Source organism: Pipra filicauda, unplaced genomic scaffold (genome assembly GCF_003945595.2).
Source record: "Pipra filicauda isolate LSUMZ 115617 unplaced genomic scaffold, ASM394559v2 scaffold498_size1627759_pilon, whole genome shotgun sequence".
Taxonomy (NCBI): Eukaryota; Metazoa; Chordata; class Aves; order Passeriformes; family Pipridae; genus Pipra; species Pipra filicauda.
The window spans coordinates 719,373-863,551 of NW_024104640.1; positions in this window are offsets into that span (position 1 = coordinate 719,373).

Genomic DNA, 144,179 nt, shown 5'->3' on the forward strand with positions numbered 1-144,179 from the left:
TTCCAGTGCCTAAAGGGGGCTTATGAAAAAGGTGGACAGTGACTTTTTACCTGAGCACATAATGATAGGACAAAGGGAATTCTTTTAAAATAAAATAGAAGAGATTTAGATTAGGTTTTAGGCAGAAGTTCTTGGCTGTGAAGGTGGTGAGACCCTGGCACAGGTTGCCCAGAGAATCAATCAATGCCCCATCCCTGGAAGGATTCAAGGCCAGGTTGGATGGAGTTCTGAGCAACCTGGTCTAGTGGAGTTGTCCCTGCCCACAGAAGAGGGTTTGGCACTGGATGGGTTTTAGGGTAATTTCCAATCCGAACTCTTCTATGATTCTATGAAATAAGTATTCCCGGGGTGTGACTTAGTTCTTCTTAGAAGTAAGCTGCCATGCAGAGGTATCTCTCGGTCTCCTTTCCCCATGCAAACAGTTATCAGTGAGTGATATCCTCATTTAGGTTATTCAACTGTGAGTCTGAGCATTGGCAGGATAAATCCTTTTTTTTTTTTCCCCCAGAAATTTCTTGTCTACTTCATATTTATTTACTTCCTTCTTTCACTTTATGTTTTCACCACGAACATAAAAAATACTCAGCCTTTTGAGTTTCACAGTAGTATTCCACAAAGCCCAGTGGAGAAGACACTTGATTTCCCATACCCTAATGTGTTCCCCAAATAAATTCAGGCTGGTTTTGGTCTAGAATGAACCAATTAACTCCCTTGGATGGCAAATGCAGACATGAAACAGTACATGAACAACAGAACACAGCCTAGGGATCACACGGATGTGATCCAGTCTATGTCATTTAGGCTAAGAACCAAGATGCTATAAGGGATGTGGATAACAAAGAGGGCTCAGGCATAACCAGTCTGGCCCAGACTCGCCTGACTTCTGGATTTTGGAGTCATCTGTGACAATCGTTCTTCTCTGTGTTTGTATGAAGAGATGGAAGGAGGGAAGAAAAGCAATAAGAGAAGAAAATGTTGAAGAAAATGTCCAGAATTCAAGTGTTTTATACTCACCTGATGCATCTTATTAAGTCATCTTTTCATTTTCTTGCATTATTGCCACAAACAGATTTATTTGGATAAAGGAAAGCCCAAGGTGCTATTATCAGGCAAATCCCCCCTGTGTTTACTTTTTTAAATAAAGATTAAATGCATACAACTTTTAAACTTTAATGAGTTCGGGTCTGTTCTAGCCAGGGGTGATTTGTTATCCCAAATCCTTGTGCCATCACATTAATGACTGCTTGCACCAAGGGGCATACAGGGTAATCCCCCATCTCCAGCAATGTCAGCTCTGGTGATTGCTATGTAATTAATCAGAAACTGCTGTTGGAATGAGGACATTGTAATCTGATGCTTAATGAAATTTATTAATGGCGTCCTGCATAATTTATGGGATCTAATCGTTCTAATGTAGGTATAAGTATAACATATAAATATTTTTCTTTCATTGAGTCTATGAACTAACATGCCAGGAGAAATTAAGGGCTTGGATCTTTAATTTTGCCAGCTGTTGTTGAATTGGCCCATTTTAACAGATATAAAGGAGTAATTGATTTTCTGTAAAACCCTGAAAGAAACCACCACTATGAGGAATGTTTGCAAACATTCTGTTATATGGTATTTGCATTCCCACTGTGCTTTGTCTGACTGAGTTTTGAAATCCCACTGTGACAAGCACTGTATAAACATCAGCAAAGAACAACTCCTGGTAGCTGACAGTGTACAAGGAAAAAAAGGAGCCAAGGAAAGGAGACATCATTTTTTTTTCCTCAATCACATAAGTGGTGTTTCAAAGACAAGACCTGAAGAACTGAGAAATTAATAACCAGATCCACAAAGTATTTATATTGGTACCTTTCCCAGTTGACTATTTCTATTGAACTCCTCAGCTCTTGCGACACACATATTTAAGTGTGTGACCAAAACAGAAGATATATAGCTAAGACCACAACAAACAGATGAAAGAGGATTTAAACTGACATCTTTTTAATCCCAAAGTATTTATTTTATGAATAAAACAACAACTTTCTTTGTAAGTGGTTTTGAAAGGAAGGTTTTTAAAACACAAAAGTTAGTTATAAATATGTGCAGCCACAAGAACCCCCTGCCCAGTTTGTTAAAGGGAAAAAGCACTCCAAACTGAGATCATGCATGCCAAATTCCACCTTTATTTTAATTTTTATGGTTGTCGCTATGAATACCTGAATATAGTGGTTTATAATGGCTCATCTGACAGGCTGTTATAACTTCAATGGTACTAATAATACTACTATAATTAGTGACTTTTGTATTGTATTAACAAATGCCAGAGTGTGCTACCAGTCTTCCAGATGACTTATCCAGGTTTTAATTAGTGTCTATCTTTCTTTTCTTCGTGGAGACATACACTTACTAAAATGACTCAATGCTTTGCACCATGTACAGGTCAAAATATCCACCTGTCAAGTGGGTTTAGAGCTGCATGGAAGGAGGAAACGACTTGCGACATTTTATTAATGGAACAGATTGCACATTTCTCCAAATAGAAATGGGAGGAATTGTGTGACAGATGCATCAAAACCTTCCCGTTGTTGGAAACCAACAGATGAGACAGACTTCTCTTATAGCACTAGCTGGATAGCAAGATGCTGATTAGCTAGACCTGAATGAATCTTCTGCCCCTTGGCTCTGAGCGTTCATGAGACACTTATGTCTTGGGTGATTTTTCTGTATCATATTTTACATCTTAGCAGCATGGATGTGGTGTGTATGTACATGTTTGCACATACATACGTGTATAAATATCAATATAGGCATACATACTAAACTATCATTCTAAAATAATTTTAATTTCCATAACAAATTGGTTCACAATCTATGTTTAAGTTGCATTTAACTAGTACAGTGTCAGTATGTACAGTGTCAGTACACCTACGAGTGAAGAATATTCCTTAATTTAGGATGAAGTGCTGTCTATTAGATATTTAGAGCCTTCATTACGAGGCTATTGACTTAACCTTACAAATAGAGAATTTGCCATTTCTTGAAACATCTCTAATGGTACAGTAGTGATTGTACAGTACATGGAGAAAAGTACTCATGTAGAGGAAAACTGGAGCAGCAGGACTCCTTAAACAAGTTTCTAGCTATGTATTAATCATTACAGTTTCCATCCCACTAAGACCTACTCAGTTCTTTATCAAATGGAAATCTTTACTAAGTCATGGGAATACCACCCTGCAGTAGTGTCTCCAAGGGTGCAGGAAGCTTTACCTGTTTAAACACGTATCACAGATTTCAAAGGCACTGCTCGAATGGCCTAAACATAAAGAATGCTTTTAGTTTTTTGGTTTTTATAGATTTTTTTTTTCACTTTTTAAGTGCAAAATATGTATATACCACGCGTGAGGAGCTGCCATTTACTCATGAAAGACCACACCAAGACTTTTGCTGTCAATAAAATGGGAGAAGCTCAAAGAAGCTGCTGATACAATAATGCACATTCAAGAAGCAATTGTGAGTGAAGGAGAACAGGCACATAACACACCAGCCTCCATGAGGAATCTGGCAGACGAATCTAAGCATGAGGATTGATCCCTAGGTATGTTCCTAGGAAGAGCCATAGAAGTGATAAAAGCACTGAAACAGCTCACACGCTCTGTGCTGGAAGATGAATTACATGCAAAGTGTGTGTTTTTAGCACAGTCAAGTTAAGAGCTTGACACTTTGTAAAAACCCTATGGCTTGTTACACAGAAGTCATAATAGTTCCTCCTGCTTCTAAATTCTCCACATCTGGCATTTATTCCCAAAGAACTGCTCTTAAGGGATGTGTGTTTCTATTTCTGTAACAGAGAGAAGATGGTGAAGGAAAGCGGTTCATTGCCAACCTGAGGGTTCACAGGGCCATTTGCATAATACAGATCAGTACCAGGGAGGCTTTAACAGCTTTACTCTCTAGCTGACCATAGTAGGACTCAATTTATCAGGTTTCCTTTTCTTTTTTTTTTTTTTCTTTTTTTTTAGAGGAGATGTGATAGAGGATTTATCAGCCTTTGACGTCCCAGGAAATACTAACATGTTTAAAGCAATGCTACGGGTGGGACATTGTTCCCTTGACTCACAAAATGCTGTGCTAGCTCCAGGAATATTTGGGGACTTTGCAGAATACTGCAAGACGATATCCATTTATAGTCTCATGAATTACATCTCAAACTATCTTTGTGTTAAGTTGTATCACAGTGATGTAGGATTTTGTGGTAGCTGGTTACAAGACAATTCCTGTGACAAAAAAGTTAACCCGATGGAAAATTGCAGATGCATTAACAGGCACTAGTGCAGCAATAACTCCTTACTGCACTCTAAATTGTGTGAAGTAGTTTATGACCTCTAGGCTTTTTCCTCCCATTTTAACTTTGTAATGCTAAATAAAAGTTATACTCAAACTGTTACATTGGCGTAGAAAATAAGAAATTAATTACGCACACCCCATTTAATGCTGGAGGAGTACAGTGTCCACAGTTTCATTAAAGCATCAGTGAGGTAATTTCACTGCTGCCAATTGAACAGTTACACAGAACACATCTAAATGTGCTCAGTCAATGAATCCCTGGAGTGTTTCTGCTTCATTAACTGTTTACATGGTGACCTCAGTATAAAGGTTTTAGCCTGATGAAATGCCTGCTTTGCATACTGCTGTAGGCAACTGCAGAATAGCTGTCCCCGATTATTCATGATACACTCAAAATTTAGAAGGAACACATCAGCTTGTCCCATACTACCACATCACCTCTTGCTGTGTTAACATCTCAACAGCTTCTGTAATGCTGCAACAGACAATAACAATGTGCCCATTTCTGGTGCCTTCCATCTTCCATCAGCCAGAGTCAGATAATTTCATTGATGTTTCATGGTGATATTTCAGGTATTCCTAATCCCAGACTTTGCATTGGAATGGTATAACAACTACTTCACTCTTTTTTAATGGTCCTATTATTTGCCTCATGAATCACAAGGCCAAGGAAGCCCATGATATTTAAATTTTATGGCACTGTCTTCTGAAATAACAACTTTCTAACTCAGCACAAAGTGAAGAGGAACAATTTACCTTACATGAACTGCTATTTGGCTTACAGAAATAACTCCCAGGAGAACACTGACTGTCCAAATTATTACCTTGGATATCCCACTACGGGGTTGTGCAGAACAAATAACACTTACTCATCTTCTGCTCATATACAACAATACAGATAAATAAATGACATAAATTTAAATTCCATGATCAGAGATAGCATTTGATTGATGCATTCCAACTACCCAGTAACTCACAGTAAGTCAGAAATCCTTCACAATATTGCAGTGGCTTTATTCTGCAATCTAAAGGCTAATGCATCTTTTTGTTGATGAGCTAAAACATTGGAGCTTTCATACTCTCAGTGCACAATAATGGCATAATAATTAAGCCTTTGTGGTTGGAAAATGCTCTTTTTTCCTCTTTTCAATTCATCTTTCATTTACTATCTATTAAGGGGAAAAGTGAGCTCCTATTATATATCTTTAGGTTCTCTATAAGATTGCGTAAGAATGTCTAATTCTCAGATGGCCTGTAGTTAAGGAAAGTTTAGATTATACTGAATATCAGAAGGGAAATTTTGCTTTTGGCAGGCTCTATTAAATATGCATAATTATCTGAAAGAGCGACTAAAGACCCTCACTCAAAGCTTTACCTCATTTTAAGTTACCCACTGCATACGGCAGATTTTATCTATTTCCCCCGAGACAATCTTTCTGCAGAAGCAGGGAAGTTATGGATTGTAACTGGAGAAGAAGATGTACTTTAGTCCTCTGTAAGAATACCACTTCTCCCTGGAGGGCAGTTGCAAGTGATGTGTGTTGTCTGCTATTAAAAGCCTTGAGTAAGGGCCTTCTGCTGCTTTTTTAAATGCAGCTTTGATTTTAAGCAGGGGGAAGATGAGCAGCAAAGGTAGATCACGGCAGTTCTGTGGCCATTTACACAACATGGATTGTTCCATGGGCAGTTCCCCTACCCAGACACACGCTCCTGGCTCAGAGGTCAACCTGCAGTGAGTCTGCAGCAGCTTCAATGCGTTCATTGAAGGTTACTGTCTTGTGAGTGAGTCTGTATTCCCCCAAAGGACCATATTTCTGTGAAAATCCACAACTCTGACGACTTCTAGTACAACAGCACCCTGCAGTACTGCCAGCACTGTGGCTTTTATGGTTGTTAAAAGAAGGTTTTGCAATCCAGGAGAACAGAATGAAGATGTGAAGACAAGTTGGACAAGCTTTTTTGATGGTGGAAACTGACACGGTTCCATTTATTTTGATTCTATAACATCAACTAGTACTGGCTGAGGGATCAACCATGAAATAATAAAACCTGGGATTTATTTTAGGAGTGTCTTCCACTATGAGCCTGTTTCTGCCTCCAACTTTCTCTTCTTATTCTGAAAAGAAAACCTGTGGAGGAAAGGCATCTAGGTTCTATAAATTTGGTTTAAAAGTCAATACTATTCAAGAAAGAGACAATCTTTTATTTGTGGACGGTCATACTTTCAATAGATGGTTAATCCTCATTCTGCAACTCAAGTCTTGGACTGAAAAACAATGAGTGTCTTTAGAACTCTTAGGTTTTCATGGTTGAAGATTTAAATTATGCTGTTTCTTCAAAATATTTAAACAAAGAAAAACTATAAAGACATTTTACATCTCTTGTCCTCTCCCTTAGACGCAAGTAGGACCTTAATTTTCAGGGGTCTTCTACAAACCACATAGCAGTATAAACTCATATGTTTTAAACTTCTCTGAAAACACTGTACAACTAATAATGCAATTGCTAAAAATGGCCAGTTTTGCAGAAAAAATCTCTTTTTTTTGTATGATTATGTGATTTTCTTGCATATATAAATACCATCTACTCAGAGCATACAGGTGTAGATTCTTAATTACAGATTTTACTACAAAAATATCTTAGTTTTAAGGAAGTGAAAATATGAAGAAGTGCTCAACTAACTAAAATATATTTAGGATTTCCACTCCATTTTAATTTTGCAACAAAAGTGTTTTTTTTTTTTTTTTTCAAATACAGTAGATTAAAATATAGTTTGCCTTGATTTTTTTGTTTTATTTTTAAATTTCTTTTTTTTCTATAAATGTAAAATATTTTCTAAAACTAGTCTACATTAATTGATTTTAAATAGCAGCAAGTGCTGCTTCTTAAAAAAAATTGGAGGAAAAATCATTTTGAAGGAATATGCTGCTAAGCTTCGAGGCAGCATCATTTTGGTCACAGTTATTATATTACAGATGGCACTTCCCATCTATCCTCTGACAAAGTGCAAATGAAGAATGTTTCATTTAGGTCTGCCATGTAGATGAAAGGTCAACAAACGGATTTTTATTTTGCTTTAACTGTTAAAAATATATCTTTACTGGAAGAGAAGCAGAGGGTCGGAGAAGAGAGGGTCGGAGAGGAGAGGGTCGGAGAGGGTCGGAGAGGAGAGAGTTACAGCATTTGTAGCCAAGGAAATAGCCAAAAAGTGTTTATGTGGCTGTTTTCTTATTTCAAAACATCCTCAAATCAGGTTAGAAATGTTGAAGTCTTGATTTTTGGTACTCTGAAAGTCATATAGGTTTAATGATGAAGCTTTTAGTCTCACCCAATATGGGTATAAATAGAGTAGAAATAGACCAATGGAGAAGGTGGATATCACTTTTTCCATGGCAGTGAAATAAGAGGATGAGGTGGAAGTTTTTTCCCACCTTTTACCCAGCACCTCGAGGGTTAGCACATTCTCCAGCAGCATAGGAGACTAGGAGACCCGGGTTCAACTCACTCTTGCTTTTCAAATCACATCAGCACAGGACTGAAGGGGACATGGGTCACTAAGTCTCGCTCCCGGTTATTGCAGACAAGTGAATCACTTTTATTATTCCCTTCATAAACATGTGAATCATTTTTATTTTGATTTAGGAGCATTCAAAGCCCCATCCTGCTTAGCCTCAAATGCACTCTTGACTTTTACATAATTCACGGTCATAAGAACAATAAGAGCCTCTGCCTGGTGTAATTTTCTTCACTATAGGCAGCATGTATGTCTTCAGATTGCTCAGTGACTCAACTCTTAAATTTGTTTAGGTTGCCACTAATTAATAGTCCTGCACTGAAGTCCTGGCAGGTACCTAGATGACATTTGCAAAAATTTTGTGAACTGTTAATATTGCAAATGCTATTAAGAAGAACTGAGAAGGAAGCCTGTAGTAGGTTGAAAATGTAAAAGGAAATATACAGCAAAAATTGTGGTAGCAAAAATTGTAGTAGCTTTGTTCCCTGAAAAAATGAAAATATGAGAACCTACCAATTTAAAGTCAAACTTTGACTGCAGTTTCTGATACGTATTTGATATTCTTGTGAGCGTTTACATTCAGTGGGGATTTCACTCTGATTAATTCAGAAATATCTAAGGAACTGAAAATGTCAGTCAGACTTTTCCAGTATTCCCACAAACAAAGACACAATAAACAAAACAAACCAAACACAAAAAAACCTCCCAAAAAACCAAAACATAATCAAATCATCAAATACTCATGGCATTTGAAATTAATTTTAAATTAATGTTATGATTTTTTTAGGTCATTATAAAGTCAGGAATTCATTACTATAGAAACCAGGTTTTTTTCTATTAGAGTTTTTTCCGCCTCCCTATATCTGCAAAATTATATCAAAAACACCTCCCTGTTTCTACAGCCTGTCTTCTTTTTTTAGACAGAAAGCCCTTTGAAACCAGGTAGTATGCCTCAATTTAGACTTGTGCAGTACCCAACATACACCTCCATCCTGAGATTGGTTCTAACCACTGTCCTCTATAGAGATATAATAACAGGTCAAGTAGCGACACTAAGAATTATATTTTTCAATCTTTTTTTTTTAATAAACATGATAAAATTCTTAATTTGTCTTTTTTTTTGTCCGGTTTTATGTGTCAAAAATCATTGGACTAATTTCTTAGACTAAATTTGTAGACCATAAATATCTGCCTACTACCCTGTAAACAGAACTTGCAAAAAATTATGATTTATGGAAAAAAAGAAAAAGGAAGTCAAGTGTATTTGTTTGAAACAGTGGAGGAAAAAGAAGCAAATTTTGACATACTGGCCCTACCATTTAAATATTTATTACTCACATAAACAAAAACAAATATTAATAAAAACACCATCCTTGCCAGAATTAGCGGATATGAGGTACCTTTGATTTGGTCTTAGTCCAACTGTACTGAATTGTACCAACAGCGATGCAACCACATGTGCCAGTACCTTTTGCATCATTAATTTGAATTCTACAAACAATAAGGTTTTATAGGTCCCTGCAGTGATTATCCCATGAACTGATACGCAAGGCAAGAGCGCTTTGTATCTAGATATTGAAACTATTAATTGCCTTGATGCCATCAAATTCATAATCAGGAATAGCAGAAGTGCCTGGGTATAATGTCCCAGTACTCCCCTGATACTTGAAAGCTTATTTTAAATGGGGATTAGTGTATCATATTTTTAGAGGTCAGTGAAGATACGAATAGCAGGGAAAAAAAGATTTATAATTGTAATCAAGGCTGAGAAGGCTACCTGCAGAAGCACAGTAAATAAGGATAATACTTAAAATTTTATAGAGATATTAATTGTCCTTAATTTTCTTCTATTTTTTTCTCCTGAGCAAATATTCTGAAAACAGCACAGTTGCAAAAGTGTATCTAACAGAGCACTGATATAACCTCTGTTGCTTTCATTGGAGAAAAACGTGCAGAAGGGCAGAAGTGATTGGTCTCCATCTTCAGAAGATAAATCTGTCTGAATAAGCATTAAGACAGTTGAATTTATATAGAAAAAAGCTGACATTGACAGTATAATTTCTTCAGTTAATCTATAACATTCCTTGTGACCAAACAAATTTATCTGTAGATTTTAAGATCATTGTTTGACTGCATTGAAATTATATCCCCCAGATGCTTGATTCAGATTTTGTTGGCACTTCTGTAGGCATCATAGGAATGAAACAGACAGAGCAGACATACAGTCCCAGCCCAAGGAAAATGTGTAAGGGCAATCCCTATTTCCATCACTTCTTAGCTGGAACTGTGACCTTCATACTGCTGAACACAAACTTAAGAATGGGTCCCAGCATAATTATTTCTGAAAATATAAGAATGATGATTATGTATCTTACATGGCCCTCTGTTGGAAGTTAAAAGGCTAAGGGTTTAAAGCACCTCCTTGTAGCTAAGGGAAGGATGTAGGCATCTTGAGAGGAGCCATATGCCTCTCCAATGCCAGTTAGAAGGTAAAGTGGCACCTTCTACCACCCTAAATCAAGGCTTTCACATGTGAGAAGAACTCCCTGGAGATGTGTCTGTCAAATAACCAACACTTGGAAAACCTTTAGATAAGAGATAAGACTCATCTAATTGAATAGAGGTGTCTCCTGCAGGTGTCTGTCAGGTTAGACTCTGTTCACCATTAAAGGAGAGCTGTTTGGCACAGTCAGTGGTGTCTAGAAATCTCACTTGTAATTGTGTAGGGAGAGAGGAGGTAATGCCACCCATGCCTATTGCCATGTGCTCCAACCAGGAATGAGGACAAAGAAATTAATGTGTGACCTATTGATATGAATAGCCAAATTCTGAAAGTTCTGCCAAGCACTGAAACCTTGGTCTTAGTTCTAAGCCCTGTTGTTACCTTCTTGGTCAGTAAAGTTTGGCTGAGCTTTTTCTGTGCAATCACCCAAATTTTCTACAGAGGCATTTCTGTCTTCCAAAAAGGCTGTTTTTCCTGCCTGTGGATAGCCCTTCTCTGAAAGTGTTCAAGGCCAGATTGGATGGGCCTTTGAGTAACCTGGTCTAGTGTCACTGCCCATGGCAGTGGGGTTGGAATGAGAGGGTTTTAAAGTCCCTTCCAATGCAAACCATTCTATTATTTTACTGCAGCTCTTGTCATCCTTGATTACAGGACTAACATTGGCCCATACAGATATGGAAGCATTTTGAGAGCTACATTTGGCCAAGGATGGAAAGTACAGATGTGGAATATGACTAACTGCAAACTTCATTTTCTTATATATCCTTCATCATGCTTATCAAGATGGGTCCCTTCCAACTCAACATATTCTATGATTCTCTTTTCACTGATTGCTGTAGTTGCCTCCTGCTGTTTCACTAACACCTATATGTGACAACCAAGCCAATATGAACTCAAAAATCTATTTAATCAACTGATGAGGTAAAAAAGTAATAAAACCCATTAAACTCATAAATGTTCAAGAAACACTGAGTTGATTTTCTGTGTGCTACAAAGCGTTAAGGTAAATGGGATATGCAGAGAAATTACAAAAAAACCAACTCAACCCAAACAAACAAACCCCCCTAAACAAACAAACATTTCCCCTCAAAAAAAAAACCCAAAACCTCAAACAAATAAAGAAAACCCAAACAAACAAAAAAACCAAACAAAAAAACCCTATACCCAACCTCTACTCTATTTTGTCAAAATTCTTTATCCAGCAACTGGTGAGAAGTGCGTAATTTAAGTCATGGGGATGCATGCACTGTCAAGGTGAAAATAACATTAAATTGCCCAAATTCTCTCTTCAGTTGGAATGCAGAAAAGTGTAGGGCTGCGTAAGCACTCTGCCCTTCATTCAATAAATATTTGCGGGAATAAGGAAAAAATCAGTCAAAATCCTGTATATATAATCTATATGGTCCTCCATTGTAGCTTTTCAGTTGATGCACTAGATGTGTTGCAGACTATCCCTTCCAAGAGTCCAGAAAATAATAATGATATTATTCAGTATGGCATTTTATCTGCTTCCATATGAGCATTGATTCTCTGCAGCTTATTATGAATGTGATGGATCCTGACCAACCCGCACAATGAGACCTGATTCAGCATCTTTATTTAGGTTGGTTAACACCTTACAGATCAAAACTGAGCTGTGAAAGGAAAGGAAACCCGGTTGTTTCAACACAGAGGCCACAGGTCTTCTGGAAAGGATTCAAAATTATATTGTTTCACCTCTCTCAAAATTTTATACCTTGAATGACATCACGTGTTGTGAGAGAGAACCCTAGTTGTTTGAATTTCAGATAGACAAAAGCAAATTTATCTAATTTATTACTAGTTAGAGTCGAAATTTTCTAGTATAGGAAGGTACCTTTTTGTTCCATCCTTTCACAGTGCTTTTCACATTACCATTCTGGCTTTCAGCAGTGAGGTAAGAATAATAAGTGAAAATAGCATCTCTTCTCACATTTATATGCAAGATCTACCTGTCCACTCATTTCATTGTTTGAACCAGTTTTAAGTGATAAACCAAATAATTCCACCCTCTTAAACATCTGCTTGCACTGAGAAAAATTTCTTCCCAATAAACTCCTTTGATTTTGATGGGCTTTTGGCAGGGATAAACGTGGCCCTGGATGTCTAACCTATGCCTTGGACAAGCAGCAGAATTAGGGAAGCGAATTAATTTCCTTTGCCTCGATTTGCAAACTGTGCAGCAATCTGCACATTTAATTCTATCTTTTGCGTATTATTTTCTGAGCAAGGACACAATTGGCTACAGATTTGACATCTTTGTGACAGTGAGTCTGCGGCAGCACTGAAAAGAAAGGAGAAAGCAGCAGGGTCACAGAGAGGACAAAAGGAAAAAATAGCTGTCTAAATCATATATCATTAAAGTGATGCTCATTGAATTACCTCTCTCAGGGCCTGTCAAAACATGTGGTGCCCTTGCAATATGATGTGAATTAAATGCCTTCTGGTCCCTGAAATATTGTTTTCAAGGCCAAATGTGTACTTTCACAGTTTCCCTCTAGTAACTACTAAGGAATGTTTGAAACACGCTGATTGACTCCTGTGATTAGCAAAAACAGCTCAGGAACACGGCGGTGTGTGGCAACTGTCTCTCGGGGAAAGACAGAACACGCTGAGTACCCCCAGGCCCTTGGTGACGGTCACTGATAGCCCCATCCACTGAGAAATTGGTGAACACAGCTTAAAGTTGCCTTGGGAGAGAAAATGTAATTTTCATAGAGTCATAGAATGCTTTGGTTTAGAAGGGACCTTAAAGACCGTCTCGTTCAAACCTCTTTGCCATGGGTAGGGACACCTTCCATTAGACTGTCATGGTTTGAGACTCCCAAAAATTCTAATTCCCTAGTCCTAACCCCCTGTCACATCTCAATCCAATGTGAGATGGGTTTTTTCCAGACAAAACACACCAGACTCCAAATGGGGGAAAGGGAATATATTACAATGACTGTACAAATAAATATTATAATACATTTTACACACGATCACAACTATGTCTACCATGACATAAGTATTTACAATGAATCAGATCTCTTCTCCCCTCCAAATAAAAGTCCAGGAGGGAAGAAGGACAGATTCCTTCCAGTCTCTAAGCAGGAGTATCTTCTACAGCAGCAATCTGTCCTCTTCACATGCATGCAGCAGCTGATAGCTGGATTTCTGCCAGTACTCACGAAGGAGGTATCCAAACTCCCTCGGCTCCTTGACGCAGGCAAAGGGGTCTTCCTCCGTGGGCTATGTCACCTCAGACAAAGGTCGTTCCACCACAGTCATATCATGAGATGCAGGGGGGTCTTTGTGACGGTCTGGTATCTCCAGGAGATTCAAGCTCCTTGCAGGGCTTCTGTGCCCTACCTCAGGTCGCCACCTTGGCAGCAGTGGCGAGGGGGGTGAAAAAGCCAAGGTCACCCCCCTCTGCATTCCTCTCCGTCCCGGTCCAGTTTCCCAGGACACTCTGATCTTCTCAGCTCCTCTCTCTCCGGTGCTGCAGCATTTCAAAACTCTTCTCCTTAATAGGAGTCCATGTCCTTCCTTTCCCGGGGGTCTCAAAGGAGTTTGGAGGGGTCTGGTTCAGTTCTTACCCCCAAAAACTCTAACTCTGCTACTGACTCTCTTTTTCTCAGCTCTCCTTCCAGGAGTCCCCTCTGCGGTACATGCTGTTTGCTGCTTTGTCTTATCTCTTCTGGCCCTGTGCCACCGTTTCTCCGGTCCGTGCTGGTCTGTCGCTACTGCTGCCGCTGCCCACGGTGGAGAAAACATCTCCCGGTATAACTACAGGCACCTAGCCCAGCTTTATGCTGTTCCAGGTCCCTGCAACTTCCCCCAGCCCGGGGCTGGGAGGCCAAAGCCCCGAGGGGTTCCGAGCCCCTTTCCTCATGGCCTCAGAACATGGCTACCACTTCTACCAACCACCAAAACTACAACTCTTCTCTTCCGTTTGCTTGTGGTATGTTTACATTTTGCAGGAGCGCCCATTGGACAAAACGTCAAAACTTCCAGGGGTTTCCACCCCCTGGGGGTTACCACTTTCTTAGCTTCAGGGGGAAAACAGTTCAAACCACTACATAGACTCAGTTGCTTAACTGTAGCTAGACCAAGTATCAGTCACTGACTGAATCCTTTCAGTAATTATAGTCTTATTTTGTCCCTTATTTTCCTTTTTTTTTTTGAAGAGAATACTGCTAGCTGGTTGGGAGACCCCATGTAGACATCAGATGGCTTTGGAAGGTGGTTGTAGACCAGATGGGGGGGTCACTCTTTTCTCACAGGTGACAAGGGACAGGATGAGGGAAAATGACCCCAAGTTTCACCAGGGGAGATTTATACTCGATATTGGAAAAAATTGCTTCACTGAAAGGGTGTTCAGGCATTGAAAAAGACTGCTCAGAGTAGCTGTGGAGTCCGCCTGGAGGTGTTTATAAAATGTGTATATTGTTCTTGGGCACATAGTTTAGTGTTGGACCTGTCAGTGTTGAGTTAATGGTTGAACCCGATGATCTCAGAGGCCCTTTCCTACCTTAACAATTGTGTGATTCTCTGTGTCTATCATTGTGTGATTCCATCTGCTTGAGGATACGATGCTCTTTACGTTCCACAGACATCACATCACAACAGCTTCATGAATCTGGCTTTCTCCCAGCAGCTCAGACCATTAAGGCACCAGAGGAATAGGTTCTTTCTCTTCTTTCCCAGTGAATTTGGAGTTTTGGCTAATTCTGACAGTCGTGAATTTTACCTGTATCCACTGCTGCTTTTATACACTGATGTTTGGTTGCTGACCAAAGAGTGCCAGACCTACTCAACTGTACAGAAGCAGAAACAGCTGGTACTTTTTTGATTTCAAAATTCATCAGCTCTGTCCATCAAGAGGCACAGTGACTTCTTAGCTACCGTGGAACTGAAAGGATCTAGCCAGAAGGTGGTGCCTGTAGGACTGGGACAGATATGGTTAGCACATGAAGAGGCAAAGTATTACATAAATGATGAGCTGTCAAAAATGTGACTTTGTGGAGAAAAAATGTACCATTATTTATCTTAGATGTGAAATTAGCAGAGGGAGTTAAGGGAGGTCACCTCACTGGCAAATTCAGGTCAGGTGAATTCAAAATTCATAATAAAGTCTCTCCAAAATTGCCACATTTAACACATTTTTTTAATTTTTTTTTGAGTCTGTAGGTTATATTTGTATTATGCATGTAAATTTGTCTCTGAGATGATATTAACTGGAATTCCTTTTTATCTGCTTCTCCCTATTTTTATTGCAGTTTCAATAGAGACATAAACCTTTTTCATTCTTGAAAATACAGTTTTGAAGAAAATTAATATAGTGTTATGCTTCCAACAGAAATGTTAAAATCAACATCACATTTATTCATGCTAATTATAACAGATTCATCATTTCCAGAGTAAGGATAATTTTTCATCCCAGAGTCATGGGATGAAAATCTATCCATATATTTCCCTTATGTACAGAGGCCTTCTAAGATCTCTATAAGTTAGATATTATAATCTTTGATTCCTTGAGAAAACTTAAATAAACTAAAAAATATGGAGATGATATGAGTCTCCTGAGAAGACTACAGTATATCAGTGACAGATAGAGATGCAGAGTTCAAAACTGTAGGATCTTAGTGCTGTTCTCTATCTAAAGTACCCATGAATATTCTCCAAGAGTCCCAACTTTGCTAGCATATCCTGTAAATTTATTTTTCAATGAGTTTTTGTGTTTTTTTTTTCCTAGCACTACAAAAAAAAATGCCACAGCTGATTTGGATATGGGGTTTGGGTTATTTTGTTTGGATTTTTTGTTTGTTTTTTTGCTTGTTTGTTTGTTTGTTTTGTTTTTGTTTTGTTTTGGTTTGGTTTGGATTTTTTTCATTTGGATGAAAGCAATACACTGCATTTTAAGAAAGAAGGGGCAATAGTGACATCTTATGTATTCTGTGAATCTTGCAAAGGTCATGTCCAGGTTGTGATGGAGAGATGACAAGGCCAGGACTCAGTACTTCTGAGGAAAATCTTTACTATACAAACCACAGCATCAGGGCAACACATGGAGAGGCTTCCACAGGAGACAAGTCTGAAAACTGTTATTTTCTTACCCTTTCATAATATCCCTCTAGTGGCTGGCAGCATCTTTTCACAGAATGATTTTCTTTCCATACATCACCCTTTTATTTAGCAATTACTAGCAGTGAATGAGACTGTATTTGGTATTTAAGAACAGCACCTGTAAGAAACCTTCTTATTCATGAAATGTTGTACTTATTTTTATCCAGCATACAATCTCCGTATAATCTCTGTATATATTCCAATTTTGGTAACATCAGTTTTATAGCAATTTTGTTGTGGAAGATGTGGTTTTAGTATGAAGAGGTTGAGACTTTACCCCATGTGCCCCTCAGGTAAACCCAGTATTATGTATATCTAGGAAAAAAAAAAAAAAGAATAGTGAATAGTTACCAGCTCATACCAGGGACCTATTTGCTGTGTTTCAACAGTTCTATAGGAGTAGTCCCTGTAGCCCCCATATACTTATCTTCATATTTCCTTCCATGATGCCTGCAGTCTCACTAGGTGGAAAGCATGACAACCTGAGCCTTGCCCTAGGTCATAGACAAAGTTAGTAACAAACTAGGGAAGGAAGAGCCCAGATGTTCTGGCACCTGGGCTGTTGTCCTGGTCACTGCACTTCACTGCTTCTGAAACAACACAGTGTCACTCAGTGTTGGAAGGTAAGTGACTCATCTTCCTTGGTGGGGAACAGTTTTTGGAGTGCTGACCTCGTGCATTAACCTTGGCTAATTCCCATAATAAGGATGGAAGCAAAAATCTCAACAAGTTTGCACCCAGAAAGCCTGGGGTGTGTTCTTAACTTGGTATCTCACCTTTCTCGTTTTCACGTTGTGATCAAAAAGACAGAGTGTTTGATTTTTTCATCTGCTGTAACCCTTTGTTATTTATTAGTAATTTCAAGGTGCTGAGCACTTCTGTGAAGTGCTGAGCACCCTGAAGTTTCAATGATTGCCAATTAAAGGTGTGCAGCATCCTTCAAGACTGACTTACAAGAACAATTGTGTTGAAAGGGAAAAGAAGTCTTGTCCTGTTAATTACAGGTTCAATTAAAGCACAACCCACATCAAAAGTACAACTCTAGAGGAAACTCAAGGCACAGTACATTTGATATGTATAAAAGACAAATAGGTCTTTTGATTGGCTTGAAGGTTAACGTGCTCATTAGATTATATCAGTTCATTATGCAATTGCGCCTGTGCTTGCAGTATGATATACAGCAATCAACAGGAGTATTTCAGGGATAAAATAGAGGGAAACAAAATAACTCTTCAGCATGAACAGTTAAAAAGATGAACTGGGCAGAAAGTTCATTTTTTCAGACATGGTAGGCCCATTTCATCAAGGAAAAAAACCAATTTTTTGAGACGCAAATAAAATAGTAAAGCAACTTGGCTTAGAAGGCACAGAGATGAGATTTGGGCTGACAATGTTTATGATGACCACAGCTTTCTTGTTTTTCCCCTTTACCCTAACATAATTGCTTTTGACTGGGCAAATCATGTTGTTCTCGTTGTAATGTCATTGCAATTTATGATTCCATAAGGCACTTAAATGGATTTTTTGTTTTTATACGCTTTGCATTTCATTTTAATGCCACCCAAGGAAATTGCATACCTAAAGCTGTACGTGCTACTTATTATTAAATACTAAATGGTATCTTCCCCCCCTTCTTGATTACAATCAAGATGTGTTTTAGATTGTATTACAGAATTACTTTCCTACTCAATTAGAGACTTAAGGTTAATTTCCGCTTATACTTTGCAGTAAATGTCAAGCTTAGTGCTGGTTTTATGTGAATATAGGGGAAAACCCATCCACAAGGGCTAGATGTGGACTTGTGAGAAGCTTTACACAAAACATCAAGGAAAAATTTTGATCCTGGAATGGAAGAAATAGCAAACATTACATGAATTCCTTTGGGAGTTTTGCAGAAATCTCAGGTGAAGTGTACTCCTGTACCATGACAGCAGTAGAAGATCTTACCATAAAAAGTATAATGTACATAATATCTGGTTGAGGACTGCTCTGCCAGCGCCCAGTCTGTGTGGAATTCCCCCAGTGTGGGGAAACTAATATTTTATTGAAGCCTTTCTCCCCCATATCCTGGCTCCCTGCAACCAAAGGAAGAGTCCTGAGGATTTGTCTTGGAGAATCAAATGAAGTCAAAAGTCCCTACTGCTACAATAGATTTAGATAATTATTATTTCTCCTATTTACTGGTATTAAAAGTTTGATCATTTCCCAGATTAAGATACATTAAAGGTTCAAGGATCTAAAGAAGAAAAGAATATCAAAATGCTTACAGATCTAAAACTGCTCATTAATATATTTATAATTATTTATTCTACAAATTATAGCACAATGTAAATAACACAGATTTTCTGAGCACAAAGGCTTTGGCACATCCAAAATCTTACAGATTTGTGAAACACCTCATGACAGCACGCTTTATTGTCTCATGGAAGGTTTTGCATGGAAATCTAAAAATAACAACATTTTCTGTAGATAGTGCTGTTTAGAAAATCCATATTTTTTTTACTTTAGAAGGTAATTTATACTTTTTTTCTTCTTTTGAGGTTAGTACTTTTCCTGCAGAAATCTTATTTCTTTTCTCCAAGAAAGAGAAAAAAAGAGAAATTATCAGATCCTCAAATTTCAACAGTTTTCATTTAAAATTCTACTTATGTGGGCAAAAAATGCAACAATGGATATTATGTTCATGCTTTAAATTTTTACTCTTTTCTAGGGAATTATTAACAGAGAAATACTCTCCTTGTCTGTAAGAGGAAGGGAGTTTTAACCTTGCCTTTTAGAAAGCACACAAGAATCTAATATGTAAGACAGTTACTGAGGGATTGATGTGTCAGCATGCAAGATTAAAACATATACAGAAAAAAAAATTACCACAGGCCTTATAAGCTATTAATGTATATCTTTATTTATTGCAAGTTAAAGGTTTTGTAATAAAAAAGAGCATGCACACACAAACCTACATAAATATATACACATAGAGTTATAAAATAATAATTTATATGAGTAACCCAATGGGAAACCAGCAGAGATATTCAGATTTAACTGACAAGCAGTAGCTGCAAAGCTTCTGATATATACCTAAGGGGCAACATTTTAGAAAAGAGATAACAAGAAGATATTATATTAATATTAATAAAGTTTTATTTCCAGAGGGAAAATATGATCAAGTACTTTGCTTTCTAGGCTGCCTTTTTTTTTTTTTTTATTTCTGTGCAAGTTGGAAACAAAATCACACTTACTTAACCAGTTGCTCCTTTTTCATATAATTCTTTTAAATTATACATGAAAAAAATAAGGGATGTTGAGCAATGAGGTTAACAGAGCCATACTTCTCAGATGCTGTGTGATGAACAAGGCTCAGTGCCAAACATTTTTAGCCAAGTCAAGTCAGGCTATTCATGTTCGCGTACCATAAAATTCACTTTTACAAGGGTAACTGTAACATTTGCATTAGAAAGGAACACGTGAAATCTTGAAGTCTCTGCACATATATTGAGTACTTCTATAGTGATATATAAAATGAGAATATGTATTTTAACTTTAAATAAATCTTGGCTTCATAGCTGATTAAATTTTGTAATAGATTACATATTCTCTGAGGACTCAAGAAGCCAAGATCTGTTTCCTTTTTTAGTTACACCCTGTTCAAGGTCAGCCTTGCAAGGTCACAGGCCAAAGATCAAACCTGATACATTTTATTAAGTTGTCCAAATTTGGAGGTCTTCTTTCTTGGTTTTACTTTTAATAAATCATGAGCAATTAGAAATGCCTGAATTTATTTCAGATCTGTTAATTTTCATTGTTTCAGATACCTCTTTCTCATCAAGAAAGTTATTTGAAGGCTACTTGATGTACTACAGGATGGTCTCATGAAAACTGTTGGAAAACTTATTTTGAACTCTGTGAACAACAAAAATACCTACTTTTTCCTTCTCTCCTCCCTCGTTCTCTTATTCTTTCTAACCTCAAGCTAAGAGGAAGGACCTTGAAGTCTTGCATAATTATGAATTGAGAAGGGAAAAGAAATAATTTTTTTCAAGAGGGTTAAGCTTTTCTGATATTCTATGTTAATAAAGTTTGATTTTCATAGTCTCTTTGTGTTAACTTACATTTCAAATTCAGTGGAAAAAAGTAAATTAGAGCAATCAAAATTTAAAAGAAAGAAGTAATTGCTTGTACTGAGAATTTTCTGAATACAACCTTTTATTTTTTTATTTTTTATCGTAAATAGTTTTGATATCAGCCTCTGCAAGAAAACAGTAAAACATCTGTTGTTTTTGAAAAATATCACAATCAGATCTAATGTGTAAGTCTCCCATTCTCCTTTTTTCTTCTTTCAGTAGCTAAAACCTTTAACTAAGTAGAGATTTCATCTACATCACCAAATTAAAATTACTGTGCTGTTGATGTGCACATTAACTCTGAAATCTACAAGGCATATTGGTAAACTGGATAATGAAGCTTTAAAACAAGGGTAGTCAAGATGTTCCTGAATGCAAAACAAATGCAAGACATACCTTCAAAGACCATCAGCACTGCTATTACCAAAAAAAGAAAAGGGAGATTATCTGCGTATGCAGAAAGAGATTGCAGAGACATAAAGTGCATTTAGCAGGAGACCACAGAGTTTGGAACTGGAGAGCTCAGCATATCGTATGTCATAGCATATGTCAGTGATACCCACTGGGAAAGTTACACACCATCAGGAAACTCAGACTATGGTCTTCAGACCTTGTATCTTGCTTGCTGATATTCTGTGGACTATTCATGTTCCTCTTGATATGGGGAGTCCAAAACTGCATCAAATACTCCAGTGTTCAATACTCCAGCAGCTTAGGGTAGATCAGAATAATTACTTATGTTACAGAAGATGTTGTTTCTATTTATATGTTGAAAATCATATGTCACATTGAAAATATCAAGAAATTTTTGTTATCCTTAGTAGCTCTCAGATCCCTTTTAGCAGAGATAATTCCCCTCTAGCTATTCCCAGAACTTCATTTGCTTTGTTCAGCACATCCACCTGCATTTAGAAATTCACATTTACCCTGCTTTTACAGAACTTTTATTTAGGTTTTTTGGGATAATTGTCACCACATTTATAGTGTAGGAGGCAGGCAAACACAGAGCAGGCACTAGACATTGTGACCTACTCAGTACTATCCGATACCTTTCCATTCCCAATGAGCACTAGAAAAGTTCATGCCTTGGTTATCGTTTTACGACACAACATGCCTTCATTCATTTGTTCCTATGGAACTAAATTCTCAATCCCAGCTCCCTCCATACTAACCTCTTGGAAGACAGTACAGATCTCCTGTAGCAAATCCATGCACAGAGGTGGATAACAGTTTTTTGAAGAGCATGCATTTTTATATTCAAGGCAAGGAGAGCATCGTGTAACTACAGTCTTTCTTCAGAGCAATGTAAAAACACAAGTACCTTCTTCTGGTAATTGAAAAAAGAGTAGTAGAACTCAGGTTGTCTTATTTGTTTGCATACTTAAACACAAACCATAATTTGTCTTCCTTTGCTGCTGTTGATATCACACTTAGAGGTAATTAACAGGTCATGTCAGCTGTGTCTCTGGGGCCAAGGAAACTCACTTCTAGAAAAAAGACTAATCACTACTTGGAGAAGACCACTAATAATTCATTTAACTGTTAGTGCACAGACTACTCTGGGAGAAAATCTTCTGAAAAAGTAAAATATATAAACTGAGACCAATATTATAGTATTTGACTCTACATGGCATTTTTCACTGAAAGGAATCTCAGGGAACTTCATAAGCAGCATGTACTAGAACCACACAGAAGAGAGGTGTCTAAATTTAAATACAGTGTGACTGTTCACAAGGGATGATTTAGCTCAGATTTCTGAGCAAACACACTACCTTCATTTACTGTAAATTATTGTGTACATAGAGAGAAACACAAAAAACAATTTGTCTCATACTTACAGTTGGCATAGATGAATACAAGAGTGTCTGGACTTTCACAGATGACAGCTATCTGTTAGCCAGCACCCATGAATGTCAGGGCATTGTCAAAGTGTTGTACTTTCTTTAAAGCAGAAATCTTTCCTATTAGCATTGTATAATAGAGTGGTGTTGGTTGTATTGTTCAGAAACAGGACTAAATCTTAGGAAATCTCAGTTTAGTTCAATAATGGAAAGTGCTTGATTCTGTCCCTGGGATGGGGCAACCCTGGATGTACAGACAGACTGGGAATGAGAGGCTGGAAAGCAGTGCCAGGAAAGGGACCTGGGGGTCCTGGTCAGTGGCCATGAGTCAGCAGTGCCCTGGCAGCCAGGAGGCCAACCCTGTCCTGGGGGGCACCAGGCCCAGCATCACCAGCCGAGCCAGGGAGGGGATTGTCCCGCTCTGCTCTGCCCTGGGGCGGCCTCACCTCAAATATTGGGGCAGTTTGGGACAGTACAATGTAAGAAAGATATTGAGCCATTAGAGAGTGTCCAAAAGAGGGCAACAAAGATGGTGAAGGCCCTTGATTTGAAGCCGTGTGAGGAGCGGCTGAGGGTACTTGGTGTGTTCAGCTGAAGAAGAGGAGACTGAAGAGAGACCTCATTGCAGTTCCAATATCCCGGGGAGGGGAAGAGGAGGGACAGGCACTGATCTCTGCTCTGTGTGACCGGTGACAGGACCTGAGGAAATGGCCTGAAGCTGTGTCAGAGGAGGTTTGGGTTGGATATTAGAAACAGGTTCTTCCCCCAGAGGGTGGTCGGGCACTGAACAGGCTCCCCAGGGCAGTGGGCACAGCACCAAGGCTGATGGAGCCCAAGGAGCATTTGGATGATACTCTGAGGCACACGATGTGACTCTTGGGGATGATCCCGCGTAGGGCCAGGAGTTGGACTTTATGATTCTTGTGTGTCCCTTCCAACCGAGAATATTCAGAATATTCAGTGAAATGCTGCTGTGAGTGCAGCATCTAGCTCTGACCTAAGATTGATTCACAGGATCTCTCTGTGGTGCCTTCAGTTTTTGTCTCGCTTTTTGTTGTAATTTGTTTGCACAGGAAATTATTTCTTGTACAAACCTTGAAACAGAGAGGCCAATTGACAGGATTGTAATGCACGGAATTACTGCTGTTCTTGAATAAATTGTAGGTTGTAACTGTGAGAAAAAGATTTTAATGAAATAATCTTTTTCACAGGAAGAAATGTAGGAAAAATGAAAACCAGACATTGCCTAGTATTACAAAGGTGTTGTTTTTTTTTTTAAATATTTTCCTCCTCTCTCATACCAGTCATTGAAGAAATAGAAAAGAGTTTGAACATGATAGGGTTTATGAAATGGGCTGATACAATATTCATGTGCAGATGGAGTAGTCATAAGAAGAATTATATCTTTGATCAATCAAGAAAGTTTTCTCTGGATGGAGCCATCAAAAACTGTTAGTGACAAACAGATATATCTAATAGCAAGTGAATGAGACATAGATAGAAATTCCTCTCTACAGAAGGAAAAAGAAACCCTTTTGGAGAAAAATCTTGGTAGTTGAATAGTTCACATGATGGGAATCACAGAATACTATTTTTGGGTCCTTAAACAAATACAGTCCCAGCAGGCCCAGGGACGTCAAGACCCAGGAATATTCCACTTTGTTGTACTCTATTATTTAAGTCATCAGTGATCCATAGTTCACTGTACTAAGAGCTCTTCAAAAATGTATTGAATATTCAGTAACTTTTACTTATATAATTGAGTTCAGGAACTCCTGGTTCTCAGGAGGGATCTGCTGAGATCTGAACAGATCCTTAGTCGAACAGATTACTTGTGCTGGCACTTACCTTTTCAATAATGCGAATACCCTTTTTGTGATACTGAGAACTGAATTAGTAAGAGAGATTCATAACAATTGCTCAGTCTCCTTATCCCATTACTTAGACAGCATACATGACTTCAAGTACCAAAAGTGGTCTTTTTCGTTAGAGTTGGCTATGTTACATGAAACAGTGATCCTCTTGCCTTTTGATGAAATGTAGCTGACAGCTGCCTTCCTGTTCTTCTTGCAAGGGAATTTAATATTAGCAGTTTAGGATGCATGTGAGCCACACGGTGCTTTGGGGAACCTTTGAGCTGTAAGGAATCACAGGATGGGAAATATCATTACCCTGAAAAGAGGAATCCAATATTTGCAACCACCATGAGATCAAGATTGCTCTCCTGGAGATAGAAATATACACATTACTTGGGCTTCCGGTTGCTGGAGGTGGAACGTATTTCTTTATGGAAACCATATTGTCTCTGTCAACTGCTTGAGTAAAACAGATTATCCTGAATTGCCTCTGAAAGTGTAGGACTTCAGCTATTGTTTTTCTTACAGAGTTACCATTCAAATCATCAAGCAGTGTTTCATCTTGTGTGCTAAGGAAAAATGCTGAAAAACCAGAGCTCTGTTTAATGAGATTAGCAGGTACTAGTTTGAGAATCCTTCTCCCCTTTATGTGATAATTAGCTTGGATTAAGCAAAATAGTGGGTAAATAAAGAAAATCTGAAATCCTGAGCAGGTAGAAAAAGGTAAGAAAATAAGAGTATAGGAATCTTGGAATGAATATAATGTGATTTTAGCACAGAGAAGAATGACAATGAAAAAAAGAATAGGCAGGTTTCTGTCAGGTCTGTTCCCCTACCTTTACTAAGCTTGCATAATAGCTTACATTATCAGCAGTTCTTTTTCTTCTAATTATACAGCAGGTACTGTATTTAAGATGTCCTATTGTTACCTGGTTTTGCATACGTACCTGGTATACCTCAGGATTAAATTAATTCAGCAACATGCCATACCTATTCCTTCACAAAATCTTACTTAAGATCCTTCTTCATGTTGTTCAGAAAGGCCTTTGTAGTCTAAAAGCTACATGGTGTGTGCTGAAGTCATACCCTTGAGTGGAACCCAGCATTTCCAATAAGGTACATAGAGCAAAGGGTCAGATAAAGGGAGGGGTCCAAAACAGCTCCAGTCAGACAACTAGTCAAAAAGAGCAAGATGAGTAAATTTTTAATGCAAAATTGAGTTTTATCCGCTTGCGATCCAAAGTTCAGAAACTCTCTTTTGAAAACGAGCAGAAAGACCCCTTTTCTCAAGGGTCGCACATCCTTCTTTCGTGTTTGAAGGATAGTCAACAAAACGCCAGACTATGTCCTCTTTTAATCAATAGTTCTGTAGTAAAGGTCAGCAATTGTGTCTCTATAAGGGAGAATTCTAAACTACAGCTGTCCTCTACCTCAAACATTCCCTGAACATCAAGGTATAAACTCTTCTTGAGTACTGCATTCTTATGTTTTTTTCTGGCCTGCTGTTCAAAACAAAGTGCATTGGACCACAGAGTCTCAGCAAGGTGGAATTTGGGTCTGGTGCTCAGTGGAACTTTTTCTTACTGTTGATTCCACAGCTAGTTACAAATTAAAAGGCTACGTGTGAAGCTTTCAAAAAGACTTTTACGTTTGAGTAACATGCCCAGATGCATTGCTTTGGATTTAGACAACAAAATTCCACCTTCTTTCTGTACTAGATTCTGGCATTCAAACTGGTTTTGGGTTTTTTTCCTTAATTGCAAGTCTATGACATAAACTGGATCATAAATCCGGTTTCTAACTTTTGGATTTTAAGAATAACTCATGGAAATATAGTTATGTACTTGATAGGTCATTCATTTATTTCCAAGACCTGTATTAATATTATGGAAATTTTTGCTTAGGTATTGCTTGAAAAAGAAATTTCATTATTTTATGTTAAAGAGTTCTGAATCCATGTTCAAATAATTTTTCATGTACAAGTTGTTCTTTCACAATTTTGTCATAAACATTATACCGATAATTTCCTTCTCCAGTAAAAAACTATTTGGAAGAAAAGGAGTTGTCAATATCTATATGATTGTACTTTATAATATGTACTGGTTTAAATCTTACAGAGTGTGGTGGGGGGAAAAACAGTTTTCCCCCTGAAGTTATAAAATGGTAAATCCCCAGGGGGTGGTAACCCTTGAGGTTTTGAGCCAATGAGCGCTTCTGCCAATTATAAACATATCACACTTAGACCGGAAAAGAAAGTAGTTGTTGTTGTTGTTGTTGAAGTGGCCATGTTGTGAAAGCCACGAGCAGAAGGGGCAGGAGCCCCTCTGGGGGGCCATGGCCCCCCAGGCCCCGGCTGGGGTCATAGAAACTCAGAAAAAGTGTTAAACTGGATTGAGGTCTGTGACTGAGAAGCTGGAAGTTTTTTTCTCCACCGTGAGCAGCAGAAGCGGTGGCAAAAACGACTCTGGCCGGAGAAAGTGGCAGAGAGCCAAGAGGTAAGGGAGAAGCAGAAGAAACAAGCATGCAAACAAGCAGGAAAACACAGAGTTGTCTGAGAGAGCTGAGAGAGAGAGCCAGCAGCAGCAGAGAGAGCAGAACTGAGCTCTACAGAGACAAAGTTTGGGTAAGAACTGAACCAAAACCCCCAAACTCCTTGGAGACTCCTCCCAGAAGAGAGGGGTGAAGTGCAGCAGCACTGCAGAGAGGAGCTGAGAAGCTCAAGCATCCTGGAAGCTGGACCAAGATGGTCAAGGGAATGCAGAGGAGTGCCTTTGCCCCCCCCCCCCCCCCCCGCTGCTTTGAGTCAGAGCACCGGAGCTCTGCAAAGGGGAATTTGAATCCCCCGAAGATACGGACCGTCACAAAGACCCCTTGCACTTCGTGGTATGACCGTAGTGAAGTGACCCTTGTCCTGGTGAACACAGCCTACGGAAGAGAAGACCCTCGCTTGGAGATGAAGGGCCACGAGGGCTTGGATACCCCCCTTGTGTGTACTGGCAGAGATCCAGCTACAGCTGCTGCATGAGAAGAAGAGATGCCTGCTGCCTTAGAGACACTGCTGCTCTGAGAGCAGAAAGGACCTTTTCCTTCTTCCCTCCTGGACTTTTATTTGGAGGGGAGAAGAGATTTGATCCATTGTAAATACTTTATGTCATGGTAGAGATAGCTAAGATTGTATATAATGTATTGTAATATTTATTTGTACAGTCATTGTAATATATTCCCTTTCCCCCATTTTGAGTCTCATGTGGTGTCTGGAAAACCCATCTCACACTGGGCTGAGATGCGGGAGTGGGCTTGGACTAGGGAATTGGATTTTGGGGCTCTCAAACCATGACACAGGGAAGGAGACTAATAGAGTAAAACACAGAACAATCCTTTAGGTTTGAAATCCACATGAAAATTTTTGAATGGGAAATTCTGTAATTGTTAAGATAATTCGTTCTAGAACAGTAATAAATGGAAGAGAATTTTTTTCAGCACATACAAAAAAAGAAATAAAACAAAATAAAGAAATTAGACAAATTAATAACTTTCAGTTATATCAAACATGATTTTAAGAAACCACCATCTGGGTGTATATTAAGAAATAAAACAAATACATAAACAAATAAGGTTATAATTATATACTTATGGAATCACAGTTTTAAAACAAATACCTTCACATAACATCTGATAGTAACTCATAAATAAGGGCTTCATCCTAGAAATTCACAGTTGTATAATTCTAAGTCTTGGAATTTCAAAAGCTTTCAAAGGCCCCATAAAATCTTTTTAACACGTAAACCGCATTTAAAGCAGTAGAATGAGGGATACAAATACCTACTGAGTAACAAAATCACTTAGATTCTCAAAGAATGTTATACTTTTTGCAGTTAAGGGGATTTGGATGTACATCGTGTGCACTGCAATGGGGAGCTAGAAAACCTGGTGTTGTTGGACCATCTATGGAATTGTGTGGTACACTGTTTCCTCCCATCTCTCTCAGAAGTGAATTCAGGAGCTTCTTCAACCAATGGGCATATCTGACAGGAAAATATTTCATTTTGGTTATAGATGAACTTGCATGTTTAACAAAATGTTAAGTCGTTGCTTTAAAGAAATAAATACATTTAAATTGCCAAAAAAATCTGTTCTGTGAAAGATGTCCAAGATGGTGATTTAAAGACTTTAAACAACGGAGAAATCAACACACATCTACAGGTATTGTTTTCTAACACTAATCATCTTCCAGGTTATAAAAAAAGACCATCTAACTTATTTTTCAACTGATGAAAATTCAAGTCTTAGGAATCATATTAAAGATCCACTTTTCATAGTTTTTTAAGCATGTTTGTATATCCAGGTCACATTAAATCTATCTCTTTAAATTTTCTCTTAGATAAATTAAATAATGAACCTCTTATATGTATCAAATTTAGGCATGTTTTCCATTTCCTAGGGGTTTTTTAATATTTTTTTTTTTCCCAACATTTTCTGTCTTTCCAGCGTACTTCTGAAAATGTGAAAGCTTCAAAATAACCCTTAGGGTTCGCATTCTCACCTTTCCATTCTCCTCCTGTCCCCAGTCCAAGAAGGCAGTGACCCCAAAAAAGTACCAGGAATGCTCTACCTTCCCTAGTGATCTTCCAAGATGACTGTGCTGCCGTGGAAGGCTCACAGCGTGCAGGAAAAGGTAAAAGAGGTTGTCACCACTCACACCTTTCTCATGTACTCCTTGGTGAGAACAGAAGTAAATCCCGCTCTCACACCTCCCTTCTGGCTCCACTCTTCCTGCCTCAGGAACTTCCTGCTAATCCTTTACTTTCAGAGAAGGAAAAGTCAGGGGAGAGTGGGATATTGGTTTCTTGAACTGCCAAGAAATCAGTTCTGTCTTAGCATCTTTTTGAACCGTCTTTTACTCAGGTATCGAAAATGCTGTTTCCCCCCATCTCAGGTGAATCACTGCACTGTTAGTGTATAATGAAACGATCTGAGCAACCTGGTCTAGTGGAAAGTGTCCCTGTCCATGGAAGGTGGGCTGAAGTGAGATGATCTTTAAGGTTCCTTTCAACACAAACCATTATAAAATTCTATACAGCTCTTAACTGTGCTGCCACCTGTTTTCTGATGGGGTCTTGAATACCATTGTGCTAACAGGTAACTCTCCAGCATTCATTCATAACGTTTAGCAGACTTTCTCAATTACAAGTACCAAAAAATATTAGCTGGAATTACTTTACATTACTGCAGAGCAGCCTTCATGTCAAAATAAAAACAAAAAAAAAAAAGAGAAAAGATAAAAAAAGTAAATAGATAAAAATCAGCCAAATTAAAATAATATACATAGTAGAATGAGAAATTTCTTTGCATGGTTCTGTCAGAATATGCAGAAGCAAGATAACTCGAAACATCTCAAGAGTCCAGTACCAGGTTTCACCCTCGACAGTCCCTCCAGCTTTTGTATAGGGGTGGGTGAGATGAAAACTTGCCTCTCAGAAACTGTATCTTATAAGATGCATATCTTACCAGGATAATAAAATAACTAGAAGGCATATCTGAACTCAAACCTCTGATTTTTTTGCCTTCTTGAGAGTATGTCAGTTGCAGTAATTCTTAAATATTCTCTGAAAACAGGCTGCACATATGTGTAGAGACAAATGTATTTCAAATATCAGTTCTTCACCAGATTTAAAACACTAATATAGACTGACTTACAGCATTTTTTGAGAGTATTCTTTCTCTGTGTAGAATTGGGCCAATCAATCTGATGTGCAATTTTGCATTTTGCCTGATTGCCTTGAGGTTGTAAATATTTATTTTTCTTTTTTGTTTGACTTGAATATCTTATAGCTGAAGATTTTCCTCTTAGGGCAATTTTGACTTTTAAGAGCAGGAATTCTTGACTTTGTCAATATCTATTACAGAATAGATCATCATGATCCTTCCCCTATAAGGGAAAGAATCTGCTTTAAAATAACACAACAGCCATGGCACCATACACTGAAGCCTCTTTATTGTTGAAATATAAAGGATGAATTAGTTTTAATTGACAGTGGGTCTCTGTTACACAACTTACATTTTCTTTCTCGTATTTTTGAGTTGTTTCCCCATGGCTGGGGAAATTGACTTTTAAAGTCAACTAGTCAGAAGCTGCAGATTCCTTTCAATCTAAAGCTCGTAGAAAATACTGCTAGTATCAAAATATTTGTTTCAGAACATAAAAAGAGGGTCAGAAGAACAACAGACATAGTTTAAATACTCTACCTATGGAATATAAGATTTTTTTCAATGAGTTTTACATGGTAGGCATGGGAAAAGGGATATATTCCGTGTCTATCATCACTCCAGAGTACTTCAAACACCCAGTGAGACAGGAAATTGATATCATCTTCACTTCCCATCAGTGAAAAAAAAAAATGAAGAACAGCATCCAGAAATACTTAGAACCTTGAACTGATACTTAAATAAAATGTATGTGCTTCTGAGCAAGCCTGAAATTCTGAAAACTTGGCACAACCCCAACAAATGAAACATGGAGGATTTCTTATCCCTCAGTTTTATCTAGATATACCTCCCCTTGCGACTAAGAAAAGCTTCTGCTGAACAGGAGACACAGTTTTGCATCATTTCAGCCTGTGGAGAAAACTGCTCATTTCCTAGGAGAGTGCTCTCTGGACTCTTCATATGAGGAAGTAGCCTCCATTTCCATCCCTTGAAGGTTTTTAAAGAAAGAAGTTTGAAACACAATGAGTGTTTTCAAAGAAAAAAAAACATAACTTCTGGTCAAGGCTGAGAATCATGAAAATATAAACCTATTCCTGATTCTGGAATGAGAAAGACATCTATCTAGCATTTAATATCTCTGGGTCATTTAAAACTTTAGGTAGAGTGTCCCTTAGAAACTTGGTCATATTTAAAGAAGTTTGTACAAAACTGCAGAACCATTTAAGATTTACAGTGTCTCAAGCTAGTCATTTCTATTTTCATTTCATTTCCATATGTGCTCAGAACAGAGCATCTTGTAACAAGTCACTTTTCAGAGAGCAATTTCCAAATCTCCTTAATTTATACAAAGGGTCTGGTCCAAGAAACACTTGTACATTTAATTGACTTCATGTGAGTAACATGGCAGTACAAAAGTCGAGTCTAATTAAGAAAAACTGAAGACATGAATAATTACAAACTTGATCTTGCGAATTAAAACATTAACTCATCTTAGAAATTTTATTTCCACATTCTGCCGTATTATGGCAAAGCATAAATAACCAGACAGAAGAGAACTCACAGACCACTCTGCTAAAAGTTGTTGACTAGATAAATGAAATTATTTTTTCTTTCTAGAAACTCCAGCTGGTGTTATCTTGGCCTTCAGTATCCACTAATTAAATGAAAAAGCGTTGGAGATAAAAAGTTAATTTACTAATTAAATGACAAGTATGCTTTATAAATTGTCTCTTTGGCTTATTGTGCATTTAGAGAATTAATTAACAATACAACCAGGCTGCAGTTGTGAGATGCCAATATGGATGTGATTTGAAAATACTTTCACTTCTGTTTTCTATCTCAGTTTTTATGACAGCTGCACCGTAATGAAGATGCTTGACTTTTAATTTGTCTCTGTAAAATTAAGATGAGTTTGTGGTTTCTTGCTCACTGGGAGTACAGACAAAATGGTACATTTAACAGTACATTTCTGATCAGTCAACATAGACATGATGCTCTATTAGCAAGTTGACATTGTTCTCTATAATTGGGGGGAAAAAATGGCTTATCGTTAGGTTGCGTTGTTCTGGCAAAGTATTTTCAACAGAGTGTGACAATGGAAGTATAAATATAACTTAACTGACATCTTCATTTAAAATTCATATTAAAATATTTGTCGTTTGTAAAGAGCATTACGAAGTGGCATCCTTATTTTAAGTGTGCATCTGTAGGTCTCCTCGATATGACTAAACTGACTAAAAAGGTAGTTTAGGAACTACTAAATTATAATGGATTAAGGATAGGAACTCGAGGACTAACAGCCAAATGATTTTTCACCTTCCTCAGTATGTCTGACAAAATTAGAATTAGGTAAAAATAATCCTTGTTGATCAGTTTGACTTTTGAATGGCAGATAGCTGTAAACATTACATGCCTGGACTGGCCTGACTGATCTTGGGCTTTGCCCCTTTGAATGTAGGGGATTTGTTTTGTTCTGTTTTGTTTCCTGGTTGAAATTAAATACAAATATTAACCTGCAGTCAAATCAAAAGTCAATCAGAATTTACTACCTGCTGCAATTCCTCCAACAGTCAGGAAAGAATTTCCAAGGGGGAAACGAAAAAAAAAAAAAAGGAAAAGAAAAGCCACCTGGACCTAATCAGCTCTTGAGCCACTGAGTAAACAAGCTGGTTTCTCTCCACAGGCAGCTGTAAATTTTTCTGCTTGCCACTTTTTATATTCACCACTAATGTCAGTCCATCACACATTTTTATGTTGGTATTTTTTTAGCCTCTCTTTCATTAACCAGTTGCTTTCAAATCTTAGCAAAATTTAGTGTATGCCTACGGATGTGTGTGTAATCCCACTGTAAAGGAAGAAAACGGATTATTTTGCAGTCAATTTACTTTGATTTTTCTGTCTAGTCTATTGGTGCCTACAGAAGAAAACAACAATAAATCATTTATAAAATCAGACCAATCCCTTCTACAGGGAAATACAGTGAGGCAGACTGTCTCATAAATTGTTCAGAATAATACAGCTCTCCAGTGATTTAGCCTGATTTGTTTGTTTAAAAAAAAAAAAAAAAAGAAAACCCACAAAAACTCAAAGATGGTGACTCCTGTTTTTTATGAAAGGAGTAGCAAAAGTGCTCACTTAAGGCAAAAACAATGAGTCAAAGTACCTTTTAATGTTCTTGCAGACAAAGCAGACAACATCACATTAACAAACAGGCCTTGGGACAGAGAAATTAGAAGGAGCAATGCATGGTGAAATGGAAGTAATGGGAATGAATTTTCTGTATTTATTGCAGAGGTTTTGCGTGGGTCACGTGGCCTGAGCTTTCACTTAACAAGGGGGAAGAAAAGCAAAATACTCTTCTCGAACCGACCCAGCATCACAAATCTTTCGTCTGTCTTATTGTGTAGATCACTGACAGTGACAAAATGGTATTGTGTGCTGGCAGCTTGATTTCTGGCATTTACCAGGGCTGTATGAAAGATCATATCCCCAAACACTTCTGTCATATTCTCTTCCAGATTGTGGTATATAAAACTGAGGGAATAAGCCTGTTTTTTTCAGGGGATCATAGATTCATCAAAATTAAAGATGGAAAAGACCTGTTAGTGTAAATCACATTATCCCTCATCCAATGCAAGATTACTCCCTGAGGTGTATTTTCCAGTACTTTTTTCAGTCCACTTTGAAATGAGTCATGCAACAGTTTCCACTGTTTCTCTCTAGAGATCAGTCTACGGTCTAATAGATCTCACTGCCCTTGGTTTCAGCCTAGATTTTCCATTACTCATGTAGAGATTTTTTTTTCCTGGTCATCTGGTAAGGCAGCCCGAGGTATCTCTCTGAACCCAAACACCAACCCTTTGGAGCCAAGTTAAGGGCAATCAGGAGGGCAGCAGGTAGCCACAGACTGAAAAGGACTTCAAGTTTTCTAGGTTTTTACCATCTCTTATCTATTGATTTGTCAGTTGGGTGAAGAGATGCATAAAAGTCTGACTCCTGGCCTGATGATTCCTAAGGACGCTTTTACAACGCGATGTAGTGATAAGACAAGGGGAAATGGTTTTAAACTGACAGAAGGGAAGGGCTAGATTGGATATTAGGAAGAAATTCTTGCCTTTGAGGGTGGTGAGGCCCTGGCACAGGTTGCCCAGAGAAGTTATGGCTGTCCCATCCCTGGAAGTGTCCAAGGTCAAGTTGGACGGGGCTTGGAGTAACCTGGGCTAGTGGAAGGTGTCCCTGCCCATGTCAGGGAATGGAACCAGATGATCTACGAGGTTCTTTGCAACCCAAACCATTCTATGATTCTGTGATTCTATTATGTAAAGCCTTAACAGAAAGCTGAATATTTTCTAGTTAATATAAACATGTATATCTGCCAGAGATTTTTGGTATATATTGCAGGGGATTTTGATCTCTTCTGGGTCTGAACACCGCTGAAACACTGCACCAGTTGAGGGCAACAGTGGAGCAGAGCAATGCACGTCTCATGATTTTTCTTCATAACCTAACCTCACCCTTACATCCTGCAGATCAAGACCTACATCTATGTCTAATAAACTCTGAAGTTATTTTCATTTTTGCCTTGAGCATTCCTCTGGCACAGTAGATAGGGCTCAGCCTGCCCTTAGATTTTTTCTCAGCTACATGGATCTGTGCACTAGTCAGTTACCTAAGCTCCTGTTACAGCAAATAAAGTTAGTGACACAGGTTAAAACATCAGCTTAGACATATTGGCTGCATTTAAACTATACATAGACACGTGTACACTGTAGGTTGTGTATAGCTCCTTAAAGTTAGGGCAAGCTGTATCCTTGCACTTTCACCTGTGATTTGGGCTGAACTCTCCATTCCAGCAGCATGTGAGGGAAGAGGCTCAAAATCCATGGCAGGAGGCAGCTACAGCAACAGTGTCAGAGCAGTGACCTGCAGTGATATCCCCTATGTTGCTGCCTCACCTTGCAGCATCTCTAGGGACAGAGATCTGGACATCATTAACACCTTTTGGTTAAGACTTTCTGAAATATTGGCATGAAGAGGATGCAGCGCAGGGTTATAGGCATCCTACAGACAACATGGAGGGTTTCAGCTTGAATTCCATCCATAGAAACCCCATTTATCCATGTAGCAAATCTGTGTAAGCTATCATGTCCTTCATTAGTGCTTTTACTGATATGGCATATTGTACATTTAGTAGGAAGAGTTAATAACAAACTTTCTCCGTTTGCAAACCTACAACATGAAAATAAAGAAGAGAGAAAGTAAATTTGAATGACAACATGTTTCAGCTTTAGTTTAGTGTAGGAACACAGGGATAAATTGCTTTGTCAGAGATAGGGAGTCCGTAGCACTCTCAGTAATTAAATTAGCTGTTCCAGGTTCAAGGCCAGTAACTAAACTGCATGTGTCTATTTAGTTTCAGCAAAAGTTCATTTTCCTTTTTCTCATTTCCTACTTCAATTCGTACTCATTTTTTAAAATTATTTAAAGTGTATTTATATACACTTAAGGGACAAACTTATTTTGTAAAGACATCATCTGGAATAAAATTGTCTCAGGGAATACATACATGGAGGGAGCATTTTGTTGCTTTAAGTTTCAAAAAATGTTTCTGCTTCCGAGAAATACCTGGAGGAGAGTGCATTGTGAAACATGAACAACCTCCTCCTTGCTCAGTGATTAGACAGGAAACCAAAATATTTAACAAAATATTTTGAGATGCTTGGGAACTCTCAATTCATGAAAGAGAAGACAATCAGCCACAAACTCTTCCAGCTTGGAATGCTCCATGGGAAGTGTTAGACACATGTTATTGGGGCGTAGATAGAGGAAGTAGGAAGTTCATGTCCATCTTTCAGCCCTAACAGTGGTCAATCAGAAACAAAATATGCCATAAATTGATGTGTGTGGATTTAAATTTTCTTGAAAGAATAGGTGCAAAAATTCCGAAAAAAAGTGCCATATAAGTCATTGGGAAACATTTATTTTGCTGACCTGAGACACACAACAGAGACTTCAATTTTACAGGCCAAAAGAAGCAACACTCCTAAAATAAGTACATAGGTTTCTGCTCAGTTGATGGAGAAGAAAAGGGACCTCTGAAGTCCTCCGGTGGGAAATCCTCTGGGACAAAGACAAAACGAATTCTGCAACTGGTAATTTATGTCACATTATCATCCTATTTTGGGGGGTGTGTATGTTGGAGACTTGCAGTATTGCTCATACCCAGAAAGACAGGAGCACAGGAATCATTCCACCAGCCTTCACCTTTCCGGAGGAAGATTTACCAGACACGGTTTGCAACTGTAGTTCGGATGCAGTTCCCAAAGAGTAGGGAAATTAAGCCTGAAGCCACTGTAAGCATTTAGCATTCACTAATTTCAGGTGGCAAATTTGGGTTTCTGCTAAGCGAGATATGAAGCGTAAAGGTATTTTATCTGTCTAACAAACCCTAAGACACTGCACATCATCGTATAGTTTGAAAACGCTTTTTTAGTACTCAGAGGTTTGGGTTTTTTTCCACTGCCTTATTAACTACTCTTTGCTGACCTTTATTTCTACATCTATTTTCTGTCAGGCAGTTGCACTAAAAATGTACGTTGCCACACATATTTTTCACCCTTAGGAACATACCTATGGATGCATACACATAGTTTAAATAGTTTTAGCATACTTGACTTTGCCCAGATTCATTGAAGCCTACAGAAAACCTGAAGTGGAGGAAAAATTGCTGTGCCATTGAAGTTAATAGTTGCTTTGGAAATGTCTGTACTGGAATTCTGTATCATTTCTTTATATTGCTTGCACACGCTCTGAGAGTTTTCTTGGCTATGACACATAATATTATTTATGACAATTTAAGGGGACAAATACTTTAAGATCAATTCAAATGGATTGTATGGATAAGACATAGACATACTTGTCATTTATCTCTCCAGTACTCCAACAGTTCTAAAATTATTTATTTTCTGAGAGAACCATTCATGACTCCATACCAAAGGGCAAACAACAAAACCTTTCAGTTTCATGCTGTGTAAGACTCTCTAATCATCTGCAGTTGAACTTTACATTGTCAAATATTTTGAGAAAAATCATGTAAAAATAGAAACGTATGTGAGGACCATTGTGGTCCTATACAGGACATAGATGCAAAGAAAAATGCTCTGCTAATGGCCTCAGACAAACTTTGTCACTTGACCTCAAGATCAGAGAAAGATGACTTGTCCTCCTTTGTTTAATGATATCACCTTAATTGTTGCTGATATGTAAAAGCACAAAAGGAAAACAATCCCAAGTGATGTCTCCAACTATTTCAAAATAATAGATCCATTATTATAAAACTAAGGAATTGTTAAAAGAAGTTATGAATGATCTTTAAATTTATCTCATTTTGACTTGGCCCTGAAGAAATATCTACTTGTACTAAGTTAGTCATTTAGTCTTTCTCTCTGTTCAGCAGAAAACCTCTAGAGAGAGACTCATATTAGACATCTATCTTTAGATGTGATGAATGGGTTTCTGTTGGTGCCAGTTTTTCTGTAGCTGCTAAAGAAGTAGTCTAGTCAACTAATCTCTTACACTGAGTTCCTAGCTTTTAGATGATTAAAGCCAAGTGAACTTAAATTAAAAAAAAACACTATCTTAAAAAAAAATCTATCTTAAAAAATTCCCATACTGTAAAATCTAAAGCAAGGTGACAGCTGTTGAGAGAGCAATTCATTTTTCTAAATATAGGTGGCTATATCTAAATTACATCTAATATATCCTGTGGCATCCTGAACACCTACTTGGGATTGTCAGATATGACCTGGGACCAAAAGGGACTTTTGCCCTTCTTGAGAGTTTCCCAGAGGCCAGGTGGCCAAATGATGGGCCAGATTTTTGGCATAGTTAACTAGAACTCCATTAAACACAATAGTTTGAAAGAACTTTACTTTTTTACTCAAATTATTTGAATTTCGGGGTTCCTTTCACCTGTTGTACGGGTTAACAGAAGTCCTGTGACAAAATGTCCTCCAAAAATTTATCTTGACTCATTCCCAAAAAGCCTCCCCACATTAGGAAGGGACCAATATGTACTATGTGATTAACTAGAACAAAGACTTCCTTGGTCACTCATCATACATCCTTTCATCTCCTACTCCTATTTCCATTTCTGGAACACAACTTATGAATGTCTATAGCCATGGAATGGGGAGCAGGGAGAGGGCATCTGAAGACTCCCACTGTTCAGTCTCTCATCCTGAGAGAGGATGACTTCATTCCCAGGAAATTGAATCACACATGACCTCTTCACAAAGGACCACATGGACATTTCATGCTAATTGCAAAATGTGCAAGGAAGCAATGGGAACACAGTGAACAGATATGCAGATAAAACTCTGTGGCATTTGGCATAGATTCCAACGGGTATAAATGATATTTCTTTATAATATATTATTTCTTTTACTTGGATAAATTGTGCTAGTGAGTCTCAGCAACACTCTTTTCTCTTATGCTCTCTGACACAACCTCAGATGTCACTGTCGCACCCAAACCACCATGTCTTATATAGGGAATAAATAACTGGGCAAGGAGTTTGCATCTCTGTGTAAAATTTAAAGTGAGTGGGAGTGTGCTCAGTGCCTTTTGACCACCTATTAGTGAAATGGTGGCACTGGTGTCACAAGTTTATCCAATTTCCATTGTTGCAGAGGTGATGTCACAGGCACTGGGGGCACAGGCTATTCGTTTTGCAGCCGTCTTTTGCCTGGTGTATAATTATCATGGCTCATCTTTATTAAACACCAGCCTTATCTTTGTTTTGCTCTCTTTGTTGATAGATGTAACCTCAATACTGTTGCCATGGCTACGGTAACAGTAGCTGAGAAGATTTTGTTTGTTGTAAACAAACCGAGCTGTACAGGCGCAGATCCTAGTGGAGCGTTTCCAGTCCCCTGCCTTACATTATGCTGATTAACACTGCCATCTCCCTCCTGCTACCTATTCCTTATTTTAGTTAGCATTAATTTAAGCTGCATCGATGAGTGTTTCTTCTTTTGGTGCCATTGCACCTCTTTTCTGACAGTTTTTTTTTTTTTTCCCTATAGCAACAGCCACGGGTTGGGACTGCAGCCCTGCTGAGAGCATCCTCACAGCAAAGCCCTGCTGGCACCAACAATTAATCTCAATGTACACACTAGCTTAATGGCAAAAGATTGCTTTAATTTACTTCCTACATTCTCACCTCCAGGGGCAACTGAACTTGTTCTGATGTAGGAGCCATGGTGATCTGAAAATGTGTGACTAATTCTGAAACTTTTATTTAGCTTCAAGCCAATTCTTCAAAATCAAGGGACAAATTCAGCCCCTCACAGAAGGAGATGCAACTCCTCTGTAAGAAACTGTACTGCAAATTCTTGCATCACTGTTGACTTAACCCATGATCTTCCGTGTGTACAGCAATGACTAGAATAGGTTCAGGAACAATCCAAACTTCCAAGAGCACCAGTTCATGCTATTTTTATGGCAGACCTTTTCTCTAGCAGGCATTTTCTTTAATATTTAGACTTGTCTCCAGAGTTTTATAATAATTTTATTCACTGTGTATGCCAATGTTAACAGTGTCCAGCCTGTACTATATCATTTTACTATTATTATTTTCATCTTGAAGAGTTTAGGGGTTATCCCTGAAGGAAATATACCTACTTGTCTCAAGAGACTAGTACTATGTTCTCTGTGAAATGTTCAGTAGTTTCACTATGTACTTATATATATTTTGGTTGGTTTTTTTTGTTTTTTTTTTTTAAATGCTATTAAACAGTTCCATTCCTTCATTTCACCTAGATTAAATCCAATATAAACCAGAGTGGGCCCAGGGCTATAACAACATACAAACGGTGAGAGTGTTCCTACCTAAAAAATGATGGGTAGGAACAGAGTAAGCCAGGTGAGATATGCCTGTACTGCAGCAGCACTGTAACTCAAAATTATTAGACATTGCTCTGATTTAACATTGCCTTGTAATATTGCCCATGAAACCAGTTTTATGTCCTGCTTTGCGTAGTTCTGTTCTGGTTATGTGGTCCTATGCCTCTTCTGAGGTCTCTCCTCCCACTCCTTTATCTGGCACCACCTAGAGTGGTACTGTCTTGAAGTCTTTGCTTAGCAATGCATTGATGAACAGCACGATATTTTCCTTTTCTCCCTTCCTCTCACTGGCTGTGTATCCACTGCCCTCCAGTATGGAGTGAAGCTGCCATTTATGGGGTGTCAGCAGGAATCTACAGACTTTGGATGAGCAATCAGATTGTGCTGAGAACAGGATAGACTCTTGTAGAGCACTGAACAGAAAGAGACCACTTCCAGTGCTGCTCCGTGATACCTCCACAGTGTAAGGACAAAGTGTTCTAGGAACACTGAAGTCTTTCCCTTCACTGCACTGATCACCTTCACCCAAAACATCGGGAGACATGGTTTAGTGGTGGACTTGACAGTGCTGCATTAATGGCTGGACTCGATGATCTTAGAGGTCTTTTCCAACCTTAAAGGTTCTATGATTCTGTGAAATGGTCAGAATACTTATTATTTCATGATACACATTAAGGAAAATCTAATAATTTTTTAGTGCTAGGCATACTTGGTTCATTTTGTGGAAACTATAGGACCAGAGAGTGAAGGGCTCTCAGCTGTTCCTAGGAAAGCAGAATCATCAGTAACATTCAGAGCTCCAGCTAACTGGTTGTTATGAGTGAATGAGTTCATCTGCCATACAGGTATAGTGGGTAACAATGGAGCAATGGTACCAGTGGTCTCTGTCACTATCCCTACCCAGAGAAGCTGTGGCTGCCCCATCCCTGGAAGTGTTCAAGGCCGGGTTGGACAGGGCTTGGAGCAACCTTGGATAGTGGAAGGTGACCCTGCCCATGGCAGGTGGGTTGGAACCAGATGATCTTTGAGGTCTCTTCCAACCCAAACCATTCTATGATTCTATGACTCTATGATCAATCTCCATGTGATTTGACCATCTTTACCCAACCCTTTGTCATTTAAGAAGGCTGATGACATTACAGTGCCCAGAATAGTTCAGCTCTAGCTTTAATCTCTTCCTTTAATACTTTTTTATTTTTTCTATAACACTGTAAGTATAGATGTGTCCTGTTTGAAGCTTCTTGGCAAAACTTTATACCCCAAAGCAAAACCAGCTGATGAGGTTGAGTCAAAGAAGAAACCACAGCACTTGTGAATTTCCTGGATTGCACAGTTTTACATTCCAGCTCTTCATGCTATTTTAATATAATTTTACAGATGAATGATGAACAAGGTGAGCCACTGACACTAGCAAACTTGATGAATGGGAGGAAATAAAATTACACCCCCTGTGAAGTTTTAGAATGGTTCACACTAATTTTCAGCTTGGAAAGCTGTTATCCATTCATATAGCAGCTTTTTAAAGTGCAAATGGAAGCAAACCAGCGTGCAGAGATGTGTAGTAGCTTACAAATGTCTCCATAGTATCCAGAAATCAACCTGAAATATTGGAACAGAACAAATGCTCTGTGGACTTGAACTTACTTCTGCTTGTTTTAATAACTTACTAGACTGACAGTGCAATTAAAGGGTGTTTGGCAGCCCACCTAAGAGTATTTTCACAGCGGAGCTCTCCTTGCAACTTGTAGTTCTTCCAGCAACATAACCCAACTTTAATATATTTCACCAGCACGTCAAGTTGAAAGACTGCTATGAAGTTTGGATTCTGTTTCTCGACGGATTAAAAAGCAGCTCTATCTTCAAATGACTTAACACAGGAATGAAACCCAAGTCAGAGAGAAGCTGCACAACAGGATACATTCTCTGTCTCACAGACGGTGTGAGTGCCATGAAAGAAGGGAAGATTGAAGGTGTAGCTGGCAATTCAACCACCCGAAAAAAGTCTGAAGTTTGATATACCCCTGCAATGCTGCAGTCTGGCATTTCCAGCTGACTTCTGTAGCTATATGTTTAGCAACACTAGAAGAAATGTTTTCTGCTTATGAGAAATGTTAATTAAAATGTATACGACAAGCAAGGGAGAAGGAATGTATAGTCTACATTTTACATGTTCATAGAATAATAGAATCACTGGATGGTTTGGTTTGGAAGGTACCTTAAAGACCATCTTCTTCCAACCTCTCTGCCATGGACGGGGACACCTTCCATTAGACTAGGTTGCTCCAAGCCCTGTCCACTTGAACACTTGAACACTTCCAGATACGGGACAGCCACAGCTTCTCTGGGCAACCTGTGCCAGGGCCTCACCACTCTCACAGCCAAGAACTTCTTCCTAACATCTAATCCAAACCTACCCTCTTTCAGTTTAAAGCCTTTCCCCCTTGTCCAATAATGATTCATCCATTCCTCACGTTCTTCAAGAATTCTGTGGTAGAACAGCAAATCTGACCTAAACCACGTGAATCCTATTCTGGTGTTTTGTCCATGTTATATACTGGAGATTTTCCTATACCCTTGAATTACCCTCTAGTTCGTTTTTTTGTTCTTATCAAACATTTTGACCACTGGGTTAAGTCTAGAACATGAGCAAATACAAGAAGAAGCACATATAGAAGTGACCTAAATCTTAGTCATAGTGGCTGATGCTGAAGTCATATGTCATTTACTAAAGTCCCACACATATGGATCATGGCAGAAGCTGCTCCCAGAAGAAGAGGTATGGTAATATAGGTACCTTCCTAAAGAATCCTGTCACTTGAAGTGCCATGATGGAGGTAAAGTCTGGATAAGATACTTACACTCCATTGCACACCAGGGAGAGACTTCAAATATAGGCAATAAAGCATTGATAATAAAACATTGATAATAATTCCTATATGTTATAATAATCGTATTTTCATGTCACTGTCTATACCATCTATCAATTCAATGAATACAAATACTGGTTAAAATTGGTTTTGCATAAGTAAGTACCTACAGTATAGACTTATGTATTAGTGAGTTTTGTTCCATGTTGGTTTTTTTTAGTTGTGTGATGCTATGTATGAGAAAGATGCTTTGAAAGTCTGACACTTTCTTGGACACCAATGCTAAACAGGGATGAGATGAAAGACTGAGAAATCAGACTGTATTCATCCTATCACTTGCAAAAATATTATTGCTTCTCACAGTGTTAATCTGGTGTTAACTTGAAGCAAAGGCTATCCGATACCAAATGGAACTCAAGGAAATTATTTTTCATCCTGGAATCATACTAAAGAAAGGGTGTGGAAAAGGAGACAAAGTGCCCTTGTGACCTCTCAGCCAGGCTTAATAACAAAGATCAGTTGTACTGATCTATCACGACAGTGTATGTCAGTCCTTTCCAGCTCTTTTTTCTGTTGACCTAAGTGAAATTTGTCTAATGATAGACAAAATAGATCTCAGTATAATATTTTAATTTAATTTTTTTCTGATCAAATTGAATACGTGATAGTCCTCTATTCCATTTTTAAGGACGTGTCTCATTGAACAGTGAAAAGATAATTTTATCTGTGTTTTGTTGAGGTGGATGGTTACGAGAACAAAGGACAAGATAGAAAACCAAACAGTTTACTGCTGTGTCCTTTTCTTCTAAGCAAGCTTGTCATGGACAGCAAGCTCCTCATTTAAATTCATACTCCAGTGAGCTTATTTTATATTAAATCATTCCCAAATATTACAGTAATCTAATTGGTTTGTATGGTTAAAGGAAGATAAAATTCTCATATTTGCTCTGAGTTACTTCTATAAATCTCCTTACTAAAATAAAAAGAAGCATTTATCCAATTCAAAAGGCTTAGGGACACTGCTATTTGCCTTGTCTGATATATCAGAATAGTGCTTCTGGTGCTTCATGTTGTCTTGAGAGAATATATGGAGAAAAACCTCAAATCCAAAATACCGTGCACCCAGTTCTCTTCACTCTTAATAGAATATATCTGCATTCTTTTACCTGATGAATTCATTCTACCATGTTATGCAATGCTGTACAGTAAGAATTACTGCTTGGGCAGTGTCCATGAGAAGTACACTCATGCTGTCTGACTTTTGGCTGCAACTCAGTCCTTAAAACACAAGGCACACTTCCTCAGGCTCTCTTTGTAGTTAATGGGAGTGGGGAACAGGCTTCCCAGGGGACCTCATTGGTACGTTTGAGTTGGGTCCTGTGAGTCATGACCTGCATGACTCTCCACTGATCACAGAGGGAGCCTTGGGATTGGGATCTCTTTATTGTTTTGCCATGAATCTACAAGATATGTTTTGAAGTCAGGCACTTTACATTGTCATTGTACCTGCACTTACAAATACTACTTACTGTTGCTGAATGACTGATTTATCTTTCTTTTAAAACCTCCTCTTATGATGTTTGACATGGTGGCCTCCTGGAGCAGGAAAACCCAGTGAGTAAGTTGGGTTTTGTGTTGGTGTTTCACCTTATTCAGTCCTAATGGGGATTTTTGATATGACAAGGGGGAATGGCCTTAAGCTGAAGAAGATTTAGAATAGATATTAGGAAAAAAATTCTTTACTCTAAGGAGGGGGTGAGACGTTGACACAAGCTGCCTAGAAAAACTGTGGCTGTGTTTTCTTCTCTGTGTTTTATTTCCCTGTTTTCATCCCTGGAAGTGTTCAAGGCCAGGCTGGACAGGGCTTGGAGCAGCCTGGTCTATTGGAAGGGGTCTCTACTCGTGGCAGGGGGTGGAACTGGATGATTTTTAATGTCCCTTCCAACCCAAAGCATTCTATGTTTCTATGAACTTCACCTGTTGGTACTTTGCTCTTTTAACTTTAAAGCAAGAGGTTTAAAAAAGCAAAATTAATAAATAGTATTTTGTTGGTGTGCAGTCTTCCATTAACTTCAGATTGTTCTTTACCATATTCCGTAGGTTTTGCAGTATGAAATTTCCTTGATGACTTGAAAAAAAATCCCTTTACTCTTCACTGTTGCATGGTCTTTCTTACCATGGGTAAGCAACTAGGCTCAGTTACTGCTGTGGGAATAAAACAACCTGGAATCACACCTGTTTCCGGTGAAGGTGATTCCCAACGTGGTAGGCATCATATCTTACATAAACTTTTTCTATCCATTTTTTTCTGCTTTCATGTAACTGAAAAATCATATTTGCTTTTGCTGTGGCTGCCAAATAATGAACAGATATCTTAGTCAAACATTCCACAAGTTTCCAAATGTTTTAGATCCTCAGAGAATCCTGCAGCTTGAGAAACATATGAGAAGTTTAGAGCACTTCTGTCTGCAAGGATAACCTCGCTTGTATCCCAGTTGAATTCCATCTGTCATTAGGCAGCCATACCTCCACAATATGTTGAAATCCACTGAAAAGTTCCACTGTCCTCTACACTGCTTATTAATATTGCAATATGTGAGAAAACTATGATACCAATATTAGGTTTTTGCTAAATACCAAATATTTTCAAACACAAATACCAACTAAGTCAACTTTTTTATATGGGTATGGAAAAACCATGTGACTGTGGCATATAACACTGAGTATCTTTTGTCCTGTAGTGTTTTAATGTCATTTAAAAAATATTAGTCTTGGTTTATTTTGAGGGTTTTTTAAAGTCCTTTTTGAGGTAAGTTTCTATATAGAATAGAATCCATGAATTTATTTTTTATGGGAAAGGTTTCTGGTTTGTTTTTTTTTTTTTGTCATTTGTTTGTTTGGTTTTTTTGGTTTTTGTTTTTTGTTTGTTTTTTTTTTTTTGTTTTGTTTTTGTTTTTTTTGGTTTGGTTTGGTTTGGTTTTTTGTTTGTGTGTTTTTTTTGTTGTTTTTGTGGGTTTTTTTGTTTCAATAAAAATAAATTGGGAGTTTTGTCATTAAAATAAATAAAAATAATAAATATAGGTTTTTCAAGCTTGAGCGTTTGACTTTTCTATCTGGAAAGATTTTATTTGGTTTTCAAATGAGTTCGAGTAAACATTAGACTGAATTTCAAACATAATACAAGAAAATATCCAGGAAAATATTTGTATGTACTTTTTCTCATGTGGAAACCTAATCTTTAATACCCTAAATACATGGTGATGACCCTCTGCAGGATAATTATAGCATGGGAAAAGGACACTGTACCAGAAAAATGTACAGAGCACACTAATCTCCTTTTTCACACACAAAAACATCCATTAGTTTGCATTAGTTGGGCAAGAGATGTCAATCAGGAATTGAAAGTACTCAGGGATTCCTCAGCAGCTCACAAAAATATCTCTACTATCTAGAATTTCAATTAAATTTAAATTTACATTTAATTGACTTTGTCTTGCTCATTTCCCTCTGCTCACAGATGTATGTGTAATTGCATTTATTCTAATTAATATTTACTGAATTTTAATCTACCATCCTGTGTTGTCGCTTAGCACAGTTAGTTTTCTGAACTGTTCTCAAAAAGGTTCTTATCAAAAATTTTTGAGAATCCACATAATATATGCTCCCTGAATTATCTTGACATCTTTTATTTTCTTTCTGGATTTTCAGAGAGCTTAAGATCTAGGACTAATTTTTTTTTTTTTAATGGAAATGTATGCAGTTTGAGGCTATCAAGATACAGTTATCCCTGTCCCATGCTGTTTTGCCCTCAATTAGAATGTCTGCCAGGTTCCACAAGAACAAAGACGATTACTATTTGCTTGTTATGCACTCGGCAACCCCAGAGTGTCTTCCCAGAAGGAACCCAAAGTGGTCACACTGCCTAGTCCTCAGGAATGTTTGTTTGTGCCCATGAATTGACTCATCAGCTATCTAGCTGTCGTCTGGGCAAGGAAATCTGAGTAGTGACTTTGCCCTTAGAGAAAGTGTTTTGGAAGAGCTTATCTTCATCTCAAAATTCCTGAACATCTTCATAACTGTGTTTCTTAGAGATTCTCAAAAGTTCCTAGGGCTCAGATATCTAATCATGACTTAATTGGGTACCCACAGCAAATGTTTTTCCGTAGCTGTCTCTGCACGCACTTGGCAAGTACAAGGCAGTGCGATTTGTCTTAATCATCTTTGGTGATGCATTAAGCTATGCAAAATTACTTCATATTTTGCATAAACTAAGATTAAGCAATCAGACATTTACTCCAGATTGCCTGACATGTAGTGAGTTCTTAAACCACAAGAACGCTCAGATGTCTGATCCTGTGGGCATTTATTTGTCTCTTTAAAGGATGCACTTTCAGCATGCAGAGACACTTCTGTCCTTTGAATTTCCCAGTTAGCCATTAAACTCTCATAAATGCCTTATTTTTCACAGGACATAACTGATATTGTGCTGCTCTTTCTTCAGACATTATTTTTCTTCTCATTTTAGACCTGTTGGATTTGCCAGCTGGATTCTCCTGTGCCTGCAATGGCACCATGGGTTAATGACATAATCATAGAAATGTCTCGGTTGGAAGGAGACCTTGGTCATCTAGTTCCAAATTCCATCTCACTCTTACTCTGGGTAGAGAAATCCAAGTCTCTTGTTTGTTCCCATTCAGGACAGCATCAGCTGGGACTTTCTTTGTACATGTAGGTAGGTTTTCTTCATACATGATGCATAGGACCTTAGTCAATCATGTCTAGAGATAATTTTCCTGTTCGAGATGACTATTGTCGGTGGTCAGTTTTCCAACCTGGAAGAAGATCTAAATACTTCTACTGTAGGACTGAATTCACGTGTTTGTTTATTTTTTTAATTTATTTGCTTCTTCATTAACTAACACAGAATAAAAACAGGGTTTTCAGGGTGTTGTACATCTACCTTTAGAGACTTGCAGAATATACATATTATATAATGTGCAAGATGTTTTATGTCTATACAGTGTTCTCGGCATGGCAGAATGACTTTCCCATTTCAAAATTTATTACTTTAAACAGTTGAAAATTAAAAGGGCCCAAACCTCAATCAATCACATTCTGAATTACTGAAACAAAATATGTTGATTGATTCAACCTACATTCTTCCACCTTATCAGCATGAACATTTCCAGTATTTCAGTTTTGCTTCAAAAACAGTTATGAGATGAGAAAACTAGAGTGATAACTTTCCAAGAACATATCACGTCTATCCATTTTCTGGGGCTAAAAACCTCTGTGCTAGTTTTATGGTATTTTAGGGTATAGTGAAATTACTTCATCTCCATCTGAAATATTTCTCATACGCATAAGTTTATAAGCAGTATTACTGGCAGGCTGAAAGCCTGAATGCTTATAAATAGAGAGCTGAAATGGGGATAAAAAGTAGCCCTATAATCATTACAGGCAACTTCCTTTGAGTAGAGTAACAAATAATTTATTGCATTAAACAGTTCAACACTGCCGAAAGTGAGCAAGGGTCACCCCAGTGCCAGAGTTCACAGCTGTGCCTTGATAAGCAGACAGTGAGCAGATAAGATGCTAATAGATACCAACAGTCTCTGATGTTAGAGGTGGAAGCAGAGCCAAAGTCTTAGGTACAAATTACCGACACCACTGAGATCTTGACATTGCAAAGGTAATTTTTCCAAGGCCAGCCTTCAGAGCTGTGAGTTAGCTGCTTTCTAACATGGAGGATATCCAAACCTTCTTATCTTACCGTGACTATCTGCAAAAACCCCCACGTTATGTCTGGCTCAGGTAATGTGATACAAGAATCACGACCCGAGAAGAGAAAACAAATTCCTTCTCTGTACCCTTCTAGCTACTCTTTGCACAGCACACATGCACACACAAGTGCACACACATAGTCACAGCTGCTTGACAGCCCTACTGCCAGTGACATCTGGTTATCTACAATCTCCTTTACAAGAGCCCTGCTCTCTGCAATGCACCGGTGCCTCTGCTCTGTGTTAGATAAACATGGCAAACACAGATAGCAACAAGAGAGTGGTATCACAGGCCCTGCTGGGCTGCAGCAGCAGCTCCAGCAGCAGCAGTGGGGGCTCAGCAGACTTCCCACCCCCCAAGTCTGTTTGTTCACACACTCTGACAATCTGGATGGGAAAGTTGCACGAAGCAAGAATTCATTATGGCAGTGGGGGCTGCCAGGGAAGCTTCTCTCTCTCTCTTTACTTTAATGGTCGCTTAAATTACTTCTGCAGGCGTTGAAAAAGCTTTGATTATTGCACACAAGGATGATCCACAAATTCAAACTGAATCTTTCATCCTAATAAACATGAATCCAGACCTGCATTTGGATCCTGGATGCTGCCTGTGGGCTCCCTCCAGATTTTCTGCCAAATACTGCCACCAAGTGTGAATCTTAGATTTTCTCCTAAACAGATGAGAAGGAAAGAGGCCCATCCTGCTCCTGGTGACCTCAACAGACATTTGAGACTGGCCTCAGTGGCACCCACCAAAATGTTTCCACGTTTCCACAGAAATGTCTATTTCCCCTGTTCAAAACAGAGCTGTGAAAGTTGTCTGGCAGTCATCTGAAGTTTTATTTCTATCACAATAATATCTCAAGTCATTACTACAAGTGATGAAGCCCCACCCTTATTGTAAAAGAATAAGACAGAGGTGGAGTGAGAGGAGGCGACTAATGCCTAAAAAAACAATATAAATTAAAAAATAAAGGAAAAGTTGTTGCTCTATATCCTAAAAACCCACAGGTCTTGAGCCTCAGGATAATACCTTAGTAACACAACTGTCTTTTGTTTCAATAGGTTTGTACCATAATAATCAGTGTAATGTGCAAAACTGATATGAGAAATAACATATCAGTCTTGGAGAAGGAATATCTCTGTTGCTACTTCAAACAAGACTGTCCTGAGAATTTATCTGTTCACCACATGGAAAAGTAAAGATAAATAATAAGGAAAGACAAATTGAAATATTTTTAAGTGAAGCCGATCAAAACTCTACATGAAGAAGTAAAGTGACAACAGTTCGAAAAGCCTACCTTTTTTGAGTATGAACTTTATTTTAAAACGAGAACATTCATAAGTCTATCTGGTTGACTTTGAATTCCTTGTAGTAAATTGAGTTAACTCTCTGTACTTCTCAGCTGTGGCTCTCTACGTGATACCTAAGAAAGTCACTTGTCAAAAAGGATGTTGGGAAAGCATGAAAACCTGTAGTTAAAAATGAAGGGTATAATTTACAGCTTGGTACAAGTCTTTGGTTCAAATGAGTTTAGTAAGCAAGGCTGTTGGACTCAGCAGTGGTTCCTGGCTCCAAGTGAGTTGAGACTCCAGCGAGGACTGTTTCCATCAACCATGTTCCTTGGTTTCAGTGAAAATAAGAGGTTATAAGAATGCGATTTTATATAACTTTTTCAAGGTTCAGGTATAAACTCAGGGTCCCAAGTTGTGGCTCTGATCTTCAGCAGATTTAAATTAGCAAACACACCAGGAAGATGCACTACAAGTGCCTCATAACAGCGAGGATCCAAAATCATGGAAATTTAAAATAAGACTTAAGACTGCTGTACACAACTGAGCTCCAAGCTGCAATTCTGAAAACTCCACTTAGCTGGAAATGTGCTCCTCAGGCCATAAAGATCTCGGTTTCTATATCACTCAAAAATTTTAAATTTTTCCAGGTATGTTTAAATACTTCTGGCTTTGGATGAACATGCATCATTTCTCTTTGTTTAACAGGTTCTGACCATTCATATGAGAGTACAAAACTCAGCCTTGGGCATTCATCAGCAGTTCTTGTAGCTGCACAACAAAGGATTAGTTAAATAATATGCACTTTTCCTTAAGTTAATATGAGTACCTGTATAATTATTTCTACTGCAGGCCTTAACAGCACCAGAGGAGCTGTTATCCTTTATCAGGTAAATCAGATGCAAATTTTAAATTACTATGTGTGCCAGAGGAGCTCTTTGGATATATTAGGTAAATAATCTCACCTTTTTTTTTTATTTATTCTAGGTGGTCTAGCTTCACATCACCCAGAAAGGATTTACAGAGGCAACTAGCATTAACTTTGCTTGAAATCAGGTCTATAAATCCCCATATATTGATGAGAAGCCAGACCCTAAAGTAGTAATTCTAATTCTAATAGAGATCTGAATGTTGTCATAAATCACAGTATTACAGAATGGGAAAAAGGTAAAACCTACATTAGAGACACTTACAGCACACTTCTTTCTGGGACAGACTGTAAACTTTTCAATCCTTCATCCAGTCTGGTTTGGAATGTTTCAAGTACCAGATCTTCTGTCAATCCCCTGAGGAAAATATTCTGTCCCCACAGAGCAAGCATTGTTAGGGGTTCTTTCTGGACATTCAGTTCAATTATTCATTTATTCACTCCTAATTATGCTCACCTCAATAAAAAATTGTTCTCCTCAGAACTGCACTCAGCTGGAGATACCTCCCCATGCCCCCTGCTATTATTTGGACAAAGTTAGTGATTCCATTATTCATTTGCCTCAAGTGAAGCTTGTATGTCTGTCTTCGTGGGATTTCTCTGTGTTTCAATTCCCCAGCTCTACAATAAGTCTCACTTTCTCACATCCTTTATCTATTCTTCTAAAAGCTCTAACACAGGGTCAGTCTTTATTTGTGTACATTATCTACAAGCAATACTTCGGGAGTCTGGGGTCAGCTTCTCAAATACTCTGAGATACGAATGGAAAAGAGTAATAAGAAAAGGAAAAGGTGCAGATGATTCTATTTAATTGTGACAACAAATTGCTATTAGAGAATGTTAACTGAAATAAGTATCCCTTTTTAAGCTTATCTGGTTATCACCGGCCCTGAATAAGTTTAATTCCAAAAGTAGATTGAGAATCTAACTTGTCATCCTGTGTGTTGGAAAGTAGCCAAAGAAACATTTACAATAATTCTAAGAAAAATATCCATTCTGAAACAGATGTTTAAAAAAGAAAGTTGAGTTGAGTTTTGCATACATGCAACTAGACCATTGTTTTCTAGATTTAATTTTTTTTTTCCTGAAGGACAATTAACCAGGGAAAATGCCAGCCAACTTTAAATTTGAAATTGAAGAATGTGCGTGTGGACCCAGAAAAAAAAATTGCTTGTCTAATTTATTCAGGCTGAATAAGAGAAAAAAAATCATGTTCCCAAAACATTTTTTAATTTCTCTAATTGATACAGCTGTAGGTTTCTTGGCTGCAGCAAGGAACTAAAATTTCAAGGGAACTTTAGTAGTAGTAAAGAAACCAAGATACCAATTCCAGATCACCTGATCTGCTTTTTGGATTCAATCAGGAGGTTTCACCTTCTTATTTCTTGTCTCAGTTTCTTCTTGTGATGTTCGTTTAAAAGATGGTGAGGAAGATGAATTAATGGCAATATGTTTGTATGAACCCTAACAACACAGATGCTAGGATTCAGCTGGGTCTAGCAGATGTGAATAGTCCAACCATGGGTACTACCTTCACTTAAAACTATACAGAAAATATTTTACATTGTTTCTTGTCCTTGGCACTATAAAAATAGAGAGATTCAAGTTATTATTGACAAGTTCAAGTATTTTTCTAAAATAATTTTATATTACTACAAAGCCGTCTGGACACATGTCATGGTCCTAGTTGAAGTACCCAAGAACTAGTAATTTATCCTCAAAGTTAGAGCCTAAGTGTCCCAATTGCTTTACATTTGCATCTTTTCCTCCTTCATGTTACTCATTCTCATTCCGTTTTAAAGAATGTGTTTGTACCCTCTGTAAAGAGGTGAAAAGGTTTTCATGAAGGTGTTTCTTGGAAACTTCAAGCCTAGACCATGACAATTACACCCCAGTGGAGGTTTATCCCTTGGCAGCAGGTGGTGACCAGCTGGTATAGAGGTAAGAGCAGCATTCTTGTTGTTGGGAGTACTTGGCAAATCCAATTACTTCCCAGAACGTAGTTTAAAAACGTACAAGAAAAATACTTATTCATTCCCTGCAACTGCCCCGTTGCTTATATTCTTGCCAAGGCCTTTTGATATTCCTAGGAAGTGAGGGGTTGGGCACAGTTGAGTGAAAGAAAATTTGTTCCCAATTGACCACTGAGTAGATGGTGCCTAGGATAATAAAGGACTACTGGATAAATATATTTGTACCTAAAACATGTAGTGATGGGTTCCAAATTTTATTTTTCTTAAACTTTAGACAATGACTCCTTATATTGATGTTACCACTGTTACTTAGGATAATACCTAAATGAGTTCCAGCCTGTGTGAACAAAGAATATGGGATTTTCATTTGATATTTGATCATATGTCTGGGTCCCTCCGGAAAACTTTATTTACTCTCTGCTTCATAAATAACTCCTAGAGGATCAAAGGTCTGGGCATGAAACATCAAGGCAAATTTGTTCCTGGATGATCCAGTAAAATCAATAGATACACATCAGGGATAAATTTGTCCTAATGTGTTTACCCATACATAAAAACTCTATATGATCATCACATCTATTATGGTATGATACAAAAAATCACAGCTATTCATAGTCCTCTTTGTCTGTCACACACCCCACAGCTAATTTTGTGTTACAGTAGAGAAAATAACTGCTAAATACCATCAGCCTCTTCTGCATATTCAGCATGAACCAGGGTCTGTCCTTACACCTTAATCTATTTCAGTATGAGGCTGAATCTTAAAAAAAAAAAAAATATGCAGAACATTTTCAGTCTGATCTCAATAAACGTTTTATTTTTGGAATTTGGGAGTATTAATTTAAGCAGTGTTTGTCCTGATTTCCTAATAGTTTCTCCACACCATGATAACATGATACAGTCTTAATTTTCTGAGAACTAGAATGCTAGAAGTGCAAGATATGCTCAACCCTGGGATGCCAGGGGAATGGTTTCCCTGGTAACAGCAAGCACATAAAAAGTATTCAGAGCAGTCCCTGTTCCCCCTCTGTTTTAAGCCTCCATTGATAGGGGAATGAAATCTAGTTTGGGGTTTTTTTTTTTTTTTTTTTTTTTTTTTTTTTTTTTTTTTTTTTTTTTTTTTTTTTTTTATTTAAGGTGAACTGCAGGGCAGAAACTCAGGGATGAGCTTTATTACATTTTGCCACCTTGTGGACCAAAACTGTAGGAAGGGAATTTAGGGAAGATGGTCATGCAGCCCCAGAGAGAACACACAGTCACAGGAGGAAAAGAGAGAACAAACAACCATTAGAAAAACACAGCTTATTTTCAAATAACTGCTTTTATAAGGTCATCTTTAAAACGATCCAGAGAGATTGTAGGGTTCAGCCTAAGGCTTGGCTCCGATTCAGCAAGACACTTGGATACATGTCTACCTCTAATCTGAGGAGCAGACGCTTCGATTTGAAATGCAGATCCTCTGTGTTTCAGGCATTTGGACAGTCCCACAGAAATTAGACACCTGCTTCAATATCTCACTGAACCATGGCTTATATGATGTCACTTTCAGATCATTCAGACCTTGCTGTATTTCTGTTGCTTCTAAAAGAATCTCAATTGGGCTCCCACTTCAGAGCCCAATTACCTTTGAGAGGGTGCAATAAAACTGAAATTTGTTTTCAACCTGCCATTGTTTTGCCTGCAATGACATTTTCAAGTGAGGACATGTAAGTTTAATTTGTCTGCAGTTTGACATGTCTCATTAATAGTGGTTCTAGCTGTGGTTTTGCACACAGGGAAAGAGATTTAAACCCTAGGCTAAAAAAGTTTATTATATGATCAGTCTTTCATGAACACTCCATACCTATAATCTTTAGTATGGGAGGGGATGGAGATGAAGTTTATGGGCACTCTTACAGTGAAATTTCTCATGGACAAGTCTAAAAATATGAATATGACTCATCCCTTGAAATCCCTTTATTTTGACCCCTTTGATATAACAGACATAGATAATTTATGGAAAATAATATATGGAAAAATGTAAGCTCCTGGTATTATGTGTTCGAGTTATTACAGAGACTCATGAGTTTTAGATTATTTGCAACATGGGAAAAATATTTTTTAAAATAGAATACCCCACAAACCCATTGGTTCTGACAGAAAAAATTATACATGAACAAACAGAAATTATATCTTTAGCCTCACAATGAATTCGACTTGAGCTTCTGTTCTTTTCCCTCCTTTCTTAATTCTAGCGCCTTTGCCATCGCTATACTCTTCTTGTTCCTGTGTTTGCTGAGACTTTATATTCCCCAAGTGAATGAGCATTCCTTTATCCTAATTGAATCTTTTCAAAATGCTTTCCCACTTTCTACAATTGTTAATACTGGTCTGCAATTTCTTACTCTTCTCCCCTGCCTCTTTGCAGGCTTTTGTAAGAGCTTCCCTTGGGCTTTGTAGTAGGACTAAAAAAGAGAAAGGTGACATTTAGCACTTCCATTACGTAAAAGTAATCTGGACTATCTTTTGCGATGAAAAGAAATTCACTATCTCCCTTAAGAAAAACGAACAACAACAAAACAAAACAAAACAGAACAGAACCAAAAAAACCTCATTAAAATATGAAGTCCAGAGAGAAAGAACAATTTTTCATAATAACTTGATATCCTATCCTGAGTTTTCGTATCTCTCCCATAGCACATCAACCCGCACCCGACATTTGCAACATCAGGTCTTGTGTAGTGAGAGAAGCACTTACAAACAGATGTATTTATGACCTTTTCCTGGTCTTTGATTGGTAGGTTTCATTGTTTTTAAGGTTCATTAATAAGCACTGCCTTGAGCCTCCATGCGAACTGCTCATGTTTGGACAATAATGACAAGCATGTTGTACCATCTGGGTGCTCCATAAAAAGCGCTTCCCATTTGCAAACAAGCAATCAAGTGTGTAGAGGAAGTGTGCTTTCCTAAAGAGAGGGAAGAAAACAAAATGAAGGAGGAAATTGGATAAGATACAATGACCTACTTACTGCTTTCATTAATTACAATAACCATTTAATGTTACCCTCACCATGGTAAGGCTACTTCAGGGATGCTGCCTGCTTCCTATCTCCTGTGAAAAAGCCTCAGCTGGAACTGTGAGGTCTCAGGGCTCTGTCCCCTACCCTGACAGGCATCAAGGCAATCATATTGCTGTCACTTGCCCACTCTGTGCTCTCAGGGCCACTCGTGCTTATCCTGCTGGCCCCAAAAGCTGCCTCTGTTTCTCAGAAATTTCTGCTTTTCAGGATTACGGGCAGCCAAGCTGGTGGACTTTGGCTCTCAAGGTAATAAAAGAATGATAAAAAGAGCAAGTATACAGTGTCCACATCTCAAGGTCAGTCAGCAGTGCCTTCCTTTAAGCTCCTGGTCTCTCTCAGGTGCAAATCAGCATTCTAGGCTTCTTCCTTCTGCCCCTCTCACCATCACTCTGGGCACGTCTTTCTCAGCTGGTAGCTTTTCCCTGTTAGTTCTACAAAAGCCACTGAACTACACTGCAGTTTTATTCTTTTGTCTTCTAATAGTACCTAATCAATAGACTTTGCAGATTAGAGAATTAATCCAGTGGTGCCTTTTTGTTGCAGCACTGCACATCTCTCTCTCGCTCATGTCCTCTCCTACACAGCTTTCTACCTCAATACATTTCCATGACTTTCATCCCCCCTAGCTTGGTACACTGCTATTTAAAGCAAAGCTATTGCAGATTTGGTATTTAAACAATATTAGTGTACTCACCACATCCGTGTATACAGAATATGCTTACCCTGCCATCTGCTTCCCCTTACACACACACTCTTACTTCTGCCCTTGGGAAGATGAGAGAGCAAACACCTGACAGATGCTTAGTTACACTGCTTACTATTTCTGGAAAATATTCAGGTGCTGAGTTTAGAAAGAGGAGAAAGGCAGTGCAGGATTAGGACAAATTCCCCATAAATCTATCAGAATTATCTATCTGGAAGAATTCTTGAAAAGATTAGATGTGGGAAGGAAACACTCTTTCTCCTTTTTCACACCATTCAGTTACAACAGCATCATTGACAGTCAGTCTAGGTTTTATTCAAATCCAGAGTTACTGCATAATGAAATATACTGTATTTATATATCCATTCCCATCTCTTCAGTATGTGAGCACCCTCTAGTATAACTCTAAGTGATATAATTAGCATCTGTCAAGTGCGGCTCACTCTCCACAGGGGGGAAAGAGTGCCTGTGGATTTTCTTTTCTTCATCTGTGCCCAGTTCCATGTGTCTGTATTAGCCAAGATAATAACAAAAAAAAAAAGGACTTTACACTGGGCACAAAGAGGAGAGAGGTGAGTGGTGAGTCCTTCGGCAGTTTGTGACGCTGGTGCTCAGTCTGCTGTTGACACAACTCAGCAGAGTCACAGCGTTGCAGAATGGGTAAGACTGGGAGAGACCACAGTGGGTCATCTGGTTGAGCCTCATCCCAGAGTGTGTGGCACAGGGTTGTATCCAGGCAGTTCTGGAATATCTCCAGTGAGGGAGACTCCATACCTTCTCTGAGCAACCTGTTCCAGCGTTCAGTCACTACACAGGAAAGAAGTTCTTCCTCATGTTCAGGTGGAATTTCCTGGGCATCAGTGTCTGCCCTGAAATCTTAAACCTAAACTTCATGTATTTTTCTGCACATTATGACCTTTAGATGACTTTTATGATCTCAACAGAGCTTTCACAGTGCTGTAGATGGAAGGCTGAAGTTCCAGGGCACACTATGATATTCTTCAGCTCCTTACCTCTTAAGCAGACTTATTGGAGCAAAAAGACTCTTTTTTGAGTCCAGACAATCTTCCCACCCCTTCTTGGAAAGCTACCACCTCACTCTGGCTCATCTTTCTTCTTTTTTTCTTCTAGAGGAGGTTGGTTAGTTCCACAATATCCATTTACATCTTTGGAAGGAACACACAGTGTGCATCTGAACTCACTCATAAAATACCTCAAGTTCGTTCACATTCCTTTTTTCCTCGGCCTAAACTGTTCCCCTGGGAGAGACAAGTAGAGCCATCACTTACCAAGGAGTTCAGACTGTCATTCAGGTCTGCTGTGCCCTGATATATGAGCACTCTGTAAATAGCCACTGAGGTCTTGAATATTCAGCATGATGGAATTTGTTTAGTCTAGAGTAGGGAACAGTGAGGAGACACATAAGTATCTTCAAATGTGTAAAAAATGGCTGCAGAAAGGAAATGAATAAAGTGTTTTTCATGTCCACTGGGGCTAAGGCAAGCAGTAATGGGTTTAAATTGCAGTAAAGATTTAAGCTGGAAATTAGGGGAAAATTCCTACTGTAAGAATTGTTAAGGAAGCACAGAGCGGTTGCAGATGTACCATTTTCGGAGGTTTTTAAAAATCCCTTGGAGGTATCTTTGTCAAAAAAACCCACCACTTAAGTACAGTTGTGGTAGGCAAAGATCATCTGGCTCTGAGTTCCCCTCCAGCCCTGTTATCTGCTTTTGTGGGCAGCTAACAGTGAGCAAGGGCTAAACCTGATCTATGGAGGCACCTGAGAAAGTATTTGTCTTGCCTGATGATCACTGTCATCTGCGGGAATCAGATTGAATTTCTCATGTACATTTTCCTACCTGGAAATGTGACTGCTTTTTTTATGTTTGTCTCCCACATTACAATTTTTATCACATTTTGAAAAGGCTCACTTGTGGAATATTTATTTTTTGATGTTGTGTCATCATTTCCCTGCAAGTTCAATGCGGCTTCTTTTTCATTTTTTAAAAATTATGATGATCTATCTAAAAATATTTCAAAAGGGTCCCATGAGCAAATGGCCTTTGCTTCTAACATTCTGCTTGCTGTCCTGCCTACTCTTCAATACATCATTTAGAACCCAATCTGTCTTCAATTATCTTATTTATTTTTGCAAACTATTCAAATTGCATTCAGCTAGGATTTGATTAGCCAAAAGATGAGATGACTTTGGCTTCTGTGCTAGCCAATAAGCAGTTACTCTAACCTTGATTATCTCACCAACAGAACACAATGTGCTGATAAAAGGTTTTTGGATTGACATCTTTTTCTGAGAATTCAAAGTACATGAATTTTAAGTGCTCCTATTCAGAAAGCTTAAATGAAGGACCAAAATACCTTCTTTTAGTTGTCCAAAATCCTGTAGAGCTGTAGCTCAGAATGGAGAGCAGATCGACAAAGTCTTGAAGATGCACTGTGTAGACAAGAGATATTGCTCTGCACTTCTTACCCTGCCTAGGTCCTCTGAGGAAAACTTCATCCTATCATAAAGCAGGAGTCAGAAGTGAATGAAAAAAAAAAATGTTCAAAGCCAATCTTTGGGGAGGTGCAAAATGAGTTTAGAGAAAGGAGTTTTAGCCATACACAATAATTAAAGAGAAGACATGTTGAATTTTGTGTTTTGGCAATCTCACCTGTGACTGTAGTTACATATTTAAAAACTAAAAAAAAAATATCATCCAGTACATTTTATTTGAAACAAAGCTTGAGGTTTAGCAGAGATGAGTTTGACCAAAGAATCACAAAGGCCTGGAAATCTGTAGCATGCATTCTTCCATTTTAGATTTTATCTTTGCAGAGTGATATAAAAATTTGCAGTTTGCCAAAAATTTGGAAAAAAACCAACCAAACACACACACACACACACACACACACACATACATAAACTAAAAAACAAACAAATAAAAAACTTATGAAGGAATTGGCTGAAGATTTTCCCTGAATTTGCTCACTAAGTAGTTGTATCCTCAGGGGTGTAAGGAAGACAGTGAGACCTGTGAGGATATGGTCCCAACATATCACGGGGGAGCAGTCTGGCCTGAAAAACACCAACTAGTTTTGGTTTTTGGATTGTTCTCAGGACCATTTTTTGTTCTTTACAGCATAATGTCTCTTCAGGTGAGAGCTAGTTTCCTCCTCTTTATTGTTGTTGCTGGTGGTGGTTTTGGTTTTTTTGTAAGGTAGTATTTTTCCAGTATTATGTATGAGTCCTCTCTGTACTGGTATTTGGATAAGTGTTATTCAATTTGTTTGACAAACCTGAAAGAGCAGAGATGGAAATGGGATGAAGGTATTCACTGCATTTAAGAGCAGTTCCCAGATCTTATGTCTCACTTGGGAAAACTAGTTACTTCTTTTGCCAAATTTCCCCAAAAACCAAATAGACTGGAACAACTCTTTTTTTTTTTTTTTTCCTATCTGTTTTCTTATGTCCATCTCACCCATACTGCTCTCTAGGCAAAGACTATCTTTTCCTCTGGATGTGCATATACAAAGAACTTGATTTTGCAGCAGTCATGAGAGCAGATCAAGATCTTTCTCCTAAAAGAAGGTTTCTCATGGGTGCATCTACGTGACTGAAGGAATGGAATCACAGAATCATTAAAGCTGGAAAGGCCCCCAAGATCATCAAATTCAACCTCTGACCATTCACCACCTTGTCAACCAAACCAACCACATGCCACATCCAGTCACTTCTTGAACACCTACAGGGATAGTGATTCCACCACCTCCCTAGGCAGCCAAATCCAATGTCAAACCACCCTTTCCATGAAAAAATTCTTCCAGATGTCCAACCTGAACCTCCCCTGGCACAGCTAGGGGCCATTCCCTGTTGTCCTGTCACTTGTTCCCTGGGAGCAGAGCCTAACAACCTCCCACTGGGGAGCTGCAGAGAGCAATAAGGTCTCCCCTGAGCCTCCTTTTCTCCGGGCTAAACAATCCCAGCCCCAAAGCCTGTCCTCACATGACCTATTTCTAGAGAAGAGTAAGATCTAGAGGAGAGTAAGTTCTAGACAAGACTAGATCACACATTCATCCCAGAGAGAGACAGAGTTTTGAGGGTTTTGCTGGTTCACATTTCTACGTTAGTTTTATTTCTGGCACATTTTTCTCATAAGAGCTGAAAACGTGCCATCTTTTGAAAAGTGAGTGTCACTCTTTAGTGCAGTCCTGTGGCTTTAGGAGATACCACTTCATATTAGAATCATAGAAATATGGAGTCTTTAGGACTTAAGCCAATGTTTTTGGTGATTGATGTTCTCAGCCTGGTATCTCTGAGGTTTACAACAAGGTTCCTCATCTCTTCCAGTAAATCCCTTTCCATCTTTTGTGCTTTTCATCCAGGTGAAACCACAGAAAATCTTGGTCATAATTTGTAAATGTCATTTGTAAACTTCATTTTTAAATAAGCCATTTGTAGATGTCCACATGCAATTGCTTTATCGGTTTGTGCTCAGAAAGATCACACAAGGAATTGGCAAATGAGTGGAGAAGGGAGGTGTGAGTGACTGCAGAAGTGCTATTACAGCACAGGGAAAAGCAATAGTTACATCAGAAAAGTATAATTACATCAGAAAAGTATAATTACATCAGAAACAAAATTATAACTGCAAAAGTGAACTGCAATATTGTCTCTGCCAAATAAAACAAATAGGAAGTCAAATCCGTCTAGATACTGGGATAGGTAAGCAGGACATGGACTGATGGAAAATAGTTTAGCAATATTCTGCTTAAAGTAAAAATAGCCAAAGACTTTGAAGTCATTGTTTGAGATATCTCCTCGTTCCTGAGTGTGTGACATGACAGCTGGATGAGAGATAACCAGGTAACCCAAGGGTAATCACTTTAAAGGATTAAATGGTGAGAATGACTTGATTGACATACCTGTTGAATCCAGTTTTTGGATTATTACCTGTTTTTTTTTTTCCTACCAGTTCCCAGGAAATCATTTCCTATCATCCCTTGAGGGTTTTTTTTGTTGTTTGTTTGGGTTTTTTTGGGGGGAGGGGATTTTAAGGAAACACTTGAAATAATTCTAAAGAAAAGTTTTTCTATTTGATTGTTTATTTTACACTGTCTGTGTGATCATATTGGGATCCTCCTAAACAGAACACATTTGCTAAACATCATTATCTGGTTTTATTTTTCTGCCTTAGTCCATGACAAGAATTTAAATGCAGAATACACAGGGGGAAGCTTGGATCTACTTTACTCCCTGAAAGCTACAGCAGCTAGTGGTCTGGTCATTCACATCACAGGGGCAAGGGCAGCTGTCAGCTTTGCATTTCAGACTTCAGCTGCTGTGAAAATTTTCATAGAAATAAATTCAGTGTCATATGTGATCTCTTAACATGTGTTCGTATGAAATGCCTGAGGTGTAAGATATCTAGTGTTTCTCTCACCACAGGTCTTGCAGAGCAGTATCAATCTTTTAGGTGTCTCCAGTATAATCTTTGATAGTAAAGGAAATACTTTTTTCTTGTCTCTGTAAAAGATTTTTGAATCTCAGTAGCAGATTTTCTGTTAGACTTCATCACAACTTCTTATTTCTCATAATGAGGATCAGGTTATGTATTTTTCTAGTGTGATTCATCCTCTGCAAGCTACATGCCATTTTTGTCCCAAAACTGTAAACTTTTGATGGTCCCATATGTTTTGTGCTGTGCTGGAGGCAGAAGAAAAACATACCAGTCTTGTTTTAGTATTTGGGCTGTGCTGGAATTTGGAGTAGGAAACCAGATTCCAGCAGTTAACCCTTTTTTTAGTCAAGAATTCTTCTGAGTGAGTTCAGTAAGCCTGGAGTCTCAGATGATGAGGGCAAGGACTACATCTTCTTCTCCACTGCCTCCAGAGACAACGTTGACTCCCCCACATAGTAACATTGCATCAGAAGGAAAAAAGAAATTCTTTTTCTTAGAAGAAATTAGGTTCAAACTTTACACAGGCAGTTACGTGGGCTGTAGGTATTGCCTTCATGGAGCTAAAGTTATCATCAAGGGTTTCCTATTCCTGGAAAAACAAAACAAGCCCCCTCAAAAAAATCCAACAACAACAAAAAACCCCAACCAATTGACTTACCAAACAAAAAAATGCACCAAAAAACCCCAAAACAAACCAACAGACAAAAAAAACCCACAAAAACCGCCCCAAAAATCAAACCACAAAGAAAAAAATCATCTGATTTTAATTTTCTTTTTCTCACTATAATGCTGAATTGATTGAAACGCTGCTACCTCATGGTATGGAATACATACCTTCTCAAAAAGCTGAGACTTTGTCTGATTATAGTTCTTTATCCAGCTAATTAATTTAGCTTCTATTATAATCCTTCTTTTAATCACTGTCTTTTCAATCTCTTCATTTCACTCAGACCATCTTCCTTCCACTTCTGCCCTGATGCTTTAATTCCACTCATCTCAGAGCTCAGCAACTGTTTGCTAAATTTTCACAAGAAGTTTTAACACAAAACTATTAACCTTGGACAAAGTGTTTTGGAGCTTTTCGTTTGTATGCAGTAGGGATGCTCTTTGTGGGAAGGCAGTGAGAGGAAGGAACCTCCAAAAGAAATATAAATCAATATCTTAAATTACTCAAATGTACTACAATATGGCACCAGTAGCTGTTACATATTTTTTCTTTCCTTTTGAGATTCAAATACATATGCTCAGCAATTACTGTTACATTTGCATAATAGGACTTTTTTTTGATTAGCATATCTTGGACTTCTGTTTGCATTTTTTAAGTGTGGTTACTTTTATTCTCTAATTTGTCCTTATTCTCCCTTCATGTTCTGTTATACCTGCTCTTGTTTTCCTTTGCTCTTGTTTTGTTTTCCTGAGGGCTTGCTGTCTCCAAAGCTTTGTTTAGTATTTGGTTTTGTAATTAACATCAGACAGTAATGGCATACCAGGAAAGCAAGGCATATGACATATTAAATTTTAATGAAAAAATTACAAAACCGTGTGACAAATGCCATGCTTTCACAGGGGATAGCCAGTGATGCACTGCAAGATCCTACAAAAAATGTAATATACTTTATAACAGTTACTCAGCCTTTCATCCTCTTCCAAGTTTGCATGCTCTGAGGGAAATATCTTGTGGTTACCTCAGCTTTGTACACTTTATGAAATTTAAACACCCTAACTGCTACTAAAACCATCACCAAAACAGGTTGGACCAGATTCTTGGCATTGCTTTGCCAGGTAAGATGCTTTGATTAACCTCTTTACCTACTTTAGAGGACTTAGATCTAAGACAGTGTTATTCAAATGTAAAAAAACCCCAACCCTCTTCGGTACAGCCAAGTGGATTTGCAGTTTTGTAGAAGTCTTTAATACTTTCCTGCTGGTGAATCCTAGTGCCCTTATTTATAGGATAGTCCCCAGGTTTATATGATAAATACACTAATAATCTTATTTATAATGTAGTCTCTTATTTATAAGATAATTTTTTTTCAATTTTATTTGTCTTATTTGTAAAATACTGAAAATGCTTTGATATCAGGGTAGAGTTATGTGTAATTTTGTTACCGTTGTTTCATTTATTCCAACCCTCAAAATTTAACAGATTCTTGGTACTGTCTTACTTGCAGTGTCTTGAGATGTCAAATGAAACGATGGCCAAGTCGAGCTGATCTTCCTGTTCATGGCTTTGCTCTGTGAATTCATTGATTTCTGTAATTAAATGAGTTGGAAGTAAATCCCAGCCCTTTGCTGCATGTAACTCATCAGAGCTGATGGCTGAATCTTAATAAGCTGTTTAGTGTGATCTTGTGCCAGAGCAGCTAGGTGCTAACAGTTTCCCTAGTGCTGCAATTCCATGTAGCAATCTGTGGTTGTAATTGACTCTGCCAGGACAAAAGAAAGAGGAGGTGGAATGGCATTAGATTAAAATGAAACAGTGCAGTGCAGAGTGCTTAGCTCAATGAATGCAAAATTCTTCCCTTTTTGTGTGTGAGCTGAACTCGATGGTTACAATTTTCCTCCTTCTTTCAAATAAATTGCAGTGTTTCAGGCTCAGATACTTGTCTGAAGAAAGAGGTCTGAGAATGTTTCCTGTTTGGAAAATCAAAAACCCAATAACAACCACTCTGAAATGCAAACATTAAGACACTTAATTACTAAGGATAATGGCAATACCTGTGCTGTGTTCTCTGTATTCTTTAGAGTGCTGATGCCAATGTTGTGTAGTCAACATGCTCTACAAGAATGCAAGAATAATGGTATTGTGGTATGCCTTGAACTAAAAAGAAATAAAATAACAGAACCAAACCAAACAAACAAAATCCCAAACGAAAATCCAATCCAATGCAAACAAAATGAAAAAAAAACCACCTACAAGCAAACAAACTACCCAAGATATGATGCTTGTTTTAAAAAGGATAAATCAGAACCCAGCAAATGAAAAAGCACCACCCCATAAAATGGAAAACTACGAAATAGATTATTATTAAAAAAAAAGAAAAAAATAATGAGTTATATAAGGGAAAATGCTTAAGACATGGAATAATTCATGGAACTGAGAAAGACTGTCTACTACGTGCACGTGACTCACTCTCATTTTATTTGATATGTGCTCTTGGATAAAAATTTCCAAAATATTTTGAAAAGTTCAGAAAAGGTTTCAGCTGTCCATGGATGAAAATTGCACAAGAGCCCATCAGTTTGCTTGGTCCATTGACTCCTTGCTTTCTGAGGTGTGGTGGGGGGAAACAGTTTTCCCCCTGCAGTTATAAAATGGTAAAACCCCAGGGGATGGTGACCCTTGAAGTTTTGAGGTTTTTACCCAATGAGTGCTTCTGCAAAATATAAACATATAACAAGCAGAATGGAAGAGAAGGTAGTTGTAGTTGTTGTAGAGGAAGTAGCCATGTTGTGAAGCCACGAGGAGTGAGGGCAGGAGCCCCCACTGGGGGCTGGGCCCCCCCAGCCCCCGGCAGAGGGGTTACAGAGACTTGGAACAGTGTTAAGCTGGACTATGCATCTGTAGCTATGAGCTGGGAGATGTTTCTCCACTGTGAGCCACAGCAAGAGATATGGAAAAGCAGAGGCAGAGACAGCAGTGAACAGAGGCTATGGCTAAAAGCCAACAGATAAGAACTGAACCAGAGAAGCAGCAGTAAACAGCATGCAACCAAAGAAGACACAGAGTTGTCTGAGGGAGCCGAGAGAGAGAGTTGGCAGCAGAGAGAGAGGAAGTTGGGGTAAGAACTGAAGTAAAATCCCATACCCCTCTGAGACCTCCGAGAAAGGAGGAAGATGATGAACTCTTACTTGAAAGAGTCTTGAAGTGCAACATGCACTGCAGAGAAGAGCTGAGAAGCTCAAAGTGTCTTGGAAAGCTGGCCCAGGACGGAGAAGGAATGCAGAGGGGGTGACCTTGGTCCCCTTCGCTGCTGCTGCCAAGCTGGCAGCCTGAGACAGAGCACAGGAGCTCTGGTAGAACTCTTGAGGCAAAGGCCTTCAACTGAAAGCCGCCCAAGATGTTCTGACTCAGGGGTGAATCCCCTGAGGAAGGGACCTTCATGGGGGTCTTACACCCCATGATATGACCGTGGTGAAGCGAGTTTTGTCCCTGCTATGCAGTCCACGGAAGAGAAGACCCTCGCTTGGAGACGATGGGCCGAGGGGCTTGGATCCCCCTCGTGTGTACTGGCAGAGATCCAGATAGAGATGCTGCATGAGAAGAAGAGAACCTGCTGCCTTAGAGACATTGCTGCTCTGAGAGTGGAAAAGAGGTCTTTTCCTTCTTCCCTCCTGGACTTTTATTTGGAGGGGAGAAGAGATTTGTTCCCTTGTGAATACTTATGTCATGGTAGAGATAGCTAAGATTGTATACAATGTATTGTAGTATTTATTTTGTACAGTCATTGTAATATATTCCCTTTCCCCATTTAAGTCTCATGTGGTGTCTGGAAACCGTCTCACACTGGGCTGAGATGTGGGAGGGGGTTTGGACTAGGGAATTAGATTTTTGGGGCTCTCAAACCATGACATAAGGACATGAAGCCAAACACTTCAAACTGTGATAAGCAAGGAGACCTTACAGCACCTTCCAGTACCTAAAGGGAGCCTACAAGAAGGCTGAGAAACTTTTTACAAGGGAATAGAGCAATAGGACAAGAGGGAATGTTTCTAAGCTGTAGGAAGGTAGATTTAGATTAGGTATTAGGAAGAAATTCTTGCCTTTGAGGGTGGTGAGGTCCTGGCACAGGTTGCCCAGAGAAGCTGTGAATGTCCCATCCCTGGAATGTTCAAGGCCAAATTGGAGGGGGCTTGGAGCAACCTGGTCCAGTGGAAGGTGTTCCTGCTCATGGCAATGGGGTTTGGAACCAGATCATCTTTAAGGTCCCTTCAAAGCCAGACCACTCCATGATTCAGTGAATCCCTGATGGCTTGAGAAGACTTTTCCAACTGATAGGCACCCTGTCTGTGTTTTGCATTCGTTTTTTTTTTCTTTTTTTTCCCCCACTGCTGGAGTGATCACCTGTACCTACAGCCTGATAGAAACGGATGGAATGAAGCTGTGATTTGCTCATCCATAAGTCACCCATTATTGACGTGATTCAGTCTCAAGTTGTTCATGTACAAATAATAGTGCTCAAACACTGAAGGTAGATAAGACAGTAAAACCAAAAGTTAGTTTCAAATGAATACCCAGCTAAGCCAGCTCATGAAATAGGTGAACAGGAACCACAAAGAGGAAGCTTAAGAGGTTGTTTCCTCCTGTTTCATGCTGGACTTAGCAGCCGGAAGCCAATACAAACACTAGAGGAAAAATTGCTGTGATCTCCTGTACGTATACAAGGTTTTCTTCAAAGTGAAAAGCCAGAGATTTATGAGACGCAAAGCAAAAACCTACTGGTCATGCAGGGGAGAAATTATGTGGCTTGTAACCAAGTTTTAGTGCCTTGAAAGTTTTAAGTATTATAGACACATATAGTCACAGAATGGTTTGTGTTGGAAGGGATCTTAAAGATGATCTCGTTCCAATCCCCCTGCAATGGGCAGGGACACCTTCCACTAGACCAGGTTTCTCCAAGCCCCATCCATCCTGGCCTTGAACATTCCAGGGATGGGGCAGCTACAGCTTCTCTGGGCAATGTGTTCCATATGCAGCTGAATAACTTTTTCTTTTCCTTTTTTTTTTTTTAAATGGAAATTTGTAAATCCAAGATGATGATACACATTGTAATTAATACCATTGTACTGTGAATATCCAATAATTTTTGCAGTAGGCTTCAAGGACTTGGAGAGAGACTAGAAAAGTCCTGCTGACCTTCTAAGGATTATTTAATATTGTGTATAAGGTCTGGGTAAGATGTAACATTTTCCTGTTGAACTATGTCAATGCCAAATTATGGCAAAAATTTTTAACTTGACAGCTACTAGGCAAACACATCTTACCTCCACACAGTCAAATCCTCCTCCCTATACGAAGATACAAGAAGATTGTCAAACCATAAATATGAAAGAAGGGTACTAGTAAAATGAAATTCAGGAGAATAGTAGAATAGGGGTAAATAAAAGTAAATGAGCACAATATGAAGGGGAAAAAAAAGAAAATTTTTAAGAAACCTTGGCTAGAAGGATTATTGAAGAGACTACATTGATAAAACTGGCATTTTGGACATGTTGGTATGGTTTGTCTGAGTGGCATGTTGCACTTGGACTGTTACGGGAACAGAAGGTATAAAGTTGGTTGATGGTTTGTGATTGACACCTCAGGGAACTCCCCTGCCTCTGTGATCTGATTGAACTTAAAAGAGGCTTTTAGTAAAGATGGCTTTTAGGTCATGGAGTAGAGCTAGAAAACAAGAAGAGAATTTTCTTAAAAGCACAGGTAAAATTGAGTTGCACAGTACTGAATGTAAGAGGCAAAGGCTAAAGGTTTCTCTTATGAATAGAAAAATTGCTTACAAAATCTTAGACTGTAATTGACAAAGGCACTTCTCTAAAAAAAGAATTACTTTTCTATTTCAAATAGAAATCAACATTTCTAGATTTTTTCTAAAGACTTTAAATTGGGAAAAATAAATGCTTAATAGTACTTAATACCGTTTCTTTCTAATAGGCCATTAGTCCAAATCAGAAAGAAATTATGAATATAATAGACGAGGACTTTAATTGGATGGGCAAATAAATTAACACTAATTAAGTAGGGGTTTTCAGTGTTGTAGTTAGGCAAAAAGTCAAAATTCATCTATCAAAGAAGTCAATAATTTTGTTAAAATTCTGTCACATTCTTAGTTCTGTGGTAAAGAATGAAATAAACAGAAATGAAAGATAACAAATGGCAACAAGCAAGCAAAATGGAAAACAGTCATAGCTTCCAAGTCATATTGATTTTTGAACTGCAGAAAATGGGTTAGGTAATTTAAAACACCACAGGAAAAGATTTCAGTGCTTGCTGGTAAAGTAACTCAGAAAGATTTTAAAGTAATCTTGGGACTTGCCACCATATCTAACCTTTAAAAAATGTAGAAAATAAAATTGTTAATTCTCGCTGAACTCTTTAGTACCCATATCTATTCTGTAATTAAAAATGTGTAAGATTTTACACTCTCTCATATAAGTTTGATGAAACACATTAAACTCCTCCACTGAGGTGAGAATATTATCATAGAATCAGAGAATCCTTTAGGTGGAAAAGAACTTTAAGGGCTCCAGCTGTTATCCCAGCACTTCCACGCCCGCCACTAACCCATGTTCTCAAGTGTCACATCTACAAGTCTTATACCTGCAGGAATGGTGGCTCCACCATTGCCCTGGGCAGCCTCTTCCAGTCCTTCACAACCCTTTTTGGTGAAGAATTTTTCTCCCAAGTTCCAGCTGGACTTTGGCCCTTCTAACTTCCTCCCTGAATAACCTGATTGATCCCTGTAGTCCTCCTCTGTTGCCTGCCCCTTCTTCCAGAGGTGATACACTCCTTTTTTTTCCTGAGTTCCAGTCAGAGCTGTCTATTCAAACAGGGAAGTCTTCCCCACTCGATAATCTTTTGGCACACAGAGACGGCCTGATCCTGTATCTTTAAGAATTCTTTCTTGAAGAATATCCAGCTTTCCTGGACTCCTTTGCCCCTCAGAACTGCCTCTCAAAGGACTCTCTCAACCAGGCTCCTAAACAGGCCAAAGTCTGCCCTCCAGAAGTCCAAGAGGTCAGTTTTGCTGACCTCTCTTCTTACTACTCTGAGAATTGAAAGCTATCATTTTGTGAGCACTGAGCCCAAGACGGCTAGTTGGGAGGACTATATCTTAAAAAAAAAAAAAAAGTAAAAAACTTATCTTTAGAAATTCTGAAAGGTCTGGACAAGCTCCTTGGCCTTTTGACACAATGGTTTATTTAAAATTTTTGAAACATCAGAGATATTTCATGTATTAAAATGCTAAACATCATGATTTTATGGAAAAAAATTATCAGGACTGATTTCCTATGAAAACATCAAGATGGCTCTGTGAGCAGTGTGGAAACCTCTCACAACCAGACTCCTCCACCTACAGTCTGTATGGAACCAAATGCAGTCCCCTGTGACATGACCTTGCTCTTATTTCTCCTTTGTTACGGTTTTATCTTCACATGGAACAATAGACTGCTGTATCAGGTTGTGAGGGAGAAGGAAACAGACAGGGAATCATTAAAATATTAGCTAAAATGCAAAATGCAAAAGTCAAGAGAGTCGGAGATTTTTAAAAGAAGGATATGATTTCCCTTTTGATTTGGAAGACTCTTTCTCTACCTCTGAACTCACACCTTTACAATATCTTAAGAGGATCATGGAAATATAATTATTACATGGAAAGCGGGCTAGGAAGGTAAGATAATAGAAACCCCCAAATTTTATTAAACTGTGCGAGAAACCCACTTATCTGATCTAGAAAATTAAATATGATTTATAATATAATGCATCAGAAAAATCAATAACAGAATATGTTAACATAAAATAAAAATTGTAGCAAGTTAATGTAGATTTTTGAATAACAGTATTGACTGAAGATTCTAATCAGCAAAATGCATGAAGGTTAATCCAGAGCATGCTTAGGAATAAATGAATTCAATTTGAATGTATCACTAAAATTATTTTTTGATCTAATGGAGTGATAATTGAATTCTTTTTCTAATCTGAAGCAGGGGAGATAGTAACACCACAACATAATTACTTGTCTGGTTAAATACATCGTCCTTTTTTTGTGGAAATAATTTGCTTTCAGATTCATGCTGAGAAGCTACCAGCTCCTCTTTATCATAATATAATTTAACAAAATGTAGCATTCCTTCTTCATCAAATTAAACCAATTTGTAAAATTGAAGAGTCTTTGGATCTCAGCTCTTCAATCATCCTCCATTGTTACGCTCAGATGAAATAACAGGGCATTAAAAATAAAACCTTCAAAAAGAGATTGGCTATCTTTTCTTATAAGTAGGACTTTAAGGAGAAGAAAATAGGGAGAAGATGTCCTTCAAGATGGAAATGACTTGAAGGATTTCTGAGAGGTACACAGACTACAACCTTGGATTGCTGGATCTCTGTTACAGACACCTCAGGAATGCCTGAAGCCAGAGCAGCTTACTCCAGCAGAACCAAGGAAACATCATTAAGGGTGCAAAAACACCTCTAAGGTCATCAAGTCCATCTGTTAAAACCATGTCCAAAAGTGCCACACATGCCTTTTGACGGGGCTAATGACTCCACCACTGCCCTGGGTAGCCTGTGCCAAGCCTTGACAACCCTTTTGGTGAAGCAATTTTTCCTAATGTCCAATCTAATCCTCCCCTGGTGCAGCTTGAGGCCATTTCGTCTCATCCTGCAAAGCCTCAGTAGCCCTAAGTATCAGAGATATCGAGCACAATCCCCTCAAATGCCTCCTCATGCATCAGAGCAGGGTAGTTGATTCTGGGACTTCTTTTGGTTTTGCTGCTGTTTGCAGCAAGTCCTAATGTGAAGACAGGTAAGTACTTACTCAATAGGTCACTAACACCTATTCTCTCACATCTGTTACCACTGGAAAACAATAGGGTTGCTTGTTTATTTTGAAAGATTCCTGCTGTATCTCAGCCTCAGAATTACTGGCCATGTAATGACATTTAGAAGTTGAGAACTTCTCATGCTCCACACGATTTTAATCCCACAGATATTGTTGCCTCACAGGCTTTGATTTGAGAGTTGATCTTTATTCAATACACTTCACTGAATAAAGTAGGTGCAGGTGGCCTGTCAGAGAATTAGAGAGTCATAGAATGGTTTGGGTTGGGAAGGACCTTAAAGACCATCTCACTCATGTCATGGCAGGACTCTTTCCACTTCCACAGCTTGCTCCAATTCCCATCTAATCTTGAACACTTCAAGGGATAGGGCTGCCACAGCTTCTCTGGACAGCCTGTTGCAGTACCTCACCAATGTTTTTCTCTGCATGTTCTTAATTAGCTTTTCTCTTAATTAGACTCTCTTCTAGGGAGATCAGTTGCACTTGTTGTTTCAGGAGACTGTGGTGACTAGATCCTCTTTAGCTAAGGGTGCAGCCCAGTAAGAGCAGATCTGCAGAGCAAAACAGTTGGTGTTGAGGACCTGGTGTGTTTATTTTGTTTATTTAGAGGGTTTTGCTCCAAACTGTTATCTGGTCCCGTGTCTTTTACCCATCAGCATTGTATTGGTGTGCGTCAGTGGGGTGCACCAGTGGCACTACAGACCATTTTCTAGAGTGATTTCACTTAAAAGGAACCCAGTGCACACACCCCAGGGGACTGCCCTGGGACTAAGCCTGAGGTAGTTGCCTAAGTGTGGTGAGTGGAAATAGCTGGGATATTGCCATGCAAAAAGATCCTTTTCATCTCAAGTGAAACTTTCTTTCATAAGTCATTTAGATTCCATATTTATGAGAATATTTGGGATGTTCACAAAAAAAAATTACGCTGTTTGGAAAGCTGACCTCTGGGACCTGCTTTGTTTGGAGGAGCTGCACCCAGACTTCTAAAGGTTTTTCGTCCTCTACATGTGACAGAAAAGCTGGGCAGCTCATTGCTCATATGTTTTTGGGGCATGCCACTTTCCTTGTTGCTTTCAAACCCTTTTCTACAAGTAATATATATTGGGGAAAGCATCCTTTTCTTTCCTTTCATCCTTTTCTTTCTTTTCAAAGTTAAATTACCTCTGTCTGGACCAGTTGGTTCTAGGACAAAGTGATCCACAACAACAGTGTGGAAGGCATTCCCAGGAACTTCCAAGGATGGTCTCACTCCTGCATCTTGACAGTGCTTTTTAAAATTCAGATCCAAATCTGAACTCTATCGCTACTCAGTAAATGTTGAACTTGCAGAATTTTAGAAGAAGACTGGGAGTAAACTCAAACATTACACTGGGTGCATCAGTGTCGATGAGGTTTGAGCCACCTCAAGAACAAACAGTTGTCCCCTACACCATAATCCTTCTCTGTGCATTTGACTATGACATTGATTCTCCAATTAGTGTTGTACCAAAATCTGTGAATTCAACCTGGATGCTATGCAGCTGGTGAACTGGTTGAAATAATATCATTGTATCACTAAGTAGCTGAGACACAGGTAAATAAATAAATTATAAAAGTAACAAGAAACTTTTAGCACCTGAAATTCATTATAGTAAGAAAAACATCTTCTCTCTTTAAGGACTCCCTTTTAATTTCATCTCCCATGAAAAAATAATAAATAAATAAATAATAAAAATACCCAAATCCAATGAATAAATAAATTCTGGTTCTTTCAGAACGTTTAGCCTCAGTTTTAGTTGAGGACACGTTGGTGCATATTAACTTTAAACGAGAAGTCCTGTAATCCACAAGCAAAATTATCATTCAGCTAATGAGTTTACAGCTGCAAAGGCCAACGTGCATCAGCTTTTGACCATTTTTGCATGATATTTGGGCAGATTTGAAGGGGAGGAGGTAGAAATACAGTAACTGTAAATGCAACACTCAGAACAACTGGTTTGTTCGTCTACAAAGACAGTTAGAAACAAATGGAAATTTATAAATTTAAAGAATGGAAATTCTTGCTAGACATTTTATTGCTAAAAGTAATTACCTTTCATCTCTGTTTCCCCCACCTCCACCAGTCTATGCTCACTGTCTAAAATAGATTGATGGAATGGTTAAGAATTCTCTCTGAGCTCTAGTGAGATTATATCAATTATTTAGAAGTGCTAAAATTTTGGCAGAGACATAATCCACCTTCTCACTTTGAAGACAATCTGGAGATTAATACAAACATGCATTAAGGGAAGAAATTCAGGCAGGGTAAAGCTAGTGTGACAAAATGAACACTTGTACTCCACTACTGCAGCATGAGGAGAAGGGAATTAGCTGTCAGATGATAAACAGGATGAATTGCCTGCTTGTCATATCAAAAGCTTTTAGCTTTAATCTGAAGATAATGGATATATTGCAAGTTATTCAATGATAAAGTTGAATTTGGGGAAATTTAAAATGAAGTGTCCTACCCTTTGATAAAAGAATTACTGGATACCTACTAATATTTTAAGCTCTTTATTTGCTATATACACTGTGCACACCAGGAATTTATCCCAGTAATCTATAAGTGGGAGGGTGTAATTTTGGCCTGATTATGAGTCTTTACAAAACATTGTGAATAAAAGCACAAATAAATATTAATTGATGTGATATTTGTAATAACATATGCTAGATAGTAAAGACTGAGATAAACTTATCTTGAGACACGTTATGAATATATTCAAGGAAATTGGGGCATAAATACACGATCCCTGCAAAAACAGCTGTTGAGATTTAAGACTGCTGTTGACCACCATTAGTTCATTACTATCTCCCTAGCTGAGTCACAGTAACAGATCAAAAGATTGCTTCTAATCAATTTCAGTGTGGTCAGTCTGCTTAATAGACCTTTAAATCAGGGAGGCTGCTGATTTAAACCAGTCTATCTGACATTCCACTGAAGCAGACTGAGGATATTTGTACATTATGTTACCTCACTCCAGCTCTGGGAGTGGTAACAGCTTTAGAGCAATAATATGCACACTAGAGAAAAACTGCATAAGCTGCTCTATCTTGGCTTGCAACAACAGGAATTTCTGCGTCCATCCTTGGGTCAGTCACTAAAATTCAAATGAGAAAGGATACTTCTGTACGTAAGTTTAATTAGTGGCAAATTATTATAGTCTGAAAAGCAGATCTGGCCTCTCCAGGTTATCATATGTATAATTATGCAGGTGAGACTAACATAAATCGTTAATAATTGACTTAAAAATTTGCCTAAGTATATATCTAGATATTTAATTTTTAACTATTTTTCAATTTATTTTTATTTTATTTTATTTCTGTAGTCTTGGAGAACTTCAATGTCAGGGGCATCAAGCTGTGTTGCAGGAACCTGCCTCCTACTGTTGACCTTATAACAGTCTCACACTTTATCCTTGTCAGGACAAAGTTGTACAGATTATGAGGTTAAAGTACCTTCTACTGCTCCCAAGACCACTTTCCACTGAAAGGAGGCTTAGGAAGCTGTGGTGTTTATGGTGATAACTTTTACCCAGTGGCATGTCTTGTCTAAGTATAGCAATTATTAGGCAAGTCTTAGGTGTCATCCAAATATCAAATGTAAATGGAAAATGAGAAATAATGTTACTTTCCCCCCCACACCTTTTCTTTTAAATGCTATTTCAAACAATCTATCTTGTTTCTGCCAAAAGTAAATCTTACCAGGCTTGCTGGATACTCTTTGTGTATTTTTACAATTCCTTCTTCCTTTTACAATCCCATGTCATTCGCTCCTGAAACATCCATGTCCTTTTTTCTCTATTAGTACTTCTTTTGTCTTTCACAAATATATGCATGTAGTAGACGAAATGCTTCAATAACACCTTTGTTTCATTTTCAGAGACAGCAGAATTAGAAGGCATATCATGCGTCGTTCACATCTCTCTGTTACACCGTACTGGCCACATGTACCCCACTGGGACTTCAGCAAGAGAGTTTGTTGCAAATCTTCCATCACAGCTAGGCTGGAACACCATTTTGCTATAAATTATAAAGCTTCTGTGGCTGAGTTTAGCTCCTGCCTAAAAACATTGAAATTTTATTTTGGAATTTGAATCTAATTGGCAAAAAAATGTGCCCTCAATGAATTTTTGATGGTTTACAGGTAATAAAATATCCTAGCTAACAGGCTATGTACATGTCTAGTAAAGAAAAAAGGGAGTTGACCATAGAATCTTCTGGTGCCCTGGGTGATTAACTGAGCTGCGAGCACAGCAGCACTGTTGACTTTACAAATCCGAAGACAAACATTGAGCTACAATATTCCATAAGGGAGACACAGATATCCTTTTTCTGGCTTAATATATTAAAATAATTCAAATTCTAATATCATTTATTTAATTGTTGTCTCCCCTTTTGTAGGCGGACTATTGTGCATTCTTTCAAAGAAAGGATTATATTTGAAGGGATTTTTTTTTCAGTAGTTCATCAATTACTTGAAGCCAGAACATGTTTGTCAATAGTCTTTTCAATGCATATGTTGATTAAGGTGAGAGAAGCAATCTGATTTGAGAAACTCTTAAAGATAATTTATATGTTGAAATGAAATATAATTCATATTTTCGTTTAAACACTTTGAAAAGTTGAAAGAAAAATCTATAACAGCTAAAAATTATTTCCTATGAATTTTCTTCTACTCTTTCTCAGTCACCTGGTTTTGATTTTATTGTTCAAATTGATAAAATTATTCCCTTAAAATACTATTTTTCTGTGTTGTTTTTAACATATTCTGGAAATTGTTGTCATAAATGCAATCTGTAATAATTTCATTAAATCATGTTTGGTTATGTTCATCAGATTATAACCTTTTTTTTTTCCCTGATTGAACCAATGTTTAAATTGGTCATTTTTAATCAGAAATCTACAGTGTAGAACTATTTCTTCATACTTTCTAATAAAAATAATTTTGATTATCCATTTTGATACCAAATAAGTGTTTACATTCCTTAAAAAAAGTTTATATAATTTAAAGATGCTTATGGCAATTAATAGGTAAGAGAACAAGTCCATTAAACTGTTTTTACCTTCCAATATCACAGTCTTATCTAAACTTTCTTCTATGCTATACTATAGGAAACTTGACACCACTGGAATATCTGTGGTAAGAACTGAATTAATACTGTACTTGAACTATTTGGAATATAAAACTAGGGATCAATCATTTCACACTAGGTTTAGTCTCTAGGTTTCAGAGAATTTTAATCCTCAAGGGCTGCATTTCTCCATCCTTTTCCTCGATAATTTTTCCCTTTTCTCAAATCATTTCTTTAAAATGTATGAAGCAGATGACAAGATTGTTGTTGTTTGTTTCCTGCTCATAAGTTAGATAAACATTTAGAAATGTCTTTTTTTTTTTTTTTTTTTAGCATTTTAAACTGGTCAGTCAAGACGGGCATCTCAAGAATCAAACTTGCAACTCCCAAATCTAGCTCATACTCTCTCAAAATTTACACTGAGATCACCTTGCCTACTAGGGATCAGGGTATAAGACTCCTGACTCTCTGAAATAAGAATCGAGATAGAACCACAGCAGAGAGTAGCAGATTAAATAGCATATGGGCTCCTTCACTGAGGAGTAAAGCAGTTGTATCGCTGAAAAGAACAACAGGTGATCCAACAGAGATTAACTGCAAAAAATGCCAAAAAAATGCTGAGAAAAAAAAAAAAAGAAGTAAAAATGCAATGGCATGATTAGATTCCAAATTTCTGTTCTGACAGCTGTGATGGGATATACTTAGATTTTCCTCATATGAGATATTACACATATTTACCATCATCATCCACCAGACCATTTGCATGAATAAGAACTTGTTTCAGTGTGAATTTCATTAATTATTTTAGACCATTAGCTTGTGACTTTGTCACTGGATATATATTATTGCAATCATCTCATCTTTAGCTGTGTTATTTAATGATCTGTTGCAATCAAAAGCTTGATACAGCTCTGCTTCACTGAATGTCTGTTAATTCATAGGCGTGGCATAAAGGGAAATCTTATAGCAAAGCTGGATACAGGATAATGTAAACAGGATGATGATTAGACAAAAAAGCAGATATTAAAAATATTCGCAGATTACAAAAGTACCTACAGAAAAGTTTCCTGTCAAAACTATGTCTTTGTATATGGCATTACTGTATATAAACACATAAAAATGGTGCTTGTTTTTCTTTTACAGTGTTTGTGATAGTTTTAAAATTATTAAATTCCTTTAAGGAAAGTAGGAAAGATTAAAAGAAAATCTTCAGGTTGAAAATGAGCTGTTTGTTGTTATTTTGCTTTACGTACCTAGTTCAAAAATTTCTTATTGTATAAAAATTATGGGGCAACTCATCAGGAAATCCCATAAACGTTATTTAACAATGACACTTGCGATCAAATTAGAACACCTGGATTTAGATTTTTTTCAAAGGACTCCCAGGAATTTGTTGATTGTGCCTATCAGGAATTACTCAGGAAAGCACAGAAGCAGATCAACAACTTTGCACAGCCTTAGGTATATAACGGGCTCTGGCTGATTTTTCCATAATGGTTATGCTCAAGAAATATTTCAAAGACCTATGAGTTGTTTGCAATTGTAGGACTCTTCTGTTTTGCTGAGGTTCGAAATAATTTGGAGATATAACTGTCAACACCGCTTTAGGCATGTAGTGCTTCAAAACAGAAGATCAGAGACTCCAGTCCTGCTTGCGTTTCTGATGGGCTTTGTGATGTGAAAAAGACTTAAAATGACCAATCTTTTTTCCCCCCACCTATTGAAATTGAAAACTACATCGGAAGAGGTACTTATCTGCATCATACATGTACAGTCAGACTGAGCCTTCGACTGGCACCTACACATGGTTCCATCATTCAATCAGAATGTAAAAAAAATATAATGCTAATGTTGTGTATATACAGCTAAAGGTCCAATGCAACCACTGTTCAGATCTGCCACAGAACACTTTTAAGTAAAGTCGAAAAAACACCCACATATTTCCCCAAATAGAAAAGTACTAAATAGTTATTATTAATAATAATAAGAAGAATAAAGACTTGCAAGTTTCCAGCCTTCCAAAGTTTGAAAGGATGAGTAGAAGAAAATAAGCCATTAAAAATAGTAATTGCTTGTATCTCTTTTAGGTCGACATTAACCTGACAACTCCAATGGTATTTTCCATCAGGAGAGTAATTAGACCTCATACCTGCCCTCTCAAACTTGACACACATTAGATTCACTAACACTGGAGTGGATTGTTGTAGATTTTTCTGGGAATGGTGGGAAGAGAAAAATGCTTGAGGAGATTAGGTCATAAATCACATATTCATCCAATTTGATATTCCCTTGTTCGGGTGCAGGTCAACTGTACCTTTATAACTGTATGTTATGTGCTCTGTCAGCTAATTCAATTCCAAACTTAATTTAAATGAAAGAATCTTCGCATGTTGTTATCTTTGTGTCATGCTGACCATATTCACTCATCTCATTGTGACATGACTGTGGTATTGGGAGAGGAGAAGAGGGCAATACATCATCCTCCAATTCAAGTTTCTAAATGAACCCAGTTTGCCTTACCCAGCAGCTGACATTAAGGGATTGCAGAACTTTGCACATGTTTCTAAAGAAATGACTGTTTTTGAGAGCTGGAGACAGGACAAGGAAAAAAATAACACATTTTCATATAAATTGCTTCTCTTACGTTCATTTCTACAAACTTCTCAAAGAGGAGGAGGAGGAGGAAAGAGATAGTTTCCACTTACCTGTTGGACAAGCAGTTTGAGAAAGTTCCAGTTTTGAAGAAATTTGTAGAGCAAGACCTCCAGCTGTCATTTTGTTACAGGGTAAGGGAAAACCTGCAACCCCACCAGTTCCAGTTTAAATCCTCAGGGGTTTTAAACCTGTGAGGCCTCACATGGCTTCCCAGGCCGTGAATGGATAAAAAATAAATAATCAGAAAAGCAACTAGGAATTTTTTTGTGGAAACTTGCAACTAAACTGCGTTTTATGAGCTTCTTTTGGTCAAAGAACATGAAACAGGAGATCTTACAATGACTTCTGAAATTCACTTCTTGGAGCTCATTGGCCACATACAGTGCTGCAAACATTTATTAGGTAGTTTGGAAGCACATCATGACTTCTAGGAGTCCTGGACAGAAACCACAGTTATCCTTTAGCCCTTATTTTTTTCAGATTTGAGACATCCAATCTAATTCAATGCTTTTCAGTTCATGAGCTCTGCACAAGAAAAGGCACAATATTCTGTTGGTTCTGAACCTTTTACAATACTACTTAAAATTTTTAGCTGTAGCAAGGTGAAAATGTAACAGAAATCACATTATTCACTCTAACTGTTACAGAGTTTTATCTGGTTTGAAGGTGAGTGCCTGAGCTCCTGTGTCTGTACAGCTCAGAAAGCTTCTGCCTCAAAATACCTTTCTTCTCTTTAAAATCCAAATAGTTAAATTATGATAGTTATATTTAAGGCTCCAATTTCCTGGAAGGGTAGACTCTCTCTTTTGATGACTGCCTAATTAGTATTCTTTAAATTTAGATGGCTTGAATTAATTGCAGCAAGAATTTCTTGAGAGAATTGGTGTTAAAATGAAGTGCACTAAATTGTGAGGTTTTCAGGCAAATGCTGGGGGTGTTTCACTAAGCCCTTCACACATCTCTGTGACAGAAGGAGTGTAATGTATTATTTTCTTATTAATTTCCAATTTAAGAAAGTCTTATGAATAATATTACTGCGGAACAAAAATAGCTAAATATAGCGGAAGATTCAGAAGATTTTTTTTTCTTGTTCCTTTCTGTTGCTGCCAGCTACCAAATGCAAAGCAAATGTTGCAGTGTAGGTTTCTTTTTCCTGGACAGTGCAATGGTTATTGAAGTTGTCCCCAGCTGGCTAGGGGAGAAATGATCCCTGGGAAGCAGGTTCGTCCTACCTGCAGAAGAAACCTCAGAGAGGAGTTTGACCATTCTGAACAGCGTCTACTGCTAATGAACTGCAGAGATATTATAGGAATTGAATCAGAATTTAGGACAGAATAAAATGTTCTGAGCAGATATCTATATTTTCACTGCTGATAAGAGACTACATTTCCCCAGAGACGTGGTGCATGCCAAAGAGCACTTCAAGCACTGGGAACTGGAGCCCTGAGTTTGTTCCTTAAAGGCAGATGCTTTGGGAAAGGAGTTCCATCCATACAACTTTCAGCATTTATCATAATTACTGCCCTGTTGAAAGTCAGCATTTTAAAAAGTCCTTCCTTCCTGAAATTAGTATAAGGGTTGTAAGGGTGCTGGGCTATAAAACATGTGCTGGAGAGGTGAGAACTGAAGGGAAAAAATAGAGGGGTCAAACAAAGAAAGTCTGAAAGCCTGTTGAAGTGAAAGAAGAAAAAGATTAAAAAATTCTTATACCAAGTGTCCAATATACCCAGGGTTAGCCTTGTAGGCAGCTGCTCTATAAATAAAATATAACTATTAAAATGGGAATCTTGTGGGTTTTGAAGGCAGATGAGCCAAAAAGGTTTCATCTTCTGTCTGACTCTGCAGGAGCCACGCTGCGCTTATCTAAGACCTGGAGGTCACTCTTTGCATAGTTTGCACGCGGCAGAATTATTGAAAAGCTTTCCTGGCCATATCAGCATTTCGGTCTTTAAAGAGAGCATTAAGAATATCAGCAGAGTAGCCAGTGTCTAACTTGTTCAGAAAAATACAAATTGGTTCTTCAGTAATTCATTATCTGATTTATAATACATGGTAAAAGGGTAGGAACTCCAGGAAGATGCTGGAACTTCCCAGCATCACCGCCTATGTCTACCATCACTGGGAGTAATGAAGGATAATAAAACAAATCATACTGTAAATAATAAATAACCTCTTCATCGTATATTTAAAAACAGAAAGCATGAAAGGGAAAAGTCCCAACAACTGAGAAGCTTTAGTAGCTCTTCTTAGTGCTTGTGGCACCAGTTGTCAATTCCTGTTGGAAGGACCCCAGTTACTATAGATTTGTTCATAGAAAAAAACAACACAAAACAAGGAAAAAAAGAAAAGAAAAAATTACAAGAAAAGAAAATTGTCAAAATAACAGACTAAGGGATAAGATAATAAAACATTCATTTGATGAGGGACAGTAATTCATAGCATGTGGGAACCTCAAGGGAATGCAAGGGCATAGAGGAAGGAAAACTCGAGCAAACAGTCAGAAGGAGAAGAAAAAGTAAAGTAGAAATGTTTTTGCAGCTGGTGCAAAAAACTAGGGTTCCAGCTGCTTGTCACCATGGAAGTTCTGTCCTTTTTCACAGGAAAGAATTTATTCTCTAGGTGTTTCTTGCAGGAGTAGGTAGGGTAAGGAAATATACTTGCAAAGCTAAATTGCCCTGGGATTTTTCAGCATGGAAAATTACTCTGTTATTCTCTTTCTACCCCTCTTTCATTCTTGTATCAGTATAACTGTGATGATGAAATAGCTGCCATACTCTAATCCACTCGGACTTTTCTTCGTTGAGTGGGTAAATGCTGTATTTTACAAGGAAACCTCGGATATCTTGGGTCAGGAGGAGAGTTTTCAGTAACTGTGTAGACCAAGGTTTCAGATCATGTAGCCCAAACACCAGCTTCCAAGTTGATACCATTTTCACCTCTGTGGGTTTAGTAACCTTTGTATGTTTAGCTTCCACAGTCAGGCTTTTGGTTCCAGAGGTGGTTCCCAAATCTGATGGAGATCCACAGGCTTGTCCTGCAGAAGATGTCATAGAAACACAAAATCACAGAACAGTTGGTATTGGGAAGGACCTCTGGAGATCATCTAGTCCAGTTCCTCTGCTGCAGCAGGTTCACCTGGAGAAGGTTGCACAGGATTATGTCTAGGAGGGTTTGGAATAGCTACAGAGAGGGAGACAAAGATGTGTTGCCCAGAGAAACTGTGGCTACCCCATCCCTGGAAGTGTCCAAGGCCAGGTTGGATGGGGTTTGGAGCAACCTGATCTAGTGGAAGGTGTCCCTGCCCATGGCAAGGGGTGGAACAAGATGGGCTTTAAGGTCACTTCAAACCCAAAACATTCTTTGATTCTGTGAAACACAGGGTCCTGTCAGGTAAATGCAGAAAATTTTGCAGTGCCATTTTAAAATATTGCTGCCTTCAGCTGTCCTTTGTGTGACTCCAGCAGCGATAATCCCACTCCAGAAACAAACTTTTAATCCATTAATCAGAAAAAGCCTGTTCAGAGTAAGATGCAGGACGGGAAAGCTGATGGGATACGCTCATATTCTGAGCCGAGACTCTGCTATACAACATGATTGTGAAGGTAATAGCAGTTTCATTGGTATAAAAAGGTTTTTCACAGATTTTGTTTAGTTACCACAACAGCCTCCTTTTCAGAAACTCATCATCAGTTGCTCTGCCAGACATAAGAGAAAACAGGTAGATTTGTCAGGTAGATTTCTAAAGTTTCTTTGAAATCCAGAAGACCTCTACTTCAAGTGAAATCCATGTGAGTGATAGGCCATACCTTCAAAAATGTGGACCATTACACATTTCTATTTTCCTGATTTCAAAATGCCCATTCAGAATGAATGAAACATCTTAACTGTGTTTGCAATCTCCTGCTCCCCCTCCCCAACCCAAGAAACTCTAGGGACTAGCAAAACGGTCATTATTTTTTCATGATACCTTCCTTTCTGCCTAATTAGCAGTTCTAGTAAGAAGTGGTTCTGTACTTCACTGAAGGAAATAATATGTCAGTTCCTGTTTAATTACAACTGAAATACTGCCACACACAGCATTGTAAGATATAGTCTCAATGGAATAAAAAAGGATCAGATGTAAGATTCTCACTGGGGTCTATTTATTAGCCTTGGCTCAGCAGTATCTCAAAGGGCTCATCACTCAAGAGTTTATCAACTCTGTGCTGGAGTTTGCATAAGGCTTAGCATAAACTGTGGTGTAGTGGTGACAATTGTCATTTCCAAATGGCCAACAATATCATACAGGCTACAATGAGTCATCACATAATGTAGAACAGCTCCATGTTATTTTGCATCTCACATGAAAACTTGTAGAAAACTTCTCTTGTACTGAGTATTCAAATAGAAAAAACAAGTCTTTGACAAAACATAAGCAGGATTTTCTTGAGCCAAACCTATTTTCAGACCTGTGGCAGTGTGGTCTTCCTTATTCCTGTCATCTTTGCCTCTGTGATGGGCTCTGTCTGCTTGTTTCTTCTGATGGAGGAAAGCTGATGGTGCCAGAATATCTGGACTGGTAGCCTGACCATTGATTGCAGAGTCACTTGCAGAGGTGCACATCTGACAGCCAACAGCAACCTGGTCAATACACTTCAGTGGTGCTCTGAGGGCCACCCAGCCCTCATGAGGGCAGATAGATGTACCTGGGCACCTAAAAATAGCTTTTGAGACCCTGTATGAGCTGTCTGCATTGTTTAAAGTATGATTTCTGGTACAAATTCAAATGCAGATATCTAGGTGTTTAGATCTACTTTTATTTGTTTATTTTTTATCTACCTTTCTCTGTCCAACTACATAAGCTTATTTCCACCCCAATTTCTATTTATGTCCTCTCTTAGTAATCCTATCAAAACTGTTTGCCTTCCTGGTACCCAGGGAATAGTACGGGAAACAATCCAAAGAGCTGTGCATATGGCTAATATATATTTGTATAAACAGATTAACTAGCTTTGCTCATGGCCTTCAGCTTTTGAAAAGAGGTTAAATCCCCCTGATTACCAGATAAATCTTGGATTACAAATCAGGCTGTGGAACAAAGCATCTTATACCTAAGATCCTACATAACATACTTGGAAAAAAACGAAAATATGCTTAAAGGGTTGACAGGATCATCTCTGTGAATCTAAAGGCCACACCTGAGATGTGGATTTGTGCAAAAGTTTAATCAGTCTCAGCCTCTAAGTAGGATCCACCAAACTGCTGGATTGCCTCAACTCACAGAACAAAAAGTGTATTCCTATACTATTTAATCTGTCAAGGTAATAGTGTAAATAGTGTAAAGTTAAGGTAATAGTGTACACCCTCAGTGGTCAACTTTCCACTGTGATTATAAAACTTACCACATTTGTACCTCAAACTTACTGTATCAGCAGTTTTCCATTGTGCTTTGTTAACATTGTGCATTTTAATGCCTGGTTCTGCTAATGAGACCTGAAAGTTTTATATTACAGACACACAGAACAGAAATCATTAACTGGAAAAAGGTGTGGTTTTTTTTTTCCCCTGAAGTATTCATAAAATTACATACTAATAAGATAGGAACATAATTTCAGTAGTTGCTAATAAAAATTGATTTTCGTATTAATAATTCCAGAATTTTATTCTGGGAACGAAAGTTGAGAGCCGGTGTATCCCTTCTGAGAAGGAAGGACAAATCACTGGCGTTCTTGCTCAAAGACAGGAGTAGAAAAGGGCAGCGGCCCGTGATGGTGACCCTACCTTTAGACATGTCCCTCTGCGTTTCCACATTTTACACTTTGTTCGACAATATCACCTCACGCAAGGAGGCAAAGTGGAGATTCTGCTCATTGCTTGCGGCCATTGGCCTCCCAGGTGCTTTCCTGAAGGACTGAAGGGGATAATACTGATGTCCTTGTCTCTTCCTTAAAGAGGCGGCCAACCTACCGCGCAGGTTCATGATGTGTCAGTGTTGTGACTTATTTCACTGCTTGCCATTAGAAACTGGTCAATGTTGTTATGTGTTTCTGACGCATTACTGTAATCTGATGCTGACATAGGTCCTTTCATGAAGCTATAGTATATGTCTGAATAATCTCAGACAGGTAAATACTTCCATCAGAAATTGTTGGTTCCATTAAACCAAAGTATTTTGAGGGAATATGTTGGATTTGTCAATAAATTTGATAGGAATTTATTTGAGCATACAACTTCACTAAAGAATTTAACAGTTAAGAGTGTATCAGATCACACAGACCTGATATTTTTACTTTTAGCTCATATTTACGCACAGCACCTCTTTTTAGACAATATTAACTATACAAAGGTTTTTCAAGCTCTCCAGAGTCTGCAAAGAAAATAATTTTAATTATTCCCCAGATACATTTTGATATATTCTTTATCAATTCTCCAGTCAAGACTACAACCTTGTGACCCAATCCCATCCTACCAGATATTTGGGATGCTTAATTAGGTGTGCATCTGACTACTCTTTCTTTGTGGTCAATGGGAAAATACAGGCACCCTAGGAGAGTGTTTCAAACTTATGATATATGCTGGAAGTGGGATTAGACATTGACCTAAGAACTAAAAAGTAGGACAATTAAATCTGTGTGAGTACATTGAAGGCTATGATGATTTGCCCAGTGCTTAGCCAAAACATCTATTTGTCTTTTAAAGATGCATCAGAGCTTACAACCAGCCTTCTCAGAACAGAAGCTATTTATAAACATATGTTTCCCCAAACTTTCATTTGGACTTGGCAGGCATCATCACTCAAAGAGATGCAGCAGCAAGTGTATTCACCTGAAAAGTATATAGATAATTTGTTTTACTATGCTTAAAAGCTTTTAATTCAAGGTCACTTCCTCTCTGGTCATTGCTAGAGGAAGTCAGGTTTGATGACCTTGGTGGCTCTTCTGTGCCCATGAATGACCTTTTCCTTTGGAGTTAGAGAGTTCTGAGATTTCTTCCTCCTTAACACTGATCAATATGGTGACTGGGGAGTGGTGACAACATGGCACATCATTCAGGAAGTTTAGGTCAAAAAAATGACTATGTTGAAGATACATATACATATATAAAGTATTGTTTTACACTTTTTCTCTGACTGACATCTATCTTCCCCATACTTACACAATGGCTGAAATTCTCTCCCTTTTTCTCCTTTTCTCCTATCTAACCTGTTTGGATTTAGTTGCTTTTAGGGACAAGGTCTGCTATTCACTATGTGGCCCAAAAATAATAAGAGTTGTTAGACACACAAAAAACAATAACTAGTTTTAACAATATTTTAAAAAAAAATCACATTCTACGAGTAACACATTCACAGGATTTTAAGAATTTCATAGGGATATATCTCTGCCATATCCTGAAAATACTATTTTATCTTCTTTTTGCACTACCGTGAAGTATGTCTTAGCGCCTCAAACAATATGCTAACATCAAGAGCCCACTATTTCCTTGACTCTACTTCCATCTGTTGGTAAAAGTGCAGACTGCGCTTGGGAAAACTGAAATCTCATAATGTAAATATTTGGTTTGGGTTTCCTGAAAAAAAAAAAAAATATAAATGAAGAGTAAAAATCCTGAACACCTGGTGTGTACTGGATTTTTCTTATAACCTGTTAGCTGTCTTTATGATAAACTCTTAAACCTTTTAAAATTCTTTATTAACTATTAAAACAAAACAAGCCATCTATCATTCAGACTCCCTATGTATAAAGAAGGTATTTCACAATTAAAAGTTGCCTTTTTTCCCCCTAAGTACGTATGCTGGTCTAATAAAAAGCCAGTATCCCCTTCCAAAATCCTTGCACCCCTTATTTCTTAAAACAACCACAGCTGTAGAGCAATCCTGCTGTAAGCTGTTGTACAGCTGTTACACAGCATTCCTGTCTGCTGGCTCAGAGTTTTAGTCAAGAATCTTTCATTTCTTAAAGCAAATATAAAATTTATGTATAGGTTTATGGGTATTGCTATATCCAAGTATACTGCATCTTTTCATATTTTGGTGCCAGTAATTGAAAGATTATTTTTATTTCACATTAAACGTTAAACAGCCTACGATGATTAACGTGGTCTGATGAAACTAGCTAAGTAATAACTGATAATCCAGCTGTTGGCATCAGAAACTCCTGAATTTGGTTCAGCATCATTTTTTTTTCTAATTTTAACGTTACCTTCTTTAGGAAGATATTTTTCACACAGAGCTGTTACATACTGCAGAGCAACAGTAGTGTTTGAGGTCTGAACAAAAGTGCAGACTTTTTACTGTGATACTTTTTGTGCTTTCACAGACAATACTTACACACTCTCCAGGAGCCCGGGTCAGACCTGAGACTCTTCATTCCACCTTTATCTGTTTCACTGCTGCTTTTGATGTTGGCAGTTAAATTGTCTCTGAGTTTCACCATTCCTTGCATTATTGTGTTGTCTTCCTTGTCTGTTTAGTCTCTAGAACATCTCTTCCTTTTGATATTTTTCCTCTCATTCTTCATAAATCTCCCCTAGTTCTGTATGGAAATATCCCTTTTTAACTTCAGCATCTTACTGTAGGTGATATCATATACTACCACGATCTTCACTGCAAAAACTTTCCGTAAAATTCTGTTTTTCCCATTCTGAGTCTTTCTGCATCTAAGACATAACTCTTTATTTCAGCCTAAGTAAAACAAATTATATACACTGACCTTGTTCAGTCTTCTCCTAATCTTCATCCTCAGTAACCATAGGCAACACAAAGGGATGCCACTCAGGGCACATGAGTTACCTGGGGCCTTGAGCAAATATCAAAGGCTCTCTTCAGTTACCATGGGGCTTAGAGGTACAGATATATTTTAATTTGTCAGTGTCTTCACTCTTGTAGATATAAGAAAAACACTATCAAAATACTGTTGTTTACTTGTCTGCAGCATTTCAGGACTAAGCATTTTCTTCTCGTTCCCGATATTGCTAAAGCTCTCTTGCCCTCATCTTCTTTGCAAATATCTTACTTATCTGATGTTTAATTTTTGTAGTGTTCCATTCCTCACTGAAATTCTCTCCCAGCAAGTGGATAGTAAAGTCATCCATGCCTTACAGAGATCATAATTCATGGTATCATGAAATGGTTTCTGTTAGAAGTGACTTTAAAGCTCATCTCGTTCCATCCCCCCCCATGGGCAGAGATACCTTCCACTATCCCAGGTTGCTCCAAGCCCCATCCATCATGGCCTTGAACATTCCAGGAATGGGGTAACCACAGCTTCTCTGGGCAACCTGTGCCAGGGCCTCACCACCCTAATAACTGAAGTGTGAAAAAGGGAGCAAGTAGAAAAACAGGTAAGGTAACTTTAAAAAGATCACCAGCAGATAGAAAGACACCCAGTTACTAAAGATTTAATTCTCATGGTTGTTTTGAATCCTTGCTCTTCCATATTGGTATTCAAACATTTCAAGATCAACTTGATATCTGCTTCTCAAAGATAGCAACCCTCTATCCACACATGGCTAGGTGGGACAACCCGGGGGGGCTTTTTTCACAGGGGAGCTGATGGCTGCCTGCAGCTTGATGTCTGTCCCAAACTATGGACTCTGGTTCTTTACCCATCCATTATGCAACACTGCACAGGAACAGTATCCCATTCTGCCTTAAAAGCTATCTTCCTTTAAGCACAAGGAAGAAGTCTCAAGGCTGGATATATCCCTTTGACTAGGGCTATGAACTCTTATTCAATTTTCTTCAAGTCCTAAGACACTGTGCTCCTTATGAAAAAAAAAAATTAAATCAAAATTATTTGGTGTCCAATTAAAGAATTACGAAATATGATCACTTGGAAACAAAGCACGAAACATCTTGTGTCATCAGACTTGCAAATAGACTGCGATTTAGAAAACAAACAAATAGAAAAGCTTTGGTATATTTCCAAATTTTCTCGGAAAGATGAGAATAGTGATCTCTGGATCACATTTCAAATTATTTACATGCTGAATTATTATGTGATTATTGTTTAGAAATTATGGGTTGCTATCTGGTGATGCTAACTCTTTTGCTCTTCTGGAGAGATAATAAATTAAAAGCTGAAAGCTGTTCCTTTTTTTTTTTTTTTTTTTGCTTTCTGAGATTAAGGAACTTTTTAAAAAAAATAAAAAGGTTTTTTTTGGTACAATTCTGAGATTGCGTCTGCTCTAATTGTGATTTAGTTGCCACTGATGACTGCCAGCTGTCCAATGTGAAAGAAATCTATTAGCAGGTCTGCCAGAAAAAAGGAAATTTCTGTTCTGTGAAATGATGAGATTCAAGTTTAGAGAATTTTCTTTTTCTCTGCACCAAAAAGAGAAGAGAAACATTTCATGCCTACCTGAACTGGTTCATTTCCCTCTGATTGGAAACAGTGACTTAAATCTCAATCTTTTCCCTTTGTAAGAATGCTCTGAGGAATTTTGTTGCAAAGATAATTTTTGATCTTGACAAAACTGACTTTTCCAGGGATGGATGTTTTGGGACTTATATTGACACTGTGTGAACAAATACAGCTGAAATTAACTGGCATGGCCAGCATTCATAACCTCAGAGGACTCACCACAAAATGACTGCTGTACCCTGACCTTTGAGAACATTTCAGGAGGCCAGGGTTCAATCCCAGGATAAAACACAGTAGGAGAAGACTGAAGCTGTGTGCACTGAGATAACACTGTTATTTCCAAAGTTTGCAGTCTCTTCAACTAGAAATATAAGACACTTCAGATTAAATGGTCTGTAAATGCCCAGTGGCAAAGCGGTCCAAACCTCAATCTGCCTTTTGAATCCCCAACTAGTGAATAGGGCTGATAGCACACAGGAGACAACAGCTATGAAACATTTGGTTTTTATCTCAGACTCATTTTATTCCCCAAAGTTCTATGTTCTCAATATGTTTTACCCTATGTATGTAAGCTTTACAGACAAAATATAACCTCCCTTGTCTATCTGCTTACATTCCTGGTCCAAATTATTAGCAGACCTTACAACCAGAGAAGCAATGTTACTAAACAGACCCAGATGCAATGTTCTTAGAGTCAAAAGTTTATAGGTATGGAGAGCTGTTATTTATCATATCTGAGCAATGGTTTAAAGAAGGCAGGGGAATGTAGATAATCAAGAGATAAGAGGGATAGAGAGTTCAGACTGACCTCTGTGCATCTTACGATTGGAGACACATTATGAGTTAAAATGAGAATCCATGAATTACAAAGAGAGGTTGGTGCTACTGGTGTACCATAAGTAGTGAGAGTGAACACATGACTCTGGTTTATCAAAAAAAAAAAAAAAAATCCTCAAATCCTAGCTCAATCCTTTGACCAATCCCTAAATCAACATCACCCTTTGGACCCAAGAACTGTTTATCTATGTTTTTTTGGTTTTGGTTTGTTTTTTTTTTTTACCTTCTCAACAAACCAGAAGCTTGCAGTTAGGATTTTCTTTGTGCACTTTCTACCAGAGGAAGAGTTATTATCTTTTTGATGAGGTGGCCTTCTTAACCAAACATTTTATCAACATTTTAGCAGAGTGAATATCAGGACAGTTCCCTAGTGGTGATGGGTGCAGAATTTGGCTTCAAGGATCTGCAATTCACAGTCTGTCTTGTGGATTACAGCAGTCCTTCCCACTTCCTCTGATAATGGAAAATATTTTTTTTTATCCCTGATCTGTATTTTGATATGATTCTTTCATCTGCTACAATTTACTTACTAAGGAGTAGGATAACCTATTCTTCTATTCCCTGCATCCTTATAGAATCATGCCACGTTTCTAAATTTCTCATGTTTCCTTCTATTATGAAATTCCCTGAAGATCCCAACCTTCTTGCTACTCTGTTGCAACAAACAGTAAAAACAGAGCCAAGACATGTGGAGATCTTCTCAACCTATTTATCCTTGGATGTTGCTGATGCATCACAGATTTTTATCACAGACAAATGTATTTTGGTTTTCCCTTCAGCAACTTAACTCAGAGGATATTGGGCTCACCTACGTCCCAGAACTCAGCTGTGTCCCAGTGCAGGTCCCCACTTGAGGCTGGCAGCATCATTTCTTCCCTAATGCTTTCTGCAAACCTTTCTTTTTTGTTCTCCTTCTCCATCTTTCCCCACTGGGAGCTCCTAAGCCAGTCTGTGTGTATGAGAGCTCCTCTTCTTCATGACAAGGACACTTTGCAATAAAGGTCAAAACTTTCCCACTCCTCACAAATGATATGTGTCTACGTACAATAACATCACAAAGCAGCAAAATCAATAAATTGAAAAACTTAACTATTGCCTTTATTCAAGCATTGTTTCATACAACACTTTTACATAGTATTTAATTTTAAATGACTATTTACTTCTTATCAGGTAGTTTGCTGCTACAGATCTTTTTCTCCATTTCTCTTTTTCATGCATTCTGAATTTTACTTTCATCTTTTTGTAATGCAAGAATGAAAAAAAACCCTGAAATCTCTAAAAAAAGAATAAAAATTGAGATGGTATTCTCTGTTAGAACTTATTGTTCTTATTTGAATGCCACTATTATTTCAATTAACTGGTTGAATTACAGAGAGATAGAGGGTCAAAAATAATGAAAACACTCTTCCACATCTCATTTAATCACATCTATTTCTTTATGTTTTAAATTGCTGAATTACTTTATCTCAGCTCCTAAGGAATTTTACTGGTGAACTGTTAGAAATTGTTATAAAAATGATAAAGAACAATGATCAAAATTCTTCTACAAAATCAGAAACAGGCATGCACACACTAAATGGGCCAATTACCAGATGCTTTCATTTCAAATGGAAGTAGCTTTTTCATTCCCACCATTTTGCCCTACGTAAACATTCCTTGGGTAGGGTCAAACCCAAAACCCTTTTCATGTCACTCCTCAAATTCAGAAGGGGTCTGTAAACACGATTCCCTCCTGCTACACAGAAGAAGGGCAGGACAGAGAAGAGAAGACTAAAAGTCTCTGTTAGCCCTTACTCCTGGCAGAAAGCTCAAGAAGTTGATGAAATATTTCAGTAAAGGAATATACTAATAAGGTCTCAGAAAAGAAGAAAAGAGTTCACCAAACCTGGCTATTCTTAACTAGTCATAGACAACGTTGTGAACTTCCCACCCCTTGAAATGTTCAAGGCCAGGTTGGGTGGGGCTTGGAGAAATGTGATCTAATGAAAGGTGTCCCTGCTCGTGGCAGGGATTTGGAATGAGATGATCTTTAAGGTCCCTTCCAACCCAAACCATTCTGTGATTCTGTGAATGGACCACAGGGGGTTTCCACACAGCACAGTGGTCTCTCTCTTGAGACCAGCTGGGAGAATTTTTTGTGCGACTTCAGTCGACTCAACATACTGAAGCCCTGGAAAGTCAAAAGTCACATTTTTTTCTGATGCGGAGGACAGCGTGTAATCTGAGTGGAAAGCTGTGCTGAAGATGCAAAATTACACTGTTCAAGACCTTTTTTTTTTTCTCCGTCCTTCTCCTGTGCCGCACAGATCCTTTCTCCATTCAGCCCTCAGCTGAAACCACCACAAAGACGTGAAAACCACACATCCAGCACTGCTTCCTGAAATCTTAAAGCTGTCACTGACATATTTAAATCATGTCTTCTTCTCATACAGGAGATAGATATGTAAAAAAGTGATCCTTCAAAAGCACGTTATGGAGTTTGCACAAGTCGAAGAGGAGACCTCCCTCGACTTCAGACCCCAAAGGTAGAGATGTAATTGAAGGCAGCAGCAGCTGCAGAAGTTGTCTGCACTTTTTGCTATTAGGAAGACCTTTGAAGCATATGGGATGCATTTATTGTTATGAAAACTCTCTGTATGAGAAGCCCTGATAAATAAGACACAGTGAGAGCAGGATTGAATGTTCTTCCTAGCAAAAGTCTGAATGTTGGTTTTCTTCCTTTTTTTTTTTTTTTTGAACTTGCAGGATTAAAAGATTTTCTGTGCCTGGGAAGTTGTGTGGGTGGCAGGATAGAAACAGATGTTTTGTCAAAGCCTCAATGATGTTTTTCCTCCATATTTTTATTAAAATGAGAGCTGAAAACACTTATCTGGCATATTGTATTGTGAAGCTATATAAAGCTTTAATTAATTAGAACCTATGGATTCTCTATGGACTCTGATGTTTTAGAAGAAAACAACTTAATAGCACTCTTGTACTTCACTCTTCTCTTATGTTATAAACATTTGCTACCCAGTGATGAAAAATAAAAAAATTAAAATGAGGTTTTATGTGGGGGGATTTCTTCTTTTTCTGTCCTTTAAATGTACTTTTTGAGAGCTTCTTCTGTGTCCCAAACCTCCCCCTCTGTGATTGTCCAGAAAGGTTTATCCTATATTTCACTGAGGTCCACACATAACAGTGCACGGGCTGTTAGAAATGTATCCTCTTCTTTTTCCTAGTTAGCTGTTGGAATCTTTCAGGTTTTTCGTTGTACCGTACACCTTGGACATATGATTTCTGGAGTGGGATTTATCAGAGGTTTATACTTTCTTTTCCACATTATCCAACCCACTGACAGGTTTGCTGTGATTTAGAGGTTCACTGGCTCTCCTCCTACGTGAATGAGGATGTGTGAGTGCCACGGACCACAGTGCTAATGAGGACAGTGAAATATGTTGTACTCAGCGATCTTTTCCAACTTGACGATTCTATGATTCTATAACTCTATGGGCATGAATATTAATCCTTTTTATGGTAGGAATCATTAGGAGAAAGTCTGTGACCCGAATTACATGAGAAGTCAGGTGTTTTGTGCGTTCGGTCTCTGAAAGTTTTGAGTTTACTATGCATCTCATAGTCTATTTTGAAAAGTAACTGTGATTTTCCTTTTTTTTCTTTTGTGAAAGAGGAAGCATACATGTTAAAATGAGGCACAGCAAGTTATATACTCCATCAGAGATGATCTTTTTGATTTTGGTCACAAAGTTTTAAGTTACTACTTTTTTAACATTTTAGTCTAAGTAAAGTCTTCAAACTTCATAGATATGAACTAAAAATAGAAACGCAATTTCTGAGACAGCGTAATTTGAACTGATAATTAGAATATTTCATATCAATACATATGTCAAAGCAAAAAGAGGACCCTTAAAAAAAAAAGAAATATATTTTTGCCTGAAATAATTCAGCAGAACAGATGTTTATTTCCCAAAAATTTTTGTTGACTAAAATATGCATTTTCATATTTTTATTTCTTGGTAATAATGTTCTGGACAAAACCAAAAAGTGCTGGCTTTCAGCAATAAAACTTTTGTCTTCCTAATTTGTGGACAGATGGTGGGTATCATGTGTGCTCCATTTCAGACCTCTCTTTTAAATGAACTGGCTTTACTTTTGTTTCCTCTTACAGCGTTCAATAATCAGTGACGCTCATCTTGGATTTTTTTCCTCCTGCTCTGATTAAGGCTGTGGCTCTTAGGAAAGACTGTGGGTGCCAGAGTTCTGAGGGAAACACCTGCAGGTTTGGATGAGATGTGCAGCCACCTGCAGACAGGGCTGACACATGCTTGGGAGGATTTTTTTTTTCCTTCTCTTTTTATTCACAGCGTCTTTTGCAGTGCCTTTTGCCACGCTGGATGTCCTCGTCTTTCATCTGCACCTCCTTTTATTTATAAGTTCAGAGATAAAAGCACCTGCCTTAGCAGTGGTCTTTGCCATCATCCTCGGTGTGAGCAGGAGTAAATCCTCCTCCTTGCACTCGAGCTCATTGCACAGACTAGTCAGACCTTTCATCCTGAAGGTGTTAATGGGATCCTGCATAGCTACAGGTTTGTGAAGAGTGGGACTACAACGCTTCATTATAAAGCATCCAGGACCATGATGAATAGCTATAATTCCCACACATGGCATCATTCCACAGAAAATGGTGCACCCCGCTTGGACCAGGCATTCGTTCCGTCACTCCAATTGCAAATGAGCTTCAAAGGATATAGCAGGTGTACAGGAATTTACCCAGATGTCTGTGGAGCGATATTCAGGAGCATGCAGCATCCAAACTGCTGAAAACTGTTTTGGAAACCAGATTAAAAAAAATGTACTGAAAAGTAAGACTCAGCAGAGACTCCCTGTAAAGTTCAGAATAACAATTTTAAAACACTTACTGAATTAAAATAACTTTTTAAAGGTCCTTAAGATCTATCTGCAGCATAAGTCATCCCAAAGCTTCCAAAAAACCCTGCCTATACAAAACAGCTATTTACTGATGATTTTGCCTATAATGTCTGTAAACAAACAGAAAAATTCACAGTTTACATCATCGTGTGCCCTAGTCTGTCATAGTCAGAGTATTCCTAATACAGTGAATACAGGCAGTGGGGTTTTGTTTTGGGGTTTTCAGGGCTTATTTGTTTATTTACTGGTTTGGGTTTTTTGAGTTTCTTGGTTGTTTGGTTTTTTTCTTTTTTTTTTTTTTTTTTTTTTTTTTTGGTTTTGTTTTGTTTGTTTTGGGTTTTTTTCAGCTATTTTAAGTATTTAAGTGAATTTCGTTGTAAACAAGGATTGAAATCTGCACTGGGATGAAGAATTCCCTTCCTAAGACTACATCTTACCCACTAAGTTACAGGTTGGTGAAGCTCTCCAACATCTTTTATTTAAGTGGCAGAAATATCTTATGGTCAGAAACTGAGTAAGAGGAAGTACAATGCTGGATTTCACTGATTTAACAGCAAAAGGAGTCCCAGTGTTATTCATTCACTTATTGATCAAACTGTCCTCAAAAAAAACACATGAAGATGACAGGCTGAAATTCTGGCACACAGATCTATCTCTTCCTGCCCTGGGGCTCCCACTGCTATTCTGGAGAAGATTCACGCACTCAATCCTCGTCACTGGTGCTAAGTTAGACCCAGACTCCTTAATTAACTCCCTGAATGCAAAGCTGAGATGCACAGCAGCAAAATTCTCAGAGCAGAGGCTGCTGAACAAAGAGAGGGCTGTGTCAGTCAGCAGGAGCTGTCAGGTATGGCCCTGGCAGCCAGGTGTGGGCGCTTCTGACAGTCCGTGTCACTGCCTGGGACACGACACCCTCTTCTGGGAATTTCAGCTATTTGACCACAGATGACTGGCAAAATTTTTATTTATTTTTTCAAGTAGAAAAATTACTACCTCAGGTTGGAGATGGACAGTCTATTGCTGGACTATGAGCCTCAACATAGTTCCATTTGCTTTGGCAGATGACTGCATTTCTTTAATTGCCTTTAGCTGAATTCCAGATCCTCAGTTACAGGGGTTTTTTTTGGTTTTTTTGTTTGTTTTTTTGAGAACAATGCCTTCTGAGGAATGAACAAACCCTTTAGATTTCTGAGGTGCAGAAAAGACATTTGCTCATGAAGTCTCAGAAGACTTACACTGAGCCTGTTAAGATGGTTCAGATTTTTTTTGAGCATCTTGGTCAACCTCACAATTTGACCATCTGAGACTATTTTTCTGAAATAGTTTTCTGCCAGATTGATCAGAAATGGGTCCCCAACAGAGGCAGACAGACAGTAAGTAAGACAGGTCTGATGGTAGGAAGTAAGACTATTCCTTTCAAAACAGTCATGTTGCTGGGAACAAGCCAGAGGAAAAGAAATTAATTTGGATTAAGAATGTAGGTAATCTTTTCTGAAATTGGAATATTTATAGCAATCTTATAATTGATTTGAGAAGAAAAAGAAAGGTAAAATATTTGGTAAAGTGGGTCTGGTACAGTTTGTTCCTAGAGTTGCTTTTAGCTTTAAGGGAACTACAAAGTGAATTTGTAATCCTATATAAGCAGGACTGATCTAAACTTGGTGAAAATAAGCCATACTAAAACTTATTGAATGAGATATTTGGAAAACAGGATATAAAATTCATAAGCCATGGTGCAAGAGTGACGTCTTAGGATGTATATTGTCCTATTTTTTCCCTACAAGTGACACTTCTGGAAATGACACATATTCAGTTTCTCACGCATCAGGTTGAGACAAACATGGTAAATTATCCCTTTAGTTTTAGAAAGAAGGTATGTTCACTCTGCCTCTTTACTTTTGATTAAGTAGCCCTGTGAATTCCTACAGTAATTTCAGCAACTACTTAGAAAGGGACATACCTAACTTCAGTATGTTGTGTTGGCCAGGCAAATACTGAGTAGATGTGTTGACTCTTCCAAATGTCTTTGGCAACCATACCAGCTAAACACTGTTTCTGGTTTCCTCACGCTTTATCCTGTCATCCTTTCAAACAGGACAGGGATTAGAGACTCCAATTCTTCATGGAGAATGCTGTTTTATAAATGAGTGCTCTACAGCGCTTGGGATTGTTAGGGAGAGACTCAGAGCAAGAATGGGCCTTGATTTTTTGGTTATTAGACACAATAAAGTAACTTTATGGTTTCCCAGAAATTCTGGGCTATGAATCATAGAATTCATAGAATGGTTTGGGTTGGAAGGGACCTTAAAGCTCATCTTGTTCCACCCCCTACCATGGGCAAAGACACCTTCCACTATCCCAGGTTGCTCCAAGCCCCATCTGACCTGGCCTTGGACACTTCCAGGGGCAGCCACAGCTTCTCTGGGCAACATATGCCAGTGCCTCACCACCCTCATAGACAAGAATCTCTTCCTAATAGCTGATCTAAACCTCTCTCAGTTTAAAGCCATTTCTCCTTTTCCAATCACTTCATGCCCTGGTCAAAATCCCTCTCTGGTTTCTTGTATCCCCTCCAGGTATTGAAAGGTTGCAATAAATTCACCCCAGAGCCTTCTCTTCTCCAGGCTGAACAGTCCCAAGTCCCAGTTCTCTCAGTCTTTCCTCGTAGACACATGAACAATTTAATTCTCTTTCATTCTTTCCTTTTTTAATCTTAGTTCCCAGAAAGCAGAAAAGGCATGGCAGGTGGAAATCCTTGTGCCTCACCACTGCCTGCTGTTGCAGAACCATATACTTTAGAGCTGGAGCTTCAAGATAAGAGGCAGTGGATGCTCTCTGTGAGAAAACCAGCTCTTTAGTGCCATGGCACTAAACTTTCCTGTGCTGACGTGCGTGTTATGAGTATGTATTTATGCATCCAGGAGCACAGCTTTCTGCCTCACAGAGAAATATAAATCATCGGGTGCGGAAGTCCATGAAATAACCTGTGAGATTAGGCACTTTATGTTAAGCTTTCCTGATGTTCACTGTGCTTCATCCCACTAGATGGCACCGAGCATCTGCTGCATCCTCTGCGGCAGTTCCCGCTCGCTCACCCTCCTTCCCTCGGGGGGCTGTGTATCAACACAGATCCACTTTTACACCGAGAAATAAACGTCAAAAATTCACCATTCTTAATGAATGCCAAACCAATTCACTCCCTTTGCTCCATGTCCAGGCCTGTAGCTAAAGGGCAGAGGGAACAGCGAGCAGTGGTGATGGTGACAGCCCCCTCTGGGCTTGTCCTCACCTCTGGAGCTGATCTGCAGAGATCAGTACTTCCTCGACCTCAGCAGGCCTAGGAACAACACAGTTTCACTATCACACCGCTCAGAAGAATATTATATATAGAAATATAAAATAATACATGTAATATATAAATAAATGTAAAAAAGAATTGCCAGTAGATCAAGGGAAAGGATTCTCCCCCTCCACACTGCAAGACCACAGCTAGAGAACTGCATCCAGCTCTGGGGTTCCCAGCACAGGAAGGTCACCAACGTCTTGTACTGAGTCCAGAGGAGGCCACAAAGGTGTTCAGAGGGCTAGAGCCCCTCTGCTCTGGAGACAAGCTGGGAGAGTTGGGGTTTTTCAGCCTGGAGAAGAGAAGGCTCCAAGGAGACCTTAGAGACCCTTCCAGTACCCAAAGGGGCGCAAACAGAGCTGGAAAGGCACTTTTCACAAAGACAGGGAGTGATAAGACAGGTGAGAATGTCGTCAGACTGTAAAAGGATAGTATTAGATTAGATACTGGGAAGAAACTCTTGACTGTGAGGGTGATGAGGCCCAGCCACAGGCTACACAGAGAAACTGTGGTGGCCCTGTCCCTGGAAGTGTTTAAGAAAAAGTAGGACAGGGTTTGAAGCAACCTGGGATAGTGGAAGGTGTCCCTGCCCATAGCAGTAGGGTTGGAACTAGACGATCATTAAGGTCCATTCCAACCCAAACCATTCTATAATTCTCAGATTTTCAATTATACTTTCCTTCACCTGCAAAGTCCTTTGTTCTTCTCATAGAATCACAAAATCATAGAATCATAGACTCATAGAATGTCTCTTTTCCTCAGTAGCAGTCACTGCAAGCCAGTACTTTCTAAGTAATGAAGTGGAGATGGCACAGCTTTGAAGTTGCATCCTACTAAGGGAGCACCTGTTTTGCAGAGACCTTATATGACCAGTCCAGTAGGATTTTACTTGTGTGTGTGCCTTGAGGGTTAAAGGAGTGCTGCTGATCCCATTAAGTGCAGGAAATGGGAGTTTTGCTGCTGAATGTTGAAAGATGACCATCACCAAGACTGTTGAAAAGATGACCATCACCAAGACTGTTGAAAAGATGACCATCACCAAGACTGTTGAAAAGGATGGTTTGTATTGGAAGGGACCTTAAAACTCGTCCAGTTCCACCCCTTGCCATGGACAGGGACACCTTCCGCTAGATCCGGTTGCTCAGAGCCCCCTTGGACACTTCCAGGGGTGGAACACTTTCACAGGCAGGTAGGGAGGCTCCCTTTTGGAGGCTTAGCTTATGACACTAAGTTACACTTTTCCCTTAGCATCAGTTTTGTTTCTCTCACAAGCCTCCAGCTACAACCACTGTAGGCTGCTAATTACCATGGAAAAACCTAATTGGAACCAACTTCTGTCAAGAAAACTAGAGCTAATTTTGTACTGGATGACACCATTTATTTTACATAAAAATCCCCTACTCATTATATTTGCTTGTTCATGTGAATCAGTATTTAGGAATTTCCTTTATGCAAAGTATTTAATGAAATTATTCTGGTTTCACACCAAAAAGATACACGACAAACCCAAGAAACACCTACCACCGAACAACAACAATAGAAATAAAAACAAACAGAAAGTCGGATTTCGCACGTCCTTTTCTCTCATTTTTTGGAGTGAAACACCCTAGTCTGTTAGTCAGAGGCTTTAAACAAGTCTGCTCACAACAATAGCTGGGTTCCTTCCAGGACTGCATTAAGCAACATGACTGTACTGTCACATATTGTTTCTCTTTCATTCTCTTCCCTGAGGGTAAAGCAGCATATGCAGTGGAGAGACTCATTTTGCTCCAGTATTTGGTACTAATTGGCTTTTCCTAAACAGTGAAGGCATCATGCCCAGGAATATCATGTCACTGCAGAGCAGCTGAGAATTGATATGGGCTACCTGGGGCCAGATCTTTGTCAGGAGGGGACAGAGTCTTCAGGCATTTTCAGTTTTTTACCTTTATCTCATGGCAAAACTTTGCATTATTATGGTTGAAACCAAGCACAATATTTTGATTGCTTTTATATCGTTCTTTTGCCTTTATGGAATTATTCTGTACACTCAAAACCGAATCTGAAGTCCTTTCTGAAATGTGATTTCCATGCAAGTGAATTTGTTACACATCACTTCAGTTCTATTATACTTGGCAGATGATATTTTGCTCACTTTCATCTGTAAATTCCTCAGGAGTTTTATAGACAGTGCTTGAAATGGTAATTCAGGCACTCTGAAATGAAGCTGGTAGGCAAATGCAGAGAGCTGGAATGATATATTGTTATATACAGACCATTTCAGCAACAATTTGTGAGAATAAATGACAATCACAATAAATTTGTGACACAAAAATGGAGTATCAAAGCAGTACTTTTTTGAAAAACAGTCAATGTCCGCCTGACAAACATGAAGGTTTTGATCCAACACCGTACTTTGTTGTATTTTTTTCTGCAATCTGCTTTTTAAAAACATTTCTAAGTTGGTTCCAGTGATATTATGCCAAGATTTACTACTGAGATTTTATCTGTTAAATTGGTGAAATTTGATTCTCTTCTCCTTTCCCCCATCCCTTGGAATTTTCTATTGTCTCATGATGACGTTTCTGGATTATTTGATTCTGATCTTTGTTTGAAAACCAAAGATGTTTATTCTTTGTTACCCCCTATTCTGATCAATCCTACTTGTTAGCCTGCTATTTCCAGCCAGGAATGAACTGATTTTTCAGCTCTGTAAAGTAACAGACTTTTCACCCTTAATGGTTTGAAATAGAAGCATAAGAATTAAGTATCTAATGTCAAAAGAATAGGCTCAAGGCCTCACAGAAATACAAGCAAATTTAATTGTATGTTTAGTTTAAGGGTCTGGACAAAATTCTATGCTGCATGCAGGGAGGCAAAAAATAAAGGCAGATAAAAATCTTGCAATATCTTCAGTAACAAGCCTGATTTTCCACAGCTCCTTTACAGACAGTGTAAGAAATTACTCAGCAGTCAATTTGCTGCCCTGTGGTCTGTTCCAAGACTCTTGCCCAGGACTCCTGATTTGAGCTAAATCAGGGGTGCCAGAAGTACTGAAGGACCAGTTAGCATGGCAAGAACACATCCATCCGAAGTGATAAGGTTTGCTGGTAGGGTTTCTAGTTAAACTGACATCCTTCAGCTCTCTGAAATAAAAGTTTCACTGACAAGTTGGCAAGAGAAACATTAATTTCAGTATCAAACTCCAGACTTAAAAATGCAAAATAACCTCTTCTTTTTCATGTTTAGCATGTTTTTCCTATCCCATAAATTTTTCATTGCATTATTTTATTTTTCTTGTGGACAAAAATAATTGTCATTGAAATTGTCTTAAATAAAATATTTTTAAAATGTTAAAATAAACATGTAGAATTTATAATATAGGAAGTCTTCCAGTTAATACCCTTAAGTCTTACCCATTACAAAGGTCTTTAGCATATATTAATTACTACAGACTGACCAAAACAGGCAGACAAAAGACGTCAGAGAACAGCTGTGTGACAGGGATGGCCTTTTGACTTTTATAGGCTTCTTAAATCCTTTCTCTTCCTTTGCAGTATGTGAACATCATGTGCTCAAATGATCCTTGGGAAATGTGCCCAGAGGAAAACAGACTATTAGATGTGGTAGTAACTCATCTGGAAGAGGAACTGAGGATCAACTGGATGTTTCTGTCCGCCTATATTGCAATCTAACTTGTTGTGCTCGACTGTCATGCAAAGGTATAAATCGTACTTTTTTAGTGACCACCCTTAACAGAGACATCTGACTTAGTCACTCCACACTTCCACTCGTAGTAAATGGGGACCTTTTCAACATAGTCCATGCAGAATAGCTGTGATCAGTTTCATTCTAAAGTTGCTCCAAGCCCCGTCCAACCTGGCCTTGGACACTTCCAGGGATGGGGCAGCCACAGCTTCTCTGGGCAACCTGTGCCAGGGCTCACCACCCTAACAGACAACAATTTCTTCCTAACATCTCATCTAACCTGGCCCTATGTGAGTTGAAACCATTCCTCTTTGTCCTGTCCCTCTATCCCTTGTCCAAAGTCCCTCTCCAGCTCTCTTGGTGCCCCTTTAGGTGCTGGAAGGGGCTTTAAAGTCTTCCTGGAGCTTTCTCTTCTCCAGGCTGAACACTCCCATCTCCCTCAGCCCGTCTCCAGAACAGCAGGGCTTCAGACCCTCTGGATCTGCTTTCTAAAGGAATTACCATGAACTTCTAGAAAAGTGCTAGAAAGCCTGTAAGTCCAACAGCTGTAGATCAGAAGTTACAACGCAAATTCACTTCCACACCTATTGATGGTCACAGATCAAAATGGAATGGCTTAGATCTGTTCAGGGTATGTAAGTTAGAAAAAGCTAAAAAATGAAATACTTTCACTTGACACATTTTTTATAAAACAGAGTTATATTAGTGATCAGATAATAGAAGATTTTTGCCTTGAAGCAGTGTTCCTCTGTTATTTTACTCACGTCCCTCCAATGTTCTTCCTTTCCTTGCTCAAAAAAAATTGGGAAAAATTTGTCATCGGATAAAACATGATAGTATTCTGCTAGATTTTTCTTAGTATCTTTAAATCTTTGTTTCAGTGTTAATATTTATCTTTTTGTCAAATTTGTAAAATTGCACTCCTTATATATTCCATGAAATATTCAAATTGTTTTATGTAAAAAAAAAGTCTCTAGGTCGTAGGTTTTATAAAAGTTCTTCTAAGTTAGCAGTTTATTAAAGTACTTTGTTTCTTCTACAGCTACTTTCCTGAAGTCTCTCATCTTTTATTTGAGGAAGTTTTCTCCATCCCAGACAGATGAAAAACTGACGACCAAAAATTTCAAACAAAATACCTAAATAGTGGAATAGTTGCAAAAATGATGAAGTATTTCATTATTTTTACGGTTCCATTTGACAGGTAGCTTTTTCAGAGCTTGAGAGCCTTGTACCTCATGAAAGGAAAAATTTAAAACCTCACGGAGAAGGGGATTTGGGCTGGTTAATACAGTCTGACTGGCTTTTCAAGAGGTTTTTGTCAAAATTCCTCACAATAAAAATGTTGAAAGAAACTAGATTAGTAAGTTAGTTAGTAGAGTCTTAACAGTCATTAAAATATGGTTGAAAGATCAGAAGAGAAAAGTAGGAGCAAGGAATTTTCATAGCTGTGGGGTGATATTTTTGGATTTCTGCAGATATCTGTGCTAGGACCCATGTCTCTCAACACATTTATAAATAGCCTAGAAAACTCAATAAATAGTATAATATCACATTTTGGTATTGGTACTGTAATATTTACCTGTAGGAAAGATGAAGGTTGACTGAAGAATTATGGAAGCTTGCAACAGTCAGCGGCAGAATAGAAGAAAAAATATGTTTAAAACAAATATAAAGTGATGCACATGGGGAAATTAACCCCAATAACCTATTTTTTATGTTAGAAGAAATTCACTTTGTACTAATTTTTACAGCTCAGGGATAAAGTCGGGGTTTATAACAGATAGTCTGTTCAAGTGCCAGCGTAATGTTCTGCAGTGGCCAAAACTCAAAGGCAGGCTGGACAGGTGAATGGAGGAGACACTTCATGAAGGCCGCTAATAACACTACTTACAACACTACCTCCAGCTCTGGAAGTTCCCAAGCCGCACATGAAAGAACATTCAGCAAAATTATCACTATATATTTGCACTGGGCATGATTTTTCCCTAATACATGGCTTTTGACTTCTTTCGGAAACAGAGGTGGAAGCTAAACAAGACAGGAGGACGTGGCCTCAAGTTGTGCCAGGGGAGGTTTAGATTCCATATATAGACAACATTTATTTACTGAAAGGGTGGTCAAACATTGGAACAGGCAGTGGTGCAATCATCTTCCCTTGAAGTGTTCAAAAATGTGGTACTTAGGGACATGTTTTAACAGTGAACCTGGTGGTGTTGGGTTAATGGTGGAACTCAATGATCTTAGAAGTTTTTTCCAACTTTAATGATTCTGTGATTCTCTGAATATATGAATCTCTGGCCAAAATCAATAAGGTCACTTTCACGTCCTTTCTGTAAACCCTCACCATCTACTCCTGTACCTCTCCCAGGCTAAAAAGTGGAAAAAGGGCTTGCAGACTGCACTGTGACAGTCCAGGGTGTAGTTACTTACAGAAAAATTTTCTTTAGTCATAAATTCAGATGGCACTGCCACAAGTGTGAGGGAAGCAACCTTCGTCATGGGGACTAGAACCAGCAGCTGGGGTTAAATTTCTTAAAGGGACACACATTTCTTAAATTGATTTTGCTGCCAAAAAAAACTCTGTGTGTGTGACTCACCTCTTCAGTAGCACAGCCTGAAAACTAAACTGCCATACTTTTTATTTTATTGTCATGACTGCAAATCAGAACATTTGAACAAAAAACAGCATTCATTTAGGAAAAAAATACAGATTTTGTAGAAATTTAAATTCTGTTAAAAGTGTATCCTTCTCTCCTTCAAAATACCCTCTCTCCTTCAAAATAAACCAAAATTTTCAGGTGAAAGTTCCCCATAAATACTCAACTGCAAGGGTGAGGCAGCTTAAGTTAATGCTTAAGTTAATCCTTGCTTTGAGCTCCTTATGACACCCCAAGGGATGAGAACAAGGGTGGCAATTCCAGTTAGCTGATGTGTGCTGTGTTGCACAAGCAGTGGAGGAACAGCTCTGACCTCTTACATCTCTTCCACATGAAAACAACAGTATTTCCCAGGGAGCATTACAGGTCTGGGAATCACGGAACGTTGAGGTTGGAAAAGACCTCCAAGATCATTGAATTCAACCTTTGGTTGACCACCACCTTATCAGCTAAGCCATGACAATAAGTTCCACAACCAATTGTTTTTTGAACACCCCAAGGACAGTGACTCCAGCACTTCCCTGGGCAGCCAGTTCCAATGCTTAACAATAATTTCTGTGAAGAAATTCCTTCTAATGTCCAACCTAAACCTCCCCTGGTGCAGCTTCAGGCCATTTCCTGTTGTCCTGTCACTTGTTCCCTGGGAGTAGAGCCTGACCCTCACCCTGCTCCCCCCTCCTGTCAGGGAGTTGCAGAGCCAGAAGGTCCCCCCTGAGCCTCCTTTTCTCCAGGATGAGCCCCCCCAGCTCCCTCAGACGCTCCTGCTGCTCCAGACCCTTCCCCAGCTCCGTTCCCTTCCCTGCACACGCTCCAGCCCCTCAATGTCTCTCTTGTCTGAGGGCCCAGAACTGCCCCAGCACTGGAGGTGCCTCAGCAGTGCCAGCACAGGGAGGGCACTGCCCTGGCCCTGCTGCCACACCACGGCTGGGACAGCTCTGGGGCCATTGGCCTCTTGCCCCCCTGGGCACACCTGGGCTCGTGTCCAGCTGCTGTCACCAGCTACCCCATATCCTTTCCCACCGAGCACTTTCCAGATACTCTGCAGCCTGGAGCTGCAGGGAGTTGTTGTGACTCAAGTTCAGGAACCAGCACTCAGCATTGTCAAACCTCACCCGACTGGCCTTGGCCCATTGATCCAGCCTGTGCAGATCCCTCTTCTGTCTTCCGGCCTTCCAGTGGATCGACACTCCCACTCAAGTTATTTTATCCACGAATTTACAGAGGGTACATTTAATCCCTTCATCCAGATCATCAATAATGATACTAAACAGGACTGGATCCAATAATGAGCCCTGGGGGGACACCACTAATGACCGTCTTTGCCAGCTCGATGTGGTACCACTCACCACCACTCTCCTGCCCAAGGCCTGGGCTGCAGCTTTTCCAGGACAATGCCATGGGAGACGGTATCAAAGGTTTTGCTAAATTCCTGGTAGACTATAACCACAGCCTCTCCCTTATCCACTAGGCCAGTCACCTGGTCATAAAAGGAGATCAAGCTGGTCAGGCAGGACCTACCTTTCCTAAATCCATGCTGGCTGGGTCTTATCCCTTCATGATTCTGTATATGTTGTGTGATTGCACTCAGGATGATACGCTCCATAAAAGATTGTCAGCTGTTAAGCAACAATATTATGGCCCTTAGGAATGTGATAAAAAGCCAGATGAAAAGGACTTGTGGATTACACCCAGTCCTTGTGCCAACAGTTGAACCATGGTGTTTTAGTTCATCTGCAGAAATAAAAACATCTTCTTTACAAATGTAAACTTTGCAAGAATTAGCCATGTAATCTCCATTATAATTCTCAAATTCCAATTAATTTCTAGACACAATGAATGTCTAAACTAACTAAAAAATAGGTGAAGCCCTTTAAACACTGATATGCAAGTAAATGGCAATTAATATTAAGTAATCACTTTCAAGAACATTCCATCAGGTTACTTATTTTTTTTCTGTTCTAAATTTGGATAAAACTTAATAAGAATTAATTCCAGAGCATTTAAGGAGGATTTACATTTAGAACAAACTTAGTGTGCAAAAGAGTTTAGAGAAGAGCTGCAGTTAATAAAATGTGACATTAATGTAATGAAAAAAACTTGAAGATCTGCAGCTAATAAAACGTGACATCAATGTAATGAAAAAAACTAAGCAAAAGAGTATCTAGATGTTCCTCAACCCTTCAAAGTCACCTCTCTGGAATCATGAAAATTTCAGCACGAAAGAAAAAATCCAATATGAACATACGCAAATAAAAGGCAGAAAAGATGTTAAGCTCTCTAAGTGGATGAGAAATTAAAAAGTATTTGCTAGAGCCTGGGTCTATTGAGGCTGAGCCTGTAAAAAATTATTCCAGTGCAGACCTGCAGACCTTTTAACAGCAGAGGTACTTAATCTGAGAAGGATGCAAAACAAATGAGCACATAAGGATCATTCCTGGAAGCTGGGTTCTGGAGTGTTACAGAATGAGGACTGATATTCCCAAGGCAATATTCTGGTGCCATTTGCAGTTAAAGTGTTGTTTTGGAAGACTTTTGCTTCTCCATCAGCAGACTTAGACACAAAGGAAGAGTGAACTTTAAGTACCATTTGTAGCTTTTCAGTGCTGTGAAGCTGTTGCCTGAGGGGTGGTTGGTGTTCAGTAACAGATGGAAGGTCCATCCAACAGCATTAGCAAGCAGAGGGGCAGAATAAAAGTACAGAGTTCAGGTGATTGGTGGAGTCAGAGTCACTGTAGAAAAGTGAATGCAAAGTGTTTGTCATTTTTAGAAATGCAAAAGTTGAGTTTTGCATTGCTGATTTTAAATCAAATACAGAAAACGTTGTCTGTGGCTGCTTTAAATTGTTTTGAATAGTAAAGTACCCTGGGACCTTTGCTGCATGAAAGATAGTACCTCAAAATGCTTTATTGTTGTAATTTCCATGGAAATTAACATTTACTTGCACGGTTATCACACTTTCCTTGTAATGTAGGGTATAGCCATCTAAATTCCTTTGAAAAACAGTCACTGAGGTATTATCAATCTGACTCAAGATTTTATCTACTTTTCTGCTTGAGTTTGCTGAATACTTTTGCTTTTCCTCCTGGTGTTGAGCTATACAAGTTAACACCAAAATGAACTTTAAAATTCAGCAGCCATTTCCTCCTGTTTGCTTTTCTTTCCCCATCTCTTTTATTCAGGTTCTTGCCTATGTCTCCGCCTGTGTCCACTGCAGGCACTTAATATCTATATACTGTTTACATCACCACTTGAAAGGCACAGAATGTAAATCCACAAGGAATTTCATCCGTACTACACACCTAGACAAAACCTAGCAGAGTGGCATATCTCTGCTACAACCTCTGCAGCACTGAAGATGTTTGCTAGTAATTTTCAGGGATCGGGAGTTTCCAGGAGCCAGAGGTCGTCTAACCACCTTCCTCATCAGTGTGGGTTCACAGAGTTTTGTTCTTTGACACAGCTATCATTACCCAGTTGACATTATAGCATCTTAAATTCACTCTTCACCACACCTTGGCAAGGTTCTGCTGCTCCAACCTCGTCACCACTCACAGCCTCCTGCCAGTCACTGTGCTGCATCAATGTCCAGATGCTCCAACGAGGTGCCTGTGGACATTATGCTGCAGTGTCCAGGCTTGTTGCCTTTTTATTCCGTAGGATTCTTGTTATCTTTTACCAAAATATGTTCCTGCAGCTGTGATAACATAAAAACAGGCTTCTGGAACTATTTCCACAGAAAAAAACTCAGAACATCCTCAGACAGTCATGGGAGATCATGACTGTGATCTTATTAGCTCAAGGTAAGAAATCTGACTTATGGGGCAATATTAGACTCCTGTAAGGCTTCTCAACAGCAGAGGTTGTGGGGTTTTTTTAATTATAATGGTAAATAAGAAAGGGATTAGTCAATCTCACAGTAGAGAGGTGAATGTGCAGAAAAAAAACACTAAAGAAGTTCCTTCTAGAGTGACCTAATTCAGCTAGTTAGTGCTGAAATTCATCTCAAGTTGCTGCAGGGAAGGCTCAGAATGGATATGGGAGGTGGAGAGAGGGAAGGGCTGTCAAGGTCTGGAACAGGGAAATGGTGGAGTCCTCCTTGCTGGAGGAATTTAAAAACCATGTAGACATGGCACCTGAGGACATGGTTTAGTGGTGGGCTTGGCAGTGCTGGGTTAATGGTTGAACTCAATCATCTTAGAGCTGGTAAATACATCACTGGAGCTCCTTGGAACACCAAACATGTGGTGTAAGTTAGCTAAGTGACTGCTCACTGTTCAGTGACTAGCTCAGTGACTCATATATACTTAAAAAAAGAGTCATTACCCCAAAGATTAAGTAGTCTCACTGTATTATCTTTCTATAACTGAATGCATTTTTGTAAATCTGTATTATTGCTTAATGGAGGTGGATTCTTTCTTTATCTTATAGTAACAGTTCCAATGTGATCAGCTTATTTTGTATGCCTAGGATCACAATCTAAATGACCTAGCCTTTACAGAAGGTCAGACTGGTGGCATATCAGCAACAAGAAATAAAACTGAAAACTTCCAGTAGTTCATATAACTGAGTTCTTGCTTATTAACTTTTTTCTATTGTTTTTATTATCTTCATCTAGAGTTTTACTTCTAAAATTCACTGTTTTAAGGGCATCCACACTTAGTCACCCTATGCTTCCCTCGAAAAAACAAACACCTAATGATGATCCTTGTGGAATGGCACACTGTTTCAAAGTAATGTTTTAATTTTCCTTTATATCTGTGGTGGTGGGAAACAGTTTTCCCCCTGCAGTTATAAAATGGTAAAACCCCAGGGGGTGGTGACCCTGGAAGTTTTGAAGTTTTGTCCAATGAGCGTTTCTGCAAAATGTAAACATATCACAAGCAAACAGAAGAGAAGCTTAGTTGTAGTTTGGTCGTAGAAGTGGTAACCATGTTCTGAGGTCACAAGGAAAAGGGTTTGGAGCCCCTTGGGGCCTCTGGGGCCCCCCAGCCCCTGGCTGGGGGGGGCTGCAGGGACTTGGAACAGCGTAATGCTGGGCTAAGTACCTGTGGCTCAAAGCTAAAAAAGTTTTCTCCACTGTGAGTGAGCAGAGACAGAGCAGCAGCAGAAACAGCATCCAGAGACTGTGGCTAAGAGCCAAAAGATAAGAAAGCAACAGTACGCAGCCAAGAAGACACAGGGATGTCTAACGAAGAGAGAGAGAGTGTCACGGGTGACAGCGGGTCTGTCAGCACCTTGGCACATACTGATGAAGCAATAGATGTTGACCAGATCAAAGTATACCCCTGAGATGGACTGAAAAGAGAGGACTGAAAATGGAGGCCCTGATCCTGACAACATACTGATGCACCCTGAAGAAGCTGTCCTGTGGGAACAGAGAACACTGTCTCATGAGAACAGGAGCACTGCCTCATGAGAACAAGGACCTGTTTTGAACAAGAGTGGTTGGGAAGAACATCAACATGAGAGAAAAATAAGAGCAGGTGCTCAGGACTGTTGTGGGAAAGAACTGGGCTGTTTTGAGAAAGAGCAAAGTTGTTGTGAGAAAGTAGAGTTTAGAAAATGCACCTATTAGCTGTAAGAATTCTGGTGTGAAAGTTTGAACTGTCCTATCCATGTGCATTACGTGTGTTCAAAAACTGTACTTAAGGGGCTGTGCAGCAGCCCCGCTGTCCCTGCTTTTTTCTTGGAATAAAACTTTGCTGGAACCTTTTTTTGTGTCGCTTTGGCCGTTCCGACACTTATCAGCGACAAGAGAGAGAGCAGGACTAAACTCTACACAGAGTTTTGGGGGTAAGAACTGAACCAGACCCCCCAAAACCCTTTTGAGACCCCTCTTAAGTTGAGGTGGTGGACTCCTACTGGATGGAAGTCCTAAAATGCAAAATGCAGCACCAGAGAGAGAAGAGCTGAAAAGCTCAAAGCGTCCTGAAAAGCTAAACCGGGATGGAGAAGGAATGCAGAGGAGGGTGACCTTGGCTTCCCCCCCCCCCCTCGCCACTGCTGCCAAGCCTAGCAGCCTGAGACAGAGCACAGGAGCTCTGGTAGAACTCTTGAGGCAAAGGCTTTCAACTGAAAGCTGCCCGAGATGTTCTGACTCAGGGGTGAACCCCCTGAGGAAGGGACTTTCATGAAGATGCCCCTGCACTTCGTGATATGACCGTGGTGAAGCGAGTTTTGTCCCTGCTACGCAGCCCACGGAGGAAGACCCTCACTTGAAAGACGAGTGGCCGAGGGGGCTTGGATTCCCCCCTCGTGTGTGCTGGCAGAAATCCTGCTATCAGCTGCTGCATGAGAAGAAGATAGATGACTGCTGCCTTACAGAAACTACTGCTCTGAGACTGGAAAGGATCTTTCCTTCTTCCCTCCTGGACTTTTATTTAGAGGGGAGAAGAGATGTGATCCATTGTAAATACTGATTTATCATAGTAGAGATAGTTGAGATCGTGTGTATAATGTCTTATAATATTTATGTGTACAGTCATTGTAATATATTCCCTTTCCCCCATTTTAAGTCTCGTGTAGTTGTCCGGAAAAAACCTTCTCACATTGAGTTGAGATGTGAGAGAGAGTTTGAAGATAAAGAATTAGATTTTTGAGGCTCTCAAACCATGACAATATCACACCAAAAATCTACTTCACTGAGGATTAGAACTACTCTTTTTTAAATTAATTCACTTTACTACTCCTTTTCTGGCCGTGAAGGTGATACATGTGTTTTATAAGGGATGTTATTGGATGCAAATGTTTTACTAAGATCAGTCACGGTGAAATAGTATTGGGCAAGATAATATTAGACAGCATTAGCAGAAGCATGTAGAGAGACTAGAGCACAGAGCCATGACTTAGCAGTTCCAAAGTCTTTACATGGTTTGGCCAACAATGTGTGAGACCTTGGAAAAGTCACATAATTCTGGTCTACCTCAATTTTCTCACCTGTTAGCTGAGTGCCAATAATAAAAAGACATAACAAATCAAGATGTATTGCAAAGTGCTAGAGAGGAGACAGATATCCTAATTAGTGGCACAGAAAAATAAATGGGTAAGAATCTTGTGCCTTAATGACTGTTATTCTGTACAGTGAAATTCAAAATTTCCTGACAGGAGACATTATAACTGGCCTTAACTAAAGCTGTTTTATCCATCTATCAAAGCATCAAAGAAAGAAGAGAAAATGGTGGTTAAATTTCCACTTATTTTCTCTGATGTTCTACTTTAAGTTAGTGTTAATGTCAATGAGGTATATTCATCAGGTTTGACATTTTGTACTTGACAAATTGATGACGGTTTAGTATTGCAGTACAGTTTTCCTTATCAAAACTCTTTTTTTTTTTTTTGAAAGGCATTTAGTTACTACCCAACCTAACCAACATGGGTTTTTCTTTTGATTAAAGTAGCCATTGAAATCTTGACAATGCTTGACACACTCCAGCTGAATTTAATTAACTTTTTTCTCTCTCCTTTTTATTAGCTACTGAAAAGTATGAGAGAATAAAAAAGGAAAAAAATCAGTTTTATACATAGTAACAGATGCTCTTGGTAGCACAGCGAAGTTCTGACTTTATTAACTCAATGAGAATACCCAAATTAATCAACACTTAGTACTGAAATCAGAATATTTCTTCTGGAGCTAGTGAAATAAGCCATGAACCAAAGAATTCTTGAATCATTAAAAGGGTTTTGGCTGGGAGGGACTTTAAAAATCATTTAATTCCAACTCCCTCCCATGGTTTGGAGAGGTTGCTCAAAGCCCTGTCATACCTGGCCTTGAACACTTCCAGGGATGGGGCATCCACAACTTCCCAGGGCACTCTCATGGCCAATAATTTCTTCCCAATATCCCATCTAACCCTGCCTTTTGTCAGTGGGAAACCATTCCCCCTTGTTATGTCACTCCATGCCCTTGCTCAAAATCCCTCTCCAGCTCTCTTGGAGCCCCCTTAGGTACTGGAGGGAGAGTCTAAGCTCTCCTTGAAGTCTTCTCTTCTCCAAGCTGAACAACTCCAACTCTCTCAATTTAGTGACTATGGACTTGGCAAAAGGAGATTGTTATGAAGCCACAAACTACTTATTTTATACTAGATTTTTGTAAATGATGAATTTGCTGTTGAATAACCACGACATCCCAAAACCTCTGCATTTCAGAAAACAAAAATAATCTTTCCTGTATAAAATAATAGCAAGCAGAGAAATGCGGAATAATGCATGTAACAATTCCGTAATAAGTTCAACATCATATCTGCTTAACTTATACCTAAAAATAATACATTTATGTCAGAAAATTATAATATGCTATTTGGTGCTGCAAATGTCCCAGCAAATGTGGGTTTCATGATGAACTCAGGAAACTTGTTATCTTCATTCAAATCTGCCAGTAGGATGTTAGAATCTGGACAAAGTCATGCTTCTATAATATGACAACTCTCTGGGGTTTCATCACACCAAATCACCACCAATGATGGATCTACCCTAGAATAAGTTTAAATCATGACTTCTGTCCCTTTTCCTCACAAGTCAGAAATTGTAGAAATGAAATGTAGCTGAAAATTTTGAGAAAGAGTCTTAGACAGAAGTAGATCAGTTCTTGTCACTTCTGGTAGTCTGATATTTTTCGGGCTAATATCATAGAATAATTCATATTTGAAGGGACCTTAGCAGGTTTCTATTCCAGTTTTCTGCTCAAGGTAGGATTTCCCTGAATTCGAACAAGGTTCCTTGTTGGCTTTCACTAGTTCAGTGTCTTCCTGGGGAAAAGATTTCATAGCCTCCTTGTGCAACCTATTCTAATGCCTGACCATCCTGGTGCTGAGAAATATTCCTTCATGCCAAATTGTAACCAACCCCATTCCCATTTATGACTGTTTTCTTTTGTCCTCCTGCCACCAACTTCATCAAACCCACTCCACCCACTCAGAACCTCCTTGAAGGTATGGGAAGGATACTGTCAGGTCCCCATTAAGCTGTCTCTGTTCCTGACTGGAAAAGCTCAGTTCCCTCAACTTCTCACAAGGTTCATGCTCTGCACCTAAAATGTGTTGTTGGATTTGCCAGACTCACTGCAATTTGTCAATGTATTTCTTGTATTGAAGTGTTCAAAAATGGATCATCATGTATTACCTGTATCTCTTCGTAAGGCAATTTAAACTAGTCTTATCTATCTTTCTATAACTCAGCACTTTGTGGACTGTTAGCAATATGTGGTGAATAAAAGTATTTCTAAACTGAGTTTATTTAATTTTGGTATAGCAATTGTTCTCTGATTAAACACAGCAAGTTTCATATAACGCAGGTATTTATTTTAACACAATTAAAATCTATACCAAACCCACAGTTTTAAAAACAAAAGCCCACTAAGGTATTTCTGGAGATACTAACAAATCCTATGCCTATGTTATATGATTACTTATTGTCGTAAAACACTTGGAAGCAATTACTTTTTAAATCTTCCTTTCATATGAGAGTTAAACGTTGCTTCCTGTCAACATCTGTGGAAGATTTTCCATGAACTTCAACAGGAGTTATAACTCACCCAGAAAGTGCAAACAGTGCCTCTGTCTGAATATGAATCTGAGCACCAAACGATAAATAATAAATGTGGAATTTGAATTGAAAACTAGGCAAATGTTTTACAAAATTTGATGCTTGGATTACTTCCTAAACTCTGTATGAGAAACACAGCCCAGGGTGATTTAAACAGCCATGAGTTTCTTTAGGAGCTTCTTTACTTCTACAGGAAATGTTGTGGGTCATACCCTGAGTCCAGTCATGAATCCCACCCTTATCCTTGTCTTTCACTTGTCTTCTAACATCAACTGCAACACTTCTCCTGCATTAAGGAATCAGGATGTAGATGATTAACACTGCTTGTAGCTGCTTCTGATTTACACTTTTATTTCTCTTCCTGCTTACTGAGCACTATTAAAAATTCTGAGAGCATTGGATTAAACACCTATAAATGAAAATCAGACAGCGAGCTTCCTAGAGACCTGAAAATTTTGCAAAATCACATTGAAGTGAAATGAGACTGTTAGAACAGTGAGTTAATAGAAACAAAAAGCTGAAGTTTTAGTAGAAGACACAAAACCAGCTATTCCCAATCCTTATGCCCATTGATATTAGTGGTTCATCAGGAGGTGTAAACGCTCTCATTCGACATTAATGTGTGCTGAATTTCCAAGGATCAATTACTAATATTTAATAATAATATAATAATAATTGTAATAGTAGAAGTAGTAGAAGTACTAGTACTGATTATTAGAAGACACAGCAGAAGGCTGATTTTCTCTGGCTTTTCAGTGCTGTTTGGACAAGACTTTCCCAGCTTTGGATCCTAGGCTCTGCTTTTTCCTATTCATGTCTGTGTACTAAATTTTGGATCCCCACATCTCAGACTGGTGCTTATTTATTGGATTTCATTCTTCTTCTTTTCCTCTTTCTTGATTTTTGCAGTCTGTATCTTTCCTCCCACGAACAGGTCTTGACCATCCTTGAAATCCACATATCTGGGAGAAAGCAAAACATGGTCAATGCAGTGTTGCCATCAGAAGGCACACTGCCAGTGCTGGAAAGTGTTGTGGATTCTTTCTTGAAACATGGCAGTAAAAAGAAAGCTCAGTAAAAGCTTTCTGACTAATTTGAGACTCCCTAAGAGGACTGATGTGAATATTTCAGCTCACTTCCAAAATAACAAAGGCCACTGAGATGCACAGAGCTGTCTCTGTCAGGGAGGGTGTGACAAAGGACTTGCCTCTGCCAGCTCTGTGGTCTTTTAGGAATCACCCTACCCTTTCCAGGCAGAAGAGAACTGTTCATCATCACATGCCACTGCTGGACTATAGTTCAAAGGCAAAGTTCAGCCTCAAGATTACACAGAGCCTTTCCCCAGTATGCATCTGTACTTCTTCCTGTACTCAAAGAGAAATGTCTCTTGCTAGTCAGACACACCTTTAACAGCAGCTGAACAACAAAAGAAAGAAGCTGCATCTTATTTGATAATGTGGTTCATGCATCCCAGTTGTTCCTGGCTGCCTCCCAGAAGCACCATAAAATGTCTTTCCTGTAGGAGCAAGATATCCCCTTCCAGTAAAGGCACAGGATGCAAGAAGCTGTAACCAGTAAGTATGATACACTTTTTGCAAGCATGATGGAGTAGAGACATCAGAGTAATGGGTAATAATGAAAAGGAAAATCAGCAAGCAAGTCTCTATAGTCATATAGACCAAACTGACTGTGTGACATTTCAATTTTGAATGAATGTCATAAACCGTAGAAAATACAGGTTTAATGAATATGTCTACATAAAAGCATAAACAACACAAACCTTTTCAGTGCAGTGTTTATATTTACAGCACATAAGTTACAAATTAAATTTGCTCTGGGATGTGCTTCTGATACAAATGACTTTTCTGCAGAGAAATATTATCCATAGTCGTCAGATCACTGAGAGCAGGAAGGATCCATTAGTGATGTTGGGGATGATGAACTGAAGTAGTGTTTAGTGGTTTTTAATTATGCTAAAAGATGAAAGTGCTTGGGAAAGGGTGTAATTCATATCAAAAGGAAGGAAAATGAACTGATTTTATTTAAGTAGATATGTTTATTTCAAACAATTTTCAGCTGATTGCTTATTACATTAATATGTTTTAGGGAACTGATCTATTTCAGTATTCTGTGGTTACATTGTTTAATATCAGCAGTCAAAGCATTGGAAAAGTATGTGTCTTGGCTATAAAGTTTTTAAATTATGAGATTTAAAAATATGTACAAAGATTTTTCGTATTTTAGCTGCAAAATTATACAAAATTCTCACTGCAATCAAAATATTATAATTCAAGTGCTCACAAGATCAGACTTTTAAAAGGAGGAGTGAAATATTGACTTCACTGAAGTAGATAGAAAATGTACTGGTTATTTCAAGAGGACAATATTTCCATACAGAAAAAATTCATAAAATTGTAACACGTGGGACCTCTGCTGCCTGTAAATTAACAGTATCTCTCTGGAAATGTATTGCAGCCAGGAGTTTGATTTAAAACTGCTTTGGGCAGAGGAAATCTGCAAAGAGCTTGAGCCTGGTTTCATTACCCTGTACTCCTTTAAACCTCCAATAATTCTATTAACGTGACTTAGCACTTTACCAGTGCCAAACAAAATAGACTCATGTTCCTTGTCAGGTTACTAAATCAGTATATTCCTCGAGTCCTCTGACTAAGACAGGGACACAACTTCTATGTGTCACAGCACCAGTACTGCCCCTTGACCATCCTAGTTACAAGTCAACATCTAGTCATTGCTGAGAGGGAGAAGGGAGGCAATGTAAATCTTCTTGTTGCTTCCAAATGTTTACTTCACTCCCAGAGACCTCTAGTTCTTGATCAAAAGCAGGATGACAACTTGCATAACCTTTGTGACACACCACAAAGTCTGTTATATTCACTGATACCTTCACAAACAAAATATCTTTTTCTGTTGCTAAATCATTTTGTTGTTTGGGGTTTTTCTTGTGGCTCAGAATGTGCAATTCCCTGTTGGCTCTGTGCCACCAGAGAACAAACATTTTATTGTTGCTTTCCACATTGGTTGAGGCTTTAGCCACGAGTTTTCTCCTTCCAAGGCACCTCATAGTTCTTACAGGTAACAGATATGGCAATGACAGTCAGATATACAAATAGCAAAGGGAGGTGTAGCAACTATTTGGCTAATAAACACTATAATGTGCTTTGGAATTCTAATGTTGGGCATTAAGGTACCTGACTGTAATGTTTTGTTCATATTTCGTGCTCTAGTCTCTGTTAAATCAGCTCCTGAACTGTTCACAACCCTGCAGCACAACCCCAGTCATCTTCCATCTTTCATGGCCTGAATTCCCTCAGAAATGAAAATTACAGAACAACACTGCGTAAAACTTGACTTACACCAAAATGTATCTATAAAAATTAGTACTGTAAGACTCCTCAGAAGAAGAAAGCTCATGGCTACGGCATCAGCTTTTTTTTTTTGTTTGTTTGTTTGGTTTTGTTTTCAGAACATGGCGATTATCCCACTCCATTACTTTTATCCATATACTTGCATAATAGACAGACAGGAACTTGCACCTGCTTTGTTAGATCAGCAGCTCCTAGCATTAACATACTTTGGAACCTTGTTTGGCTCAGTCTATCTCTAAAGGTTTCAGTGAATTTTCCCAATATGCTTCTAATACATCAACATGTATTTTACTGAGGGCTGTATAAGCACAGGATTCTTGCTTGGCTACTTATACTAATGTATGCTTAAACAATATGAAGTAATATAAAGAATAAAAATATGGTGTCTGAGCTAAAATACAAAATGGAGTACCCACCCCTGGGCTGCAGACTTATCATGACTCTGATAAGGTAATTTTCTAATTGAATATTAAGCATCATTTTCCAGTCATTCACTAACCTAATCTCATTTGAGGTTTTTCAATTGGGGGAAAAAAAAAGTATGTTTTCCAAAAAAAAAGCTCACCCTGCTTTCCTCCTAACTTTCAGCTTAACACCTCAGTGGGCTTTGTGGTCGGCAATATTGAATTTCTGATTACGGGTAATATGTTTACAACATAGATGATAGTTATGGGTAGAGCATCTCAGAGCAAATTTAATTTGTTTCCGCTGTGCTGTAAAAAGATAGGAAAAAGAAATATAAAACCAATCTTGTTTATGGTTTTATAAAGTCATATTCATTAAATCCATATGCTTGGCATTTCACGTAATTTGCTCCATAAAAAATAAAAATGTTATTTTTGTTTAAGCCTCTTTGACTGCAGGGATTTGCCTCCCAGTTGTTGCTCTTCATTACGAACAGTTACCCAGGACAGCTCCTAATATTCAGAGCTGTGTCTTGCTCAAATCCCTACTGAATGTAAGAAAAAGGTATTTAGCTGGAATAATACCAGGAGGGTAGCAGGGCTAGGGAACGTATCTTGTTTAATTGGACTGACGTATATAGTTTAATATTAAGACCTAATCTAATCCTGCTAATGGAAAAATTTAATATTCTGATAGAGTCACTTAATGAAATAGAATATTATGGCCCGTGTTAAGAAGGAAAGGAAAAAAACCCTTAATTTGCACAAGCTTGTTAGCTCAGTATGTATTTTTCATTAGCAATCATATGATTCTAATCCTTAGCTCGAAGCCAGTGTTTTCTTTTATTTGGTGGTTTCACATAAAACCCCAGAAAACCTTGTTTTAAAATAAATTCATATTTAACCTTGATATGGTAAATTAAGTGTGATATTATTTCCCCCTTGATGACTTTGCTGGTTAAGATGATGCTGCAGCCTCTTGTATTTGGTCGTGCTGCGGGGATCAAATGGAGAATCATAGAATCACAGAATGGTTTGGGGTTGGAAGGGACCTTAAAGACCATCTAGTTCCATTTCCTGTCCATGGGAAGGGACATCTTTCACTATCCCAGGTTGCTCCAAGCCCTGTCCAACCTGACCTTGAACACTTCCAGGGATGGGGCAGCCACAGTTTCTCTGGGCAACCTGTGCCAGGACCTTGCCACCCTCACAAACCTGCCATACCACAGCATGGTGGGTTAAATGCTGTAGGCTACATTTATGGTGGGTTAGTTCTACTGAGAATACTACTCTGACTGCCTCCTGATAGACCTAAAGGAGCTGACAAATCCTCAATACACAGAAATACAAAGAAATAAATACCATCTGCTTAAGTGTAGGCTTGAGAACAAACACCCAGCAGCCAAGAGGGATTAGAAATGAATGGAGCTTTGGCTGTCTTCACACACACATACAGAAGAGACAACAGGCACATCCTCAGGGAATACCAGCCAGGCTCAAGGCCGTTTCTGTAGGTCACAGCTGGTGTGGGTTGTGGATATATCTGTATGGTGGGAGTCAGCAGTTATTCTCATTTCCCAAGTCCAAGGACACCTCTCAGGTATGTCACACCTTAGTGTGGATGTGAGACCAGGGAAACCACAGTGTTTCTGGTCCTCCCGGTAATATGAAAGACACATTCAGTTTAGAAGAGGCATAGGTAAATTCAGCCTGTAGTAAACACAAAAGGAAAACTAAAATGCCAAGCATTTCCTACGGTTCTAGGACAACCTCCTTCTGCAAAAATGCCCAAAACAGTTGCAGATTTTTACATGCCTATGAAATTGAGGTAAAAATACAAAACCTGTAGCAAATTTCCAAACTCCAGTTTGTGGCCAAAGAAATCCCACAAAATTGGCACCTTTGCTGTAGTCTAAACTGCTGCTTATGCTTTGTGTGCAAAAATAATTAACCCAAACATGAAATCATCCTCCAGCCTATCCCTTTTGACCATCTGTGATATTGTTCTCCCTGCCCACCCAACCAACCTGACCTTTATTTCCCCAACCCTGCTCAAGGGATAACCACCACCAGTGTTCCTAATGGGTGTGTCCAATCCTAATAGCTGCATCCACTTAAAGTGGATTTGGGGAAAACAAACAACACCACAATAGCCAAGGGATTAAGACCTCATCTAATCCTGTTTATGGAAAAATTAGCAGAATCAATGTACAGCATTGTTAAATACAGACATAGAATGAGTTGGGATGAAGTACCAGCCAAAAAATGAAAGCCAAAGCCCGGGAGACGAGAGTAGATCACAAAATAAGACCTGTGAAACAGAGAACAGAAGCTAGATCAAAGGTAAACAAATTTAAAAACCTCTGAACAGAATTATGGAGGAATGCCCTAGCCCTAGGCATTCCCAGAGCTTACTGGCATTATCTGGAGTCTGATTGAGGCATTCCAGAAACAAGATAATGGCATAATGGCTAAGGGAAGGAGCTGTTTCATTTCCTCCAGCACCCTTCCCCAGAAAGGGACACAACCTCTTCCTCCCTCTTATGGAAGAATTACAGGACAAGTTAAAAAAAGAGTGATGCCAGTCAGGCAATTCCACTGAGACTGGTACTGAGTAACAGATTCAGGTTCAGAAATGGGCTCTGTCATCAGTCAGCAAGTGGTGAGCAACTACATTGTGCATCACTTGCTTGTTTTTTTTTTTTTCCCTCTCATTATTATTATTTATTATTGTTGTTGTATTTTACATTGTTTTCAACTATTAAACTGCTATAATTTCAACCTAGAAGTTTTGCTTTTGATTCCACTGGGGTGGAGAGGAAAGAGGGGGTGGGTGAACAGCTGTGTGGTACTTGTTTGCCAGCTGGGCTTAAACCATGACACCGCCTCAGCAACCTTTAATCCTTAATGACTCCTTTCCCTCCTCTGTGGCAATACAGAGACAAGCTCGTAAGATATCACAGAATACTGCAGACAGAAATATAGATGCTTGTATTCACACTTGTGGGAATCTGTGACATACTTGAATGCCATAAATTGTAGCTGAAAAGCAGCACAAGTGATTGGTTTCAGTGGTTTGAGAGATATGGCATAGGTAGAAAGTCAGAGCAGTTCAGTGTAAGAATGCATGTTGACAGTGCTGATGATTTCTAGCTGGTGGAGATCTCACAGGTGGGTGCAGGAGATACATCTCCAGCATGTTTTTCTGTTCGTGGTTTGTTTTGTGCTGGGGCGTGCAGTGTTTGTGCTTAGCACAAGAGGAGATATTAGCTGTGTTCAAAGTTTTTGTGGGAGTGGTAAGAATTGCCCCTGAGCACAGTCATCATGTATTAGGATGGGAGATTCCATCATCTGTTCCCTCCGTAACAGGACCTCATTACTCTCTTGCATGGATCTTGAAATAAGAGTTTTATTGTATTTCTTCCTTTTAATGCTGATGTAACTGTAGTGAATACCACTGGAGGGAAGAATTACCGGACAGAAGCAATTGCCATCGGTCATAAGAACACTAAAAAAAAAAGCCAAAAATAATTACAATAATAATAATAAAAGAAAAAAATCACATTAGTGTTTTTCAAATATGTCTATGTGTTCTGATCATTTTGTCTTAAAAATCCTTAACCCAATAATGAGTCTCATAGAAAATTCCCAAGTGTTTTCTTTTCCAGATGACATCATTGTGAAAGTTTTATTATCATACCTTACATATACAGCTGAATGAATATTTCCTTCAAAAATGCCATGAAATTTAGTTTTCAAAGGCCTTGTATCCCGTCTCATTTCTAACCTAATATATCTTGACCAAGTCTTTCATGTATACAGATATGTTGAAATTGCTATCATACATATTCATAGATACAGTAATTGCTGCTTTACATGCTCCACAAGGTTTTATAAAATATTAATTGCCTATTATTCCTATTGCAGGTGGAAACACTGGAAAGATGGCTCCCTCCTGTAATATAATAAACTCATTTCAAGTTACTTTATTGCACTCTGAAATAGAGATGTGTGCACTGAAACTTGGCACAGTCTCAAGATACATGATGATATTCTGAATTTCTGTTGCTTCAAAGTTTAGATTTTGACAACTTTAGAGTTGTTAAAATTCTAATAGCAGTGAGGTTTTTCTCTTTAGGTGTGGCTAGACTCTGAGATGCATGACAACAGATTCCTCGGCCTATATACAGATTTTCCACACAAGAGGCCATGGTCATGTAAATGTATTTTCTTTTCATGGTAATAAGGTCATGACAGAATTCATGGTACATTCATGCTCTTCTTCTGACATGTAACTAAGACCTGTTCAGGGCTCATACCTTTCATATAGGATCACTTAAAAAAAAATACAGATAAAAAAAGCCAGAGACCCCCTGTACTAAGGGACTTCATCCATATGGACTGTATGGCTTATCAGAAAAATGGGAAGAGAAGACAAAGCTCATTCTGAAGGAACCTGGACGATGAGCTGGTTAAAGGAAAGAAGTGGCTGTGTCCTTAATTGTTGGTTAATACAAAGTCTTGAAAGAATAGTTGGGAGGGCGAAGGCTTTGGGAGGATACACTGGGGTTGTAGATAAATTAAGGTTTGGGTTTTGATGGGGAGTAATTTAACCTGTGAAAAAGATGTACTGAGATAACTCTTTTCAGCTGCACATGAACAGTCAGGTCCTTGCATTGGACTGTGATTATTCCAAAGTAAAAATCCCCTGAAATGCGTACAGTATCTGGTCTCCAGGACCAATAATGTCCTTCTATTGAAGCCGTTCTTTAGATCTGCACTACTTTTAAATGTATGCCATTATGGTACGTTCCTTGTGGAGATTATTGATTATGGAGTTTTGATACTTTCTAGAACAATAAAAAAGGAGTCCAGCAATCTGCTGATCTCTTTGAGTGTCATGTGCTGTGGGCTAGACTTATTCATGCAGCTTTTGTCAGAAAGATGTGCAACATCAGTAGTTGAAGTTTCTAAAATGGAGACTGCAGAGATCTCAAAAAAAGAGATTGCACAGTTCAGAAATGTCAAACACCCTAAATATTAAAATGGATGTTATATTCTGAAAACGTACCTCCACTGAACAGATAACTCAGACAATACACTTCAGTGAGGTATAGAGACTTATAATTACCTAGTCTGGCTCCTGGTGTTGCCAATTTAGGGACCGTCTTAACACCGACATAGGGTCCAGCTTAGAAAGGAGATGTTGTTTATTCTGTGCAGAATGCAAGGCAGAAGTTTTTCCAGAAATCAAGCATGTTGATTCTCAAAATCTCACACTATACAGACATTTTAGCAAACAAAGAAATCACAGTTCATTGGCTACAAGTTACCAGTTCTCTTGTTAATCAGTATTCTACCATCTATTGGTTAAATGATCCTCTTGCTTCTCATGCTAATTAGGCTGCACATTCAATCTTTCTCTTTTGAGTTGGTGGGTTTCTTGAGTCAGTGATGCCAGCCATCAGGACACAGTGATGCCAGAGACATCAGGAGCCTGTGACTCACCATGAAGACCCCAGACTATGAAATAAAATCTCAGGTGGTCCCTTTTTCATAGCTCCTTTGACCTATGAGGCCTGTTTCGCCAACAGGCACCACCTTTCTCATTCTCTGCCTTTCTCATTCTCTGCAACTCTCTGAGTGAATTGTTAATTATTTCTGACTCTTGAGGTACCAGCATCCCTCAGAACAATACAATCACAATCAAATATGGGTTATGTGGCATCCTACAGAAACAAAATTCTCACTTCTGCAATCATATGTAGTCTAGCGTGCAATGACAGTGTGGAACTTAGGCAGTCCAAAATTAGATATTTCAACGTTACAAACATAAATCTCAACAACATCAAGAGAGCAATACCAAAAATAAATTTTCTTTCTTACTGTGTATTTTATAAATTCTCTGTAATTAAATTTTTTAATGCAGAAACAAGCAGACAAAACTCTGACAATAATTCAAATTCATAGAGAAAAGTAAAATGTATCATTATATAGATTATAAGTGTGAAAGCATATTTTTTCTTTTTTTCTCATTTTTAATTGTAGGTCTGCTATCTGAAATTAAATAAACATTTAAATCTACAAAACTCCTGAAAGTAACACACAAGTAACCTCTTCAGTCATGATTGATCAGATGGTCAATGATGTCCACTAAAAATCAAAAGCTAAAGAACAAACCAGAAAAGTATAGCTACATTTGTGGGTTTTTTTAAGTTTTTGTATTCAAGGTTTCCAGAACCCAGAAAAACATCAGCATCACTGAACTACTGAAGCAGCTATTGCTGTTCTCAGGCATCCTTGAACCTTAGTGCAGGCCTTGGTATCAATTGCTGTAATCCAACTGACTTTGTCACAGCAACAGAGATCAAAATCTATTTGGTATGTCATACAGGGTTTAAATAGAAATGGCTGGAAGAACAATTAAATTTCTTTAGGGAGGAGATTGTATACTTTTCTTGATAATGTGGAAGCTACAAACACTACATGTTTGGAAAACAGGGAAATGTGTGGATCTTATATTTTTTCTCTTCCACACACCTGATTGAGGATATTAGAAAGCCTTTTGTACTTATATAAAGTAGATTTGCCTGGATTTCATTTAGAAGCTTTGGGGCTATTCATTCATCTATTAATTCAGGAAATTTCAGTGGGTGGATTGTGGCTGGCACATAGAAGCTGCCTCAACAAAAGGGTAGATTTTGTAGGTCTTTTTTGCAGTCCAGATTTTCCATTACTGTGATCTACATAATCAGCTGCATTAATCCAGTGCTTTGATAGAATAGATGTAGTGCCTTAAGTGCCCCAACATGGTCCTAAAATGTATTCAAATTTAAAGCAATTTACATCACTGATCTACTCTTAATAGTAAAGATATTATTCAACAAGATGTTACACAGGCTTGAAGATTTAGCATTTAAAAATATAGCTTTTCTGAAAATACGTTCTCAGAACAACATTTAAATCTTGGACAACATGAGAAATCCTCTCCAAATTCGTGCCAAATGAACCTGTCAAATTACATGCCACCTATTTGAAAGTTAAATCAGAAGCTTTTCTCACAGGGAATATGCTCATTGACTGTCCCTATGAATACAGCTCCCTTCTGTTAGCAAGAAGTCTGTTAATAGGTTTTCTCACTGTGGTCGGGCACGAGAATTTGAAGTGCGTAAGAGTTAACAAAACTGTGTATATTATGAACCAAAGACATGCACAAAGTACGAGAAGAAAGCCCTGAATAATGTGATGAAGCAATTCAAGGAGAACTCAGAAATTCCCCTAACATATATTTCCTTCATAATCACAGTGCTCATCCAATTCTACCTTCCCTGAACACTTTAAATCACATCGTTGCTTTTTCAGTCATGAAGATTAAAACTTGGTTATAAAAAAAGAAGTCCAAGCAACCTTGGGACACATTTTATAAAGACTTTTAATTAAGTTTTATCTAGAGTTTTGCTTTGTTCTGGAATAAAATATAAGAGCAATTCTACTGTTAAGCTTCTGGTATGAAGTTTTCTTGTGATGACACAAAGTACTGACTTCTCAAATCTTCCTTTAAAAGTGTTCTATTTTTAAAAATTTAGAGAAAATCTTTCTCTGTTGGTAACAAGATAAGTATTGCTATCTTTCTAAAGTGCAGTTATTGTATTTATACTTTTACTTAATGGCTGCAGAAAAGCAGCATAGGAAATATTCTAATTCTTGCTTCTTAGAAAATCTGGGTTGTAGATTTGATTGTAGGTATGATTTATTATTTATTATTTATATTATTTATAGATTAAAATAAAGTGCAATAAGCACAACTATTGCCCCTTCCTCCCCACTGTATTGATTCTTTTCTGTTGTCTTTGAGAAAACAGCAACACCAGGAAATAATGCTCAGCCAGCTCACCAGTCCTGAAATTTTGATACATAACATGCTTAGAACCATTGACTCATAGCATCATTAAGATTGTAGAAGCCCTCTAAGAACAAGTGCAACCAAAAACCCAACACCACTGTGTTCACCACTAAACCATAACCCCAAGTCCAAATCCCCACACTCTGAACGCTTTTGGGGATGGTGATTCCACCACTTCCTTGGGCAGGCTGTTCCAAGGCTTCACAACCCTTCTGATGAACAAATTTTCACAAAATCATAAAATTGCAGAATATCCTGAGTTGGAAGGGACCCACAAGGATCATCAAATCCAGCTCATGGCCCTGCAGAGGACAGCCCCAAGGATCACACCATGTGCCTGGGAGCGTTGCCCAAACACTCCTTGAACTCTGTCAGGCCTGGTGCTGTGACCACTGCCTCAGGGAGCCTGTTCAGTGCCTAATAACCACTGGTTGAAGAACCTTTTCTAATATTCTTCCTCACATTTTGCTAGAGAGAAACTTTGGTAATAGCTACTCAGATTGTGTTTCTCTTGATCCATTATTTGCAAAAGAGCTTATCAGAGGGAGACGTCCCACTGTTACGAAGTAGATGTTCAGGCAGACGAGCACATTATGATCATTCAGGACTCCCCTACCCTCTTAGCAGGTGTTTCCCATGCTCTGTAGGGACCCTCTTCAGCTGACCTGCTGAACCTCTCTCTTCTTTAACTCTGTAAGAGTTAATGTCCTTTGTGCAATCATTAACAGTATCAGATCTGTCCTTTCCTCCCTGCTCAAATGTCGTCCAGTGCATCCATGTATCTCCCTGTTTTATCTTTCTCTCTCTTTCTGATTTTACCTATAACTGACTGCTGTTTACCCTGCAAATGAATTCTGGATCCAAAATCAAAGAACAATTCTTATACCTTTTATCTTGTGCCTCAGTAGCTGCTTCTTACCGCTATTTCTTTTTTAACCTTCCCACACCTATATGCCCCTGTGATGCCCATATGGTACAAAAACACGTTCCTAACTAAAGTTTAGCCATTTTGATATCCCTCCCATCCGATTTGCTCCATTTAGTTTTCCTTTCCTGCAAAAACCAATATAAGATAAAGAGAGGGGTGTTGTTAATAAAATCCACAGCCAACAAAACCAATATAAAATACCTCCCCATTCACTTGCTAATTTCCTTTTTAATATTCCAAGGCATATAAAGAAAAATAGATAGGAAATGAATATATTAAGATTCTGATCATGCATGCTAATCTATTTTTTTAATACTAGGTAATTCCCAGATGCTTCTCATAATTACCTCTCATCATTTAGTAGTAGCACAGGAGAAATCCTTGCAAATTTTCTTGTATTCACATCCAATTGGAACAAGGTCGCTGGCTAGACCCAAGGACAACAGCTGACAGTAAAATCTTTCTTTGTTCCACTTTTCTATTTCTAGCAAAAAATAATACTTACATTTTTGTCTTTGTGAGAAATAAGTGAAAGCTATAATATTCTATTACTTTAGGCCTCTAACAGGATTTTTAGAAACCTAGGGTTTTGCTTTTATCCTTTTCATTTTTCCCAAAGTCTGAGTGTAGTATTCTCATAATCTTAATGTCAGACATAACCCTCTGCATCATTAGAAACTTGACCTCCAAAAAGTAAGTCAAGTATGCAGAAAGTGAAATACAGAAAATGAAACTAGATAATAAACTTTACTGTTTTAAAATGCATAAAGGTAACTAGAGTTGTTGTGATTATTAAAAAAATAAAAAAATAAATTTAAATACCTTAAGGGTTGTATCCCTTACATAGCTTTTGCAAGATATTCCTTCTTATTCCAGGAAACAATTGGCCAGCAAAACTCCAAACCTGGAATAAGTCATGGAAATTGACCAAGATTTTTTTTTTTAATCATTGTATATAGTTTTAACTTGACAGTGCTTTAAACAAAGGAGCTATGCAGTTCATTAATTCTTGCAAATGGTTGTTCACATGACTTATTGCAGACTGAAAGATACATGCTCTTCTTTGTATTTGGAGATGTACAAGAACCAGCCTCATCAAGACTAATGGCAATTATGAAGGTATATGTTCTACACTCCCTGTATTAACCTGGGTGAGAATAATAGTCTATTAATATTAAGAAATCAAAGGCAAGAACTGTGGAGATTGATGAAGATAGTTAATATGGAAAAACTGTGGCTGCCTTTTGACCTTAGAACACTTGGCTAGTTAAATACTTTATACGTTCAGAATTGTGTATAAAATGTTGGTTTAAATTCTTATTCTTTCTCTATTGTAATCAGTGACATTCTATTCATCTTTGGAGATTAAAATGTTTTGAGACCAGGAGAGAGAAACTGATGGAGAGTTCTTGTATGATCAGATCAATTCGAGGGAATATCAAGGAGAAAATGTGCAGGAAAAATAGGAGCCAAAAGTAAGAATGAGTTGTTTATTATCTACAGGAGAAGGGAATAAAATAAAAGGAGTGATGTGATGTATAGGAACAAGATATGAAAAGATGTGGCATGAAAATTTCAGAATTAGAAAAACCATTTTGAGGTAAAGGAAATGTTTTAAATTTTCTTTCTTAATTGGTAGGTTGGTCAACGTCTTATTCATCTTTTTTACTGCTCATAACCTGCCTTCTTCTGAGTTTTCTCTAACAAATCAGCTGATGACAAAAAGACTTTCCATAACCTTACATTTAATGTGGTCTCTATGTCTGGGTGTGTCATTTCTCTGCAGTTATTCTACCACTGTGTCTGGCTAACAGCTGTCTTCCGAGGCCCCTACCCTTGTTGATGACAATTTTTTTATTTCTCTATGTGAATTTTATGATTGTCTGAGCCACACCTGTTCATCCAAACATGATAAGCTCATACCTTTTTTCCTTCACTGCATTTTCTTTTGTGCCCTTTACTGAGAGACTTCTGCAAAGGCTGAAGTTCTCAAATCCCTTTTTACACTGTTCATTCACTGGGAAGCATGTAGAGACAAAAGGGACAGCCTAACGGCAAGGGACTACCTGCACCCAGACTGAAACGTGAGACACTCTAAAATAAAACTGAAGCCTTTAAGAACTGATGGTGGGAAGATAAAAATGGAGCCATAAGGCATGAAGATAAAAAAACAAAACACCATGGGAAAAATCTAATGACATGCAGAAGTGTGACAGGGTGGAGAGATGAAACACCACACTCTCTATCAGCTTCTTCAGGATATAAAATGTTCATCCAAAATAGGCAGGTGGATGGCAACTGAAGAAGAACCTAGGAGATATGAAAACACATGCTATGTCCTTTATTTTCCACGCCGTTGTAAGAATTCCAATCAGATCACCAGCATCATCTATGTTCTTGGAATATGCAGTCATAAGGAACTGAGAGCAAAAAGTGTGAGCAAAAAGAGCAAAAAATTTCAAAATAAAATGTCCTTTACATTCTATTCAGCGTTGCATTGACAATTACTACCTTGCTGTCACAGTGCTGAAGCTTTATTGCCTGTGTTCCCCCTGCTGTCAATCAAACCATTTCCATATGTTTTGACAGGTATATTCTAATAAATGTGTCACGTTGCAGAAAGAAAATTGAGACAGGTCTGTGGGGTCCACAACTGGGAACAGATTTTGATTTCAAAGTGACCTTGGGGATGAGGAGAACGGAAAACTAGGGAAAGAACCACCGAGTGAGATTTGATTGGTGAGATCAATGAGAGGGCCCTCAGATGAGCTTCATCCTTTGGCTGTCCTCTGCAGTGTGGTAGTTGGTCAGCCCAAATATTATTCTCACAGCACCTGTCTAGTTTCCACCAGAACCTGCTCTTTAGTTGTTCCTGCTTATGGTGCTATTAGCACTAATCGTACCACACTTGAACAAGTCCAGGTACTGCATAAAGATGAGCAGCCTGGTCTAGTGTAAGGTGTCCCTCTGTGGCAGAAAGGTTGGAATTAGGTGACATTTAAGGTCCCTTCCAACCCAAACCATTCATTAATTCTATGATTGATTGTTGAGCTTCGTGCCTGCATATTATTAAATAATATTTAGTGGGAATGTATGCAACACTGATTGTGCTACCCAGTAGATTCTAACCTTATAAAGTAGAAACTACAAGGAAAAGAGTTAAGAGACTTTAACACTACAATGCAAAACATGGGGAGACAGAAAGAAAAGGGCAACACACAACTGACTGGAAACTACAGGTTGAAGAATTGGGGGTAAAGGGACTGCTTAGCACAGGAATGATTAGGGTACTTAAGACACTGCTCACCAGCACTGCAAATCCAGGGCTGCCTCACACCTGAGATGTGTCACCGGCTAGATGGCACCCTGATCTACCTTACTGACAATAACATGATATCTGTGTTGTGCTCTACCTGTTCTCCTGACTCTCACACAACCACAGAAATGTCACAGCATGAAAAGAATCCCTCTCTGGCTCCAAACAGCCAGCTGTGCTGTCTGCTGGAAAATAAGCCTTGCTCAGCCTACCCATCAATTGTAAAGTCTCATCTGGAAAGTTTTTTCCTCTTGCATCACAGCATTAGAGCTGCAGCAGCACATTTTTGACTACTTGGATGCATTCACCATATTCAGCATCTTAGCATCCTTTCTGAAGCTGTCACTCAGTTTACACACCCACTTTGGGTGTAAAGGTTCCAAAGAGTATTCTACCTTAATTTTGCATACTTACTGTTGTGTTTGTCAGGACTCTGAAACAAATGTGCCTGCACCTGCTGCTTAGAATTCAGAAGCCTGCAGCTGATCTGCAGGACAAGAAGTATTTAGATGTTTATGTTTTCTTTGCACCCTGGAAAGTTGTCAACTTTCTATTCATATGCTGCAGCGCTGTGTAACAAATGTCTCTGGGATTCACAGGCTTTGGAGAGGGTGAGCATTCATATGCAATGTGAGACTGACTCCCTTCAGGATGTGTTACTGGCAAGTTTATAATGGATCTTAGCAGTATTTCAGAAATCAAAAGACATTAGATATGATCTACCCTTCTCCCGACCATTCTCATCACATGCCTACTTCCATTCTTGTTCTCTTCCTTTTCTGCTTAAATCAAATGAAACATTTTAAATCTACTTATAACAAATTTACTTTACATGGAAATAGACGGTATACAGTAGGGACATACAGTTTTGGTTTTGTGCATATGAAAGGACTGTCCCACCTTGAGCAGAAATCAAACAAAAGATATCTGTTTGGTTTGTTGCTCCTTTTTGATGTCCTTCCCTCAAATTTGTGCAAATTCCTGAATTATATTCCTGAACCAGTTTTTTTACCATCATTTCACCACTGATCTCCTCAGAGAAACTTGCAGTGAATATAAGAATACCTGCTCTTTGATGGATTTATTATTTTCTTCTTCCAAGGGCCCATAAGGTTTAGTGGGAGTTAGTATGATATGATCCAGAGTCCACACATGACAGTTCTCCTCCAAACTTCAACTTGTCCTTGTCACACTATGAAAAACTACTTCTGAGCTGTTACAACACTTGATAGTACTGCTTTCTCTCCTCTCACCTCCCCAACAGAGCTTATCACCATTGCTTTAGCATCAATAGCCCTAAGTTGCCTACTCAGCTCAGAATATTTAGATTTGTAAATATTTAAATTATTTAAATATATGTGGAATGCTCACTGCATAACTGAATGATGCAGAGATGCCTGAGCTGGGTTGTTTCCCATAATCCCACATTATTCTTAGTGACTCCCTATTTTTCCTTCTGGCTGTGGGGTTGCTTGTTGTCTAAGATGTGATTTCAGCAGGGTCCTTGTTATCCCATGTATCTTTCTCCAGTGGGGTATATGTCTCCATTAGTTCTGCATAAAATAGGTACTTTCTCTTTCATCCTTTCCCAGGATAACTCAGCTTCCTTTAGGATTTCAATCAGGTTTTTTTCCTGAGTTTGATTAACTTACTGAAACCCCCATAAACCAAACTTAGGAAAAGACCCTTTCATAAGGTTTGTTTTTCATTTAGGAGTTTTCAGTGTTTTCCATTTACAAGTGTAGGCCAGTGTTCATGGTATGCCTTAAAATTCTCATCTCAACTCATTAATGGGACCCAGACACTTTTCTCAACAGTCCAGTCTGTTGCCTCTAACAACAAAGTCTATCTGTTCTCACCCAAGCTTTCCCAAAGAGCACCGATAAAGGTTTCATTCCTTTCTGTTTCTCCTAAATGTAAATTTAGATAAGCTCTAAATATAAATTACGTTTTTGCTTTCCTTGCTCCTGTTTACATGTTCTATGTTTACTTTAGAAATCCCATTTTCCCTATTATCTTAATCTGTCATAATATCTTTGTTTCTATGTACAGCCTTTTTTTATCCACAATCACACTGCCGACTTTACTAAAAGTCTTGTGTAAATCATTAACTTTTGACACATTACACACACCTACCAAGAGATAGCAACACAAGATAACTAAATTACGCTACTTCTTTGGTGAGAGGACTATTTTCAGAGAGGCTGCAACCATAGCTAGCAACTTTGGCATGCAGGTGGATGCATCACCCCTTACTGCTGCCACAAGAGGTTCCTCTTTCCTACAGCCACTTTTCCTATTATTGCTCCCCCACTCATTCCTTCTGCATTTCCATCATAGAATCATAGAATGGCTTGGGCTGAAAGGACTTTAATTATCATCTAGTTCCAATCCCTCTGCCATGGGTAAGAATGCCACCCACTAGTCCAGGTTTCTCCAAGCCCCATCCAGCCTGGCCTTGAACACTTCCAGGGATGGGGCATCCACAGCTTCTCTGGGAAACCTGTGCCAGGGGCCCCACTGCTGTCTGAGTAGAGAATAATTTCTTCTTGACATCTAACCTTCCTCTGCAATAAGGAAGTTTTACAAAAGAAGGATGTAGATCATGGCTGCCACTTAACCTTTTAAGCTCTTGACGTTCCATCTCCTTTCACGATCGTGATGATTCATTTATCTGGACAGACTTCTGTACCTGTGCAGATGTCAGCAGAAGGTCATGTGTGGATAGAAACTTCCTGCAGGGATAATTCAAGATTAGGGATCTATACAAGACCTTGCAGATTGCCTTTTACAGCCTTTTTTTTTTTTTTAGTATATATAAAAATTATCACCTGGGATGCCTCATGCCTGGTGGTATAAACTGAGGAAAAACGTCAATTATTTAAAGGACAAGGTAATGCTAGGATTAAGTCATGATGATACTGGTGGGGATTATTCCTTATGTGTTTTCAGTCACAGATTTGAGATAGTATTTACTCTAATATAAGAAGTGTCCAATTTCATCTACGGACGTGTTATCATTTTCCTGCTTTTGTCATAATTAAATTTCATCAGTTTTTTTCCTTCCTTATACAAAAAAAAAATCTTTTTATTTGTATGACAAAAAAAACCCAACAAAAAACCCAATAAAAACCAAGCAAAACCAAAACAACTGTAAAAAAAAAAAACCTACTAGGAGCTTAAAATGATTGCTTGTTTTCCAGACATTGACCATAGCAAACTGAGTAAAGAAAATTAAGGACATTGGAATTGCTGGTAATAACTGAGTGGTTTCTGTACTCCCCACGTTAGTCTTTAAAATGAACAGGAAATGTGATTGTAATGGATATATTCTCGCTTCAATGAGCTAGGTAACAGTATCAGACTAAGACTCTAATGCAAGCTGTCCCTGGATCTTAAAAATGTGGTAAATTGTTGGAATAACATCTTCTGCTGAAAAGTTCAGATTTGCTGAAACAGACAGCGTGGCATGAAGTCAGGTACACAGGAAATTTTTTGAAAGGTGTTATCCATAAAGCGGGGAAAAACAGGACACTCAGTAAGAGCTGAATTATCCTCCTTGTGAGAACACTGAGTACCAAAGCATAACTTTTCTGTGAGATTTGAGGTGCTTTGGTGTAACGAAAAGATCTGGCTGGGATAAGACCATCTACTCAGAGCCTCCAAGAGTCCCCCAACCTTGTGCACAGCCATCTGGAGGTATCATGCTCTATAGTGTACTCTGTTTCTTGATAACCAATCTGCTGTAACACATAGATAATGAAGTCAAGAGAGTCTGGAGAAGCACTTAGATCTCCTTAGAGCAGATACCTGCGTTCGTCTCCCTGAATAGCCTCTTATGTTCTACTGATCTAAACTTAGGTATTTTAATCTGTAGCTCAGGATCCCATTCCCAGGACTGGCACAGGAACTGCGGCAGCCTCTCAGAGCAGAGATATGTGACAACTGCATCAGTGGGCATATTAGATTGTGTAGTGCCTGAAAGAGGAGGAATTTCACAGATTATGCCAAATAGCTTGAAAAACTTAATGTGGTATTTATTGTAAAAGTCCTCAGTGATTGTTAAGACCAAGCACTACAAAAGACCCTTACCAGAGTTCACAGACATGAGCAAATGAGAAGAAACAGTGAGAGATATAATGCCAAAAAAAGGTCTCACAGGAATCACTGTCCCTTTCTCTACTGCCAGCACCTCTTCCACTCGATCTCAGCTGTAAAGTTTTTGGAGGGGAAGTATCCATTAAAGTGTGTTTTCACAGAAACTTTTCAATAGCTCCTGGGATCTCTTGTGCCACTGGACTGGAAACTATATATAAAGGGGCATACATTAGCAAAACCCAGTGATGTTTTTCACACAGATGTTCTAGCTGAACATAAAAACCAGAGCCTGAAAGTCCCCAGTGTAAGGACATAAATGCATTCGTGTGTTTCTCAGATCTGACTCTCCATCACAAACATGAAAGATTCCTCTTAAGCTTTGTGGAAAAGGAGATGCAGAAACTTATAAATAATATTTACAGGATTTAGTCCCATGTTCATAGATTCTTTGATGCACTCTGGTGATCTTCCACTCCATATTACTGCGTTCACATGCGAGGTTTTTTCTTATGAAGAAGAGCTAAGACTGTGTTATAGAGACCACTTTTATAAGACATCCCTGTTGGTTTTTTTCATTAAAATGATCTTGTAAATTGAGGAATAGGCATCACAGAAATGCAAAGAGGTTTGAGTAAAAAATTTGCTTAAATAAGGGCATGAAATATGGCCATTAAACTAACTTCTAACAGTGTTGGTACAGGTGGTTTTTTAAAAAATTCTGCAGGCAGACCAAATGAATTATATTTTAATGTCATTAAACAGATGTCAGTTGAAAAGGTTATCTCAATGTTATATTGTGAAATACATACAAAAATATTTAACCTCGTTCGTTTTTAGGTTAAAAAAAAAAAGTATATTTCCTCTTTCTTTACTGAAAAAAGGTGAACTTTTTCACTTTTAGACAGAACCACTGTTACTGTGTTTGCGTGTGCATGTGTTCCATCGAGGCCACCAACTTCTCCACTGTGGCTGCAAGACATAACTGCCCAGCTTTCTGTCACTGAAACTAATTGTAGATTGCTGCAGAAAAGGCCCTTCCTCTCCTTCCACTCTGCCTCTTCCTGTGTCTGTCTGGGGCTCCTCCAGTGGATAATGTGTTCTGGGTCAGGTTAGAGGGTGCTTTGAGCAACTTAGTCTAGTGGAATTTGTCCCTGCCCATGGCAGGGGAATGGAACAAGACGATCTTTAGGATCCCTTCCAACTCAAACCACTCCAGGATTTTATCTGAATGTGCATGTAATAAACCACACCAGTTCCTTGCTTTAACTAAAAATTACCTTGCTGAATTCACTTTCTTGCTGAGAATTAATCTGACTGACAGTGCAGCTGCACAGTGGCAAATGCAAACTTGAAGTAAAAATAAGGAAACAAGATGTGCTTTGTGCCTTTAATCATCAGCTTGCTGATTGCAAATACAATAAACCATCTTTTCAGCTCTGTCCTCTGATCTTTTCTTAGAGATTACAATCCGTTGCATATTCTCTTTTGTCTTATTTCAGATATTTGGAAAATCAAATGAAATAGCATAAAAATATAAAACTCACCAAACAAAACTGCAGTTAGAAAAGGGAAGATTAACAACTCACTCATGTTTAAACCCTCTCTTCTCTAGGTTTACTTCATATTGAAGCAGCTACATTTTTAAAGACCAGCTCTGCAGGCAGTAAACACTGAAGTAGTCCTTCATCTGCTTTTTCTTTTACCCATCAGTTGAAGAACCTAAAGATTACTTTATAGCTTTTCCTGATTTCTTGTTAGCAATGTTATCACCTTGGCACATCTGAGTGGTTGTAGATGTGGGTGGTTATTTGCTTTGTGGAATCTCATTTGATTAATGTGTCTTTCTTGTGCTTAAAAGTATGTGCCTTTTATAATCTGCAAACAAGAGATCCTGAATGGCCACCTGCATTTCATATTTCATCAATATTCTCAGCTGTTGGATTTCCCATGACGTAGTCTCTCCGTGTGTATTTTCATGGAGAGGCACAGGAGGGCCACACCTTGTGTGGAGGGCAGGACAAAACCCCAGGCATGAAATCTCCTCTGTATTTCAGCTAGTCTGGAATAAAATATTTTTATTAGGGTCTGACTGCTGAATACATGCTGATGATTAAAAATGGAATTTTTTAAAGTAAGATGGAGAAGGTGAAGGAAAACAGAGCTTTTAATTGCACATTTTCACACAGAGTTGCAAAAGGTTGTTTCACGGATCAATAAAGGCATGTGGAAAAAAAATATTTAGTTCTGGCACTGTGATGTCTCACATACTTGCCAGCACAGGAATCACAACATCTGCTGTGCAGCAGCATTGCACCGTGCACTCAAGGCTCCATCTGCAAGCAAACACAAAAAGTTTGCTGAATCTCTTGAACCCCAGGGTTCAAGATCTATTCTTGCTCCCAGGCATGGAGTTAGAAGAATATAGCAAGTCCCAGTGGCAGTAAATGACTTTTCCATAAGTGCTGTTTTCATTGCACCTTTCTGACTTGAATAATAATTAAAAAAAAAAAATAGTTAAAACATACAGTTTCTTCTAGCCCAGTCCCATAAAAACATCAAAAGTTTAAAAAGATAATAAAAAAGGCAGGAATTACCTTTTTATATTGGGGGTTAGGGAAATGTGAATAATGCAGGTTTCAGTGTTTGGTGGTTGGTTTTTTTTTTATTTTTAATTTATAGATCAGGGAAAAGAGGAAAATGCACAAATAAACTCAGCTAAAGTTAGCAAAGGTTATTAAAAATTTATACCCTCTGACAATGCTTTTAATACTGTAGCCATCTGTGCTTGTCAGCCTAAGTAAGAATTTAGGTAGACTTCAGCAGTTTTGAGAAATAGGGCTAATTTTATGTGTTTCAAAACATAAAAAACCTCCCCCAAACAACAACCAAAAAACTCCAAGACCAGACATGAATAATTTAGAATTAACATAACTGAAATAATTAATGTAGCCTTCACATGAGATACACGTCAAGAGCATTATGATAATAAAGACTTATAAGCTTTGGAAAGGTTGAAGATATGTAGTCAAGATAATTTACATAAATATTCCATTATCTCTGATCTTCATTAATTCACTTAATGGTAATATTGAAATGTGAAAATTTTGACCAAAAAACTGATTAATGAAGATGTACACGCAGGTTCTTTTGACATTGTGGGACATGTCTTCTAATAAGAGCTAATACTGCCACAGAAGATGTATAAAGTAATTTTCCTGATGCATTTGAGGTTAGGTTTTGTAGTGTTTATCTACTGTTTTTGCATGGATTTTCAAAAATAAAAAAACACTCAGCAAATTGATTGTTTGGCTTTCCAGAAGTCAATCCTAATAAACCCCTAAAAAACCCAGTATGTTTTAGGCACTCAGTTGAAGTGCTGTTTAAATATTGAGCTCCTTTCTTCAAGTCCTTCCTTTTCAGCCTCAGGGTAGCCAAGTATATTATAACCGACATTGTGAGACACAGTTAAGAGTTCTAAATGCAATTATATTAATAAAGATTCAAAGCAGAAGAGAACAGGCAGGTGGTTCCTTTGGTGTCCAGCAGAGATACATCACCTTTGTTTCTGGGCAGCAGTTTCAATGCAATCCTTCTCCCCTCAGACAGCTGTTCTGTTTCTGTGCATCAACACCCCTCACTGTGTTTGTCACAGCTTCTGTTTACAGTAGCACATGAAGGCCTCCTTTTTTTTTCCTGAGGTTGTTGCTCTTTTTAACATATGCCTGACCCTCGAAGCTCCCTCTCATTTCATTTTGCATTTTGTGAGGTGTTCCCAGCAACAAAATCTCTGTGTGGCCCTTGATTTGAGTGGGTTTGGCTCTTTGGATTTATGATGCATCTAATGGCACCAGAAAAGCCACCAGCAGGCCATTAAAGTGCTTTAGGCCTAAATACAGAAGGAGATGTCATGAACTTATATGTCTCCATGGGGATTTGACATTAAGGTCCCATAGGTACACACAGCAGCTGCAGTGAGCAGTTTAAATTCTCACTGCTGGATATTCTCAAGGCCATTTGCTTGTCCCTGGCAGCACTGAGCAAATAAACCCTGGCTCCTACCCAAGTCCCATCAGGAGCCACTAAACAGTGAATTCCTGACTTTTGCAGTTACTGGAGCCTGGTGCCATTCACATAACCAGACCATGCCCACATCATGCACTGAGGGAGTTGGGAACCTCCTTTTCCCTCATTTGCATAAAATTAACCCCACAGACAAAGTTCCCACGCTGTGTTTGCAAGACCAAGAGGCAAATCTCACTCACAGCCCTGGGAATCTGAGTCAGTGTTTCCTGTTTCTCCATGGAGAGTGGGCTGGAAAAGAGTAGAGTTTTGCTCAATTTGTAGCTGAAATTTGGATGGGAGTCAGCGTTTTGATTGTGTAGAAGAGTGCTAATTTAGCAGCTTGAAAATGTACATGTCCACTGCCTTCACAAAAGAAGTGCTTTTTAAGTGGTGAAACACTGGCACAGGTTGCCAGGAGAAGCTGTGGCTGGAACCTGACCCTAAAACATTCAAGGTCAGGTTGGACGGGGCTCTGAACAACCTGCTCTGGTAGAAGGTGTCTTTATTCACGGCAGGGGGGTTGGACTGGATGACCCCTAAAGTTCCAACCCAACCCAACCTATTCTATGTTTCTATAATCTTCTGTGCACCTTCTTCTCTTTCTGCAAACAGCAGAACATCTTTCTTCTATTTCATGATCAGAAGAGGGATAAAGCTGCCTCTTCTTCTCTTCCTACCATCTCACAAAGTCTCTTACAGATGATGCAGCAGTGTTGTGCTCATCATTTCTCCCAATGCCTCCACAGCATCCACTGACAACAGTTAAGAATAAAAGTATCTAACAATAAGAAGCTATCACTTGAAACTGCCTGTAACTGCCTAGAAGTGATTTTCTTATGTTGTCCCTTTTGTCAAACTTCTCTGCCCTGCTGCAACTCAGTTATTTTTTTCCACAGGTCATCTGGCTGCTACTCGAAGATGCCTCCTTTAGTTGCCTGCGTATGTTAGCAGGTACAAAAAAATAAAATAAAATAAAATAAAAATGGAAATAGAGGGGAATATTCAACTAATCAAGATGAAAAGAGTAGAAACTAATCAGAATTGAGCAGTGTAAAACTAGAACAAGAAGGCATCCTAGAGAAATAGCAAAATTTAAAACCTTTCACAGATGTTCTAAGGCTGATACCCCACAGTTGCTGCTTGGACTCCTTTCAAGCCCTTTTATGATTGTCTTTTACAGAAGCAGAGAGTTTTATATCTCTTTATATCCTGTCTGTAGGATGGATGATCTTTTTCCACTGAAAGCTTGATCCCCCTTTTCAGTATCCTAACAGAAGTCTGTTTTCCCATGCCACACATTACTGTGGCCCCTGTTGCACAAGGTTCAATTTGGTTTCCCTGAAAAGAAAAGTTATTACTATGTGCCAGGATAGAGTCAAGTGTGGCCTAACCAGCATCAAGTGCAGATATTAAAATTTATATTGAAAAACAGTTTTTGTTGTATACTGAGCCACAAATGTATATGCACACTCATGGGACCAGGTGTCAGAGTTAGGCATTGGAAGGACTGCGTTTTATTGAATTTGGTTTTTTATCCTCCATCAGCCTAAGAGGCAAAGTCTGGGAACAGAATGCAAAAGAAGAGAGGAAAGCTTTTCTATCGCTAGCAGCAGCCAGCAAATTTATACAGCTTCCTTTGAGCACTAGTTTTTGGGGCTCAGTAAGGTTTAGAGGAACTTAGATTCTTAATTTAGGATTGTGAAATGAAGCGGCCAGTAAAAACCACTGGGACTTAGAATGGAGAATCTGTTCCTGCAACTGCTGCTGATCCAAGAATCTATCCAGGCACATATTACATAGATTTTGTTTGCTAAACTACTGTCTAGAGGAGAAAACAGCAGTACATCCATGACATATGTTAACTGCTCCTACAGTATACATGTAACACTTTTTTTTCTGCCCTGAAAGCACGTTTTCATCTAACAGGGAATAAATACTAATAGTATGGTGCATGATAGAAAGAACAGCTGCAATCCTCTAAATTAATTTAATTCTCTTGAGATTTAAAGAGCATTAGAGGATTTTATTGCTATTGATTTCTCTTTCAACCTGACTTAGAACATAATTTTGAGGTATGATTGTACTGATGTGACCCTGTTAAGTACCTCTTTCTGTAGGGACATACAGATAGACAGGCTGAGAGTGTTGGGGTTGTTCAGCCTGGAGAAGAGAAGACTCCAGGGACACTTGAGAGCCCTTTCTAGTGCCTAAAGAGGCTCCAAGAGAGCTTTATACAAGCACCTGAAGTGACAGGACAAGGGGTGAAGGCTTCACACTGACAGAGGAGAGGGTTAGATAGGATATTGGGAAGAAACTCTTGACTGGCACAGGTTGCTCAGAGAAGTTGCGGCTGCCCTATCCCTGGAAGTGTTCAAGATCAGGTAGGATGGACCTGGAATAGTGGAAGGTGTCTTTGCCCATGGCAGGGAGGTTGACACTGAATGATCTTTAAGGTCACTTTCAACCCAAACCATTCCACAAGTCTCTGATAGGTACTGTCACAACACTGCAGTGTTGTGCAGACACCTTATATACCTCTAAAGAGATTAGTTCAAGTAAGGAAATGGTGCAGCTCATCATGATCGTATTAAGCCAATTGACAGCTCAAAGGAGAGCTCAGATGAGAGATCAACCACCCCTCCTTCCTCAGGGTGGGAAGGCAGTGTCATTTACAACTCAGGCATTCCCTGTGAAACAAGCCCTAATGAGGTCGAAGTCCTATGTCATTTTCCTCTACCTTCTCTTTCCAGTTACTGATTCTAGAACAGGGGTATTGTTTTGGGTAAATCTCTGCCATGGTCGGACGAAGGACACATGTGACTTCTTGTCACATAAGGGGTAGATCAATAGTTCCCTAACCTGCAGCCAAAACATGTATGAATTAAGGAAATAATGAAATTACTGGTTTTGTGTGAGAAGGAAGGAAACAAACATGTTTGCTGGCTCTTTCTCTTCCTCCCACTCACCAATAGATGGTGGCAAAACTCCTTCCTTATGGTTGTCAAAGGCTTGAGATTGTATCAAGGCAATGTGTCACTGCTTCCTCCAGCACTTTTCACCCTCTGATTCTGTTTTCTGAGCATCATTAAATCTTTTCCTCCCTAACACCAGTCTGACTTTTTTCTCCAGTTTTTCTTGACAAAAGCTGTGGGAAGTTTTGACTTCATTTTAATCTTCTTTGCATGTAATAATCTGCCTTCCTCTCCTTCTCAAGCAAAGCAGGGAAAAGGATGCAGTGATTAATCCCTTTAGAATTCCTTACGTCTGAAACCTGTGGGGGATTAATCATTTTAACAACTGATGTAGGTATGTGGTGGATGGTTTGTGTCTTTAAAGCAAATTTGAAAGATAAACTGCAGCTCAGGCAGACAACACAGCCATGCTTCAGGGATCAGGAACACTAATTCCTTGGGCTAAATGCATCAGAAGTCAGGATGGATTATCTGAGTATCTGTGGGCCTCTTAAAAAGTGTTTTTAGATAATCTCTCCCTCCCTGAAAAAGAAAGCATTTTGGATAAGTGCTGTGGGCAGAAGCCCATGTAAAAGTACATCAGCATCACACAGCCCTTTTTTTTTTCTTTCTGGTGGAAGTTCTTTCACAACAGTATGGAGAGGGCATTAAAGAATTATATTGGCATTAACAAGCATCATCTTATATTGTGCTTCAGCTGTATCAAGCTGTTGTAATGGTCAGGTGTGAAAGTTTACAATGAAAACTTTTTAATATAAAAATATAGCTATATTTCATAAAAAAAGCCCAAAACCAACAGGTCTTCAGAAAGTAAAGTTGTTCTACAGAGTGTATGTGAAACTGCTTTTCCCTCAAACTGACTACTTTGTCCAGAACAGAGTGTTTATGAATCACTGTGTGAAGTTTTACAGACATCTGTTTGGAATGTACCGACTTCCATTTTTTCACTTAGTTTCTTGTAATCTTCTTCCGTTTGCCTCTAATCTCATTCTAGTCTCACTGAACCACAACAGTGCAAAATAGCAAAAATACTACTTCACTGTAGCCGTGTAACAGTTGCTCAATCAATAATATTCGAAGAAAAATATTTTAATTTATTCTGTAATCTCAGGGTCTGGGCAGATTTCCCACATTTTGTCAAACCAAGAAAGCAGAGAACTGAAGTCCTAGGAATAAATGTTTGAGTAGCAATATTAAACACAGAAATTGGAATCAGATGAAAAATAACAGAAACAAAAATAATGACTTTATAAGTGTGTTATATTGGAAGGCTAACATTTTAAATGTCATAGAATCACTGTACAAACATGAACTAGATTTTTCCAGTCTGGAGGCCCATGGAGCTCTGAAGTTGACATCTAAGCAGAGCTGCACTCTCACTTGCAACCCTCAAGGGTCTACAGGCACATGAGAACATACAACACAAGGTTTTTCAATGGACCACTGCTAACACAGCCCCTGTGTAAGTCTTCAGGAAACTGATCACTGGACACTGTCTTTTTAAAAGAATAATGCACAGTCAGAAGGTCTTCATTTTCTTACTGTGAAGGAAAACAGGAAAATTAGCACTGATTTGTGAATTTAAGGAGAAGACTAATCAGTAAGAGAGCTTTAGGTCTTTTAATTAATGAGGACTTAAAAGAAAATACATGTGTCAGGATAATCTATTAATATTGGGGGGGAAAAAGGCAGAATTATTTGGAATATTATTTTTCCCTGTTTGCCCTCACTTTTTTTTTTCTTTATAGCAAACTAATTATGTATTTGTTTTTACTAGAAAGGAAAAAGACAGTACGAGGTGTATAAAAATGAGTCAGGAGGAGGTTTATAGTCTCAGTAAAAAGCAGAGATTTTAAACTAAAAGTTGATCCAAGACTTCATCCTGTTGCTAACAAACAGATGAGAAACATGGAGAATGCAATCATAAGTGGCAGTCAGGGCTTCAGGGTTTGTAGGGTCACAGAGTTCAACATTCAGAGGAAAGCTGGAGAGATGAGGACACCAGACTTCAGGATAACAGGTTTTGGTTTAATAGACTTCATAGTCAAGGAAAAAAAAATCCTGTTCTTCTTGAAGACTGAAAGTCTTCACAGAAACCTACCTGGCTAAGCAAAGAGTTTCTTAATTACCTATTAGTAAAATGGAGGTAGAAACAAGAATATGAAGGAATTGATTGGGCAGTAGAGGATGAAATCAGGATGGTAAATGCCCAAATAGATTAAAACCAATAATGCAACTCAGATGTCTGTATAAGACCACTCTATCTTTCAAAGGAAGTCCCTGAAGACTGGAGAAAGGCAAGTGTTGAACCCACCTTCAAAGGGGGTTAGAGTGATGATTTGTGGAACTACAGGCATGACAGCTTCACCTTGGTCTCTAAGAAACTCATGAAGCAAGTCCTCCAAGAAGAAGAAGGAGAATGGTAGTAGATTTAACAGTAATAAATTATGTTTGATCAATCTGATTTCTTTCAATAACAAAATAATGGAATCAAATAAAGGCTTG